Below are 121,429 nucleotides of genomic sequence, written 5' to 3'. Positions count from 1 at the left end.
CCGTCCCTGTCCCTGCCCGCTCCCTGTCCCTGCTCCTGTCCCTGCCCCGTCCCTGTCCCTGCCCGCTCCCTGCTCCTGTCCCTGCCCGCTCCCTGTCCCTGCTCCTGTCCCTGCCCCGTCCCTGCCCGCTCCCTGCTCCTGTCCCTGCCCGGCTCCGTGTCCCTGCCGCCCCCCCGGCCCTGCGCCCACCAACGCAGCTTGCCCCATTCAAGAGGACACAGCCCTAAGCTCTGACGAAAGGAGATAGCCTGAAGCCGCGCCAGGGGAGGTGTGTAGGTTGGACTTTAGGAGGAATTTCTTCACAGAACGCGTGATGAGACACGGGAATGGGCTGCCCAGGGAGCTGATGGAGTCACAGTCCCTGGAGGTGTTTAAGGAAAGCCTGGATGTGGCACTTGGTACCAGGGCCTTGTTGACAAGGTGGTGTTCGGGCACAGGCTGGACTCGATGATCCCAGAGTCTTTTCCAGCCCCGCTGATGGTGCTTTCCACCCGCTCTGCACTACAGCGCTCCCTCGGCCTGTCGGAGTCCAGGGCATCCCTCTGAGCGCCCTGGGAAGTCACAGACCTCGGTAGAGAGGCCTGGGACCCGAGAAAGAGGGTCTGGGGTCTGTGCAGGGGGATTTGCCTGGCACAGAGCCCAGGAAGACACAATCTTTGATTTTGGTCCATGTGAAAAGCATCTAACACAGAGAAGAATTGCAAGTCACAAATGTGTGACAGAGAGTAGTGTAGTTATCACTGTGCAGAAGATTTTGTAGTTTTGGATTTTTAGAATGTAGATGCAAAGGGACAAGATGGTGATTTTAAGGCGGTGCCCTGGGCTCTTCTTCTCCCTTGGCATCCATCTTCTGCAGTGACGTGGGCACAAAGTAGTTTCAGTGGATTGGATCAGAGTAGACATGACCCTGTTAGTATAGGTGATAGACATTGGCATAGAATTGTAAATAACAGGTACATAGTTATCTGTATAAGAGGTAGTGACCTCCCATCACAGGGGGAGTCACCTTGTGTCCAGGCTGCTGTGAACACCTTGGCCAGACACAGGGGAATCACATCATGTCCGAGCTGCTGTGAACACCTTGGCTGGACACAGAGAATTGTAAGATAAGAACTAATAAACAACGCGAGAAACCAGAAAACCAAGACCTTGAGACTCCTCATCATTCTCGTGCCGACCATTGAACACAGAGACAGAGAGTCAGACAGCAGACCCTAAATCCTTCAGAGGTCAAGAGGGAAAGTCACTCCCTCGAGCCCACACGAACCACCAGCCAGCCTTGGAATCCCGGAAAAGAAACAACCAGACTAAACCCTGAGAACGGAGATGTTCTCTCTTGAGTGTGTCCTCCCCCTCTTCCACTGAATGCACATAGGAGAGGCTGCTACACCCCTTTGGGAAAACTCGGGACGGGGAATGTGCAAAGCGGCTGTCGCATTATTCCGTGACAAAAATTTCTCCCAACAAACAAAGCTCATCCCGCACTGTGCTCTAGGAAATGTCTCTTACTGTGGATTTAGAATCAGAAATTCTTAGGTTCTTATTTCCAGAAAGGAACTGCTTCAGCCGTTGGGTGCTAATCTTGGTGGAGACGATGCCATGCTAACAGGAGTGGCATTTACTGTATAAATATAAATCCATTTACAATAGTTCAAGAAAGGAAGTACTTTAGCAGTTAAGTGTTATGGGTGGAAATGGTGCTGTAATCATAGGAGTTGCATTTACTGTAAAAACATTAGGCTATTCAAAGTCTGGAGCATGTTTGTTCACTGACAGTTTAAACAGGAAATAAAATGGTTTTGTGGGTCAGCGTTTATTCCTGCTATATCAGAAAGACATCCTTCCAAAGAAAAGAAGCTGTTGGCTTAAAAGCAGATATTAATATTCTGATTAGAATCCTTATGCAAAGTAGATAATGTCTCTGAAATCAAGAAAAATAGTTAGAAATGCTGTCAGCCAAGGTCTGATGGAATTAATAAAAAGAAACTAAGACATTCAAAAATTTCAGTCATTTAGGCTTGATTTGAATGTTATACCACATGTTGCCCTGCAAGTAACTGTTCAACAGATGGTCCCTGGATGTATTCTGATCATGACAAAGAGTGACAGAGCCAGGGCAAAATCTCCCACGCAGCGCTTTCCCAGGCATGGAAAGAGAACCTGCACATTGTTGTGGAACTTAAGAGCTTCCCTCTCTTGATTATTCAGTTATGTCTGGGGTGTGCTCGGTTAGTGTGCTTTGCACAACATTGTTTTACATGGCTTAAGAGTAATTCTCAGTGTTATTTATGGTCACATTCTTTTTAAAATTCTACTACTGTTATTTTATTCTGATTGTATCGGTATAGACTGGTACTGTTCATTCTGCACTCTGAGAGACCATACTGGGAAAACACTAGTTTGCAAGAGTTAATTAAATTCAAAAACAAAGGCAGACCACTTAACTATGCAGCAGTGATTTCTTATGGGTCCATTTGGCTCCCCTGTAATACTCACAGGGCTGGGAGCAAAATACTTGGGATTTTTTTAGTGGTTTGCATAGGAGTTTAGCCTTGGGCAGCAGTTTGTCAGCAAGAAGTCCCATCTTTTCTGCTACATACTTTCTAAAGAAATGTTGCATTCTGATTTGGAGGTTGAGAAAGGCATTGAGCACAGGTGAAGTTTTAGGCAATGGTATTTACAGTTTGAAAAACCACAGGAGAAGAAAATGCAGTTGTATTGATCAGCATGTATGCACAATACAGACTGCAGGTTGGTAGCTGCTTGATTCCTTCCAGAAACTGTTGAAGAAACCCTGATAAATGAACTATATACAAGTGAAAAGTGAAGTATGTCTGCAAATATAGATACTAGTGGTCAGAGAGATGACATAATCTTAGAGGTAATAAAAAGCCATTTATTTCTGAACAGCAATTCCTAAAACAAATAATCTTTTATGATTGCAGTAACATTCTAAAATAATGATACATACATATGCATATATGGTATAGTAAAATACTATAGTAAAGGCACACATATGCCTTTACTAGGTGTGTAGACTCGATATTTTCTGAACTTGAGAAGAGCTAGCTCTTCTCAATGGAAACTTTTCAACAGTTTTCTTTTTCCCTAAACAACTTTGTATAAACAATACTCCTTTTCCATAACAACAGGTGTTGTTTGCTATTTCTGTTATTTAGCCAATAAGAGAAGTGTCAGCCCTTTGGACCAATAACATGCCTTCTTAGTACAGCATGTTATAAAAGGGCTGAATGAATTGTAAATAAAGCCTTCTAATTTCTACTGCCTTCTGACTGGAGTCAAGCATCTTTATTTCATGTCCTATTGTGACAGAGGTGTATCACACAATTGGTAAGTCTGGAAGGAAAGAGTGGTGGGCTTGTCTGGTCCAACCTCCCTGCTCAAACAGGGAGAACATGGCACAGGATTCCATCTAGATGGTTCATAAGTATCTGCAGTGAAAGAGACCCCACAACCTCCCTGGGCAATCTGTTCAGTGTTCATCTGCACAGTAAAGAAGTTCTTCCTTACAGAATCAGAATCATAGAATGGCTTGAGTTGGAAGGGACCTTAAAGATTATCTACTTCCAAGCCCCCTGTCATGGGCAGGGACACCTTTCAGGGACCAAGTTGTTCATATTCAAGTGGAACTTCCTGTGCATCAGTTGCTGCCTGTTGTCTTGTGTCCTATTGCTTGACACTGAGAAGAGCCTAGATCCACCATCTTGGCACCCTCCCTCCAGATTCTTGCAGACACTGATGAAGACCTCTCTGAGTCTTCTCAAGGCTGAACAGGCCCAGCTCCCTCAGCCTTTCCTCCTCAAAAGAGTGATGCTCCAGACCTTTGACCAACTTAATAGCTCTCCAGTGGACCCACTCCAGGAGCTCTGTGTCCCTCTCGTGCTGAGGAGCTCAGAACTGGACACAGCACCCCAGATGTGCCTCACCAGGGCTGAATAGAGGGAGAAGATCACAGCCCTTGACTTGCTGGCCTAATGCAATATATCCAACAGTAACCAACTTCTACATATTTTACAGAGGCTAATGTCACAAGTATAGATTGCATTTCATCAGCTCTTGTCAAAGCTGTTTCAGTGGAAATGTAACAACAATGTAATTTTATAGTACAGAATTTTGATGTGTAAGTCCATCCAGTGCTGCCCACACATTTTGCCTCTTTAACATCTTAACCTTCTCAAACTATTCAAGAGGGAGGTGAGAAGAGCTTTCTTTAAACTTAGGAAGCAAATATATGTTCGTTTTTACAAAGATTTGTGTAAGGGTTTTGGCTTCTTTTCTTCTCTGCTAAGGTTAGGATGAATAATACTCAGGAAACGCCAAGCTCGAGTTCGGACTTGGAATGTTTATTATATCTTATCTATTTACACAAGCCATGAGCTTAAATAGCAAACTAGTTAATGAGGTAAATGGAGGTAAAATGGAGTAATGGAAATTAGGTAAATGGAAATGAGGTAAAATGGAGTGCTTCCAACTCTTACTAAGGCTATTTAAGAGATAATTACCTAGTTACAAGGTGACACCTATATTATTTATGGGTTTGACCCAGTAATGACCCCCAAGGCCCGCAATGTGGACCTTTTTCACTCAAGTATAGAAAACCACCTAAACCTATGAAGAAGGCGGAAGAAGGTGGTGAAGATTTAGATAAGGCCTAAAATCCTCCATCTTGACTCCTATATATTACTATACACTAAAACCCCAAATTCTACATTTTTAGGATTCCAACAGATTTGGGGAATTAATTCTTTGCCTATGTGTTCTCTGTAAGGTAATGTATAAGTTCTCCAGGACTATTAAGGGATAAGTTCCAATTCCACTTTCCTGAAATCTTTTATGATGGATTGATTTTGATATCCAAGTCAGGTATTTTCTGAACTTCAAAAGCAAATTTCTTTGGGAGCAGTTAGTGAAATTCAGGTCAATATAAATTGCTACTATTTCTTAATCTTCATCCAAGCTGAATTCAAAAACTGTTCTCATGACAGTGCTCTTGCAATCCCTCTCTATGGAGCTAGTAGAGCTGGAGCTATGGCTGTGCCCTTGCTAAATTTTAAATTCTGCTCACAGAATGAAGGCAGAATTGAGCTAAAAGATCATGAGCTATATTTCTGGCTGTATTTCTGAACCCCCAACAAGAAGACCTACTCAACCTCTGAAAGAACCACCAGTATTTAGTATCCTTGAGTTGATTTTGATACTGAATACTTCTGTCAAAGAGCTACTCTGTAAAATGATGGTAATAAATTTATATTTAACGTCTTGCAGGAGCAACAAGCCCAAAATATCCACTGATTTTGGGCTTAGCTTCAAAAAGGGAAATTAATTTAAATGGAGTTATTTGGTAAAAATTAAGTACTAGAATCTTCCTAGCCAGCACAGGGACTAGTTAAAGAAACTGTGTTGGATTTTGATATGAAGGTTGGGAAAAAAATAATCTTTGAGCACAGATGAAGTTTCAGGCAAAGCATTCTATATGGATGTGGTACCCCTGAAGAAGGACTCTCAGCCCAGAGCAAACTGACAGCACACTGACCAGACCAATTCAGGGAAATCCTCTCAATCTTATATAGGGCTAATTCCATAAAAAATAATTTTCTGCTGAGTTGCTTTTGCAGAGTGAATTACACTATCTATCAATACAAATCAATACCAAATATATAGTAAGAGTCCCAAAGTGTACAATTCAAAATTTCCGAGGAAAGAGACACATGGTACCACACAGTTTCAATCTCCAGTAAAATCTGAGCAACTGATCATATTAGGAACAAGACAAGAAAATTTCTTCTTAGGATATATTCCAAAGAAATGTGCAAAATTTCAGTAGAAAAATCAGCATTTCAAAGAAAAAGTATTTCATTATAATACTAAAACATTATTTTGTCTGATATTTTTTACTGTAATATTTCAGCAAACAACAGAGATGAATCAAGCTGTTTCAACAGAGATAAATCAAGATGGTCAAAAATATTGGATATTAGAAAAAAAAATTTGAGTAGCCTCTAGACATCAGTTCTAACATTAAAAGAATGTCTGAATTAGACTTGACTGCAGACTGGAGATAAAGTATTCTCTAATACTTTGATTTAATGATTCAAGACTGACCATCTACTTGTACATGACTTGGTATACAAACCCAGAAATGCCTCAGCTATAGATATTATCTTTAAGATGCATATCCTCTTATTTCTAGGAAGAAAAAAATTATTAATGAAGCATTCTCTAGAATCCACCTACTGTTGTCACTTAAAATAAAATGAATGAGGAATTAGGGAAGAAATTCCTTTAATACTGGAATTGCTCCTCTGATAAACATTCTGATGAAATTGTGATGATATGTCATGCTCATCTACAGATCTGTTCTTTTTTTTTTTTTTTTACTTGCAAAATACCCAGAGCACTACGACTCAGGTAGTCTTACAGACTGTCCACAGTTTTGCTCTTTTTTGCTTTTTTTGAGAAAAAAAAATCCCATCTTCAATGTAGATCATGCTGCCTGCATAGAAAAGGCTCAACACAGTTCTGTCAGCATAATTTCCAAACCTATTTGTCACAGAAATCATTCTTCTTTTGACACTATTCTAGTAAGCAAGAATTTCAGAATGCTTTTTAAGCAGATTAAACATTTTGTTCAAGTTCCTCTTAAGTATCTCTCAATACTAGAAGTAGGGCTATGAAGCAATCTCTAAAGGCTTTTAACCATAAATTCCTTATTCACTGGTCTCCTGTTGGAGGTGCTATTCTTCCTCTGTTACCAGGTGTGTGTAGTGGAAAACATGACTATCAAAAATTATCATGTGGATACTTGACCTGCTATGCCATTTGGGTTGCAGATATGATATGCTCATTTACATAAAAATAAAATATAAGCAGTCCTATATAATGCCCTTAGTTGGGAAAGATAGGAATAGAGGAGATATTTCTCAGAACCTATTTTCTGTCTTTAGCAAAAGCTTTTAATAAATTCTTTAATATCTGTACTCATATGCATGTCCAGCAGAACAATCTGGCCCAACTGTTTAAAGAAGCCACAGAAAGATCAGCAGAAATGCTGATAAAACCCCTGAGTGATGAGAATACCATTTGTTTTCTGACATACTGCTGAATGTTTAACTCAGACTTCTTTTCATGTCCCACAATACTGAGGATTAGAGCTCTTTTCCCAATTATATTGCAAGTATTACATCTGCTGAGTTTGCTCTTTAGACAGATAAGCTCACTCCGTGTGCATTCTGTATTCAGGATGAAGTGGTCTACTTTGGCCAGCAGTGAGAGATGATGGTTGGTGGCCCTTTTCAGCTAATACAATGATGTTATGAGAAGCTGATCAAAGGTTGTCTAGGGAACAGAATACACTCAAGGCTGTGTTGGATGACAGAAGGGTGTCTCTGGTAAATTTCAAAGAGGCTGAGGGAGGTTTCAAAGATTGAGGGAGGCACTGGCTAGCAAAGAGCAATGCAGGTGATAGAACTCTGGCTTAAAATTCCTTAAAGTACCCAGGGCTCACTATATAAAGTGAAATAAAATATGATCTTAACAGTGCCAGAAGTAGAGAAAAATATTATAAGGCACAGTTTTGAAAAAAAGAAATTGGATTATCATGCTCTATATTTCACAAAAAATGCACATCATGTTTTGAGCTGGCATTTCAACTCCTGTAAAAGCTGTGATGAATGACCACTAGAGGTCATGCAATGAGTAAGAAATAATTCAGGCTTTTTGCTCGGTGATTTTCTTACTTGGGGTTTATTTTATTTTGTTCTTTGTCATTAACAGCATAAAGAATTAACTTTACAAGAGAGCTAAGTACTACATTTCTGAAGATAAATGACTATTCATGTGCTCTGTAGGTACACGGGGATTTGAGGTAACCTTATGTCACTGCTGACAATTTCACAAGTGCTATTGAATTTGATTGGGAACCAGACATACACTTAGAAACCTAAATGCTTTGCTGTGTGCTCCTCTGTGTATTTAGATAATTAACACCCAAAACCTCCTAATTCCAGTGTTCAAAGCTTAACAAATATTTTTCTGTATGACAGATGTCTTTTTTCCATATGATTTGGTCTATTTTGAATTTAGGTACTGTATAGTCACCCTGTCTTTGGCAGATACAAGAAAGGACAGATGTGTTGTTTATTTAAAGAGGAGTGAAGCTGATAAACTCTTGACAGAGGGACCTCAAGTGAAGCAGAACTAAAGACAGTATAACTTTGAAGGTGTTTTCTCTCCTATTCCTATTAAAGTCTTTGTTCAACATTTGAAAAAGACCTATTTTCTTTTTCCTTTCTTTTTCCACATCTCTGCACATGACATTAGGTGCGGGGAGCGGGGGGAAGTCTTGTGGCAAATCTGTAAATGAGCTTAACGTGGTGGGATCTCTGGAGTAGGAGTGGAACAGAAGAAGGTTAGCAGGCAGGAAGATCAGAAGTTGCTTAGGGAAGACAAAAGAAGAAGAATAAGCAGTTACAGCTCCTGTCAGATGAGCACAAGGTGAAGAAGTTATATGTGACAGTTCTTATCCTAAAGCCAAAGAAAGACTAGCACTTTTTAATATGATCCTAGTAAGAGACACATGCTGAGAATGAAAGTGAATGTGAGCTACCAGTTTGTTTTCTTAGGAATGAAAACATACAGAAGACTTTTATGCCTGTCAACAATGTCAGGACATAACGTCCCCAGGGCTGTTTTTGCCAAATCACAACTATTGAAAAGGAAGTTCCTTCCAAGAGTAGATGGTTTTCCATGTAAGTAAATGTATTGTATATAAATATTTGCAAAGTAATTTCTAATGTCTCTCTCTTATTGAATTGCTTTCTCACCCACTACAGGTATTCTACTACTTTGTTTGCTAGTCACTTCATACATCATTTAACTTAATGATAGTTTTTATCATTGGAATTCAAACAAATTTTCTTTAATAAAGACCGTTTCTCAGAAGTATTTGTAATACAATTTTTTCTTCAGTCATTTGATTTGTTACAAATGGAAAGCGAACTATTAGAGTGTTTTTCAATAATTTATTGCTCTCAACATGAAAATCCACCTTCTAAGAATAATATATTTAGGACAAAAAAATGTATCTCATCTTGAAAAGACCTTTGGATGGCTGACTAGAGGACTATATCATGTGAACACCCACCTGTTGGAAAGAGCAGTAGGAGCCACACTATCTGACTGCCAATGCACCATGGCATATTTTGAGACTCTACCTGATATTTACCCCAGGAATTAATTATTCTAAAGGAATTTTCAGAAAGGTTGCTTTAGTTGGCTTTAGCAGTTTTGAAAAAAATACATGTAAGTGAAATTTAAAGTTCTAAATTATTTCTAAATGGAGTTAGCAAGCTCCAAGATAATTTTTAAGTAGAATGTTGCCCACAACAACTTGAAAAGATGGGAAAAACATTCTGTAGAAAAGTGTTTAAAGTGTTGCACTGGTAGATACTGCAAGATAGATTAGTGAGTTGCTGCAGAACCATTAGCTTTGACATGTAGCTTTGTATGAATCACCACTGAAAAAGTGAAACATTGAGGCTTTCCAGAAAAGAATGGTCTGCTTGTTAGAAAACAGGACTAGGATCATGAAATGGGTACCGGGAGGGAAAAAAGTAATTTATAGATTATACTTCCACTATTTGTTGTTCAGTATGAGACCTGTTGACGTAAATTTTGGAGGACTATGCAGAACTACTGAAGCCATGTAGATGCCAGACATCCTTGAGAAATGAATGCTTTAAATAGGTCTGCAAAATTACATGGCTAATGTTTTTTGGCTTGTCATTCTGTGTTTCAATTTCTCCTTCTGTAACATAGGAATAATCATTCTTTTTACTGTAGCTGCCAATTTGAGGAAAATGCTTAGAAACCTAAGACTTCTTATATACCCAAAATATCATTATGTCATATACATTTAGTAAAGTTATTCTACTATGGTGGCATTTACTAGTACAGAATTATAAAATGTATTTTGCTAAAGAACACCCAAGGGCCAACCAAAGTTACCAGAGACTCTAAACATGTTTCTAGTTCATTTAAAAGGGTGCTTAAATACAGCAACTCAAGAGCAAGAAAAACCCTTCTCTAATCTAAAATATATGATTAAAGTACAGACATTTTACTAAAAGCTAAAAACATTGAATTATTTGTCAGTTGTGCAACTCTGAAGCAACTTTAACTGCAATACTTTCTTTGAGTCTAAGGAACTTAGAATTCATGTTTTCCCAGAATAACTGCTTCAATCCCCAGTGGGATACAAAACCAATCAGAGTCTAGAGCAGAGCTGCTGCACGTTGTCTTGGTGATACCTTGACCCTAGAGCTGGTCACTTCCTGTGTCCCCTCTTCTGTTTAAAGGTGGCAGCAGCAGCAGTAGGTTGACTGGTTTGTTAACTGAGCTGACTTAGTTCCCAAGGAGCAGTTTCTCACATTGGTGCCTCGGGCAGGTGCTGGTCTCAGCCTGAATTTACTGCGGCTTTGGTCAGAGTGACACAGGGAACAGCTTGTGAACTGCTCGTACTTGGATCTCACACTGACTCAAGCTGAACAGATGATTAGTGCACTTAATCAAATCAAAAGGAGCTGAAGGTTTTAGCCCTTTAAAAGAGGCTTTCAGCCCAGTAACTAACAGGATCAGTCTCTAAATACTACAGTAGTAATTTATTTCCTTTTATTCCTTTTGATGTCCAAGAACAATACTATTTGCTATGCTGACCTGCAAAATTGAAATAGAAGAAAAACAACAAAAAAGAGCTGACAAAAACTGTTCTTTTCTGTGAGAACAGTCAGTTTTAGTTAGACCCATTTGTCTGGTGACCTTGACTCTTCTCTGACTCCTTAAAAATTCTCTTTTGTGACTGTAGACAATGTAAAAAATGGAGAAATAGTTTTATAAAGGTCTTGGGAAAAGAGACCTTTCAAATTCTTTCAACTTTAAAAACTCATTGGAGCAGTCTTTTGAGTCACTAGTATTCCCTAACAGTAGAGCTAAATGAGATGGCAAGGGACACCCATGGAAAAAGATTTGGGATTACTGTTACTGTCTGAAAAAGACTGAAGTATCTTGGACAAACTCTTCAATGAGTAGACCAGATAGGATTGCATCCAGAATCTGACATTTCATTTATCAACACCAGCTAATGGTTCCTGGCTGTTCAGAAAAGCTTAAATTTTTGAATTGAGGGAAGAAATTATGAAAAAAACCCTAATAAAACCAAGAATGATGCCTTGGAGGCAATCAGGATATACTGGGGCAGGAGAATAAAAATAGGTCCTTTCATTATCATGTGAAGAATGGAAAGAAAATAAGGCAAAAAACTAGGAGAAAAGATCTATACCTGTCAGGAAAGTTTTTCTGAAATTTCTACCTGTAAAATGTCTCTGTAAAAATGAATCATTACTTCATGAGCACTGTGATCATGTGTCCTTATCATGAATCTTTCTTTCTTGTAATATCTTTCTGCCCTAAACAGCTCTAATCATATCAAGCTTCCTCCCAATATCAAATGGTTCATTTAATATAGAATCAAATCAGATAAGTTGGATGACTGTTAAAAAATGTTATGAATATACTGTGTCTATGTGGAACGCATTCGTACTCATGTACCTGTTATAAGGATTAGAGTTGATTATGAATTGTGTTATCTCAAAATTAAAACATTAATTGCAAGCCCGTATGTCATTTTATACCTGTATTTTGAAGCAGAATTCCAAGGGAAATTGGCCTAAGATTTTAAGATTTTGAGTATTACCTTTTATACAAGGAGATACTTGTTTCACAGTGCACCCTTTCTGGTCTGCAGCAGAAGAAAAGGATGGGGTATTTAAGCTACAAATTATCTGGTTGCCTAAGGTGATGACTAAAGAAGAGGGGCTGAGAACTTACTTAATAATAAGAACTAACCAACACAGGCATTTTCACCCAAAGCAGATAGAGAAATTGCAGGAAGAAGTCCTGTCACATTGAACAGATAGACTTCTAATAATTTGAAATTTAAAAGTGAATTGCATTTAGATACTGGTTTTTAATCGATAAATCTGCTATCTTGTAAATAAATTGTTTATATTTTAGTTCTTTTACAGCTCACTACGTCTTTACCTTCACATCTATGTATCCCCAAAGAACTGAAACATAGCCCTAAATGTCAAATTCTTCTTGAAAGTGCTCTTAAACAATAGTGAAAAAAAAAAAAAAAAAAAAAAAAAAAAAGTCTGAAGAGCCAACAACAGGCACAGGAGTCAGATTGTTGAACTGTATGTTCAGTTTCAGAGGGGAGCACTAAAATTTGTACCTCACAATACAAAAACAAATAAAGCACCTGGACTCTTTTCAGACTCCAGAAGCTTAACACATACCAGGCCCAGTGGACAGGGAGCAAACAGATCAATCTGGGTAAGTATCCAAGGGACAGACTGACCTGGTTTGTGGCAGCATAAACTCGTGTGTTACATTGTGTTTCATTTAGTCGTGACAGGTGAGTCTGCAGTTTGTTTGACATTTCTAAATCTTTATAAAGGTTTTGTCTGTATATGGCCTTTGAAATCCACGGTTTAATATGTATTTGCTTAGGAGTTAATTCCCACAAAGGACTCTGGTGATGTTCAATAGAATGCCTAAGAGTAATTAGAGAAATCTTATGAGATTTGTTTATTGTGGTGGATAATTTATCATATTAATGTTATTACCCAAAGTTGGCTTTAATGATATATAATACAGTCATGCAGGAAAAAGAATATTTCAACAGTGTGCTTTTGTGCTCTAGAAAACTGTGTTGCAGAACAATTTTTTCAAGATGTTACAGGAGAGTGAAAAAAAAAGCTCACAGTAATTTGGAAAAAAAGAATATTTGAATAGGAGGAATGTTTGAATAGGAAGCAAAATGAAGAAGTTAAATAAATAGAAAACAAAGAAAGCTTAGAATTTGTAAAGCAAGGTGTACCTCTGTCAGAATCATATCTGTAGATATATCCAAATTTGCCTTTATACAAAGCCTCTCATCTCGTTAGTCTGTAAATAAAAGCAGATGATCAATATTAAATTACTTGAAATACAGGCATTCATATACAGTCATCCTTTCAAGAAAATTATTCTTCCTGAGCTAATTTTAGAGACAAACATCAATGTTCCATAAACATCATCTGAACACTTCCAGTGTTTACATATTCACTGATGATTAAATAACATAGTTGTTTTGACTAGGAAAAATGGTTACACTGAGGTTTAGCTTGCCACATTTAAATATCATCTATATATCTCAATCAGCAGTTAATAGAGTGCTACCTAAATTGAATCAACTGTACAGAGTAGCAGAAGCATGAAGATTAATTGGTTAGGTTCTAAGCCAAAAGGCTTCTATGTACAGTTTTGATTTCAATAACTTACCTGAATAATTACACCTCGAGATTAGGCAGCTTTAAAATCTTTCTCTGTAGGACTTGGTCAGCAGAGCCAGAGTGGAGAGGATGATCTTACTAGAACAGGGGGGAGTATTGCCACAAGATTGTTTTATGCATATTTCAACCTTTTTTTCCCTTGAGTTGGTTGGAGGGAAGGTTTGAAAGGTAACCTGCAGTGTTCAGTGGAAGGGTCATGACAGGAAATACAAATTTCTTGTTTATGTTACTGTTTACAATTTCAATCTCCTCAAATTAACCAAAAATATAGCTTGGACAAAGGTGAAGTTCCTTCTAACTGAATCATTCTAATTTTGCCTAATAAGCTTTTCTTTCCTCTAGAGCATCTTTACTGCTTTATTAAAATTCGTTTATTTAAGAATAGTATCTTCTCAGCAAACTCATTAGATTTAGTTTTAACTCACATTGATTTTAGTTGCTTCGCTTAGTAAAATTCTTACTTGACTTCATCCAGAACATGATTTCAAAGCTGGCTACCTGGTGTGGGGGAGGCTCCATTTGATCCTTAGCCTTTGTGCCTAGTCCCTTTGATCTAGTTGATCTGTCCCATAAAATTAACTCATTTCTTGCTGCTACTCAACATTCACTTTGCCTAATGTGCTGGTAACCATCTCCATTGCACTGCATTCTAAATATTTGTCTATACATACAGCTTTTCAATAGAGTTAGAATGATCAGTCCCCATTGTGAGGAGACAGGATTTACCAGCAGAAGTTCTTGTTTCTGCATGTGGTTTACATACTGGCTGTTCTGTCCTGATTTATTTTTTTTTTCCCTCTTTTGAATTGGTAGAGCTAAAAAGGAATGAGGGGGCCTTTGTGGAACCTGTCATTATGGAACTCAGTGAAAATTGCACCAGATTAAAGCCTAGAGCAACTATTATGGGAAACCACGAAAGAACTACTCTCTGTATATTTACTCAGTAGCCTATAAAATTTTATTCAGATCTGAAATATGAGTATGACCTTCATAATCTTTCTGTATAATTTGAAAGCACAGAAGTACAGTTTAATGTATCTTTTTTAGCTCAGAGAACACATTCTTCTTGGAGAACTTTTTAGGTTTCTTGGGAAATTTCCCAACGCTATAACTAAGGAGGTATGGGTTAACCTGTCAAAAACAGGAGATAAGAAAGGAAAAAAGCAAAGATAAGTAACTTACACACCTGTCTTTAAACAATCCCTGTGTCTGTGTATATCACAGAAGTGTAGAACCTGAACTTTGCATTAAACCAAACTATAAAACCAGTCATTTCTTTTTACAATATGTCATGAGAGGGGTCAAACCTCAAGGTTGGCTGACAAATCTTTCGTAAAGAATAATAATTTGTTTGACATGTAGAACACGAACTTCTTACAGACCTTCCCCTGCACTTTAAACAATGCAAGCTTTTCAGGTTATTTATTCTGAAAAATGTAGTTGAGTTCCAGCAGGTGGTTTTTCTTGGCCTCACACCATAAAAGCTCCACAGCTTAAAGAACAAAAAGAGCAAGCATCTTGTACTAAGATGACACAGTGATGTATCTTCTGACTGAAGTAAAACACGAGATCAATGGTGTCCATACAATGTAAATCACACCCTCCTCCCACAATCCATGTTCCTTAGAGTCTATACAGTTTGGCAGATTGGGATAATGCCCTTTACTCCCTCCCCACTTCAGCCTCACCCTTTCCATCTAAGACTATAATTTTCAGGCCACTGGTTTGAAAGGCTCTTTTGTAGACGTAACATTTATAGCCACTCGGGTGATATATCTATACAAGCCAGTCCTCTCTTCAGAATCTGTAATCTCTCCCTTCATATTTGAAGCCCTTGATTCACTGTGATTTAAAAGGAAACTTTGAAGCAAACTGCATTCTTGGCAATGAGGAACCCACAGGCTTCGGGCCCTTTCAATCTGCCTGGTGCCTAGCAAAGCACAGGCCTTCTTCCATCTTAATAGCTATGTCCCTGAAATAGCAGACACAGTACACACCGACCTCCTATTTACATTTCAGGACATTAACCAAAGAAACCAACCATCAGGAGACATGGTGTTCAAAGATGTAGAATGAGCTACTGCATCTCCTTGAATACCACTGTTGAGCAAGGAAGGCATCAGACCAGGAGAGCTTCCTTTTCATTTTCTCTGGCTTCAGGAGAGACAGCTCCAGATCTGTGGCTAAGGCTTTGTACCAATAGTGTTAACTGAGTAAGACAGACAAATATATGAGAGAGTCAGAACCCAGTAAAAAATATTAAGGCCTTCCATATTACCAGATAATGGTCAAAATTTAAATGCATTATTTGAAGAAATTCTAACTTGACATGCGTTCTTTACTAAGCAAAAATGAGATTTCTCTGGAGTCATCACTGGCAATGTTAAGTGGCATCATTTATAGTGGATATCACAAATAAAAATCCAGTTCTCTATGCAAGGAGCAAAAGTACAGATTCCTTCTTTAAAATTTTGCAGTTCTCTTTTTTCATTCCATTCTACAGCATAAGGCAAACAATGAAATTATTGTTTCATCCTAGAATAGCATGTTTATATAAGTTTCAGATACATGTTGTAAGAATCTAAATGAAAATTTTTACTTTTCACATTAAAATAAAAGATATAAGGATGGCAGTTTCAGATGTCTGAGCTCTGCAGTGGTCTGTCAACACAGAAAAATCTAATTTTAAATATCTGCTATGGAGTAAGATTTGTATCATATGTACTACAGCTGATGAGAATACCCTAAGCTTCATTTTCACTTGTGCTCTTTGGAAATTCTTACAAGATTCTCCAGAATGCTGGTCAGTCAGAACACTGCACATCTTTCCTGTTTTGGTGTAGATACAGGAAAAAATATCACACGTTAATTACGAAATATATTTGAGAAGGTTAAGATAATATAAACAACTGAAAAAAGTATTACTTTTTAAGAACATACCATATGATAGTGAAGAATGATTCAGACCAAACTGATTAGTAATTGTTATGGTTAATCACGGTGACTTCTAGTAACAAAGACTAGAAAAAACAGACATATCAGCAATTAACTTAAGTGAGATACAGTTACAGCGAGGCTCCTCCTGCTATTTCCCAGTTTAGATACAACCCCTATGAATTTGCTGACGAATAGGCACACAGCCAAGTGAGTCTGTAAAGTTGTTGCTTCAGGCACCCCAGTTCTGCTCCCAATAGCCTGTTACTCCTTACAAAGCTTATTTTTGTAATGACAGAATTTTTAAAAAATCCGTTCCTGTGCCTGAAATGGTGAACTGAACAGCAGAGGGTTAGCTAAGTGAATGAGGCAAGTGTTGGATCATATTACTAAAGATTACCAAATGGAGTATGGAAGAGAGGAAATAACTAAATAAACTATAACCCTATTAAGATGACTTCAGTATTATGAAAGGTTTAAAAACACACAGCATAGGAAAGAACTATAAACACATCCACATAAATGAAATTTGGAGCAGTGGAGGATAAAAAATCATTTTATGTCAAACAGACTATGAGAAATCTATCTAGTGGCCTTCTACCGGATAAAAACAATTCCTTCTTTTTCCAGTTTATCTTATTAAACCATTTGTACATTAGCCTCAAAAATTAGCCCACAATGGGAGAAAGGCTTCACTGTGAAAGCAGATAATAATTTAGAGGAAGGAAATTAACTGAAATCAGATAAAAATTACAGAAGAAACCACAAATTCCTCAGTGTTGTACTGACTGCACTATCTTCACAAATACAAAGATTCAACCTATTGCATTGAAAGGGAAAGTGTATGTTTGAGGGAAGGTTACCAGCAGAATTTTCTAGGATTAGCTTGGAGACTAAAAATAGCAGATAGTATCATGGCTAATTTTGGTACAGTGTAAGTGTGTGCTTATGACATTTTCTGATGACAAAGTCTGGAGGCAGTGTCAAACTAGAAAAGGCTTGGAATATCATACAGGTCATTGAACTTCAGCTACTAGAAAGGAGATGAGGTTAAAGTGTACAAAGTGCATGGTTGCAGACTTGGAATTAATAACAGGAATTTTCTATTACCAGATGATAGTTCATAGCTTAGAAAAGATTATTAGGTTAAAAAACCCTAGTATATACATCTGTTGCAGTAAAACTATATACTACAAGGGAGATAAAGCTTTGAAACCCTCCCCTAAAAAATATTTATCTTATTTCGTTTATTACCTTATTTTATTTAGCTTGTTACCTTCATCATTATATTACTTAGGCTATTTAATGAAAATCTGTGAAAATGTGTATTATTTCTCTCCAGTTATACTGGGGATAAAGGAAGGCAGAAGAAAGGAAAAGGAAAGATACTCGAAGTAGAACTTTGCCAGAGCATGAAACCATCTGAGAAAATTGCCATGGAAATTCATCACATAGATTCAGAAAGTTTCCAATTGTTGTGGACATAAAGTGCTGCAACAGCTTCCCAGTAGGAGCATGGGGACAAAAACCCCAAACTCCTTTTAAGATGAAAGCTTGATAAATCTACAAAAGGGGTTATATGACCTGTTTAACTGCTGTAGGGAAGGAACCAGGCTCCATCATCCATGAAATATTTTCTGATCCTGCATTCTCGTTAGAAATAAAGCAGATGAGAAGGGTTAAGCAATGAAGGAAGCACAAGGCAAAATGAACATTTCAGTCCAAACATAAAGGAACAAAATTTAAGTGAAATGCAGCTGTGATCTGATCAGCTGGACCTAGGTTAGTTGGCAAAAAGGCAAACTCTCTTACTTGGAATTTTGTAAAATGTCCCTATTCTGTTTCTTTCACAGCATACCCTGCTGCTCTTCCAACTACATTTCTGGGATGTTTCCAAAGCTGCTAAGGGAGATAAACTTTTGTCTTCTCTTCTCTTAGCAGTTCTACTTTTCTTTCAGTTGTAGCAAATGAGGTCCTATTTTCACCATACTGATAGGCCAGAGCCAAAACCTCTCTCAGTGAGTCTCTTGTATACCTCGAATCCCCCAGTTTGCTCCCCAGGGATATTCCCTGTGTAGCAACAGTGTTCAAGTCCTAGACCAGGTGTGTTTGGCAGCACGGAGAGGAGATCCTGTAATTTACGTACCTATGACACCTTTCCACAGCTGCACAAGTCCGAGGGTTTTGTTAGCCCCAAAGCTTAGCTGTTTTTGCCAAGTGCAGTCAGTCCAACAAAAAGCAATTCTCTTCATAAACCTCGCCTTGAGCATTGAGTAAACAACAGGGCAAACTCGACAGCTAAAAGCAGTTCTCAAATACCCCATTTTTTAACAACAGAATTAATTATCACGTAACTCCTGGCCAAATTTTCACCCCGCGGCCTTGAGCTTTGCATTTTGGTGCCCTTATTTGCTGTCGCCAGCTGGCACAGTTGCACCGCCACTGGAATCGCACTGGATTCAAACAGCCGTGCCCTCACAGGAATGACTTCCCCTCGGATGGCTTTTACTCCAAGTCCAAGATACGCAGAACTCCTTTGGGTCGGTGCCTGGCTCGGGCAGGGGCTCAGAAGGGGCTCGGCGGCCTCGCCTGGCCCGGCCCAGCTGCTCCCGGCCCGCCTTGGGCGGCCCCGCGCCGGCTGCTGGGGCAGGGCCGGACACAGGGCCCGGGGCACCGAGGGGCCGCAGCCTGTGCCCAGCCCGGCCTGGGTCACCACCAGCCCCGCAGTCTGTGCGCAGCCCGGCCTGGGTCACCACCAGCCCCGCAGACCGTGCCCAGCCCGGCCCAGGGCACCGCCAGCCCCGCAGACCGTGCCCAGCCCGGCCCAGGGGCACCGAGGGCCCCGCAGACCGTGCCCAGCCCGGCCCAGGGCACCGCCAGCCCCGCAGCCCAGCCCAGCCCAGCCCGGCCCGGGGCACCGAGGGGCCCGCAGCCTGTGCCCAGCCCGGCCTGGGTCACCACCAGCCCCGCAGTCTGTGCGCAGCCCGGCCTGGGTCACCACCAGCCCCGCAGCCTGTTCCCAGCCCGGCCCGGGGGCACCGAGGGGCCCGCAGCCTGTGCCCAGCCCAGCCCAGCCTGGCCCGGCCGAACCAGAGTGAGTGGCGATGCCAGCCCCTCAGCAATGAGAACCGCCCCTCCCTTTCCTCTTCCCGCTAGTTAAACCCTACAACTCAAAGCCCGGTTAATCTTTCTACCCTAAAAAAAAAAAAAAAAAAAAAAAAATCGGCTGGTTTATCCGCGAGTCCTCTCTGTGCGTTCCTGTTTGGAAAAGTTTGTGCTTTTCCACAAAACTGTTTCACTGCTTGTAAACTCTTCGGGTGGTCTCCTCAGGCGGCCAAATGTGAGGGCTGCACGTTTATTTTAAGGAAAAATGAAGAAAGCATTTGATTACAAAGGATGCTTAAGCTGGCCTCTTTAATTTTGATTCCTTCCCGCTTGAAGCTATAAATACAGCTGAAGATTACAAAGGGTTGTAAAGTAAATACCAAAAGGCAACATTTACGATTTTCCACACAGCTACACCCTAAACCCAAAATGTAAGGAAATCTGTCCAAAACTTTGAAGTGCTATTATAGTTTGTTATATGACAAAACACTGGGATTTGTATGTATTTATTTAGACACCTGCCACTCCCTCACCAAATTTTCAGATCCATTTGTTTGCCATATAGCTAAACAGTGTTATGTGGAATTGTATTTTCAAGTTATTTGGATAACAAAAACAGTAACCAAAAGCAAATTCATGCTAACAAGTACTTTTGACTTGTACTTGGATGATAAAATCAAAATGCCCTTTTAATCTAATTGGGTTTTGGTGGGGAGAGAGAAACCTTTAGTCTGATACACCTATTTTCTCCGTTTTTGCTCACACTGAATGTTATTCCTATGACTAGCAAAAAACTTTTTGAAAAATAATTTTGACCTCAGGTCCCATTAAATAAACAAATCAAAACACAAAAATAAGACAGACTAATAGTACTTCTGCCCATTTGGGAGCACATTGAAGCAGCAGTTGATACAGATGATCTAATTTAACCAAATGATATAATAAAGCAAAATTGAGGATTAGAAAGGTTTCCTTTCCCTCTTTGAATTCACCATGATCCAGACTGTAGCATGCCATGTCTTCCAAAACCAGATTCTAATGCTGCAGCTGATAGGATTATATTTGCAGACCCAATTTATGTTGTTGCTGTGCTAGGAAATTGTCAGGTTACCTACTTTGTGTTTTAATCTGTTTTCTTCTACATTGTACCTCATTTGCAGTTCTCTGCGATGTTCCACCTTAGCAGAGTTGCCCTCTTGGTTGAGATAAACTTCCTACATTGTAATTTTGCTTTAGAACATTATCAGCATATTAACCTCAACTTGAGGTGAATCTCAGAGCTCTTCCAGTATATTTTGGTCTACTGAAGATAATTTATGGGAACACCTTAATGAATCTGAATTATCTCAGCAAGGTGCTGGCTGAAGGATGCTTATTTCTCATACAAATGGTAAAGTTTTCCAGCAGGAGAGGACTTGATATTTACTGTGTGATACAACTTTTCTTCTTTGCTACATTTATAAGAAAGCTTTTTGGTTTATAATGGAAAGCTTGAGTAGAAGCCACTGAAGTAATGTGTAGCTTGGCTGCTAAGGATTTGAGGAAAGCGAAAAGAAAACGTTTGGGTTAAACACTGGATTGCAGTGGTGTGTTCTTGGAATAAGAACAAAAATATTTTGCTATTAAATGAAAATATTTTAATTACAGAAGAAACCGCACTGAGTTTGTGATGCCTGTTTGAAGCCTTGTGTCTACAGAAATGCACTAACAGTGAATTTCAAATGATTCCATCAGAAGGTTACTATGGGTTTAAAGGAATTCTTAGTGCAAATAATTCCGCTGTATTATATGAATGCTTCCTAATATTAGTAGAAGCTGTGTTGCTGCATTTCAAGCAGTCCTGACAATTACTCTGTTGTCTCTGCAGGTAAAATTTGTGGATTTTGTGAATCTAAAATTACTAAATCTTAAATCTAAACATTACTAAAATCTTAGCGCAATGTGCATAGATATGTGGCAGCATTGATAGACATGTCCTGCAGATATTCCTGTATGTCATGGGATTTTTCAAAGAGGAGGTATTTATAGGCAAGCTAACCTGAAATTTAGTGTTTCTGCAATGCAAACTTGCAGCTATCAAAGGACACCCATACTCAATTTACTGAGATTATTCAGAAGTGTAAGTGTAGGTGCTTGTGAATGTGCCGTAGGATTTATCATACCCATCAGGAGTTCTCAGCTCTCAGTTGCCAAGGAAGAGAGTAGAATTTTCCAATAGTATGGCTCTCCCCATACCATGTATATATTGAAACTCGACACTGAATTAATGGAATCGTGGCATGCTACTAATACTGCATATCAGATCACCATCTAAAATCATTGAGAATATTTGAGTTTTAATAAATGTAGCTACGAAGATGAAACAAAGATGACTCTCTGTGGCGCTCAAAGAAAGATTTCAGGAACAATACCGTCCTTATGTCTTTCAATGTTCCCTATTAGATGACTGAAGAAGGTATTTTTTGGAATGTAATACTCCTCCAAATACTGATCCCGCCTAAAAGCTTCTCAACTTGGTGATTAGTGCAGCCAAAACATTATTTATGTGCACACTGAAACACTTTAAAAATAATCAAGAGAAATGTTTTGCATTGAAGAACACCACTGACAGCAATCCAGATCTTAAGAATCCCATCTCAATACCAAAAATTGAGTGGGTGCTACAGACTGTGAGGAAAAAATAAGACTGAATTCCAAGTGAGAGACTGTTTGCTACTGTTCACTAATTTCAGTGCCAGATTATTTTAATTTGAAGTTGTACCTCATTTTCTCTTTCAGGACAAAGAAACAAACTACTTTTGGCATGTTCTTCAGAAAACCCAGATCTGTCTGATAGAGTAAGTTTCATCTCATTTAACTTTGTTTGGGAATTTAGCAGAACTAAGCTAGTTTCCTGTTCTTCTGCTATAGTTATGAGAAAGAGAAATTATTTATCTAAGGTGCTTTTGAATGGCATGTGTTAATTTCAGTCTTTTTACATTGGGTAGAGAAAACCTTACAGTAAATATGAACATTTTCTAAAGCCAGACTAAACAAGATGAATTTCATAGTCTGAAACCTGGCTGCATCTCTTCCATATGAAGAGTAACAATTTTGGAACACAGCTTTAATCCTTCAAAAGCTATCTGCATGAATGTCTGTCTGTATATATATAAATATTTAACAATAATTTAAATATAATATAAATATTTAACAATAAATAATAAATAATTAATATGTAAATATTTAGGAGTTTCTAGTGAAGAATATGTAGAACCAGGCAACCCAAGAGAAGTTTGCTATAGGGCATTTAAATCAAATAATAAATCAAAACAATTTGAACAAGGTAAATCTATTTTTATTTTTTATAAATGTAATCTATCTAAAGGCAAGTTACATAGGAGTTAAAGAAGTAACTAAAAAATAAGGGGCTTTGTATTGTAGTAATTAAAATAAATTTTATTGGTCTCTTCCCTCCTTGCAGGTCTTTCTTATGCTTCACTAAAATGGAGGGTGAGTAAAAACAGCTGGGTTTGGTCCACAGTAGTGAACGAAAATCAAGCACTCTGTGTCCAGCATCTAATCCATTCACCAGTTCAACAGTGCAGCTTTAATTATAGTAACATGGATTGTGTGTTAAGGCAGTAGAGAGGGTTATGTTGAATCTGGAGCAATACATAACAGGAAAGTAAAAAAAACCCAAACAAACCATCAACGAAGCGGAACGGTACAAATTATGCTTGCAGATTCTAAACACTAAAAGCACTCCATAGCACAAACTGAAATCCTGACAAGTTAATAGTGTTAGGACATCTTGAGAAACACCTTTAAATTCGTCTGGTTTTACAGCTTTATCATGTAATCCCTTTACCATTGTCACAGAGTAATAGTGTTTTATATGTAAGATTTTATGATATATTTAACTTAATCCTAATCCAATGTTTTACATGCTGTAGAGAGTGAACAGAAAAATTTGCATATTGGTAACTAAGGTCCCAAACCTTGTAGAGATATGAAGAGAAATCTGCAGAGTTTTAAAGGGAAACTCAAACTAGATTCAGATGAACTAGCTCAGCTACTGGAAACAGCGTAGCCATGGCAGCAAGCAGCTCATGTCAGCTGTAAAAGCTGCCTGTAAAGGTAGGTAAATATTTGGACAACTTGCTGGCACAGAGTTCTTGTGCTACAACAGCTACACTACTTCAGCTATTTCATGTGCCACTCAGGATGACCTCAGCCTAAGGAGACGGCACAGTTATACCTGCTGGTAACTCAGTGCCTTGCACAATAGGCTTGGAAGCACTCATGAAAAGAAAAACAAATTTAAAACTCTACCAGTTCTTTATGAGTATCTGTGGAGCAATCTCTTGGTCAAGAGAGACTAACAGATGCTTATTCCTTGTCTTGTGTTGTCAGTGCCTTTTGCCTGTACCCAAGTATCAGCCATTATAGAGCAAGTGATAATAATTATCAGCGTATTCAAATAATATTACCAGTTCTTGTATGCATATATTTCCTATAAACTATTCATTTTACATATTCATTTCATCATTCAGATGAGTGCTTCACAAACTTTTTTATGTTTCTGCATTGTTAAACTGAGGAGCCCAAGAAGACTGTGGACTTTGGCCAGGTACTGTTTGAGAGTGCCTACTTTTCCATTTCCTTTGAAAAATTGCAAACCTGAATAATTTCATTAAGTTGCTTTATAGTGCAGCCCCTATTCAGAGGAAAAGATGTGATAAAACACCCTTCAATGTGTTGAAGGGTGTTAATCTCAAGGCTCTAGGACTGGTCATTTATTATATTACCATATCATGGTTTTGTTTCCTGCTCTGAAAGAACATAACAGGCTAGTACTTCTGAGACAAAGAGGTAGAACATTAAGATGCCTTCTGAGGCCTGTCATCTAAACTTATTTTGCACCACTGCTTTTATATTCAGTGGCTGAGGGTGGTTTTTACATGGTGACTGAGATATTACTAGCAACTGAATGATTGTTAGAAATCACTGTAGTTAAGCCAGCTGACCTCACAGTTCTACTGCCCTTAAAATGGATTTCACTAAAGGTATTTTTCTAGAATCTAATTTGGTTTAGACATGAATAATGTAAAGAGCTCTTTTACAAGAAACCACAAAAGATCAATACAGATATAAACATACCCATTGCTGTATATGCCAGCTACTGCAAAATGCCATAGTGTTCCTTTTGCAGAACAAATTCCAAACATATGCATCAACTCAATACAGATTATTTTCTTTAAATCATATTGATCGTATCCATGAATTAAATAGTTAATAATGATTTTTTAATTTTTTTCTTCTAATTACAAAGTTAGATACAAGAAGAAAAGAAAAAGTTGGTTTTCAGTGTTCTGCTTAGGGAACAAGAATGTCTGTTCATTTTTTAGGGTTTATTTCTGTTTTAAGTCTCTGTAAATATGCTAATAGTTAAAACCTGTATTTTCATAATGAGGGTAGAAATATGTTTGGTACATACTTTGTCATATTTATGCTTTTATGTGCTTATGCACACAAGAAAATTGGACATGAGGAAATGCAAGCCTACAGTTATTTGGCTCAAATAACTTATTTGGTTACAAACAGGCAGCAAAAGGCATAGGAAAGGCATTGTCTGTGAATATTCAAGTTCTACAAAATACATAGATTAGTCTTTATACTGTTATGTTTAGACTTCAAAAATCAATATTAATATGAAAGATGATAGATGGCTCTGTCTAGAATTATTTGGATCTGAAGTTCTACATATGAGATTTATGACTGAAGCAACTCACCAAGCAGAATCCTGGAGAATCTAGAATACAGTGATGCCCTAGTATTTAACCTGAAAACTTAATTGACATTAAAATCAAACTGGAACCTAACTAATTGATCTTAAAAAATGGGCAGAAACCAATGTAAATGGTTAGCTGCTGTTAACAGCAACAAGGAAAGATGGAAACACCTTAGGCCAGAAAATTTATAAGAGAAAATAGATACTCCATATGAATTTATGTTTTTGTTTCCATGTGTACTATTTTAAAACCTGGTTTCCAGACTGACTTGTTTAAAATATATTCTCTGATGCATCTATAGCTGAACTGCTCTGTATTAATTCTAAAAAAAGCATTTCTCATGGAAAGCTTGACCCAGAGTTAATTTTAGAGGTGCTAGCAAATGCTGCTGTTATAAAGTTTCTTTTCCTGTTTATGGTAAAAATGATCTCCTCTTTTTCTTGTACTTATAATCTTGCCAAAACCAGAGGTCATTAGCAAGGTGAATCTCTGTTTTTTTCAGTGCTGCTGTCAGTGTAATTTTAGTAAATATCCACAACTGCTGTACAGTACAAGTTTTCAGATGGAAACAAGCATTATTTTAATCCATGTTTTTTCCATTGCTGTTATCGATGTTTGTAATTGGTATAAGGGATGTCAAGGTGGTTTTTAAAATTATTATTTATTTATTTATAAACTGTAGAGAAGATATAGTTAAACATAGAGGTCCCTGCAGTTTCCCTTATACAGTTAATTTTTATAAAATGAGAAGGGGTTTTGTAAAAGCTCTAATGATTGCAACTAATTCAAGTGTCCATCCATCAGGACTTAGGATGCTATGGCTCATGTCTTAGCTGAGCTAACATTAGCAGTACTTACAATACAAGCAGTATACTTGTATATTAAAAAAACAACCAACCTCTTTAGTATATACTTATGAAATAGCCTGGGAAGTAAAAAAAAAAAAAAAAAAAAAAAATTATCCTTCTAGTCAGAAATACAAGTACAGACATGCGGTCAGTTTTCCAGATCTTCACTTTTAGGTGAGCATCTCAAAAGTATTTTTAAAAATGGACAGATCAGTGTGAAGAAAAATTAGGGGGCGGGTCCCTCCACAGGTCCCCGTTCCCCACCCTCGCATAAACTTATATGCGAGTTTCAAAATACAACCCATCAAAATCTTTGATAGAGGAGACTGGTCACAGGTCCCTGGTAACTGGGCTGTCAAAAACCAATGAAAATATATATAAACTATAATTAGAAGCAAATTGTCAGACATTGCAAAGCAGACCTAGAAATAGAATTCCAGTCTTATATTTAAAAATCCTAAGACAAATACTAGATTTGCAGTGTTCCCTATCTTCAATGAGGTTTGGGATTTTTTTTGGCAGGCTAAAAAAAGTTTAGCATAACACTGGGCTTATGTGGCCTTCTTTCCCTCTGTAATACTCTTGGAATACTATTATATTATACTCATGTTGGATTACTATAGGATTACTCCAGCAGTTTGTGATTCTGAAGTTTCTTCTCATACTCCGACTACCAGAGCATGATCTGTCTCATTTCTGTGCAAGCACACACATACAGACCCTCCCCCTACCCCGATATGTTTTCATTCCGAGCTTGTTTCAAATTCCCAAGATTTATTTATGGACTAGATTTCACACTGATAAAAAATAGTGTGATGTTTGCTTGTGGTAAACAGATGAATGAGCTGAAGTCAGAAAATTTCATCCTCTTTCTGATATACAGCTGAACATTGGAGAAGTCAGTACTATACAATCCCATTTTTATCTAGTAACTTGGAAAATCATACATATTTTCCTTTTTCTAAACGCCTGGATGCCTAAAGATAAAAAACTTGAAGATTTTATTGCTAATAAGAAATTATTAGAAAAATCAACTGAATATCCATTTCACATCAATATTTGAGGAAAGATTGAAAACGTTGAAATTATGTGAAACTTAGGTTAACACTTAAAGAAGATACCCTTACAATATGTGAAAAAATAACCATATCTTCATTTTCTTACTTAAATGTTTAAGTTATTCAACACAATCTCAACTTTTTGTCACTTTCAAGAGCTGTATAAAGAAAAGAAGGCAGGTCATACAAACCTTGAATGAAAGTGAGAATATACACAAAGCACCTCAGCCATTCAAGAGTCTGCAGAGCACAGGGAAGGAATAGCAGATGAGGATGATGAAAATAATAATGAACAGGGAAAATTATAGTAAATTTAGGCAGAGAAGAAGCAGTCACAATGCATATCCCTAAAGACTTTGAGCTTGTGCATTAATGACTGCCTTGGATTCTACCCTCAGTAGAGAATTAAAGTTTTTTATAACTGAATAGTCAGTGTGAAAATGAAGTACTTATAACTGTTATTCTCATACTACAGCTTCTATTCTTGATTAAGAAAATTTAAGTAATCATTTTAAATCCTGCAAAAGAGAAATCATTGTTCTCAACCTTTTTCACAATATCCCAAAATACAGAAAGAGAAATATGGAACTTTCTTTCATTTTATTTAGGAAACTCTGTCCTAGATCAATAAAGAGCTGGCAATTATGACCTACCACCTAGTTGGTTGCTAAGGACTCAGATAAAATATGGTTCTGTATTTCTCTTTAAAATATTGGATTTCTCCTAAAAAATTTAAGTCTAGAAACATATTTCTGAATATTTTATAATACAGAAATTTTGTAGGATTTTAAGAATATTATCAGTGACCTGCAGAACTTTATGGATTTGCATGGATTTTTTTTTATCCAGTGCCTCCCCAAACACTTATACAGATTTAGCAGATATTCAGTTAAAGTAGACAATAATTTGTCAGAAGAGAAGCCCTAGTGAAGGCTTAGAGCAGCCTTCCAATGCTCAGGAGAAAGTTACCAACCAAAAGTCTGATGCCGGGCTCTACAGAGGGACAAGAAAAGAGAATGAGAAACATCAATCAGCAATCAAGAAAGGGAGTTCCAGCTAGGTATAAAGAAAATGTATTTCACCATGAGTATATTATTGGAGCAGGTTTCCCTGAGAGACTGTGAGGTCTCAGAGGTTTTCAAGACCCAACTGGACAAAGCTCTGGGCAGCCTGGTCTGAACTGAGTGTTGACTCGACTTTGAGGAGGAGGTTGAAAGGACAGAAAGCAAGATGTAACTCTGATAGTCTCAAGGAAAATTTAGCTAAGTAGAACAAATGTATTTCCTTTAAGCTTCATTGGGCAGTCACAGTCAGCAGTATTTGCATTCATCCCATTTGTGCCCTAGCCTGCCTGGTGTTTTTTAAAAGATAGGGGCATAAAACCTTCACTGTCTGAGGAAGTTATTGCCACAAATCCATTATAAGAAGTAAAATGTAATTGTACAAATGACCAGTAAATATTTAAATTGTTTTAAGACAAATATACAGTAAACAAAAATTATCCTAGGAGCTGATGTCTGCATAAAGGACTGCATGACCATAAACCTGTTAGCATCAGCATGTGGACCATTGTGATGTTTAGGAAAAGTGGAAAGAAGTTATTGGCCACTGGTGGGCTCTAGTTCTGCTCCCAGGATGCTCAGAGTAAGTTAGATCATGACCTCTAAGCCAAGAGCTCTCTGGTTCAAAGGCTCTCTTAATCCCCAGATGATTCTAGAGATATAAGGATTATAAGACACTTGTATTCCATCTTACATACCAAATTTAATTTTTTTGTTTGCTGTTGGAGGTATCCCGTGCCTAATCTAAAAATCTGTTTTGCCTCTCTTTCTGTCTGTAACAGGAGTCAGAATCACAAACAAGAAAATATATATATAAGGGACTGTTTCTAGTTTGTCCTTCTCCTTGTCTCCACATAACAGCAAAATGACGACTCTTTAAGATGTAAAGTAAGGCATTTCAAATTAAGTAGCAATAGGTTTTAAAACGAGAATGAAAAAAAACCCCTCAGTACCTCTAAGTACAATGTTTAATCAACTTGTATAGTGACTGCAGCATGAAATCTTCAGGAATCATTACATAGACTCCGCTTACAACTCTTGGGTGATGTGAAAATACTTTTCCAGTGCTGTGGATTGTGCCATTTCCAGCCAACATGTGTCCCAGACCCCAGCAGAAAGATAAAGAAAGAGGTCCTAAGTAACTGTGGTCCCAGTCACCACAGTACTATGTTGGGCCATGATTGCCTACTCTGGCATCGTTCTCTGTTGCAATATTTTTCTGGTATTATCATTAGCCATTCCCTCAACATTTTTGTGAAGAAACAAACAAAATTATAAAATAATATTTAGAAAATACAAGTATCAAGCAGAGTAGAAATAAGATATTTGAGTGAGAATGCATACTGGATATTTGCAGGTTTGGTTTTCTTTCCTTGATTTGGGTTTGTTGGGTTTTTTTTTTTTTGCTTTAGAAGAGACCACAGTAGTTCAGGTTTTCCAGATGGGCTAGAAAAATGCTTCCCTGGAGTTATTTCTGTGAGGTGATCGACAAAGGCTGCTTTTGGTTCAGGCAAACATTTTCTTTTCATTAATTACGTTTGGTCAGTAACTTACTAAGGATGTTATTGTCAGGGCAGAGGCTGCCACCATTTTCTCATTGTTATTTGACCAGAAAGAAGTACTACTGTCCAGTCAGAGTATAATACATGCTTTGCTTTTCATTATACTTTGAAAGGAAGCTAAGGATCCTCATATTTCTGGTTTCAGTATAGTTCCTTCTTCAAAACCTATTACACCATGGATTTTTAATGCTTTCATACATTTTATGTCTATCCCTGAACAGGCACAATGCTAGATCAGCTTGGTACATAATTAATCAGTATCAATTATATTCATACTAGATACGAGATTCCCATCAACATCAGATTGCTGAATATACTTCCATTTCCATCTTACTTTCTATTGCCTTTCCTAGTGTTTGCAAACTTGGAGACATCTATATTTACAACTCCTTGTGATTTATTTATAAGAGCAGAACAAGAATCTAGAGTCTTAACAATGAAGATATCTCAGAGGTCTGCCTGTGTATAAACTTGTAGCACCTAAAGTCAAGACTATGCTATTGTGTCTTCCATTGAGATATTTCATGGAAAACTATTAGCCTCCTCATCTGTTCTGAGATATGCCCCTCTTCTCAAGCTAGACACTTGAGAAGATGCTTCAGCCTTTTTCCTATCAGATAGGAAGAACCTTTCTCCCTGTACTATAACTCCCTCTTTCTGTATCCTCCTCCAAATCAATTTAAGAACACGAATTGAAGAAAAAGACACTTTAGAACATGTTTTTACGGCAGTAGATGTACATTTGGCAGGACATAACAATACCTGGATCCCTTGGCTTTATGTTGTCAGAAGCCATCTAATCATATCTCTGTGATGATACATAGAAACTGGCAGAAAACTTATGCTTTTCAATCTGAAAATCATCCATTAAACCACATTTTCTCAACCGTGGCCTTTGTGCTAAATCTCTTGGCCATTTTAATAAGCAACACCAGGGTGTTTTATTTCCAAGTAAGAATAAGCACCAAATTACTTCTGAATACAGTGGAACAAAAGTCTGCATATGTCTTTTTACCAAACTCATTTATCTTTTGGATCCTGTGAAAAAGAAGACATGTTAAAGCCCTGCTAATATACAGCATATCAAAGAAGCATGTCATATTTGAAATTCAGAATTGATGTGAGTCAGTTCTGTCTTTTGCTTCTTTACCTTTGAGGTTCATGACTCATTCACTTACTTGAAGGATATCTGTCAGAATATCTTCAGTCATTATTTCACAGTCAGACTTTTTTCTACAGTCTGCACAAAATAATAGCAAAATATGTTTTGAGACTATTTTCTATATTTTCTGGTATTTTTCTTCAAACTTTTTAAAACCCTTAGCAAAATAGGCATTGGATTGTATTAATGTCTTATATAACTGAGGAGGATCACAACCTATGCACGAGAAAACTGCACTAAAAGCAGCAATCTTTTGGTGTTAAGTGCATAACTTCATTAAAATTTACTTGTTGGTTACTGGTCTTTTTATTTGAAAGGAGAAAATGCATATCCTGTTATGTTAAGCAGAAAGGAAACAAAAAGAAATGTCCTCAAGCTGCATATGAGGTTTAGCTTAGATATTAGAAAAATATTTTTCATGGAAAGGGTTGTAAAGCATTGGAACAGACTTCCCAGGAAAGTGGTGGAGGCACCATCCCTGGAAGTGTTCCAAAAATGTGTGGATGTGGTGCTTGAGGACATGGTTTAATGGTGAACATGGTGGTGGTGCTAGGTGGATGGTTGGGCTTGATGATCTTAGAGGTCTTTTCCACCTTTATTGATTCTATTGTTCTCCTTTGGAAGGGTAATAAGTAGTTAAGCAGCTAGGACAGAACGATGCTTTACTCCTTTCTGTCCTTTTCCCAGCTTTTACTGATATTGGCCCTGTGCCTCTCTTAAAGCTACTTGCATTGCCTGCTATCAGAGCCAGGACGAAGGTTAGACAGGAGGTTACCCTAGTATGTTAGAGCTCTCCATGTGTTTCATACTGAATTTACATTCAGATAATAACAGCAGTCACTTTTTTTAAAAAAGTAGGCCACTTGTCCCTCATGCAATTGTGTCAGCTGCTTAGGTTTAAAAATAACTTTTGCTAAAAAAAAAGTCCTGTTCCTCATACTAATAGAATCCCCAAATATAAGATAATGATACAAAAATTATATTGCTCCTAAGTTTCAATGGGGAGGTGTGAATCTTAGCAGTTTTGCATTGCTCATTCATGTCTTACTTCCTTTTCTCTCTATTTTTTTCTCCTCTTCCAGCTGAATTAGATCAAATTCTCCATCACAGAAAAAATACGCACAAAGAAAAATAGAAGTCACCTGTTGAGCTGTTCAGCTACTGTTCAGTTTATATGAAAATTTATGGATTTTTTTGCATTAATGGGGAAAAAGCCCTATGATCTTTTTGTTGAAGAGGATGTTGTCTAGTAGTCAAAAGTTTAGCCCAACTATTCTGTTTCAGAATATGAGCCTGCTACAAAAAAATCCCAAGGGTGAGGAATTAAAAAAAAGTTACATGAGAAAGATGGGATCAGAGGAGTTAGAGAGGAAAGCTGTTCAGGAGCATGAAGAGAAAGAAGATATAGTAGATAAGGCTGAGTAGCAAAAAAAATGGGCTAATTCACCTGTCAGTTGACTTTGTGAGAATCGTTACAACACAGCAGTCTTGTCTTATTTTTAATGCATTTAATATCATATCCAGAAATCCTTATGATGTTACAGAAAAGCTTTGATAAACATTTTTAGCTGCCTAGCATCATTCTTCTGATCTTCTAGTTGTTTCCAAAAGTGTTACCTCTTTTCTGAAGGAGAATGAGAATATTTCCCATACTTCTGCTTGATGCAGCTTCATAGAATCATAGAATGGTTTGGCTTGGAAGGGGATCTTGAAGATCCCTGTGGGCAGGGACACTTTCAATTAGACCAGGCTGCTCAGAGCCCCATCCAACCTGTCCTTGGATCCCCCTCCAGGGATGGGGCATCCACAGCTTCTCTGGGTAACCTGTTCCAGTGCTTCACCACCCTCACAGTAAATATTATTTTTCATAATATCTAAACATACTCTGTTTCAATTTACACCCATTCACCCTTGTCCTTTCACTATATGCACTTGTAAATAATCTTGCCTCATCTTTTCTGTAAGTTTCCTTCAGGTACTGGAAGGCAACAATTAGGTCACCCTGAAGCCTTCTCTTTTCCAGGCTGAAGAACCCCAGTTCTTTCAGCCTTTCTTCACTGGAGGTATGCTCCATTTCTCAGATGACTTGGTGGCCTTCTCTGGACTCTCTCCAACAGGTCCATGTCCTTCCTGCTCTGGGAACCCCAGAGCTGATGCAGCCCGGCAGGTGGGGTCTCACCAGAGCAGAGCAGAGCAGAGCAGAGCAGAGCAGAGCAGAGGGGCAGAATCCCCTCCTTGGCCCTGCTGCTCACACTGCTCTGGATGCAGCCCAGGACAGGTTTGGCTCCCTGGGCTGGGAGTGCCCATGGCTGGGTCATGTCTGTCCTGTCACCCACCAGCACACCCAAGTCCTTCTCAGCACTCAAGGGCTGCTCTCAATCCCATCATCCCCCAGCCTGTGTTGGTACTGGGGGTTGTCCCAAACCAGGTTCAGCACCTTGCACTTGGCCTTGTTAAACCTTATGAGATTCCCACAGGCCCACTCCTGGAGCCTGTCTAGGTCCCTCTGGTTGGTATCCTGTCCCTCAGGTGTGTCAGCAGCACCTTTCAACTTGGTGTCAATCTGCACCTAGTTTCCTAGAATCACCTTGCACACATATAGAGACGATAAATTAGAATTTATTTTCATTGTTCCCTGATCTCCCATTTCCCCCCTACAGCTTCTGTCAAGTAAGTACCTGCACTCTTCCTATTTCTGCCAAAGCCTTCCTTCATACAAAAAAAGCATTTATTGAAATGCCACTGTTGTGTATAGAAAGCTCTCTGAAGCTGGAGATAGTGATTTTGGATGCACATATTTTTAGATAGAAAATCAATTTTTGGCTCCAGTATTTAAGAAAACTGGTTAAAAGAAGCTGAACCAAGATGTCTTATTTCACAGCTTCTAAAGCATATCTGATTACTCTCCCCCCAACCCCCTTCCCTTTCTCTGCCCCATTCCTAATTATATTAGGAAAAAAAATCCTGTGAGGGTGGTAAAGCACTGGAACAGATTGCCCAGGGAAATTGTGGATGCCCCATCCTTAGATGGGGCTTTGAGCAACCTTGTCTAGGGGAGAGTGGCCCTGCCCACAGCAGGGATGTTGGACCTTGATCTTCAAGGTCCTTATCCACAACCCAAGAACATTCTATGATTTTATGATTCTATGATCCCACGATATATCCAAAGGAAATAAAATAGGATAACTTTGAGGTACAGCTTTTCCTCCTTATGAAAAATGAAATAGTGAGGGAAAAGTAAAAAGTTTGTTTTCACTCATTGCTTTGTTTAAAAAAACCTCTAGTCTAAATCAGGTGGTTTGGGGTTTTTCCCCCTCATGAGCTTTAGCAGGGAGTATAATTCCACAAAGCTTAATTTTTTTTCCACTCCCCCTAAACTATCCAGGGACATTCTCAATAACACACAAGCCCTTGAAAAAAAAATAGTTTAAAAGACTTAATATCTCTGCCTAGCTGTTGGTTAGGAAAACGGCTAACACAGCAATTTTTGAGCAATGTAAACTGTGTAAAGCACCAAGGTCAGGCAAACGGCAGACAATAATCACGGATTTGTAAGTCTCGGGGAGTGGAAAGAGAGTGGCTGGAGTAGGCATCTGCTGCCTCCAGGCCGCACGCCGCTGGAAGGGGAGCTGGAGCTGCTCCTCCCGAGCCCAGCCGGGCACCTGCGGGCGGGCGGGCTCCCGCTGCCATTGGCCTGGCGCCGCTTCCCGCCTCCTTTGAAAGCTCGGGAAGGGCGGGTGGCGGCCGTGCCTCGGCAGTCGGGCAGCGGGGCCAGCGCAGGAGGCCGCAGGTGAGCCCGGGCAGCCGGCGGGGAGCTTTCCCCGGCTTCTCCCAGTGGGGACTGGGGCAGCTCCTCTGAGCTGAGTGAGCGGCACCGGGGTTTCTCTGCTCGGGGTTCTTCGTGCAAGGTGGAAGCGCTAAAGCGACGTTTGTGTGGTTAGTATGGCAGTGCTTGGCTTGGCAGCTTAGTGCTTTATAGTAAGTAGTCTTCTATGGGTTATTTTTTTTTAAATTACTTTTTGGGGGAATTGGTCTTTTAAGTTAAGCTGTCTAAGCAGCTGAACTCGTGCTTGATCCAGCTGTGGTGATTTATAAATATGTTTCTTAAGTCCCCAGCCTCTCCAGCAGTAGGGCAGGACTGTGTACTTTCGAACTGGTGCTTATGAAGGAGGGATGGGAAAAGTTGTCTTATGATTTCTATTGGGGCTTATCTTTTCATCCACTTCTTCATTTGCAAAAAAAATAGTGACATTAATTGTGAACTTACAAGGTAAGCTTTCTCCTTGTTCTGAAGTCCTTGATGGTGAAAAAGAACTAGTGAATGGATCAAAAATAATAATCTGGAGACCCAGAATTCATGTCATTGCTGAAACACCTCTAATTCAAAAATGGTGGAACTTATTTTTGTTAGGGGTTATTTAAGGATTTAGCAAGTACATACTAATGGAGAATCTCGTCATGGTATAGTCTACTTACATTGAGCTTTACAGTGTTTTACTCTTTCATAATTGGGTGGCAATAATAAATCATTCAGGAGTTACTCCATCTGTTTTAAGGTAGAAGTATTAGCTAGCAGCTTCATAGATATAATAGGGCTGCCATAAGAACTAGGGCAGAGAATATAATGTTAGCCTGGAATAGAAGTAGTTTGCAGGATTACCCTGATGTATATGCTTCTTGAAGAAAAGGCAAGGAAGAATTATAAGTGACTATAATTATGGAACACTTCAATATACAATATGTATGTTTTCATCTGCTGTTAACACAGCTGCAGTAAAGGCTACAAATATACGTGAGTTCCTCAGAACATGTGTACTTACACAATTAATTAGTTCTGAAACTAGTTAGGCTGAGTACAGGTACGTAGTTTTTGTCTATCAAGTTTCTGCACAGAATTCTGCTATGGCTTGGCTACACAGAAAAAAAAAGGTTTGTTTTTTTTTTTGTTTTGTTTTGGTTTTTTTTTTGGGTTTTTTTTTTTTTTGGTTTTTTTTTTTTTTTTGGTTTTTTGTTTGTTTGTTTTTGTGTTATTGTAGTAGTACTGTTTATTCTGTCTATAAACTGTAAAATCAGCTTGAACTAGAAATTTCTGTACCGTTCTTGGTTTCCCTCCCACAAACTCAGTCTTGCAGCTTCAGTTCTCCCATGGTAGAACTAGGCAGGATTCTGGTGGTAGCTGCTTCTGAAAAGTGCTCAAGTGTCTCTTTAGAAATAGTCAGAATTTTAATGAACAAGCTGGCTGTGTTCATTTATGGAATTACTGTTTCCAATGATATCCCTGCTGATCTCATGAAAGGGGAAAAAAGCAAACATTAATGAAAAAGATGCTGGGTTTGTTCCAAGTGAAAGGAACAGTAATTTTTTTCCCCCCTCAAAACTCTGTTTCTGTACTCTCTCCCTCTCATCTGCCTCCCTGGGAGGTGAAGGGGAATGTGACTTGTCTGTGAGTCTCCCCATGGAATTGTCTGTGTGTGCAAGGTTTCTTTTTCCTCAAAAGAAGTTATTATTTTGTACGTCTTGTTATCTCTCACATAATTCTGTCTGAAAACAATTTTCTGAAGTTAATGTAGTTGAAAGTAAAGATCAAGAGATGTGCTGATATTTCCTCTGGCAAGTTTTGTGACTTCACAAATTTGCTGCTTGCTTTCGAAGGTTTATTGTTATGCAGGATTTGCAAACAGGTCTTATCAGATTAGTTAAAGACCCTCTTGTGCAAGCTGCTGCTCACAGATTCACCTCTGAGCCCTACACTTCAACGTCCAATGGATGGGCTTGTGGGGTTGGGTGTGAAGTGTAGCCTTGAACAGAGTGAGAAAATGTACTGCTGTTTTTTACTTAAATGCAGTGCTTCAGAGAATATTATTTAAGAGTAATGCCAGTGTTTCAGCTTACTGACCTAATAATTTGGAAAAATGCCAGTAAAGTTTCCAGTCTTTGCTTTTAACCTTTCTTCAGTGGCTCCTTTTATTAAGGAAACCAGGGGAGGCCTCTGTTTAGCCTTTTCTGCACCTATACGTATGTTTTCCTGTAAATACTTTTCTTTCACTTGCATTGCTATTTCTACTCTTGATCTGTTACTCTGTTATTATCCTCTCTGTATAACAGCTCGAAATGAGATATGATTTATGAAGGCATGCATGTGATTGTGTATGCAATAAGGCACATGTAGATATCTTTATCAGTTAAAAACAAATGCCCTGCCCATGGTACCTTTTTTTTTCCCTTCAGATTTTATTTTAAAGGAGGCATTACCCACTTAGGAGAATTGGAGGGGTGGCAGAGGGGGATCACAGTGGCAGTAAAAAAAGCTGTGAGGTTCCAGCAGATGCCTTTGGTTCAGCACTACAGGTGTGTATGTGCATCCACCTAGCAACAACAACAGCTAAATTGTTTATCTGGTTATAAGAGACTGTTTACATTAAGCCTGCATGAGATAAAACTTGTAAATCCTGGCATTCTGTCTATAGCAGTGCCCTGGCTGTCACTGTTGGACCAGGGTAGTTTCCCTGTCCCACAGAAAACTGAGAGTGCGAAAAATTTTTCCACTCTGTGCTGGAATAAAGCAGATTGTCTCTTCCCCTCCCCCGAGCTTTTGTGGGAAAAAAACAAAGTGCGAGCAACCCAAGCAGAATAGCCAATAGCTGGATGGAGGGGGCTTTCCAGGGGCGTGCCGAACAGAGGGTCAGGTGCTTTCCTCGAAGCCGGGGCTGTGTGCCGGGCCCCGCTCTGTCATGGGGCCGGGTGACTAAGGCGGGACAGGTGTGTATCGGCCAGAGCCAGTTTCGGTGAGGATGAGTTGACACCTTCCTCCCCCTCCCTTCCTCCCCCGCCAATCACGTGTTTCTGACACTGGAGAACTCCCAACAAAATCTGGCTGCTACGTAATGATGGGGAAACTCTTTTGAAAACAAAAAACGGGGCGGGGGGGAGGGGGGAGAAAATACCCCTCCACCCACAAACACACAAAAAAGCCAAATAGCCCTGAGGAAAGCCAAGTCCCGAGGCAGGGGTGAAACACTTGAGAAGCAGGGGCTTTCTGTGACAGTCATCCGTCATGTGAGCAGAGTTGGGGAACTCAAATCCCACGGGAAAACCGGGAAGCCGCCGGTGGCTGCGGGGGCGGCCCCGGCACCTGCCCCGCGCTGGCTGTGGAGGCGGGCGGGGCCCTTCCCTCAGCAGGCGTTTCGGGGGGGCAGGGCAGGTGTGGCTGCCCCCTTGTGCGGGTAACGGGGGGCTGGCAGGGGAGAGGAGAGGAGCGGGCGGGCACGGCTGAGGGGTTCGGGGCTGGGCTGGGCGAGGAGAGGCTGAGGGGTTCGGGGCGGGGCGGGGCGGCCCCGGCGGGAGGGGGCGGCGGGCGGCGCGCGCGCAGAGGCGCGGGGCGGGCGGGGCGGGGCGGGGGGCGAGGCCCACACCTCGCGCGGCGGGCGGGGGCTGCGGGAGGCCCGGCCCGGCCTGCCCTGCCCCGGACAGCGGCGGCGGCGGCGGCAGCGCCGGGGTGAGTCACCGCTCGGAAATGGAGGGGGCGGGCGTGCGCGTAGCAGAATGAATGATGTCAGGGGAGCTCCGCGGCCAGCATGAGGCTCGCGGCGAACGCGGCGGTGGGCGCAGCCCCGAAGGAGCGCTGCCCTCGGCGGCCCCCGGCCCGGAGCCGCCCTCCACGGGGAGAGCCCTTCCAGCTGCGGCACTGCTGAGGCGGGAAACCTCCGCCAGAAGGGTCGCCTCCGCCGACGCCCTTAAAGCCGGTCCCTTTGGCCAGGAAGGAGGAGAGGCTGAGGCTGGGAGAGGAGCGAATTGCAGGGGAAGGTGGCGATTGTGGCAAACTTTCTAGCTGCTTCTGCGTACTGCTGCCTCACTGGTGGGAGTGTCTGCCCATAAGGAACTGCAGAGCCCAAAACCTGAGAGCCCTGAGGCTCCAAAAAAGACTTCCAGCCGCCTTTGGAGGAGGAACTGCCAGCAGTGCGAGCTTTTGCGTGTACGGCTGAATAGGTAAGTTGGGAACGGCATAGGTGGATTTAAAGAGAGGCATACCACACATTGGGGAACCTCTCACAGGTGTCAACCAGATAGAGACTGGGAATAGCAATCCTACTCTTGTGGTCTCTTCCGTTTCTAGAGTTTGAGACCCCTCTAGCTAGGGAGGGCATTTGTTGTTTTGATTTCTCTTGCCAGTATGTAATTCACAGAACATAGCTAGTTTATGAGTAAAATTCTGTGGTTTTGGTATGGGCAATGTGTATGGGCAAACGGAGGGGACTTCAAAATGTGAGATTTCAGCTCAGGAAGAAAAAGTATTATTATAAGGCTCTTAAGGGTGTTGTAAAGGTGTTTTGTTGTAGGTATTTTCTTTCCTTGCTGCATGTCTTCTCCGTTGAAGCCACTCTTAAACTTCTGAAGTGCTGCTGAACTAAACTTCTTGACATAATGGCAGGTTGCATTTCTTTTTAATGTTGTGTGGTTTCTGGCGTAAATTTAGCTTAAAATCCTTGTGAAAAGTAGTTAATGCATAATCTTCTGGCAAGGTACTAAAACTGGGATACAATGTAGAATAGCTGTTGTTCAGTTTAGTCAATTTGTAAGCATTTCATTTATTTTTTTTCATTTGAACACCTTAGAAAATCCTCAAACCACTTGTGAGCTATTAATTTATGCACAGTTAATTATACATGTGAATGGTTCCATAGAAGTATTAGCATAAACTGAGCAGGTGCATGGAACTTCATCTGAGACAGTAGGCCTTACAGGAGTTTTGGCAGGCTTCACTTTAAATCACGTTTATTAAATGGTTTGTCCAAAATCAATTTGCCTTTTTTCATTATATTTAATGTAGTTGCCTAGGTGTATTATTATTTGACAAGGCAGGGTTTTGCAGGCTCTATAGCCTTAAATACTTTCTCACTGTGAAACCAATAACTTTTATTCCTTTTTTTGCCCTAACTTTAATAATCTGGGGCTTAATTTACTAAAAAAGGTCAATGTGTTTGCTTCCATATTTCTTTCCTTTTAGGTTGTTAGTTCAAAATCAGACACAGATTATCACATTCTACTGAAAAATAAATACTTTTCTCTGTCCTTCAGAAAAATATTCCAGTGTACCCTGTGTAGTATGCCAGTCTTAGATGGTATTGGACAAATCAAGTTGTGATCAGGAGAAACTTGAGGTCAAAATCTGAGGGAGCAACAATAGTAAACTGGTAAAGGTCCCTACTGAGGTAGATTTCTGTGCTGTCCTTGAAGTGAACTTTTACAACGGGGAAATGACAACTTGAGGAGAGAAAAGACAGATTAAGTCACAGGTTGGCAATGTCAATATAGAATGCCTCTACCCCTAAATTGTAAGTATTGAGCCATATGGATAAGCATCTACTTTTCTGCATAATAAGTGTGTTGTAGTTGTAATATTGTAAGACAGAAATTAATTCAGAACTTAATGTTTCAGGTAGACATCAGAAGTGTTATATCAGGGATACAGCATAGTGAAAAACTGAAGATTTCCTTATCAATGCAAAAAAACTCAGCCCATGCATACCTCCCTGTTTCTGGAAGAGCTGAATAAGAGACTTAATCTTAAGTATTTTTATTTCTAAATATTGGAGTTCTATATTCACAGTGTGTGACTACAGCATATTAGAGGTATGAAGACTGAAATGTAGTGTATTGATTTTTAAGGATTAGCAAAGTATATATCGAAACAAGTGATGGATTTAAAAAATGAGTAGCATTTTTAAGGAGCAGAAAATGTAGAAGAAGGTTTTTGAAGAAATGGCTTATTACACTTAAATCTCCTGGAAGAGAAGTGGATTTTGATATTGGTAATAAAATTGCATGTATCTTCTGTTTGGATTTTTTTTCTAATTTTGGTGGGCTGTTTGCCTACGATGTTATTTGCTACTCTTTGTGGTGAGTGGACAATACAGATGCTGTGACATATTATTTAGTATGGGTATGGTATTGCCCTAGTCCAGACAGATGCTGTGAAGATTAATGTAACACTAGATCCACTGTCTGCAGAGATCTCTCCCTGCTGGCAGAATTGTTTGTACCATGGACACCACTGTCCCCAAAGATGCACTGCACACTAAGACTGTCAGGCATCCAGGCACCACTGTCCCAGCAGATGCTGAAGACCTTAAGAGCTGCTAATGGGAAAGTTTTATGTAACACAGATAGCTCTGTCTTATATTTCAAACAGAAATTCTATTCTGGTCATTTCTTAACTATCCTGAAACCCAGCTGTTCTAGTGAGCCTCCAGAACATTAATAACCACAAATGTTTCTTCTGTGTGAGGATGCTTGCTTAAGTTAACGTTAACAGTTACCACTGTTTCTCTTCCCCAGAACAGATCTTGTGGGGAGATATGGGTGATACAGAGAATGAAGTACTTCTTACCAATATAATTGATTTTGAAAGTCTGTGGCTGTTGATAGGAACTGTAATAGAACCAAAATAAAAGTGAATCAGCTTTAGGGAAACATGGTACTTACCCTCTAGCTAACATACATGCAGGATCTGTAAAATAAGGGGACTGCTGTGCCTTGAGGTCATGCTTTTGGTTGCTGAGTAAAACTTCTCGCTTTACTGTGTGTCGGGTGGGTCCTGCTTGCAATCTGACAGCATTTAAAAATGTCAGAGTCTAGTCCATTGCACAGATGAAGAAACGGTTTCTAAGAGTATCTGAGGCTGTTCGGGTTATCATTGCAAATAGAATAGTTCTTAATGAAACAATGTTTGGGTCTAGATCCTCAGAGAAAATGATGAGCATCACTAATCAGGAGAGCTTCACTGCATTCATTCTAACAAGAGAATTTTTTAGCAAAAAAGCACATGTTCAACATTTAATTACTTACTTTTTTCAGAAAAAATAGTTACTCCAATATGTAACTCTAGAATGGGAGAATGTCCTCTTCATTTGAAGGTACCTGAATGAAAATTCAGGTGTCACTTACCCTCCCCATTTGACAGAGGTTAACTTTCAACTGCCATGTATAAATTTCAAGGACGTCTCACTTATTTCTGATAAGGTTTGTATACAAAAATGAAGTTGCTGATATTAGTAGATCTGTGAGGGTTAAGACGTCTGAGCTTTGCAGTAACATTGCAATGTTTTCCTGATCCTGGCTTTTCTCCTGGCCTTTAGAGTTCATCTCTTTCTGCTCTGTTCTGTAGTCTTCTGTTTCTTTTTCCTTATATGTAGAGATTTCCTCAGGGTGAATCTTACTAGGATCCTGCACTGTGCAGTAAACTTGGCACTAAACTTTGCAGTGTTGTTTTGTCTGTGGTTACTGATGCAAATTAGGATTAGGATTGTACACCTGTTATTCCCTGGGGAAATGCTGAGCCTCTTGGGCACAGCACTGAATGTTTTCAAAAGTTGCATCAGCTTAATTTGGTTGATTTAAGCTGAACTGATACAGAGCACTTAGGAATATGTTTGCTTAAGAATGGCTAAATTTAAAATAATTCCCTCTGGATTATTTTTGATTTAGATTTGATTTTCAGATTTTTAATCTGAAATCTTAGATGGAACATAGAGAGTTGGATTCAGTTTTCAGATAAGATGTAAGCATATCATGGCTGGAACTGGGAAAAAAGTTTGAAGTAGGAATAATGATTAACTGTATCTTCAATTACAGTGAGGTTACTTCGGTGGTGGAGGAGATGGATATCACAGAAGAAATCAGTGGGAGTGAGCAAAAAACTCCAGGAAGCTGTTTATATTTAGGGTGTTTTTTCTAATCCCCCATCTGAGAATTTACGAACTGCCTGCAGCTGTTTATGGTCACTGGTTTTCAAGGGTCCCCAGGCAATCGGTCATGTTCTTAGTGAAATGTTTCAGAGGCAGGTTTACCTCTTAGTTGTCATAAACCAGTATGGCCCATGTAAAGTTCTGTAACCTCATTGCATTTGGGAAGGATCTTTTTGCCTAGATTGCCTTTTTAGGCCTGTGTCAGTCTTGCTGCTCCTGTGAGCTTAAATATTCACAGAGTGAAGTTTTAAGTACTGATATGGACTAATTCCATATAAATAAAAAAATCCAGTATTATTACATTTACTTTGTCTAATTAGTATATTTCTGTCTTTATGCAAGTTCTGATAGCACAGTGTCACTGTGAGGTGTCAAAACTTACTGGGAGTTTGTTTGTAGTGCCTAACTTAGAAAAGGATGGGCTTTTTGTTTGCTTGATCATGGATCTATGATCTTTGTTCATATCTCTAATACTAGAACTTAAATTTGATTGGGTTCTTTTTGGTTGGTTGGGTTGTGGTTTTTGTTTTGTTTTTGCTTTCTGACTTAACTATAAAATAAATGGGAGTCTTTAATCCTATCAGAATGCAGAAATCTGTCCAGCCTCAAAGAACAGGCCTCTTGGATCTTGTGAGACCTTGCTTAAAGCCATAAGCAAAAGGTAGTGTTTTTCATTTCTTCAAGTATTGTTACAGGTATTTTGGCATATGTTTCCTCCCCAGAAAATCTTTAATAGAACACTTGTCTGTAGAAGTTCTTTATTAAGAAGTCACCTGCTCTCGCTACTTGGGTTTTTTTATGTTGAAATATGTTTGCATTTTCTAATTTTATCTTCTTTCAAAGTCTATTCTCCTTAGCCTCCTAAGATCTTGCACTGTTGTGTGGTGAGTGCTGAATGACTTCTCACAGTTGGTTTCAGCCATGTGAAATGTACATAACAGCGACAAAATATTTACTTATGCACACACCCAAGTTCCTGCTTATGTTCCCTCTAGTGCTGGAGAGTTGGTTAGTGGAGCAGAACTAAGTAAGGAGACAGAGTCTCCAGACTCCTTTTTTCCAGTTTCAGCTGTGTTATGCTTATGTCCTATCCAAGAAACTGAATTCAACTCTTTGTGCTCCATTTAATATTCCAGACTACTGCTAAATCAGAAATAATGAGACAGTCTCCTTATTTAGGTGACATAATTTGCTGAAGAGAAGCGGCAGTAGGGAAGGTCATGCCTCATAGTCATTAATTCTGTCTTTCATCTGGAGGGCATGATATGATCCTGTAGCTTGTTGATAGTTCTAGTATGCTTCTACAGTAATTACAGCTTACTTGATTTTTTTTTTAATTGCTTTTTTTACTTCCCCATATCAGCCTTGTAAGTGGGAAACTGCACTTGCTGTCTGTGGATGCTTTATGCCAAGGACCATTGCCCATGTCTTGGTTTGAGTCTGAACACAGGCTGTATTGGAGCAAAATATTCCCATCACTGCAGATGCTTGAAAAGGACATCTTAAAGACTGTAATGCTGCGTTGCCATCTTAACTGTGTGAAAATGACACTTGATGTAGAATTCTCTTTCATCTTCTGACAGTTATTCTGGTTCAAATTTATGTACTGCAATTTCTGTAAAAAATCAAAAGCATTTAAACTGAAATTCTGAAAGCAATGTTTTGTTTTGGTGGGATTTTTTTGTGTACTACTGAGAGATACTTATTCTTATGACTTCAATTTGGATCAGTTCATAGGTGCTGTTTTTTTCTGGTAACTTAACTTTTTTACCAATGTATAAAAACTATGGATATGTTGTAGCTTAAAAAGTTAACTTGTGTTACTTTTAGTTCCTGTGTATTAGAAGCTTGACAGAAGTCCTACCAAAGCATAATACTGTACTAGTCTGTAAGGATGCAAGGTAAGATTTCCTTACAGTGCCAATCTCTGAACCATGAGCTTGTCTTAATTTGATTTTACTCAGACTTTGTATATTAGTTTGAGCGTCACTTAACAAGAGCTCATTCTTGTCTTCTGGCATACCATCTTGGTCTCTTAGAGGCCAAAACTTGGCTCTAATTTATAAGTAAAAATTAATACACTTGCTTAAGATGCTGTTACTAGAATGCAGATGCTGTTTTTCACAGAATTGTTTGCAAATTGCTCTGAAAGCATGTGTGTACTTTGCACGCAGCTATGGGGAACAGTCTTAAAATTTTGGGCGGGGGGAGCGGGGGGGAAATCAATTCGATCTGGAAAATGTACCAGAAAGCTGAAGGTGGTCCTCCAAAGTGAAATTCTGTGAGACAGCATGTCAGTTGAAATAGTTTGAATCCTGCTATTGACTATTAAAAGTTCTCATGCACTAACATAGAAAAACAACACCCTAGTGTTTTGGTTTTCCTAGAAATTTTTTAACTTTCATGGTGGACTTCAGTCTTGAGAGGAAGGAAGGGCTGTGGCATCCTGTTTGGCACTGAAGCAAGAAGTATTAAAGGCATTGTTCCTTCCAAGGTGCCATAGTGAACTTGGAAGTTAATTTGGAAGTTAATATTAAGGAATTTATTGACGAGTTTAGCATTATGGGTTTAAACTTCTGTTCTCTGCAGGGGCTATATCCTGAATTTTCAGATTAATCAGAATTTTTCTGTTTAGCGATAACTGTGACTTGGAAACTGAATACTAAGCATGCTACACAGCTGAATGGCAAATGCTTTCCAGCGAGAATAGTTTTCTTGTTGGCCTTTGTTTTGTGCTTTGCAGTAACCGTGGTCATTAGCTTCTTCCATGCAAGTCCTAAAAAAAAGGCTCAGCTCTTTCCATGTGTGCAAACAGGCATAAGTGTTAAGAGAAGTAACATTTCTTCTGTTTGGAATAAATTATGTAAAGTAGAGTGGAATAATGTATATCTCACTGGTGAAGTCAATAACTTGTACTAACTTTGAACAGTTACTTGAGGCACAACGCCTCAAAAGCCTCAGCTATTTGAGGAACAATACCTCAAATAACAAAGCTCAAGTAGTTGGGCTAAATAATTCTACTTCTTGCTCTAAAAGAATTTTTCTTTGATATGAACTGTTGGGGGTCTGTTTTAAAGCATAATTTTACAGATTGCAGGCAGTTTATGCTTTCTTGTGTACATTACTTCCTAGTCACTGTACAATCTGAACAAGGTAAGGTACATGGCTTAGTTTTGCTATGCAGAATGAATGTCCACATAAAGTTTCTTTGGGTTTTTTTCCTTAATTTGTACTAAGATAAATTTTATGTTAAACTCTTAAACGTCATGGAGTTTGACACTAACTCTTTACCTCTTATATTTGAGGAGCTCAGAACTGAATGACTGAATTAGAAATGGGATACTATTCTACTTCAAAGGCCTGGAGGGCAGGGAAGACCAGCAGGAAAGCAGAAGCTCTGTTTTGTTATGCTGCAGTAAAGCCAAACACTAAAATCATGTTCTTTTACCTTACCTGTAACTCCTTTTGAGTGTGCATGCATATGTGATTTCTTCCTATTCCCCCTCTGCATCTTATGGGAGTAGAATCAGTAACAAAGGTTTTAGCACTGCAAGCCTTTCTACAACACGTGACAGCAGCAACACAGCTTAGTCAAAATTTTACTGTGATGTCTGTAAAATGCAGATAAAGTTCATTCTTATCAGTCTCTATTGCAGTTACAAGGACAGCTACAGGAAGAATATTGTACTTAGGCTTACATAATTTGCTTGAAACACCCTTATCTTGATTGATCTTCTATAACACTATTATGAAGATGCTTCTGATTTTAGTAGATTGTATTGCTCAGCAGGTTTTAGGCTGTTATTACATAGCTTATGATTTGATCATGTGTTGTTGAGAATGCAGCATGAAAAATGTCCTGACACATGCATTTATAGTGATATTCTATAGTGATAGTCTATCAGAATCAGAGAAAAAGGCTTTGTCCTTTCATCAAAAGGCTTATGAACTGCAAGACAGTGTTTTTAGTGTTGTGTTTTTGTCAGTGCGATTTGATGGAATAAAAGGTGATCTTTGTGGACAGAAAATGTATTGTTATTTAGGATGATGTTTTTGTCTTGTCACTATTATGACTGTTTTATAACACTGTTTCCACACCTATCATCTCATCTTTTCATAAATCCTGTAGGTCTAGTGCAGTTCAGAGGTCGGAGAGGACCTTTGTGTCTGTTTACCTTTTAGCCAGGCAGCACTCCCAGTGATTGCCCATGAGATATGTTTGCAGATAACCAAGCTGTATGTCAAATAGATTTTCCTGCTGATAGTGCCAAAGAACACGTAGCTTTTTACCTAGCAGTTACAGCTCTAAGAGTCTGTGGCTGTGTGAGCCCCTTCCTTTTCTTGTGTTTTTCTGTCTCCTGTATATGTTAAGAAAGTTGGTTTACATAGTTAGACTGAATAGTACCTGCTCAAGAAGGGTTTTTTATTTGGTATTTGTTGGAAGTTTTGGGGTTTTTTTGTTTTTGTTTTTTCAGTTGCCTGCTGTGAAGTCTGCACACTAGCTCAAATGTTGAGGGTTAGTGGTAATTCACTTTCTTCCTAGAAACTGTCTTACTGTGTGTCTGTGAATATTCAGTGTTCTGGTGTCTGAATATGCTTAAGGAATTTTACTGTGAGTTTTTATGCTGGACAATTCAGGTGATTGCCCTGACTGCCTCTTTGCAGCATAAGAGATCAGTCTGTGCTCTTGCCTCGTAGAAGCAGAACTGAACGAGTGTCAGTTCTGTCTGTTTCTTAAATCTTACTGTCAAACGTGAGGAAACTTTGGGAAGCCAAGAACTTTCTTTGAACAATCCGTTTTAGATTAAGATAGTTACTCAAGCTGTTTGAATTAAACTATTAAACTTCAATACTTAACTTTTTTGAGTGTATTCTGTAAAGCTGTCCCAGGAATATAGAAAAATCTGGCCTTTGACAGATACCTTCAATTTCAAGATGTGTCGCTTCTTTTCTGCATAAGACCCACACGTCTTGAGTGTTCAATACTTCAGGCAGCTCACAATGTGCATTATCTGAAAAGGCAATCAGATTTGTTCAGAGGTTGGACTTAGTATTTTGGCTGATTTTACAGTCTAGTCTTTGCTGGACCGTAACACTGCTGTGTATAAAAGCTGTTTCATTTCTGTTCTTTGTCTTGCATGAGATATGGAGCCCATCTGGAAAGTTTCAGGGAGGAATTAATACACCTGCTGTCGGGCATAGATTCTCTTCCGAAGGTGTTAAACTACAATTCTAACTCTATTTGTGTCTTATGCTGGAACACCATTTTGCATTCCTTTTGGTGAAAGACTTTTTTAAAACACTTTTTTGTACTTTTTTTCAAGTTTAACTATTAGGAAGGAGGGAAAATAGATCTGCTGTGGGATTTCAGATAAATTTCTTGTGTTCTTTACCAACGAAGCTTACCAACACGTGGGTAATTTGTGATCTGCTATCGTCGTTCATACAGATGTACATACAGGTAACTGCACTTCATGTGGTTCAATGAAATTACCCCTGCCCTGTCATGTAAGTTAAGCGTGCATGGCCTGGACTGTTTGCATGATCTTAACTAAATAATTCTTCTGCACTGGGAGGGGAATAGCTTAACATGGGTTGAAGTATGCTAGTATCCCAGCCTGACTTCTGCTTCCAGATAAATAAAATATGCCTTTCTGGGTGGCAGTTTTTTATGGCCAGTCCTGAACCATCCCCATCTTTGTATGTTGTCTTGATATAAGGTAGTGTTAAGAGATTCCATGAGCTGGGATTGGTATGGAATGTTTCAGGCCATCCTGGTCTGCCCCAGCTGTCATTAACATCTCAGCACACCTCATGTGTTATAGTTGTAGCCTAATGTAAAATGATTTTTTTTTAATTTCTTCCTAATTGGATTGCATGTGTCTAGAAGGCTGCTGCTTCTCTCCTCTGCAGACCTGTAATTGCCTCTGTAGGGTGTTTCTTGTTATACAATGTCTGTCATGCAAGGTGTGGCGTTCACGTGTTTAATATTGTCCTTGCCATGTGAGCGTTTTGTGCTTCAGTTGTGCACCTTTGAAAGGGTGAAGTTACCCACCTTTTAAAGTAGTCTTCAAATGCAACTGATGTGGAGACCTTCTAGGATAAATCCCTGTGAGGCTTCCCTTCATTCCCTTTGCTGTATCTCTAGAACAGATTTGAATTTAGGGTATTCTTGGTGGCACTGATACTTGGATGTGCCATCCTGCTCCTGGCATGATACTTGCCCAGAGGAGAGTAGTTGAGAGCGAAGACACCTGCAGTGGCTCTGGCTGCAAAATGGCCATGCCGGAGCAGTTCCTGCAACAGCTGGTTTTAGCAGAGGCTGTGTTGTGCAAGCCCTTGTACCTGGCCTGCATTTAGCTATGTAAGTGCCTTAAAAAGTGGCCTGGCTTGCTGTAGTGCTATGTTAATGAAAGCTCTTGAAATCCAAGCCACTATTGTGTCTCAATTTCAAGCTCTGCTCTAGACAACAATTTTCTGATTATGCCCATTTGTCCTAAATTTAGAGGGTTATTTACAAAACCAGAATGTGATCTGTCCTTGCTGATAGATGCAGATCTCTTGACATATTTGATGTTTTTGAGGAAAACTTAGGCAGGAACACAGCAGAAACAGCAGTATGTAATAAGGTAGTGCCCTCCTTCATGGAAAAAGACAGTTGGTAGACCAGAATAATTGTTTTTACTGTGCCCTAATTTTGCCTTCCTTCTCTTCTTTTAAAATTGATTGGCACTATTTCCAGTTGAACACTTAGTTCCATCCTTAGACTTTTGTAACTGATCATGTGGATTTAGTTGATTCACCACTTACTTACTGTACTTCGTGGCCACTTAGCACATAGTCACAACATGACTAGTCTCAGGGAGTCCAAGATGAGACTGATTTTGTCCTAAACAATTTTGTCAGCTGCAGTTCTGACTGGGGAACAGTTTACAGAATCTGTTTGGCCCTCCATGTTTCAGCTTGTCTACATGGCACCTCTTTGGCTTCCCTTCCTCTTCCCAAATCAATGTCTACATAGATGCCTGCTGCACATTGGGATAAGAATGCCATAAAATGCTTTTTGGATAATTTTTAAAAATATAAACTATTTTAAAGTAAGCTTTAGAGCTCTAGGACCTCCCATGGAAATGTGACTGAGAATTACAATGTATGTTTATAAATAACTTTCAGTCAATTTTATTTGTATGTTTTTAGTTATGCTGTGTGTACATGGGCAAGATGTAGGTGTTACAAAGAAGTTGTATGATGTTACAATGAAAGACTTTAATGATGGCTATGTAGGAGCAGTGCTGAAGATGCTATTCAACTGTTTTCTTGCAGGAATAGTTTTAATATTATATTTTTAGTAAGTGGGAATTTGAACATCAAGTTCCTTATTTAAATCCTTTCTGACTAAGTTGGCTCTTTAAATCCTTTTTAAAAGCTTTTTAAAAAGCAATAGAATTCTCAAATGGTTTGGCGAGAAGGGGAAGGCAAATAAATGAGAGTGCTCATGTGAACGGTGGAAGCCTCTGTGCTGAGTCTCATGAGTGGCTTGGCATAAAGGAATTTCGTTACTGCCCTGGTGTTCAATGTGAGATTGTTCTTACCAAAGGCTGCAGTTCAGCAGGGAATAATGAAGAGAGGTTTGAATTATTTTGGAGATGTTTAGTTAAGTTCTTAACTAGTAGCTCTGTGAGGGGCAGTAAAAACACATTAATAGGCTTCTTGGCCTCTTTCTCTGACCTCTAGGGTGAGACTGGAATGGAGGTAGCAAAATATCTGGGAAAGGTATTACAGAAAGGTTTTAGATTATAATTGTTATTTTACACTGCTGCCCCACTGTTAACATCCTCTCTGAAAATTTATTGAACAATGATACCCTGTGTTGTGGGGAGATAGCTTGCCAGGCAGGAGAAGTGATTATCCTAAGGAAACAAGTGTTTTGTTCGTCAGTCTGTGGCAGAAACAAAAATTAAGAAGGAAGTGTTAAAGTGTGTAGTACTTAAGTGTTTAGTATTTGAAGTTAAGCAGTGTCTTTTCTGAATTAAATAATACAAAAAGGAAATGTTTTTTATTGCCAGCATAATGTGGAAAGTATTTTCTTCTATTAATAGAAAGCTTTGAGCTAATGGAATATTTGTTCAAGTTTAAAGAAAACCATGGGACTGCATTGGAAGCTTAGGTTGTGATGCCTTTTTTTAACTGTGTAAAACTTCAGTGAGAAACCCAGTTACATATAGAAAGCTTGATATAATTTTGGTTATTGCAAACTGAAAGCTTGAAGAGTATACTATGAAAGGGTTCTTTGCTGCTCTTCTAATCCTCTAAGTAAATACATCTGGATTGATAGTGGTAATTGCTGAAATTGCTCAGCACTCTTAACTTTTCGGTGGTAGAATTAAATTTATCAGGTTTTAGTTCTGAAAGTGTCAACAAAAGTTGGGGGTAGGAGGGGAAAAGTGGGAAGGAAACATCTAGTGTATGAGCTGGATATAGATTTGGATGTTTGAGCCTGTAAACAACTGGCTTGAATGAAGGGTCTGTGTATTCCCATCTCTATTTGACTGAGGGTGCTGATTGTGATGTGGGAGCCTTAGGCAGTTGCTGCTTGATGGTAGGTGTGGCAATGAAGGTAGAGAGGAGGACCAAAATAGCGACTACATCATGTTTCTTGATGAGTTTTAGTCACTCTTTACTGTGAGTGGTAGATGATGTACTATGTCAGCATCATCCCTCTTAACTAATATTCATAGAGCTTTCCAGACAACTACATCAACACAGAGTTGAACAAGTTGAAAACTGTTCTTAGGGAGAAGAGAGAGACATGAGTCATAGATTCTTTCCTGACCAGTTTTAACAGTGTGTGGTATGCCAGACTTCTGTTGTTGGCATGAAACATGAGGGTGAAACATTGGTCAGAGTACCATCAGACAGGGCGGTGTGTGGGTATGTAGATATTGACTGAAAGGGGATGTTTTCACTGCTTGAGCCTCTGAACACAGCAAGTGTTACTGCTGTGTACCAAAGTAACAATTTGTAATGTGCCACATGAACTGAGGGATATGTGAAACCGGCTTATAGTGTGATACTAATTAGTTTTAAATATGCCCTGTCCTAAGAACTCATGTGGAGTGAGGATTACAGTCCTATGCTTTGCAAGGACTGTTGTCTGTTTCAGGCTTTTTAAAAACCTGAGTTATGAGGTAGCAACCTCTGTGTACACCTCAGATCTAAAATAGCATTTCTCTGGATTGTGCAAATTTTATATGTATTACTGCTGATACTGTGAAATGCTCTGCAAATTTAAGCCATTACTGTCCTCTCACTTTCAACTTCTAGGGAGAGGGATCTTGTTGTGGCAGAAAATAGAATGTTCTCATAAATGTGACCTCTTATTTGGATGCAGGAAGGGCTGTGGATGTTGTCTGTTTGGACTCCAGCAAGGCCTTTGACAGTCTCCCACAGCACACTCCTGGAAAAGCTGGCAGCCCATGGCTTGGACCAGGAGCACTGTTTGCTGGGTTAGGAACTGGCTGGATGGCCCAGAGAGTGGTGGGGAATGGTGCTGCATCCAGCTGGGGACAGTCACCAGGGGTGTCTCTCAGGGTCTGTGTTGGGGCCAGTTCTGTTCAATATTTTTATTGATGGCATGGATGAGGCTATTGAATTTTTCATTAGTAGATCTGCAGATGACACAAAGCTGGGATCATATGTTGGTCTGTAGGAAGGTAGGAGGGCTCTGCAGAGAGACCTGGAATGGTTGGATGGATGGGCAGAGTCCAACAGGATGAGGTTTAATAAATTCTAGTGTCAAGTCGTGCATTTTGGCCACAATAACCCCCTGCAATGTTACCAGCTGGGGACGGTGTGGCTGGACAGTGCCCAGGCAGAAAGGGACCTGGGGGTGCTGGTGACAGCAGCTGAACATGAGCCAGCAGTGTGCCCTGGTGGCCAAGAGGGCCAGTGACATCCTGGCCTGTATCAGGAATGGTGTGGCCAGCAGGAGCAGGGAGGTCATTCCTCCCCTGTACAGGGCACTGGTGAGGCCACACCTGGAGTGCTGTGCCCAGCTCTGCCTCCTCAGTTTAGGGAGGACCTTGAGACACTTGAGCGCGTCCAGAGGAGGCAACGAGGCTGGTGAGGGGCTTGGAACACAAACCCTGTGAGGGATGGCTGAGGGAGCTGGGGCTGTTTAGCCTGGAGAAAATGAGACTCTGAGGTGACCTTATCACTCTCTACAACCTCCTGAAAGGTGCCTGTAGCCAGGTGGGGGTTGGTCTCTTCCTCCAGGCAGCAACTGACAGAAGGAGAGGACACAGTCTTAAGCTGTGCCAAGGGAAATAGGTTGGATATTAGGAAAAAGTTTTTTATGGTAAGGGTGATGAAGTACTCAAATGCACTGCCCAAGGAGATGGTAGAGTCACCATCCCTGGATGTGTTTAAAAGAGGATTGCATGTGGCACTCAGTGCCCTGGTTTGAGGTCTTAGAGCATGGGTTGGACTCAATGGTCTTGAAGATCTCTTCCAACCTAGTGATTCTGTGATTTTGGAGTTGTCATGGCTACCTTTTGGAAGAAACATAGGGGAAAATTTTGACAGGCATTATCTTCTTAATAATTACTCAAATATTTTTAGGGTATATCACTGATAAATTACACTGATAAAGTGTGTAACTTCCTCTTCTAGCTGCCTGATGGCTGATAAGCTGTAGCACAGTCACTTTAAAGCACACATTAGTCACTGTGACTCCTCACCGCCCTGTACTGAAAGTGGTGACTAATCTCTGGGATTGACTTTCCATTCTGAACTGTAACCTTTACCCTCAGTAACTAGGTGGAGAATTTCACAAAATAGTCTAAAACATTCCTGTGTCCTGGGCTCGGTTCCCCTTACCTCACAGCCGGTGTTTGCAACTTCTGTGACTGCTAGAAAAGATTTGAGGCATCAGATGTGCTGCTAGGCTCTTGAAAAGTCCTTAAACCTTGCTGTCTCTTTGAGAAGAATCTTGCTTTGAATAGTGGCTCTTCAGCAGTGTCTGTGAAGCTCTAGCAGAATGAAAGGAGTTAGCAATGAGGAGCCAGCCTGCACATAAAAGCCTGATCCAGAGGCTTATTTTGGCACTTGTTTTTGGCATTATTTTGTCTGATGAGACTGAGGTAGTACAGTGACTTCCACTTTGTGCAGTGTTTGTAACAGACTTTTCTAATGAATAGAAGAAGGTTATGAGCCAAACATTTTCTGCAGTGTTACAAAATATGCAGTAATAGAGAACCTTTTTTGCCTTGATTCAAAAGCAGCTGATTCAGAGCTTAAATATCACTTCAGGTTAGCAGACCCTTTCTGTGCAGATCTGAAACACTGAAACAGTCTTATTTTGGAGAGTATAGGTTAAGCAGGAAGAAGACTTAATCTTATTTTTCTGGCATAAAGAAGTTGTGAGGGAGTCTTTAGGCTTTAGATTTTAACATTGAAATAATAATGCTTCTTTCACCTCGGTTGAAAAGGAATTTAGCAGTGTGCATTGACAGTGAAAGCAGCCAACAACGTGCTGAGCTGTATTATTAGGAGCATAGTCATTATTTGCAGGGAAGTGATTATTCTGCTCTGCTCAGTACTATTTAGCTGTGTCTAGAATACTGTATCTGGTTTTTGGTCCTTAATCCAGGCAAAACATGAACTGGCAGCAAGCTCAGCAGAGGAGCCATCAGAGCCATCAGGAGGCTGGAGCAGAGGCCGGGGAGGGGAGGCTGGGGGAGCCTGGGTTGCCTCAGCCTGAAGAAGAGTGGTGTCAGAGGTACCTGACTGCAACCCTTCATACCTGCAAGGGGCCAGGCTCTTCACAGCACTGTGACTTCTAATAAGTAGATACAAACCCAGTAGATTTAACAATTAAAAAACAAACAGAACACCAAAACAGCAGAAATAACAGTCCAGCTTTCACTGTGAGAACAACCATGCAGTGAATCAGGCTGCTTGGGGAGGTTGTGAATTTTGGTAGGCATTAAATGTACAGCTGGATCGAAACCCTGAGTCATTGTTGATCCTGGCCAGAGGCCCAGAGACCTCCTGAGGTTTCTTCTAACCTGAATTTTGTTCGTTTTGCTGGTTCTACAGATGTATGGCCCACCATTCTCAAAACACCTGTTTCAGGAAAGACTGTTAACCCGCAAATAAGAGACTTTGTCATATAGGTGTGGATTATTTCCGGACTGAGTTGCAGTAGCACTAAAAGATAACAAATATTTGACAGCTATTGTGATCTTGTTTCTTGAAAGATAACAGTAATAAAAATCACAAGGAAAATTTAGCCATGTCATGGTGTCACCTTTAAAGGACATCAGACTCCTAGTTACTAAATACAGTCCTTTGAAGTCTGGGGACCAAACAGTTCAAGACTTTGAAGATGCCTTCATGCTGTTAACCTACTCAGCAGCGTTCAAAATTATAAAGGAGCTTAAAGATACTTTTTTCCTTGCCTGCTCAGTTACTGGGAACAGGTTGGATGGGGCTTTGAGAACATGGTCTAGTAGAAGGCATCCCTGCTCATGGCAGGAGGGTTGGAACTAGATGATCTTAAAGGTCATTTTCAACCCAAGTGATTCTGTGGTGCAACGAATGGGATTTCTTTGTGCTTTTTGGACATACTGTTTCAGAAACCTGGCACTGCTGTAGAATACACTGGATAATGAATTACTAGGACAATGGAACCTAACAGACTTTTTACTAGTGAAAGGTATGAAGAAACAGAATTCCACAGGATTGGTAAAACTTGGTGTTTGTACAAATGGATAAAAACAAGTTTTTATTAATTGCTGTTGAGATCATAGCAATAACCTGGCTTCTTTTTTAGTTCTAGTTCCATAGGTAGTACTAAAAAATTAAGTGACCAAAATACAAGTTAGCTAACAATTATTTCCCAGTAACTGTGATGCAGATAAATATACTAAAATGTTTTCTCATGTTACTTCAAATTGTATTTTGTTTACCGACCCTTTTTCTGCAGCTACCAAATACAAGAATACAGCCATATCAAATGTTTGAGCCAATCCTAACATAAGTGAATGATGCTTCAATAATACTGTCAGAAATCTTCCGTTTTGTATATGAAAGTATAGCTTATCTTAATGTCAGAATAGATAAGTCTCACGGTTTTTGGTACTCTTGTTCAAATAGTATTGAAACAGTAGGTTAAGAACTGCTTATTTGAAAACCCTGTGCAAATTGTGACTATTCAGTCCTTCATAAATTGTAGAAATTGAAATATTTTAAGGGATGTTGAATTTCCAATACTGGAGGAGAAATACCAGTTGGGAGCTAACTTTATATGAAAATGACCTTTAGATGAAAATTGGATGACTAACAAGCTAAATAAAACTGCATGTTATTCTGAAGCTCTAGCATAAAGAGCCAAATGCAGACGTGCTTTCTGATGCTTGTCTCAAAGCTGTGCCCTCCATCAACTATTTTCTTTCAAATGACAGTCAGGTGGGGATGCAGAAAACTAAGGAGCTATTTGCATGGGAGCAAATAGGAGCTCAGGATAAAATATTAGGATTCTTCCTCCTTTAGAATATTTTTATTTCTAAGATTTTTTTTGAAATATGTTGTTCCTTGAGGCAGTTAGGATTTCTGCTGTAAAGCTGGTTAAGAAGCTCTGCTTCTTGATGAGGTAACATTTATTTTTAGGAGGTATAGAAGTGGTTCTGAAAAGAAGACTTGTTCCTAAAACTTGGAGATATCCCTTATAGGAGTTTTATTTATCCTTTTGGGTTACTTGGCCAGTTTTTTGTGAGTTTGAGGCTTTCCCAGTAGTTGCTCCCTGTTTTAGAACAATTTAGTGTGCTTTTCAGACCTAGGTGTTGGCAAGATGGCCGGATCTAAGCATTGCTGTGTGGTTGCTGAAGAATTCTAAGGCCTTCTACTAGGCAGTTTTTGAGTATCTTCTAGTTTTGATATGGGGATGTTTTGGATTTGACCAAAAAAGCCAAAAGGATATTTTATCTAAAGGATCATAAGGGCAATATATGAAGCTAAAAGGAACCACACCACTTATGGGTATGTGAATGGATGTTTGAACTGGGGACAGGAACTTGGCAGAAAAACCTGTGCACTTCTGGGGAGTTCCTTTTACTGCCAGTAGCCGAGGATGATTAGGCTGCTGGTGCTCTGTACCTGTCACTTTGCTGCCCAGTCAGATTGGTAGCAAGGGACTGAGAGCTTCAAGAGGGACTTCTGTCTTTTTCATCAATAGAGTTGCTAATTTCTTTAAGAATGTGGGAGAAGGAGGTTGAAAAGGTACTATAAAGGGAAACACTTACCTTCTTACAGATCACTCATCAGATGATATATAGCACCTTTAATTATCAATGTAAACAAACTTTTGGCCGCAGTATGCACTCTGCTTGAAATAATCTTGATGAGCCATCAGAAGTGGTAGATCAATATGCCTTAAAATCCATTTAAAAGTACCAGGAAGGAACACTACTTTCTCCTGCAAGCTGTAGCTATAATTGTTTTGCTTAATAAGTTAATATGAGAACATAAGCAGCACTCTACTTTTTAGGTTCTTAGGTTATTGTTCATCTGTACTTCAGATACTCTTTGATCTTGAAGGTTTACTTGGATGTCATTAAACATCTGAAAGTAAAATCTTTCACTTATGTCACTAGACATAGTAGGTTAGGTATATGTGGGGAAGAGAAGGAAATAACCAAGGTAGTTTGCTCTCAGTAAATGCATAATTCTAATAGTGTTTCAACTGCACATGATGCAAAATTTACTGAGTTTTGCTGATTGCTGCCTCAGTGACTGCTGTATGTAACATAATGCTGAGAAGTGGGGTCTTGACTTAGTAGATGTATTAGGTATATGCATTTCAAAAAAATAAGTAATTGGGTTCAGATTTTTTTCTCTATTATCACTAAAGTCTTCTGTCATATGCTTAACTTTAGTAGATGGAAGGAATAGAAGAGTGTGTGTGTTAAGAAAAAGACTTGTGAAAGCTTAAATATTATTCTGGTATAGTTTTGAGTAAGGCTGTTGTTTTTGTAGATGCTCTAAAAGGGTATTTTTAGTTGTAGGAGGCATCAGAAGTTGTTACCTGGCTGATGGGTTAAACATGTCCTTTTCTTAGAGATGCAGGTATCACAATATGATTGGTAAGAGGGAGAAAAAGCATCAAAAATCACCATGTGGCTTTTTGGGTGTTTATTGTTTGTGAGTATTGTGTGTGGATAGTTATCATATGCTTTTTGATCAGGAATTTAGAGGTCAAACAATGACAGCGGATTTCAGAAACACTGCTGCGGCATGAATTTCAAAACACTTCTCAGCTATTTCAGTATTATTTGTATGACTCTCGTATTAGGGATCTGAACTTTTACCTCTTCTCTTTTTCAGTGGTTGGAGCGGCACCCAGGAAATCAGTGAGATTTATGTGCTGACCATGTCAAATGTCTTTTCTGTTTGGGTGGGATGAGGCTGGAGGGACCAAAACACAATCACTTGACTTTCCAGGCTCATTTTAGTTTAGATTGTCCTCTAAGCAGGTTGCATGTTCTCAAGCCAAGTCCTGTGGTGCATGGTTAGGGAGACTGGCAGCTCTGGCTGCCATCCTGATGACTTAATTGTACGTAAAACATGGCAGACTGGCAGCCTGTGTTGCCATGCAGAGACTTGAGGGGGTAGCAGTGCTGAACTTCTCTTGCAGGAACCATTAAAATAAGAGAGAATTGCAATTTACTGGTAGATGGGGAGCAATTTGTACATGGTAATACTATTTTTGCCATAGGAGCCGAACAGATTAAGAAAAATAGGTACATTACAGCTATGGTAAGTGATTTCACAGACCTTTAAAGATGGGGAAATGGCATTTTTTTTACTAGAGAGATGTCTGTTTGCTGAAGAAGAACTTCACTCTTTTCTCCTTGTAGAAAATCTTATTATAAAACATATGCATTTACCTGCTTTTTTAGCTTACAAAACTTTTATGAATTAACAAATGCAGCCTGAAATAAATCCTTAGTAATAATGACTCCTATTTATTCCCGTTTAAAAATGATCTAAATAATTTTTAAGTAGCTAAAAGACAAATGTAGATTCTGTTATCTGTTTTGTGTGTTGTCATCTGTTCTGTGTATAGCGTACCATAACTAAGAATTGAATCCAGGGGTATATTTTTCAGTTATCTGAAATTTAAGACATTTAGTGAGTATTACGGTGGCTACATAAACACATTTTTGACTTGATGGAATACTCGTTTAGATCTAATGAAATTTAATGGAGCTATCTATGGAGTAGATTTTTGAGATTAATCTAAATTAATTTATGCCCTACAAAATTGAATTCTGTAGTGCCCTTCTGGTTTTTGTCCTATCACCTGAGCTGACAAGATTCCTCTGATCTATATGGACAACTCATATTAATATCTGTAGCAACCCTATGGTCAAATTCAGGATATTTTGCATGGAATATCTCTAAGCAGTAAAATTCAGTGTTGCCACAAATATGGATTGGCCTTAATTCTGATAACGGTTGAAGCGTGTGATGTCACAATCATTAAAGTCTGTGGATCTTGTCCTTTAAAAAAACCCAAGCCGAAATTGGTATTAATTCTTAAATTCATACGAGATTTATCAAGTTGGAGTTGGCTTGAATTATTTCACAGTAATTTGCCTTTTGACTGTGTTTGTAAGTAGACTCGGATGGAATTTAAATATTTAAAAATGCCTATTCTGAGAATATTTTGTTCACTGTCACATTACTGGTTATGAAGGTCCTCAGTATCTGTTTTGTGGTCTTTTTGCAGATGACTCAGCTCTAGAAGAAAGATCTGTCTTCACAAATTACTTTGAAAGCACAATGGATGCATTTTAGAGTTCTACGGAAGTCATCTAGGAACAAGAACATCGGACTTTGAGGAAGAACAGAGTTCAGAGAGCCCAGAAATTGGTCACTAATAAAGCCTCTTAGGCCACAGAGCTTGGAAATGAATACCATTGAGACAGCAAAGCTTGAGGAGCATATGGAGGGTCAGCCAAATGAGACTTCTAATGGCTACTCACGGCCTACTCTCTCAGTCAGTGAAGAGACCAAAAATGGCACTAGCAAACCAAAGGGCTTGTCTAATGGCTTGCGAAAAACAGCAAAGAAATATCCTGATTACATCCAGATTGCTATGCCTGCTGAATCTAGGAATAAATTTCCTCTGGAATGGTGGAAAACAGGCATTGCCTTTGTCTATGCTCTCTTCAACTTGATTTTAACAACTGTCATGATCACTGTGGTCCATGAGAGAGTACCTCCAAAGGAGCTAAGCCCTCCCTTGCCTGACAAATTTTTTGATTACATTGATCGTGTGAAATGGGCTTTTTCTGTATCAGAAATAAATGGAATGATACTACTTGGGTTATGGATATTCCAGTGGTTGTTTCTTAGATACAAGTAAGTTAGCAATATATCTTTTTTTCTCTGTTGTATATTTATGTTGCTCATTTTGTGTAGAAGTCGTCATACAGTAAAATCCGTGACAATATTGTAGAGTAGGGCTGGTAGGAAAATAAGGGGATGACTTGTTTACAAAATGTTCTAGTGTCCATGCCAGATGTGGAAATACAGGTTTTCTGATTATTAAATAATGTTTTTGAATTCTGGATTTCTGACACCTATATTGTACTAGTCAAATTTATTCTGAGATTGGGCTTTTCAAAGTGTGTTTACAGACCTGGGGATGTTCAAACTGAGAAAATCATGATGTAAAAAATCTCAACCAAATTTGAGGAAGAACCCACTGTCCTCTACAGCTAAATAGAAGTTTTCTTCTGCGTTTTTGTTTTCCTGAACTGTATATATTTAAGTCAAGAATGTGGTTATAGTATGAAACTAAAAAGAAAAGGTCACAGAGTTGAGGAGAACTGTCTGCACCTGTAAGTTAGACTGAGCCCATGTTAAATTGGTGAGAGTTTCACACTGTAAGGAGCTAACAAGATTAAAAGCTGAAGAGGGATGTTTTAATATTTGATTGAGCAATGTATGGTGTGGAGCTGCTCTTTCATTCTAAGGATTTAGCTATCTAATGAAGCTAGAGCTCTGTAACTGTTGAATATCCTTCATGTAAACTTTGCACTCAGTCTGCTTCCCCCTTTTCCTTGCTTTCAGATCAATAGTGGGACGCAGGTTCTTTTTTATAATAGGAACTTTGTATCTGTACCGCTGCATTACCATGTACGTTACCACCTTACCTGTGCCTGGAATGCATTTTCAGTGTGCGCCAAAGGTAAGAATCTTTGCCTCTTGCTTCTTGCCTTAGTCTCTGCATCAGTCCTGATGGCTTCTTAGAACAAGTAGTAGATAATGTTTCATGTCTTACTAAATTACACAAATTACTTTCAGTTGATGTCTTCAGAAACATAGGTAATGATGAACCAAAACTTGTGTGGTAACAGAGCCTCAAGTTGTTGATGCAGTTGGGTGCTCCCTTTCAGAACATCTTAGGTTGAAATCATGCTGCTACTAAATCAGCTTGCTTCTGAGGCTCAAGCTAATCACTCTTAATAGTGTAGCAATGTTTTTTCTTATATAGTAGGATACCCAAGGTCAATACTGTAATTCATGGGCTGATATGCAAGCTTGTGTTGCTGTATCCCTTTTAAAACCCACACTGTTACATGCTTTGCCTAGTTTCTCACACTGTTTGGTCAAGAGCTATTGCTATACCTGATGTCAGCTGCCTGTCTCCGCTTCCAGCCTGCAAAATGTACAGGAATGTGACTTAAACAAGTTCATCTGCATAAATGAACTGATACAGAAACATCATACTGATATAGAAACATCAATGTGCTAATAGTTTTACAAAAATATTTTAAAAGTTTAATGACACTGGAGTTAAGGGGTGACATAAAGGAGTTGTAACTCCTACTTTAGGTTACTAATAAAAAGTTGTAGACTTAAAATTTCATGGAACAAACTCTATTGTGTTGGCTATACTGAAAAAAAAAAGTATTGTGAGTTTAGTGGAGGGGATAAATTTGTCACCTCTTGGATAAGATTTCCAGTCTTGAGTTACAGCATCGTGGCTATTGTCTTCTACATTGAGACAATGTGGGGATATAGAGGGTGAATTACTTCTCTTATGAATCAGTGTCTATTTAAAAATACTTTAACTGCCACTGTTGTACAGATTTAATGTTTTTGTTCTAATAGCCTGGAGAATGACTATGCAGTAGACTGTGTATTGAGAAATGAGAAGAGGTGTAATCAAAGGAAAATACAAATGTCTCTTCTGAAAGTGCATTTTGCTAGTGTTAAACCAGGATGAATTACATGAACTCTGGAAAAACACTTCATGATAATTCTCCTTGATTTCTTTTGTCATATGTAAATATTTTTGATTATGGAAAGCAGTTATCCATTTTTCTTGGTTGCTTTTTTCTAGAGTTAATTTAAAACAGCTAGATAAAACTGCCTAGTATCTATAAGAAATCAAAAGCTGGTCCTAATACAGGCTTTAAAAATGTACATTCTCCAAATACAAGTTAAGTTCCTGACTTAAATTCCTGACTGAGTTTTTAACTAAATCTAAAATGAAGTGAGTTTGAGGTTTTTACTTATTAGAAACACTGGTCAGCTCTGAACAGAATAACATAATTGGAATGCAAGGTTGTACCAGTTTTTAATGGGTTTCATTCATTCTGTCAGCTGCTGTCATGAGAGATCTGACCTTAAAAATTTTTAATGTTTACCTTTTCAGTATATTCTGCATCTCATTCTCATACAATGCATATTTTAAAATAGCCTGGGAAAGCCTAGACAGAATGCTAGTATTACCAAACTGATCTTTATCACCTGTCAACTTCAATATGCATGCTTATTTGTTTAAGAGTATGTGAAAGAAAACCAAAGAAAATGAAAATAATTTGTCTTTTTATCCCTGTCTCCCTGACTCTACATGTGTTTGGGCAGGAAGGTTGCTTGAGTCACTTACAGTGTATCTTAAAATTTATTTTATAATTCTTTCTGGTGTTCTAGTTGAACGGAGACTCTCAGGCAAAGGTTCAGAGAATCCTGCGACTGATTTCTGGTGGTGGTCTATCCATAACTGGATCACACATCCTTTGTGGAGACTTTCTGTTCAGTGGACACACTGTAGTATTAACGCTGGTCTATCTGTTCATCAAAGAGTGTAAGTGATTGTATTTCAATGTACTTTCTTGTTCATATTTATTGTACTGGGAAAATTAATGACAAAAGTATGTGTAAAACTACTGCCCTCCAAAAGTTGTCATTTGTATACAGGCTGTATTTATAAGAGTTTGAAACATAAAATGAGTGGAAATGGAACTGCGGCTGTAGTAAAATCATAAAATGGTTAAGGTTGGAAGGGACCACTGTAGGTTATCTAGCTCAACCATTCTGCTCAAGCAGAGTTCTGTAGAGCACGTTGTGCAGAATTGTGTCCAGACAGTTCTTGAATGTTTCCAATGAGAGAAGCTTCACAACCTCTCTGGGCAGTCTGTTCCATGGCCATCTGCACAGTAAACATGTTCTTTTTGCATTTTGCTAGAACTTCCTGTGCATCATTTCCTACTTTTGATGCCTCTTGTCCTATTGCTTGGCACCAATGAGAAGGACCTGATTTTGTCCTCTTGACACCTTCTGTTCATATATTTAGACACGTTGATGAGGTTTCCTCTATTTTCCTCTATCATTCCTCATAAGAGAGGTGCTCCAGTTTCCTAATCATTGTCATAGCCCTCCACTGGACTTGCTCTACACTTGTCTTGTACTAGGGAGCCTGGAACTCCAGATATGCCTCACTGGGCTGAGGGTCAGGACTACCTACATCAACCTGCTGGCAATGATCTTATTAATACACCCCAGGCTACTTTGCCCTTCTTGGCCATGAGGGCACTGCTGATGGACAGCTTTGGCCACCAGGACCCTTAGATACTTCTCAGCAGAGCTGCTTTCCAGCAGGTTGGCCCCCATTCTGTAGTGGTTCTTTCTTCCTGAGTGCAGGACCCTGAACTTGCCCTTGGTGAGTTTCAAAAGGTTCTGCTCTGCCCATCCCTTCAGTGTGGGAGGCCTTCTGAAAGGCAGCGCAGCGCTGCTCTTCTGAGCTTTGTATCCTCAGCAGACTTGCTGAGCATGAACTCGATCACTTCATCTAAGTTGTTGATGAGTAATTTAAAAAATACTGGGCCCGGTACAAACCTTTGGGTTGAACTAGACTGTGCCACTGATTAAAAACCCTCCAAGCCCTGCCATTCAACCAGTTCTCAGACTTCACTAATTGTCTGGCTCTGGCTGTGGGGGTATCATGGGAGACAGTGTCAGAAGTCTTGCTTGAAGTTCACACAGACAATATCCAGTTGTCTCCTGTTACATTTCAAAGGCAATCAGGCTGGTTAAGCCTGACTTCCCTGTGGTGAATCCCTGTTGACTACTCCTGATCACCTTCTTGTCTTACTACCACATGCTTAGTGATGGCCTCAAGGGTGAGCTGTTCCATCACCTTCCTAGGGATTGTGGTAAGGCTGACTAAGTGTTGTGGGCTTTAATTAAGGGCTAATGTGGCTTAACATGTCACCTCTATCTTTATGTAAGTGTTTATTGCTTGATTAAAACAAGATTGCATTTCATCATTCATTGACAGGTTATTTAAAGTTTGGATAAAACATGCTGTAGTAATTGTGCATACTAGTTCTGCAGGTTAGCTACAGGGGTTTGTAGGGAATTTTGTGGCTTGAACATTGTATCACTGCACACTTACATGGCATCCAGAAGCAGTTACTTTTCTCAGGTGTGCTATACGTTAGTTACTGCAAGCAATGAAAAGTTAATTCATGTTCTTTGAATGTCTTGTGCTTGAGTCTCCTTAATGCTTCTTGTAGTTGATAAGAATTTCACAAGCATGCAGAAGATGCAGTTATGGTTTCTCCCCCACGGCTTTATATTGCTCTGGGGCATGGGAGGAAAAATCTTTTGTGCTGCACCCAGAGCATCTATTGAAGTGTTAGAGAACTTAGCACTGATTTCTAAATCTAATATACAGTAAGCAGTGCTTCTATCCTGGGAGCTTGGCCACTCATGAATATGTAGTGGGGAGTTCCCTTCTCAGTTCAAATGTTTGGAGTTGGAATCTTCCCTCCTATTGTTATATCCCAAACTATGAAAATGCTAGCTTGGCTTATGGGAATGTGTAATTCTCACTGAAACAAAACTAAGACTAACTAGCATTAGTTTGATGCCTTCCTTTTATTAAAATTCTGAGAGAACAAGGTGCTGCAGTGCTGCATTCTGCCTTAAACAAAAGCCACAAAATAAAAGGGCCTCTTGAATGTGATAGACTCCAAATCACAGATTTGAAATTTTCTTCTTTGAACAATGATTTAAGATGCTGATTATAGTCTGATTCTTAGACCTGAGTCCTTCCTGTGATGTGAATATTACTGTGGAAATGGCATTTGTAACTTACCAAAATTACCAGAGCAGTATTAGGAAAATATCCTAATAAGAGTTATTGTTTGCCTTGTTTTGTCTGTTGCATTGTATTTTAATGCTATTCACATACTAAATTGTACTGGAAGAGATTAAGATAACCCAATATTTTCTAGGCTAGTTTCTCTTGTACTTTATACCATAAGGGATTGGAGCAATTTTATCATACAAGTTTTTGTACTTAGCTCTTTGCTGCCTAATTGTTAGGCATGTATTTCACTGAAATTTTACTCTCTAAGTGAGAAATACATAGCTTTCAGTTTTTTACCTCCCATATAATCAAAATGTTATCTGAACCAGGACATAAGCCCTTTAATTGCTCTGAATTAGAGACTGCTTATGGTGGTCTTTTTTTGCTCTTTTGGTAACATGTCTTTGGTATAAGATATTCTGAGGTTTTTGTCTGGCTTAGTGGAGTTTTTGCTCTGCTCTTCTCTTCCTTTCATACTCTACCATTTTTTTACTTCTTTTCTGCTCAACACATTTTTCACCAGAATAGTTCTTCATATTTTTAGTATTTTTAGCCTTGGTATGTCTGTCTTGCTTAATGTTGTTTTCATCAACTTCTTGAGATTACTTGGCTTCTTATCTTAAATAAATCAGTAGATGATCTGTCTGCAGTGTTTTGGGGAGAGTTTAAAGAATTTATTATTTTGACACTTGTACCAAAAAGTGGCCCTGCAGTTATTATTTTGCACAGGCCTCTGAGAGCCTACTGGGTAGGCTTGTAGAGATCAGTAACTTTTCTGCTGGTATTGTGGGAAAGTAAAGGCTGACCATTGCCCCATAAGGCAAGAGGTGCCAAAACCTCTCGCTGTGAGTGAAATGAAGCCAGTTAGCCTGTCAGAAGTTATGAATGGTCATTGTGACACTCAGGGCATTTTTTTCAATGGGGAAGGAAATACAGGGGGACTTTTCCACTGCAGTGACTGAAATGCATTTTGAATAGCTTTGCTCCCGTTTGTTAAATCTCTCATTAAAGGGCATAAATTCACATACTGTCCTTTTTTGTACACTGTATTTTGTTTCACAGAACTGAGGCTTCATGCAAATTAATTAAAACCTAAGAATTAAAATGAGTGTCTTTTTCTGTTTAATTTGTGATCTCTGCTCAGATTGTATCAATTCTAGAGACTTGAGTTTAATCGAATATAGACTGAAAAGAAGAGAGTAAATACACTTCAGGTATTAACTTCGGTGTATGTTTTACCTCAATTTTGTATCTTCCTCTGCACCCCAAATCCTAGAAATGATTTAACCGGAAAACTTAATTTGACTAGAAAATGGGTGGCAGTGTTGTCTAACTAACCTATCTTGTGCTCACTTTAAAAAGAGCACCTCTGTAAGTTCGCAAAGTTCATTATGTAGATTAATACAAATCAAAGCAGGGGGTCTGTACCAGTGTGATATGAGTTGTTTTCAAATTTAATAGCCTTAAATTAATTTTTCTTCTCCCCTTTTTGTGGATTGTTAAAATAACAGATGACTTTTTGCTGTGTTTTTTCCCTGTCACTCCTGTCTCACAGATTCACCACGTCATTTCTGGTGGTATCACTTAATCTGCTGGCTGATGAGTGCTGCTGGCATCATTTGTATCCTGGTTGCTCATGAACACTACACTGTAGATGTCATCATTGCCTACTATATCACCACGCGGCTCTTCTGGTGGTACCACTCAATGGCTAATGAAAAGGTGTGTAGCAAATACCTTCACAATCAAGTGATTGTGAAGGTATTTAACAAGTTTGTTAAAACTGCCTAAAGGTGAAAATTGATTCTTAATTTCAGAATAAAAATAGATGTTCTATATTGAAGTTTAAACAGAATGGGCAAGGAGTTTCACTTCATTGTTATTTAAATATTAATTTGTCTTAAAAATACTTTTTGAGGTTTTAATGCTGTAATTGATGTATAGAATGGCCCTTCTTTGCCTCAGCTTATGTGGAAGTAGTTGAGTAATAAAATTTCTGGCCAACTGAAATTCCCTAGACAGTCCTACAATTCTAGTGACAGTTCTTGTGTAAATGTCATTAAAGGTACACTGTTCAGAAGGTTGCTGCTGTTGTTTCAACAACACTTACAAGTAGAAACATAGCTCTTAAGCCCATTTAATCTAATTCTCAGCTATTACTCATCATTTGAAACACGACAAGCCTGAAAGCACTCATATTGAAAAAGGCCTTGAGTGTTTTGTTGCCCCAAATTTTGCACAGCAACAAAGCATCCCTCTGTGTTTGTAGTATGCATTTGGACTATAATGTCTATCTCAATTCTGTGATTTCTAGCCTAAATACTCACTGCCTTTGCAAAAATTAATGTAAATGCATTGTATTTTTGCTGTTGTCTTGGCTTATTGTAATTGATTATAAGCCTTTAAACTCACAGTTGCCTTTTTGTCTTTACATGCTTGTGCCAATACAGACTTTAAAGGTGTCTTCACAGACGAATTTTCTCTCTCGAGCATGGTGGTATCCAATATTTTATTTCTTCGAGAAGAATGTGCAAGGCTCTGTTCCTTGCAGTTTTTCCTGGCCGATATCTTGGCCTCCCAGCTGCTTCAAATCTTCATGCAAAAAGTATTCACGGGTTCAGAAGACAGGAGAGGACAATGAAAAATCTACCTGAAGAAAAGAAGGAAAGCATCTGCTCTGTTTTTTTCATTTCTGATTATTTTTTTTACCAAAACATTAATGCTGTAACCAAAGTTCTTAAGAAGACTGTAACTGAAGAAGTGGACCAAGCTTCTGTGCAATTGATGGAAAGACAATTGTAGACACATATATTGCATTTCAGACGTTTTCCTCTCATCAGGCTGTTCAGACCTATTCTACTCTTCAGTGCTAATGAAATGCACCACTGATGGGATTTTTTTATTAAAGAAAAAACGGAGCAGGACTTTGCTTTATTAACAAGATAGAGGTGCCAAAGACCACAGTAACACTTCCATTACTATCACTCATCCACGGAAGCACCCAAAAGTCTCATCTTCAGAGCTCTGGAGTGTGTAAAGGCAAAAACATGCTAAAATATGGCAAAGTAAAGGCATAATATTGACGTATTGAGGTGTATAAAAAAAAATAACACAATTGTGGGAAGTGGTTTGTTGCATGATTCTTGCTAATGAAGGTAAGGCCTTTGTGTGACTGGTACAGCTGGAAGCGAGTCTGACTTTCTTTACACACTGTGGGTATGAATATCTTAGGACCCAAAAATACTACTTAACACCCATGTGTTCTACTATATACCAGTTTTTACATTTTTATTAGTAATTTTATATTTAAACAGTTGTGCTACCTGATGAATTTGCAAATTAGAAATAGCTGCTAACATCAGAGCTCAAATAAAAATTTTATTTTTAATAAGGGACACAGTTTCAACATCTAAATCTTGAATTGCAGCTGGCCTTGTGTATATAGATATACAGTGCCTATCAGTGTATATAGATGCATATATACACAAAAGCACACACTTTAAACAAAAATATTTACTGGGAAGAGTGATCACAAGAATTCTTGATGGAGGCAAAAGTTGTACAGCTCTCATCTGCTTGAGGAATGCAAGGCCAGGTCCAAAATGGGGCTACATTTGAAATAAACATTTTAATTTTAGTAGCAATCTCTTGCTGAAGCTATGTAGCAGGTTTGCTTGGAAGCTGTAATTCTCCATTGAATTTCTTTTTTTGGTCTTTTACCTCTTGACACATTTCTGTGACTTACTTTAAAAAAACCAACCAAACAAAAAAGTGCTAAGGTGAAATATCTACAACAGCACAATTGCTTCAATTACAACCGAAAATAATTTAATACTAAATTACACTGTGGTAGAACTCAAATATAGATTTCCCTTTTTTCCTCAGGGTTTCAGTCAGCTAAAACGGCTATTTAAATAAGTTGGCTGAGAATGGGGGATGTTACCATGGGGTGAACATGTAACAAAACCACAGATTAACAGCTACCTGTTTCTTGTTGGTTTATGTTGCTTTGTATTGTTGTGAAAGCAAAGTAGAAAATTAGCACACCATGTTTAGTCATTTATATTCTGTATTATTTTCTGCAGTTAACTCAATGTTCAGATCTTCACTAAGACCTAATGAAAAGATAAAAACTGCATTAAGTGTTGAGGTGATACTAATATAAACAAAATGCTGCACATTTTAAGACTGTCTTGAACTGAGTGACAAGTGTGAACACAATTTAAATAATGACAACTTCAGTTAAAGTTATAAAATGAAATACAGATTATTCAAATATAATCATTTTCAGTTAAGGGGATCATTGCTCTGAGTTGTACATGAGAATATTTTTGATGTGCATTTCCAATATTTTTGTGCATTATCAAAATAATACAATAAAAAGTGTTCTTTTCAATACACTTTTGGAAAAACTTAGTTAAGAAAGAAATTCTGCTGCTGTTTGGTTTTGTTATTTAAAATGACCTTAGTAGACTCTGATAATGTGTCCCTGAAGTTGTGTGTGTATGGGCATATCTGTGCTTTCATTTGCTTGCTTCTAGCAGACCTTGAACAGCTAAAAAGCCAATATCGAAAAAACTTTTGAATCCTTTTTCTTTATCATATAAATGAATCTGTTCAACACCACTCAGTAGATCTCCCAAGATACTTGTTATATCTCTACTACTAGATAGATCATAATTTTTTAAGCTAAAGTCTATGCTTTGTGATACCTTAAATATGGTCATATTAATCTACTTGTAGTAACACTGTCTTTTAGGAGTTATGAATGGATTTCATTAGTGGTCACTGTGCCTTGAAAATAGCATGATGAAAAGCATTACTGAAGGAACTTAAGCAGTAGTTTTCATCTGGTGGCTGAAAAGTAAACACTTTGATAGTTTAGATATCTAATTGTCTGCATAACCACCACCATGCCTCAGTGGGATTTCTGTAATAGATCTGCAAAGCAGATCTTCATGAGGCATGAGGTGTTTAGGGTTTTTTACACTTATTCCTATTTCTGAAAGAAAAAAATGTGGAAGTGATAAAATAGAACCAAGTAAAGACTCTGCTTTTGTTGGGCTGCGTGAGCTTTCATTCTACTGCTGAATTTGATAGACTTCTATTGTAATACAAAAGGAAAGTTTAAGTAGCAGCTCTGGCTCAAAATACTTGATTGCTCTTCTGGCTCAGTCTTCCCCTAAGTGCTTAATATTTATCCATTGATGAAAGCTCTCAAAGAGATGTGTGTGTTTGTTTAATTAGCAGAAATGCTCAGTTCTGTGGGCTCTCAGTAGTTTTTAATTGCCTTTACAAACTTGCATGGTGTAGCTGTATTTGATGACTCTTTAGACCTATATGTAAGGTGATAAAATGGGGTAAGTAATGGTATACTCTAGTTCTTACTGCTATAGTACCTTATCCAATACAAACCACAACTGCTACATAAAATTTACTAATTTTAACATCTTGATCGTTGTATACAAATGTATACAAAGCTTAAAATATAGTTTCATCCTAAGAGGCAAGAGATTGCAGTAGGTAAAAAGGAGACGCTTGGTCTTTGCTTAGGCCTACGGTCAAGTGATCAGTATATTATTTGGTCTGTATATGCCCAATACTTTGTAATTTATTTTTTCCTAGTTACACGAATATTTCTCAGATGTCACATGAGCTTCTCCTTTACTGTGACTATAACATGCTCGACTTGACTGAAGAGCATTTACATGTTGAACTTTACAGCCACTTAATAAAAAAACACACTACATTTGTACACTTGACCCATCAGTATGATTTCAATGCTGATGGGCTTTCTTAAAATGCCTACTTGGATTTAAAATGTTCATTTGAGCATTTAAAGAAATGTGCTATTAAGTGGTCATGGTACAGATGCTTACTTCTACTGCCAGAAAGTGTCAATTTAAAGGCCCTGTAAATGAACACCTTTTTCGGTACGTGCTTAGCGCTCCCATGTGGCCATAAAGGGTACGAACTGTTAATCATCTTTCACTATTGGTTTCTTGGAAAGATCGCCACAGGTGGCGTAGTAGCAAAAATAGCTGTGCTGAACATTGCTATAAACCCTAGTATGGGATTTGCTGCCCTCCTTAAAAAAACAGTTGGGAGAGAAGGAGAAAAAAAAAGTTTGTTAAAATACACTACCTTCATGTAATAGAGAAATAAAGCTCAGCAACAGAGACAGAACTGAGAAGTCTTAAAAGAGATGAGAGGCCATTCTCCTAATTGAATTATTGCAAATCCACTTACCAGGGTCTTAAATCAGAATCTGTTCAATCTCTGGCTTTCTCCTATCAGTAGTATCTGGCTAGACAGTTTATCCTAAGTTGTTTGGTATTAACCCAAATTCTTTTTCTCATTTCATTAGATGAGATTTACTGTTCTAGAGACAGATCCATTAACTTCAGTGCAAGGGGAAGTCTTTCCATTAACTTCAAATGAACTGTCCCATACCTCTTTGTTGGTTTTACGTTTGTTCGTGGGGTTGTTTTGGTTTTTTGGTTTTTTTTTTAATGCATAAACATTGAATCTTAAGGATTCATGGGGTAATTTTGAAAATGAGTCCAAGCTGCCAGATGGGCTGGAACCATTTTGCTTTACTGGCAGGTCTCATAGTTGTAAAGCTCCATTGTTGTCTTGATATTGTTACAATATACATGTTTTGGAATTACCTAGAACTCTTATATGGGGACAAAAAATTAGAGTGATGCTATAAAATTGAACACTTCTGTATTGAAGTGTTCTATTCCAGGCATTGTAAAATCAATGTCTTAAATTCAGTTACTGAGAATAGGGATATTAAAAGTAAATACTCCTATTAGGCATCATTCAAATGAGTGTTGCTGCTTAAGTGCACATGAGAAAAATATCCTAGCATGCCATTAAAATAACTTTGCTTATAAGTAAGCCTTCATGTGCCACTTTGTGATGCTTCTTAGAATCCAGAGGGAAGTGCTGTGAAACAGAAAATATAGACAAAGGCATTTGTTGTAATATTTATAAGGAAAAGGAAGGAAGATGAAAACACTGAAACAGATGATGATCATATATTGCTTCTTGCATGAAATTGAGTTAAATTACACCTAATGTCTAAGAAGTGTAGATTTAAATTCTATATTAGTTCTGGAAAAAAAGAAAAAAAACAACCCAGACCTATAAGGAAGCAGCAGTATTAAGCACATCATTCTATAGCACAGCTGTGTTATCTCTGCTGGCTCTCATCCATAACTTACAATATAAAAAACCCAAGTCAGTGAAAGATGCTTGGAGATTAAAGTAGTTAAATATTATTAGCAGGTTTTACTACAAGCTGTCACTAATAGCTTCTAAAACAAGAACAAAGAGCTGCGATTCTTAAAACATGCTGAAGCTTTCTTCCACTTGGCTTCAGTTTCCATGGATTTAACCATATTGATTAAATCTCAATAACCTAAAAAGCAGCACATAAGAATGTCAGGCTAGATACAGGTAGCTCATGTATTGCAGGGAAACTTTCCAGTTCATCTTTCCTAACTAAACACTCAATGCCTGAATGATGTTTAAAGATGAAGTAACAGTACTGTGCAGTTTCTAACATGTATATGAAATACTGGTGTTGAGGATTCCTTCTTTCTACTGTAAATCAGTGATTAAAAACCCACAAAGGCTTGACTTCTTTTCAGTGAAAATTTTTTAATTGCAAAGGACTTGGAATTGAGCAAATAGCTAGCTGTTTGTTTTCTTTGGCTCTTGGCTCTGTACTAACCTTTAAGATGCAAACTAGGTAGGAGGAGAGGGCACACCACTTCTTACTAGGAGGGAGCAATGTGTGACTTTTTGAATTAAAGTTATATTGGCTGCATGTTACATGTAGTCTTATCTATACTACAGTTGAAAAAAGGTGCTGTATTATGCTCTTATAGTTAGTGTTTTCATTTTTTCAAATGATTCTGTATTGGTTGATCCAGTCCCTCTGCCAGATGAGGACTGAGTGTTTTTGTTCTTTACTTCCTGTCTATATGGTTAAACATAACTGGTTTTAGTTCTGGTAAGTGTCAATGGAAAAATTGCAGATCCCTTAGATACAGTATCTAAGGTGTTTTTGAGTGTCTGTGCATGGGTTTCTTCTAGGACAAGTACTCTTCTTTCAAGCTGTGCCTAAATAATAATAATGTCAGCTCTTGCATTTTCTCTCAGCATAATATGATCTTTAGGAGGTTAGCATTTGTGACACTGCAAAGAATTACTACAGAAGGAATCTCCTTTGAGCCAATTGAGATCAATTTTCACAAAGTATCTTTGCTGAAATATGTTTGAAGATGACTTTTGGGGTTGTTTTTGTTGTTGTTTTTTAATTAGGGGAAAAACAGAAATTAGTCTGAAATAAAAGCATCTTGAGCAGTTGGGGCTAGACACCATGCAGGCACATGGGTGTGGAAAGGAGTTTCTCTGGTATAAGCAATATTGGATTCAGTACACAGCAGCTTCCCTAGGAAGGCAAACCAGGTTGTACTTGTACTGTACAGGTGGCTGTGAGCCATCTTCACCTGTCCTGTTGAGTTTCTTTCAGACTGGCAGTGCAGCACTAAAGGTGGCAATAGCTAAAGAGTGAAGGTCGCTTACAAATCAAAAACTATAAATGGGGCTGAAAAGGCAAATCTCTGTAAAACCAGTGATCAGAGAGCTGCATTCCAGTTTAACGGAACATACAATTGGGTGTTACTTCAGGTGTGTGAGTCACATTTAAGATTGAGTGGGACAGTTTGCTTTCTAAATTATTTTTTTCTCATTAAAGATGGCAGGTGTGCTGAGAATACTGAGAGAAAATTTATTTCCCTGCTTACTTTTACCTCTACTATTGAATGGTTTGTGTATGAACCTTAAACAATATTTCAGGACTCCAACCCGTTTTACATTTCGAGTAACTTAGCAGTGCTTTGTTACTTCTGTAAAAACTGGGTTTGCATTCCCCTTTTTTCAATTTGTTGCCACTTAAAATGCTGCTTATGCTGAAGTCTGTGGTGCTTTAGACTCCTGTTTAACTACATCTGCTTCTATTAATTGTCTTTTCTAAATGGCTCAATACAGAAGAGTAGGATTTAAATTTAAGAAGGCCTCATAATTAACCCTAAAGCCAAAAGGCATTATTGTCAGACACATCTTTGCACAATTAGTATGTGAAAATAATTTCATGTTTCAAAACCTAACATGCTAGGACATACTTCTTTTCCCTCAGGAATCAATTCTTGATTCTTAAATGTTTGGCACATTTGTTTGTGTTTATTTTTGTGATTCAGGAGAACATGTGTGAGATGTGAAAAAGGTTCTAGTAGCTTTTGAGGTCAGCGTTATACCAAGGAACCTGAAAGTAAAAGCAGAAATAATGGTTTGGTGGCTGTGGTTCTCATGCTTTCCATGGGACTTTGAGAACTCTCAAGACTTCCCTAAAAACAGCACAGGACCTCACTTTGGCTGCAGCTTTTCTTGCATGACTTCTCCTAGGCTGGATTCTGTGTATCCATAACTCTGTATGTCAATTGGAGCTGGAGTTTTTTCAACCTTGGAAAAACTAGGCAAGAGGAGATGTTGGCTGCTGAGGAAACCCTGCATGGTAATACAAGAATGCTGTAATGTGTGCGTGATAAGAAACTGATAAGGTGGCATTGTTCTGTAGCTTTAGGGTCCAATTCTGCAAATCCTATGCCTCAGACTACTACAATAACAAATTGAGAAACCTTTGGTGCTGTAGTTTCTACTGATCTTTGCAAACTGGGTGTCATTTTCATACAAATTCTTCACAATTAGCTGGAGTTTGCTTTAACGTTGTAAAACTTTCAGGATAACACTATAACTGATACTTGCTTGGGTAACTGAGTGTTACAGTTTGCTGTATACATGCAAGAGATACCAGAGCTAGGGTTGTGATTTGTGCTGCAGTCTGTTCACTGTGTTAAAAAACCCAAACCAAAACCAACTATTGCACTAGCTGTACTTTAAAGAAAGCAATAATGGGAGCATCCTGTAGCTTTTCTCTCCAGAGGTGCTGTCTTGTCATGATCACTGCCAACTGTGAATTTGGTAAAAAAACATGTTAAAGAAATTGTCCTATGTGGTTTACTCAGCACATTCAAGTTGAAATTTTTTATGCTCAGCCTGTGTACTAATGAATACAGCTGGACTATTTAGATAACCACCTCTTTAGAAATCAAAAACCTTATATCCATTTATGGTGCTAATAATCTCAAATATTATAAAGAGCTGGTATTCTCTTATTACACATGAACACTAAGTAAGCTGTTGGGACACCTTTTCAATAAAACAAAATTTCTCTACATTTTAAGCCTGTTCCAAATGCTTTTTATGTAAATACAACACTTTTCTATTTCTGTTTTATATAAAAACTGCTAAAAAATGAATAGTATTTTAATACAGGAAAGCATTAGGAGTGTATATTGTTCTAAATTACATGTCCAATTCTAAATTTTCCCACATTTTAGGACAGCTAATCTTCTGAAATTCAGTCCAAAATGTAAGAATTGTACTAGGTAGGATTAAGGGATGGGCTAATAGTTTTAAAAAAATCATTCTCTGGCTTCATCATCACTGTTGAAGCTTTGGAGGCAGAGGGAAAGGATGTGAAATGGACAAAGCTGTATTAGGAGGGCACTGATTATGCAGTGTAAGTGTGTATTTTGCTGAAACTTTAAAAAAACCCAAACAACTTGTGATGGACATGACCATGTAACTGTCTGAAAACAGAAATGAAACAAAATTGTGAAGGCAGTTCACACCAGGACATTATAAAAACACGTGAAAGAATGTTAAGCTAGATCGTTTAGATTGTGAAACAACAAAGTAATTTTCTGGCTTTGTTTGAAAGCTTCAAAAGCAAGTTTTTCTTAAAATAGTTTTTCATCTTGTGCCTTCTGTTGCAGAAGCTACTGTTGCCTCTTCCCCTGCCCTTGCTTGTGATTTTATTGTATATAATGGACAGTGCACTTCCAGATCTGTGTGAGAGGCATTTTTGGGCAGCAGTACCTACACTTTCTATCTATAGAGAATACCAAGCCTTTCGTTCTTGTTAAAGGCCCCTTACTTGTGAGCTTACAGTTGTGAAAGTATCTGCCTGGGACAGGTAAGGCAATCCTGCTGTAGTCAGCTCTTAAATGAGCATAATGCCCTTAATTCACCTGGACACATGAATGTGCAGAGCAGGTGCCATGTCCTGGTGCACTGGTGGCACTGCAGCACACTCCTCTGCTCTGAAGTGCTTGTACCCTAAGTTGCTCTCCTTCATATACTAGAATAAGTTTTCTTAAATCACTTCCACCTAGTACTTCAAAAAACAAATGGGGTCTCTAAGATCTATTTGATGAAACTTCAATGTCAGTGCAAAAAATATTCCGTGTTTAGAGTAACTTAACTTAAAGCAAAAACAAGCTCACCGTGTAGGATAAAGCCAGGGCTGGGTGGGGTTTTTGTTGTGTGAAGGTGGATAATCTAGTAACAATAGCCTGGATTGTCTTCCTACTTGTCTCAGTGCCTGCTTTAATAGTAGGACACTTGAAAAAGCCAAAGATTGAACAAAGTCATCTGTAATAGTCCTAAGCCACAGTGAAATGTAGTTTTCCTATCTTAATTACTTGATGCTTCAGAGAAAATAGACTGTATTTTTTTAATTTATAAAAAAAAGTGCAATACCTACAGAAATATTAAGAGGTAAATGGCTGCGTGTTTCAATGCCCTGCAAAAACAAAACCTTTGCGAGCATGTGAGATGCACATGACCAAAAGTGGGGGTTTTTTTAGCTTTAGCTGCTGTGTTACAGACACATGTTTTAGTGCACTAGTGTAACTCAGAACTTTCAAATATTTTCAATGTGCTTTTGATGAGGAGAGTGTTTTCTATGAATAAAGTGCCTGTGGAAATAAAAATCAACAAGTTGCCTGCAAACTCAAATAAAGCATATAAAACCACAGCCCATCATACTTGAAAAGAATGGGTGCTAAGTGAGCAGCTGCAGAGAACAGCAACAGTCCTAAGCATTGATGGATTCAAAGATTAAGATAAGGCTTGAGAAGAATATTATGTTGCTTTTGAGTTTACTCTGTTAATTAAACTTCCAATGCTTCTGCTTGGGCCTTTACTCTGTTACTTGGTTATCTTCAAAGAAAAAAATAATTCCCTTAAACTATTCTATTTTTAATGCTTGTTTTCATGATAGTCTTTACTCTGGTGGGGATTTTTGTTTGCTTGTTATGTGGAGCTATTTTTTGACCTGTTAAATGTAGAAGTCATCAAATGCTTTGATTCCTCAGTTAGGGGTAAAAGAGATTGAAGAATAGTTTTTAAGTGCCGAATTAAAGAGGGTGTGATTTTTGTTATACTGATGCTAGGACTGAAGATGAAAGATTTCCGTGGAAAGTACTATAGTGCTAAAATGCTAAAACTTGTACCTGTAGTTATTTGGGGTGTACAGAATATTAGTAAAGTACTTAGATATGTTTTGCTCTTAATTTAATGCTTTAAAAAGAAGCTATCTGGTCCTAGTTTAAATTGGAGAAACTGATTTTAATGTTGCAACAACTATTATTTAAACTTGAAACATCCACTTCTGTACGGATGTCCACTTAGGTATGTTAGATCAAAAGGTACATTAAATCACTTAAAATTTTGAAATTAATCTCATTTTAATCAAAATTAATGTGCAATTTAGTCTCTGGACACCCTAGAATTGGCCATATGCCACTGAAACCAGTCTTTCAACTGCATACATAGGGAAGGAAGGCATTTTTTAAATCTAGTTTATCTTCTTGACTAGGAGGTGAGGCTAGATTACTCTTGTACAAAGAAAGTAGGCAAAACCAGTAATGTGTTTCAGCTGTGCTGAATACCTTAGCTTCTTATTTTTGCACTACAGAACTTAAACTTTTCTCGAGACTCAGATTTAAAATATCTTTATTCCAGTTAAATTTTCACCTGTTTTTACATATTTTTTCTAATAGATGCATTTTATTGGTGTACATTGTAATTAGCTACTGAATTTCTGCCAAATATGGGCAAAATAAAAGCTGCATTGTGTTCTGACAGTTTAAATCTGTTTTTAGTTTTTTGTTTAATCCATGGCTGGTAAAATGTCCACTTGCTGTTTAGACTAAAGAGACAGTTGCCTTAATTGCTCAGAGGAAAACTGACCTTGACCATTTAAAGCTTTATGTATTTCTGAAATTGCTGTAACTTCTGTATAATTGCAATAAAACCTTTTTATTACAGTTCAGCCACTATTTTACGAGCAACTCGTCACTATCTTTACTCAATGTTCAAATGTTAAAAAAAAAAGTAGTTTAACCCTTTTTAATGGATAAGCACTGTGTTAATGGATAAGTTCTGTGCATTTTTTTATTTTGGGGGGATCACTTTAAAGAAGGAGCACTGTGGGCAACACATTAGTACTTTTCTCTGTTAGTGAGGGGATATCAAGGGCATTTACTAAACCCACTGATGCTGCAGCAAAATATTGAGCAGACCAGACAGTGGAATTTTTCAACATCTAATTGTCTCTCTAGGGGTTAAAGTTCATATTGCTGATCAGCTGGGAAAAGTGCACTGAGGCGTGTGCTAGAGGGAGGGGAAAGTTTACCCTCAAAACCAGTTCTGGGGGGGGGATTGGAGTGTTTGGGTGTGTTTTGGGGTTTTGTGCGTGTGTTTGGGGCTTTTAATTAGTATTTTTATTTGAGGAAAGGAGGAGAGCTACGGGTTTTTTTCCTCTAAGATTTAAGTGCCTCTCTTCGCAGCCTCTCTGCTGTTCTGCGTTTGCCAAGCAGGAAACCCGGGCTGGGACAGGGTTAGGGGTTCGCCCTTGGCTCTGGAAACAGAAAATTTCGGTGTTTTACCTCCCATTGCTGGTTTTTTGTTTGTTTGTTTGTTTTTGGGGTTGGTTTGTTTGTTTGTTTTGGTTTGGGTTTTTTTTTGGGGGGGGGGGGGGTTTGTGCTTGGGAACAGAGGAAAAAGGATCATCTGTATTTCCTTCTCTTCTAAAAGGAAAAAAAAAAAAAAAAAAAAAGATATTTGCGTAAGGAGCACTTGAAAGCAAGTCCTGTGGGGGGGGGGGGGGGGGGTGGTGGTGGAGAGGAACGCTCACTTTTTGTTGTTGTTGGGTTTTTTTTTTACACGAGCAGGACATCTGGGTTATGTTTAATTCTTTATAAAGTGTGTCTCGGTCCCGCATTGCCGGCGGCGGGGGCGGTGTCGGGCCCGGCCCCCCGCCCGCCCACAGCCCCGGGGTCAGGCCGCCCCCGCCATCTTAAACCGCTACGCGCCCGCCGCGGGCCCGGCCCCGGAGCCGCCGCCGCCCGGGGAGATGGCGGGGCCGAGCACGGCGGCCTGGACGTGGCTGCTGCGGCCGCCCACGGCTACCGAGCTGCTGCTGCTGGCCCTGTGCTGGCTCGGCTGCTTCTGGCTGCTGCGGCGGCGGCCGCGGGCGCTCTCGGGGCTGCCGCCGGGCCCCGCGCCCTGGCCGCTGGTGGGCAACTTCGCCTTCGCCCTCCTGCCGCCCCCGCTGCGGCGCCGCTGGGCGGTGGACGTGAAGGGCGAGCGGCTCTCCCCCGCCTTCTCGCCCCACGTCTTCCTCACCGGCCTCACCAAGACCTACGGCAGCGTCTTCCGGCTCTTCGTGGGCAGCCGCCCCTTGATCGTCCTCAACACGTTCGGGGCGGTGCGGGAGGCGCTGGTGCAGAAGGCGGAGGTGTTCAGCGACCGGCCCTCCGTGCCCATCGTGCTCATGATCACACACCACAAGGGTAAGCGCCGGGGCACGGCCGGGGTGATGCTGGGGAGCCACACCGAGCGGGAGCTGCTCTGCCGGAATTTATAAATGATTCCCACGAATTGCTGACTGAACTATTTGCTTGCTGTTTGCACCTCGCCCTGCTGCTGACAGAAAGCACTCGGAGAGAAACTGGCCCTGCCATGAGGTGCAGCATCCCCGCCAAGTTGGCAGTGCTGTGCCACACACCACAGAGCATCTCTGGGGGACTGAAATCAGCCCGCTCCCTTTAGCTCTCTGTACAGTACAGGGACTGTACAGTAAAGCTGCTGAGGTAGCTGGGGTGGTTTAAACTGGAGGAGGCTCAGCAGAGACTTTATCTCTCTCCTCAACTGCCTGAAAAGGGCTTGTAGCCCGGGTGGGGTGGGGAGGGAGGTCGGTCTCCTCGATAATAAGGGATAGGACAAGAGGGAATGGCCTCAGGAGAAGTTTAGGTTGGGCATTAGGAGGAGTTTCTTCACAGAAAGGGTGGTTTGGCAGTGGACTGGACTGCAGAGAGAGGTGGTGGGATCACCGTCTCTGGAGGCCCTTATGGAAAGGCTGCATGTGGCACTCGGTGCTGTGGTGGCGTTGACAAGGTGGTGTTCGGTCATGGGTTGGATTCAGTCTCAGAGGTCTTTTCCAGCCTCACGCCTCTGTGACTGGCATTTGTGCAGGGGTCTGAGGCACAGTTGGTCTGTCACCTGGGGGCTTTCTGATGTTGGCTGTGTGAGGGGAAGAAATTTTGAGTGCTTGGGCAGTGGTACAAAACTGAGCGCTCTGCCAGTCCTTACCCAGGTAGTGGTGGCAGAGACCAGGCTCTGTGCAGTCCCAAGGCTGTGCAGTACATGCTTCCTTCGTGCAAGCTGCTGTTGCTGAGATATTTGCAAATGTGTTATTCTGCTTGTCAAAACTTACTGAGCATATTTGGCTTTGCTTGTCTTTCTTTTTTAAGAGTCCAAAGGGGAGTTACTAGCTTTTGCAGGAAAAAGACATGAAGAGTTTAAATACATGCTGACAGTACTGAGGGTACGATTTCTTCACGTTAAGTTTTTAGGAGTTTTTAGGTCATTACTGATCTCAGTGTTTATGGAAATATACTTACCTTTTTTTGTTTAGGAGGTGTACCCCGGAAGGCTTGTTAGTCTGGTAGTTTGTTGTGAAACTGACCTTTTAAAATTTTTTTCCAAGGCTAGGAAAATCTGGTTTTTAAGTGCATGAAACAGTTTGGGGTTTTTTTGGTGTGTGTTGGTTTTTTTTGGTTTTTTTTTTTTGGGGGGGGGGGTGGTTTTTTGAGTTTTTTTTTGTTTGTTTGTTTATTTGTTTTTCCCTGTCCAGAATTGCCCTAGTAAAGAGAAGAAGAAAGTTAGGGACCCAGATCATGTTTATGAAAATGCTGAAATCAGTTTAAAGAATAAAAGAATAAATTAGGAACTCTATTGGTTTGACGATTGTTCCAAGGCAGATGTTACTGGCACGTTGTTATCACGTGTGAGTATTTTTAGGTACAGTACTGTAGCAAGAACTGGAGGAGGAAAGGGGAAGAAGAGTTAGATAATTTTAGCAGTGCTGTAGAACATGTTCATGCTCATGGTAGATTTCTTTTTCCTTGAATGCTGTGAATTTCATATATTGTTCTCTGTCAGACTTGAATTGCCACGGATGTAGGAGTATTGTAGAGGAACTGCAGGGGTAGTGTGAATGCAGAGGAGTCAGTGAATATGGGCAGTGGGGCCACTGCCCTCTGGAAGCTGGTTCTCCCAATGCCAGTGGAAGTTACAGATGCTGTCCCTGTGCTGGCTTGGGTTTAGTGCTGCCATGAGGAGATGACTGAGCCTCTGCAATGGTGTGTTTGTGCTAACAAGTGTTGCTTTTTTTGTGTGTGGTTCATGGTGGGTTACAGCACTCAAACTGGAGGCCTCTTAAGATTGGTTTGGAAGACAATTTCAGGAGTTCATGGATGAGACATTGCTGCAGGTCAGGACAGCGACAGTTGTGTTAGTGTGCACTCGGAAAGGAAACAATCACGGCAAGGGTGATGAGTAAATTTGGTTCTACCACTCACAATTTGGGCACTACAGCTCTGCAGGTCTAGTGTCCATTTTGGGTTCCTGCGTGTCTTTGGGTTCCCTCATTCTGTAATTGAGCTATTGTGGCATGAACTTACAGAGCTGTTTTCTTGTAAGCTACATTTGCTGGTGTAGTTTTGTCTTTACCTTGAGCTGCCCTGCCAGGTATGGTATGGAAGAAAGAGGGGCTTATCTCAGCTGTCTGGGTCTATTACATGTAAGATGCAAATAAAATAACTGCCAGGGGGAGAGGAGGTAGAAGTATCAGAAATGGCAAATACTACACTTCAGCAACTCGATTAGCAAGTGAGGGAGGCCTTCTTGACTGGATAAAAAGTGCCATAAGAACTTAAGGAAGAAGATAGTAGTCAATTCTTAATTTTTAATTAATCATCGCAAAGGTCTACAGAAAGAGAAATAGTAGACTGGGGAGAAACATGACATTTCTGTGGTCTAATTTTAGTATTTTAGATTTTGTATTCTATAGCTACAAGAGGTAGCAAAGACTGAATCTGCCAAGTACATGGAGTCAGAGTGGTTGTCTGCCTTTATAGCCCTGCCCTGTGCGTATCCACATGTGGGCATCTGACAATGCAGAAGCTGAATGTTATTAAATGTCATGACTGCTGTGCTTGTCAATGTCCCCAGTGTAGCAGCACTAGAGTTAGGAGTAAAAAATGATGAGGATAGAAGGGAGTAAGTAAGCCCAGAACTTGCTTCTTGTAAGGATTGATTTTTTTTTTTAATTTTTTTTTTGTGTGTGTGTAAAAAGGGGGAGTAAAATGAACTCTGTTTTTCTGAGTTTGTTGGTTGTATTGAAAGGGTTTCATTATCAGCTTATAGAAATTAGTCTTCTGCAGAGAGCACAAAGTCCTGGTTATTGTTGCTTCAGAATTTATCATTGTATGTCCTTCAGGTTTTGTTGCTGTTGTTCGTTTTGTTTTGTTTGGATTTAATTTGTTTTCAGGGAAGGTTGATTTTGTTGTTTGGAGTAGGGATGTTTTGTTGTTTAAGAGTAGACATGTCTGTGCTGAGTAGCCTGGCTTTTTAGGGCAGGCAGATTTTCTTTGAAATCAGCAAAGGACTATTCCATTATTTTAGCTTGGTAGGGATGCAGGTGAGACTTTGCTTTCTTCTCTTATCTCTGTTCTATCTTTATGTTCTTCTTCTTCCTTAATCTGTCTCCTATGCCATTCTTTCTCAATTTACAAATCAGCTATTAGTATTCTGCAGCAGTTTGGGCTTTGGGGACACCCATACTCTCTGCAGGACTGCTGGAGGGGCTCACTGGGTGTGGGGAGGTGTGTTGTTGGTATTAGCTTTTCTGTGGGCCTAGGCAAGTCTCTTTTACATTCAAGACAATAGGTCTGTTTTCTTTTATGAAAGTATTTGGATCCTGAAACTAATTTTCCTAACAACAAGAAAGGGAAGAGATTGTGGATGAATAGCCTGTTTTGGAGATATTTGTTGTGGGATAGAAATAGTGATAACTTTGTTTTGTTCCAAGAAATCTGGGTTCTTTCACAACCCAGCCACAAACACTGGAAATCCAAGTTGGTTCTTTGCCAAATTCAACCCCAAATACTGCTGTTTTTTCACTTAACCTACTTGAGAGCACCAGTGGTAACAGGGAGCAGTTCAGAGAGGAAATCTGGAAAGTTTTTGGTTCTGTTTTTGAAGGGCCAGGAAGTGGGCATTTGAATAAATTGCCTGAGGAATCTTCATGCAGAGAAGATGAAATACAGCTGATTCTGTGCTTGTCTTTACTCTGCCTAATGTTCTTGTTTAGGATATTTGAAGCTAGGTCATGTGTTTGTATTCTTTTAGCATTAAGTGCTAGGAACATTAACTTGTAATAGAAGTGTAAGTAATGTTAAGTATTGAAACATGGTGCATCTTCTAGTATTAATGTACTACTTCTATTTTCTTATGGCCATTTCTCCTTTTAAATTCAACCTTAAGGTTTGCAGTTGACAGAAGAATTGATGTTGCTTTTACAAAGTAACTTTTTTGTTTCCAGAAAAAAAAAAAAAAGGGATATCATTTTACTAGAAGAACAAATCCAAAAGTAGGTCATGTTTGATGACTGAACTCCCTCAGGTTAACCATGGAGTACATTAGAAATCCGCAGGTTGTGTATTTGTTACCCTGTGGTGTCTTTGGTGTGGTGTTTTAATTCAACATAAGAGATGTTTCTCTTTGGAAGTGAGTAATAGGGATTTAATTTAAATGGTGTTTCATAATGACACAATCATGTAGAACAAGTGCCTAGGGGCATCAAAACTGTTGAGATGCAAATCAAGCAGGGTTTTGCCAAGTGACTCTGAACCTGTCTTCACCTTCCCACTTTTCTTGCAGTGTGAATATCCTGTATTTTTATTAGAACTTAAAGATAAAGCTTGCTTGTAATAGACACACTCGTGAAAAGTATTGAGAAGTTTGTATACCACAAAGAGGAAAAATGCAAATCAGTTTGTGTTTTAATGTCCTCTGTTATGCCTTGCTGAAGAAGTTCATGTCTGAGGACGCTGGGGAGAAAAGGCTATTTCTAACATATGTCCCAGACTAACTGTTCCCTCTTCTCCATCTATTTGTGTCTTGCAAATTCTAATGAATCTAGTGATGCAACTTGAGTATTCGTTTCAGTAATGAGGAAAAGGAGGGACAGGATTTCCAAAAGCTACAATAAAGAACCCTTTGCTTTTCCTTTAACTCCTAGACAGGTGCTTGGGAGAGATTTGCTGTGTATCATTTCCTTCTCTTCTGGCTCTTGGGTTGCAGGCCTGTCTAACTATTTCTAATTGAAAATTGGGCATTTTGGCTTCAGTCTCTCCCTTTTTCTTTCAGGTGTTATCTTTGCACCTTATGGCCCCGTCTGGAAGCAACAGAGGAAATTCTCTCTCGCAACACTGCGTCATTTTGGAGTAGGGAGACACAGCTTAGAGCCTAAAATCATCGAGGAGCTGAACTTCATAAAGGAGGAAATGCTGAAACACGGAAAGGATCCATTTAATCCCTTCCCGATCATTCGCAACGCGGTGTCCAACGTTATCTGTTCCATGGCCTTCGGCAAGCGCTTTAACTACGAAGACGATGAGTTCAAGACGATGCTGAAGAACATGGCCCGTGCCCTGGAGCTGAGCGTGAACAGCTCCATGATCCTGGTCAACATCTGCCCCTGGCTCTACTACCTTCCCTTCGGGCCCTTCCGGGAGCTGCGCCAAACCGAGTTAGACATCACCGCGTTCCTGAAGGGAATCATTGCCCAGCACAGGGATACGCTGGATGCAGCAAATCCCAGGGACTTCATTGATATGTACTTCATCCATGCGGAAGAAGAGAAGAACAAGGAGAGCAGTTTTAATGACGATTACCTGTTTTTTATCATTGGTGATCTCTTCATCGCAGGCACAGATACTACTTCAAACACATTGCTGTGGTGCCTGCTCTACATGTCTCTTTACCCTGAAGTACAAGGTAAGGTTACTTTTATTCTAGGTGATTTATTCCCGACTGTAAAGCTCCAGATGGATGCTCAGAAACAGAAGCAAGCAGTGACAGCAAAGAAATCATTTAGGGTGCCAAGGGTTTGTGTTGTATGTATGATTTTAAAGGTTGATGTGTAATCAGGCATCTTCTATCCTGCTGTTTGATGATGGTTTCTGGGTTAGTGCTATATATTAAGTGCTAAATGGCCTTTTAATCTGTGAATTTCTTCTGGTTTGGGACAACCTTATCTTTCCCAAGCCATTCCAGGGAACTTTAGCATGTTTGAAAAACTTTGGCAGTTGTGACATTCCAGGGTTATAGTAGTGATATGTGTGAAGACCATAGCACTAAGGTCTGCTTTGTGCCTCCCTGAGCAGGGAGGTTCTTGAACCTGGCAGCAGAGTCTGGGGAAGTGAAACGCTGCCTCCTGTAGAGGAAGATCAAATCAGAGACAGCTTAAGCAAACTGGACCTGCAGAAATGCACAGCACCAGCTGCCGGTGTTGTTAGAGGGCGTTTCCCCATCAGTCTTGAGTGCTCATGGCAGTCAGGTGGGTTGCTGATGATGAGGGGTAAGGGGGGACAAAAACAGAGGCAGAACAAAATTGGTCTTGTTCAGTGTTAGGGAAGGATGACTGACAGGAAACCTTATGCTGTCTACAGCTCAAAAGATGCTAAGAAGATGGAGGCAGTCTCTCCTGAGGTGTGCAGTGGAAGGAAGGGAAGCAGAGGAAACAACCTACAAGAAGAAAATTCCGATCAGATACTAGGAAAAGAAATTGCACTGTGAACATGGCAAAAGAGTGACACAGATTGCCCTGAGAATTAATGTAATGTCTGGTTCTGGAATTTTTCAAAACTAAGTGGGTTATGACCAGTAGTCTCACCTACCCTGAGTTGGATCTGTTTGGAAAAGTCTCTTTAAATAGGTCAGGATCATGGTTTATTGCACAAAGTCAACCAGACTGTTGACCAGAGATTGCGAAATAGGGCACCAATTCAGTCATGGCAGAGAGAATGCACTCGGGACAAATCTAAAGTAAACTTTTATTGCATAGGCTTATTCTTCCCTTTTTAATGTTGCGTAACTGCTTGACTTGATATGCAGTTACATGGATTAGATGTATTCTAAATTACACAAATGGAATCTAGAAGAGTTTTGTGTTTATTTTTTTAACCTCTTTTCCTTCTTCGTGGTACTGTATGTGTATGTACTAGTCAATTTTCACTTTTCTCTGATCTCCAACAGTTTTATTAACTCTCTTTGCTTCTCCCTTATGCTGTGGCTCTTGTCAAGTAATTTAAATACGCACAGTAGTCCAGACTGTTTCACTTTAATATCCCATTCCTTATCCTGATTGCTTTGGAGTTATGTATGGGCCGCTTTCTTTTTTTTATTCCTGATAATACATTTCTCTTAAATGTATTTCCTCCCTAGAGAAAATACCTGAGTTGTGTATCTTTTAGAAGTAGCAAAAGTTTATTGCAGACATGGAAAGGCAAACTAAGGGTCATGAGAGGAAAAAAAAAAATCTTTTTCTCTTTGGAAAATGGTTTTGTTTTTTACGCAGAAATAGAGAATGATGTGGATGGACAACATGGTAAAGTCGTGGGGAGTATTTGGTTTGTTCTGTTCCCTGACTTTATTTGGTCCTTGACTTCTGAAGATCTGTGGGATTTTTAAATGTATGAGAAGTAGTGGAGCAGTTCAAATAACATGCTGTTACAAAGACTGCTGGAGTTTACATTTTGCAGCTTGTAATGTGAGCAGCAGTTTGATTGCTTTAGAAACTCTGAACAAATGAGTTGTTCAGGATAAAGTGCCTGTCAGCTGTGTGACATTTGGTATGAGACAGTCTCCTTAATTTTAAATTTTTTTTTATATATTGAAAACTTTATTTCTGGGTTTAGATTACTGTAGACATGCAAGCCTGAATATAGGGCTATGATCTGTCCCTAATAAAAGTAGCAAACCGGCACAAAGAAGATACTGGGGAGCCCATCGTCACCACATCTCGTGCTGTATTTTTTGTGGTTTTTAATGTTCCTCATGCATGGGCTTTTCTTCTGGGCAAACCCAGTAGGTGGCAGCAGTGGCTCGTTGGACACAGTCCAAGCAGCACTTTGGGATGCTGCTCAGGAAACTGACAGTTTTTTGCATTGAGCTTTTATTTAATCTTGTATCATTGCTAAGGAGAGAAAAGAGCAAAACTCAGAATTTCGGCATCCTGGTTGGAAAAGGCAGGCAGGACAACCACAAAGTATGCAGGATATAAAGGGTAAAAAATGAAAATTGACTTTTATTATTTTTGATTAAAGGTTAGTTTTGAGGTCTGCTCTTTCAAGATTGTTTTTTGTGGTGTAGCCTGATTGCAAGTTACCTGCCAGAAAGGGCACATCATTCTCTATGTATGTAGGTGAAGCAAATCCTGAATCTTGGAAACTTCCACGAAGAGAATTACTTGTATGCTGAGCCTTCAGTGAAATGAAAGGGGCAAGCAAATAATTTGATATTTTTTGCTTCCTATAAATAATGAGAAAGTAGAGAGGCTCATGCCTTCTTTTTTTGTTGTTTTGTTTTTTTTTTTTTTTGACTTTGCAGGAGGGCTGTGTGGGAAGGGAGCATCTGCTTCTGGCTTTGGGGGAAACAGCTGAGTTTAGGTTCTGTGAATAGAAAGTAAGAAATGGCAAGAACGAGTTAAACAGCTTCAGTGCTTGCAGTAACAGCCCCAGAATTCCTACTCTAGAATGAAGTGTCTAAAGCAGCTGCATGAAAAGCTTTCCCATCTCTTCACACTCAGGCACACATTGCATGCAGTTTTCTTACCATTCAGTTTTTTAATTGCAGAGCAGAAGCTTGATGTTTTCATCATTCAAGTTACTGTATAATTAAACTCCTAAAGTGAGGTTATGAATATGTTTGGAGTAGCAACAGGACTTTTTCTGTACTTTTTTAATACTGAAGTGCTAGCAAAGTCTGTCATCTCAATAGCTGTTGTCAAGATTGTGCTTGGTCATTTTCTTTTTAACTGAGTGTATTCCTAAGGCTAATGTTGGCATAGCTGTTTCAGCTAGGAATCACATCTTGAAGTAATTTTTGAGAGATCTATGTAAACAGTGAAGCAAGCACAGTCAGATGAAATTGAGATGATGTCTTCTCACATATTATGTCTTTTGACTTCTTTATTTTTCTTGCTCTCTTTGCATAGAGAAAGTTCATGCAGAAATCGAAGCAGTTCTAGGACGTGACAAAGTTCCCTCTCTTGCTTACAAGGCTCAAATGCCCTTCACAGAGGCAACCATTATGGAAGTGCAGAGGATGACTGCAGTTGTTCCCCTTTCTATTCCTCGAATGGCCTCAGAAAATGCTGGTAAGCATTTCTAGAGACTTGTTACTACAGCTTTCTTATAGGGCATCTAGTGATAATTTACAGAAACCTCATTTATGTATTAGACTTTTAAAACAAATATGTAAAATGTCCATTTATAGGGAGCAGGAGGCCTCGACCTAGTTCTTTATGTAAGCAGTATGTCTGACTTGACATCCAGCAGTTTCTCTAATCTTGAGTGATTTCTTCTTTGGGGGTCAGCTTGTATTGATTAATGTGCTTAGTCATAGTTGGCAGCTGAAACTCTACCTTTGTTTTTGGCATTCTGACACAGAGGTCTGAAATCTTCAGCTTACAGTAATTGGTTTGCTAAAGGCTCCATTGACCTCCACATGTACAGAAAACATTAGGAAGAATCATCTTCCAACTCATCTGTGTGCTTTCATAAACATAGCTGAGCACTGGCCAAAGTCAGTGAGAGAGCAATATTTGGCTTTTAAACCTGTTACTGAATCGATCTGCTTTTTTTAATGTTTTGATTTGCAGGAGAGTGAGGTGCAACAAACTGAAATGAGACTAGTCATTTCAAAACCCTTGTATCACAAGAGTTCAGAATCCACTCTTTGGTGGAGCTTTGTGACAGCACAGGAGCAGGAGGAAAGTGGGTCACAGCACTAGAGTGTTGCAGAGTGCATTTCTGGCAATTGCTGGCTGCTTCCTTCTCTCTGCAGAAGCTGTTGGTGTAGCTTGGTGTCCTTCCAGCTGCTCAGGCTTGTGTGATTCTAACTCAAGCAGGGTAGCAGATATCACCTGTGCCTTCAGCTTTTGCTGCATTTGCAGCCTACACCTAGGGATTGATATAATTTTTTGTGACATCCTCTTGTTGTCTTTTTTACTGTTTTTTTTTTTCCATGTTTCCTTCTAGCAACTTGTCACGTTTCTGTCTGTTTTTATTTAAAGTGCTCCAGGGATATAATATTCCTAAGGGTAGTGTGATTGTGCCCAACCTGTGGTCAGTACACAGGGATCCTAACATTTGGGAGAAGCCAGATGAATTTCGACCATCAAGATTTCTGGATGAAAATGGCCAGCTAATAAAGAAAGAGTCATTCATTCCTTTTGGAATGGGTAAGATAATCCACATGGAGTCATTAGCTGGGTGAGTGGGTGATGATGTTTCAAGTGTAGGGCCTTGGGGGTGAGTGATGTAAAAGTTGCACGTAGGACCAATTATAAAAGTAGATTTATTATCACGGTTTGTGGCTTGCAAAATGGTTTGGGTTCCTAAACAGCCGGTCTCCAGGTAGAAATTATGAATTGTCCTTTGACACAACTTCTGCTGTGGATGTAAATATTATTAATGTGAACTAGTACAGCTGAGCAAGGCTTAGACTCAAGTACAGGAGGCCAGAACTTCAGAGTTCATAGCTTAATAGCAGTTTGAGCCTTTTTTGGACTATGGTAGCACAGGAATTACATGTGTGTTAACATATATAGATTGACTGTATAAAAAAATAGATTGACTGTATAAGGCCAGTAATACTTCTCTTCTAACTTTTCTTTAGGTAAACGTGTATGCATGGGAGAGCAGTTGGCAAAAATGGAGCTGTTCTTGATTTTTTCAAGCCTTATGCAAAGTTTTACCTTCGTGTACCCTGAAAATGCTGCAAAACCATCTATGGAGGGAAGGTTTGGTCTAACTTTAGCTCCATGTCCATTCAACATAATAGCTCTGAAGAGATGATAGAGCATCGAAAAAGATTAGGCAAAGAAATACTGCACTTTGAAAATACAGCTTTTTTATTATTATTTCCAGCTTACTTTGTTACTTTCTTTCCAGAAAACAAACAAACGAACAATTGCATAGGCCTTCCTAGTCAGTGAGAATGATCCATTTAGACTTGTGGAAAGAGATTATTTTTGTCCATTGTTGCATTCCACAAATGAACTGACAGCATAGTTTTTAATTTGTTATTAAAACTTGGTGGGCATAACCTCTGTCTCTTACTGTCAGTTTGCCAAATGTTGATTATAAGAGAATGGTCCAAAACATTTGTTACTGCTCTGTCAAATAGTAATCATAAAAAATTGTCAAAGCAGCATGTAAACATTTCATTTACCAAAGGAGTGAAGTACTTCATGTAATACTAAAAGTATTAATGAACGAGAGATTGTTAGCATTTTCTGTGAAAAGAAAGATTATAACTGAGCTTAGATAATTATGTATACTTTTTGGAAATTACCAAATGACATTACTTTTAACCTTGGAGGTTTCTTTTTTTGCAAGTAACTTATAGGGGTAGTAGATTGGATCCAAACATCTTTGAGATTCAGGGCTCACTACAAAAAAGCAGGTACCAAGTCTGAAAAGCCAGGATTTGAGACCAAATGAATCCTTGAATATGCCATATTCTCAACATGAAACGGATGTGCAGCATCTGGATCCAGATGTTTTCCTTCAGAATACAATTAAGGGCAGAATTCTCTAACAAGAAACAGCAGAATGCTGTTCTCTCTGGTGCCAAACATATTCAAGACATCTGTGCTGCCTCTTGGCATTCATTGTTTACCTCATGGCAGCACTGGCTGCAGGCTGGATGGGACCAGCAGCTGCTCACTGGGGAGAACACTACATGTGTAGTCCTGACGTCAAGGCTGGCACTCAGGTTTTTCATCCACAGGCACTGTGGACACTACTGCCACAGCTTCTGGCTTTGGGAACTGGAGTCTTCAAATATGTCATCACTACAGTAGTACAGGTGAAGGTCTTACCATGGAACAGAAGGAAGCTGACAAACCTGAGGTTTGAGTGTAGTGGCTCTCTCTTTGTTATCTTCCATATAGAGTAAAAATATCTGCAGTTCATACAGTATTAGTGTATCAGTACCTTACTCTTCATGTGCTGAATCTTAGTGCTGTTAACTACTGTCAAACCAGCTGCCAGGGAAATGTCATGATAATTGTTTCAGAACAGGGCAGTCAGTCTTGCCTTGTATTTCAAACATGGAAAGGGATCTTTTAGGGGAATTTGTAACAACTAACCTTTAAATAGTTGTTCTTAATCATTCTTAAATCTCTTTACACTCCTTTTGATCTATCAGAATTTCATATCACATGAATTAAGTTCTTACATACTCTACTAAAGATTTTTTTCACTTCACTGGAGAGCTAGAGAATACCCGGAGCCCTGCTAATGTCAACTTTACGAGACTGGAATGTGAATTTGAATGTGGTTTAGAATTGGGTATATTCCATAGCAGAAACGAAACCTAAATTGTAAAATAAGAGACAACTTTTCAGATTTAAATTAATGTCTGATTTTGTCACTTTTAATCTTGAAGTTTTAAAAGCCAGGTAGTGCCTAACAAAGACTGTAAGATAGTTATTTTGCATTTAAATTAAGGTTTTTCTGTTACCTGTTTTGAATAACAGAGTGCCTTAATTTCTGAATTATGTATTTGGTTGGTCAGATATCCCACTGTTCATATGAGAACTTTCAATTCTTAATTAGGTTAACTTTGAATTATATAGGCTTGTGGGTTTGGACTTTTTGGTATGAAGTTTTTGAAAACTTAGTACAATAAAATGTTAGGTTTGGTACCAATGCCAGTGAACTTGCTCTAAAACCTGACAGCACTGGAGAATTAAGCACTTTATTTAATTTAATTTTGTATTTTCCAATGAATAAATAGATTCTGTAGAGTTGGGATTTTTGTCTGGAAATCCTACAATTATGCTTAATTGAGAAGCTAAAATTAAGTGCTGATAATATTTATCTTTCTGTTGAAATGCCTCTTTAAACAACATAATGATGTTGGCGTGCAACTGATCACCTGTACAAAATACCTGTCCTTTTAATCAATGAGGACACATTTGAAAAGCACTTTAGTATTTTTTTACAGATTCCAAAGAAGGTGCAATTCACATTAATCTCCTGGTGTGTGAAACTGTACATATTTTGTTGTGCTTGTTTTGCCTGCTGAGTTTAGTTTAAAATGTCACCTTTGAAAACTATCCTTTGAAAATTAGCCTTCTACAAATACTATGTTGAGAATGTGGGTTTTGGTGAGACCTATAATCAAATGCTGCAATGTGTGACAAGCAAAAATTACTGATGAGAAGTTCCAATCATGTCAAGGTGTGCTAGAATACAGGATGCTATTGGAAATGGCAATAACGACCTGTCTTTCATACCTTCCAGGTGCACTGAAATTTTCACAGGATACCATGAAAATAGCTAAACAATAGCATAGAGGCAACAAAATCTTTGTGGTTTTCAAAGTGTGTTGCCATCTTAGGCAAACTGTAAAAAGCAATAGCAGATTTGGTTTGTGTTTGTAAATGTATCATCCCCCTCTCTTTTTTTAGCAGAGGAAACATCTCAAATGCCTTGTTGAAAAATGTATGTTCATATAAGTGGGTGATTGTTTCTGAATGCTGACAATATCTTTATTTCTAAAATTACTTCGCTTCAATGTATTTTTATTTTGAATAAAGTAATTCCCAATTAAGTGTTTCACAGCTTTGCATAGTTATTTCAGTGAGTTCCATTTACTGACTAAACTTGTGGTGTTTGTCATCTTATGTCTTGCAGAAAAAGCTTTGGAGTGAGAAAATGTTAAAAATGCTTTGGATAAGGAATGAAGGAGGTGGGGAAACAAAGTGAAATTGGGAAAATAACATTGCCAGGCATGTTATGATCAAGCAATAGATTAAAAAAAAAAAAAACCAAAAAAAAAAAAAAAAAAACCAAAAAAAAAACCAAACCAAACAAACCAACAAAACAAAAAACAAACAAACAAACAAAAAAACCCAAAACCAAAACAAAAACAAAAACAAAAACCCAAAAACAAACAAACAAAAACAACAACAACAACAACAAAAAACTGTTACCCAGAACAAAAGAAGAGGGAAGGGTAGAGATGAGGAAGATAAAAGAGCAAATGAATTGTCAGCAGGAGGAGATGTGCAGTCTGCAGGAAAGAAAACTTGGGCAGAAGTTGAAGTGTAGTTTATTTTGGACTCCTGGCATCACAGGAGGCAAAGGGCAGAGAGGGAAAGGGGTGCCAAGGTGGAGCCTGGGGTAGAGGGGAAAGATCCCCCGAGGTTTCTCAGGGGAAAGCAGGAGATCCTTCCATATGGAAGGCCGGGGCTGAGCAGGAGCCAAGTGAAATGTTTGTGGGGATGGGGTGGGTACCAGCACTGGTGTTAACCAGGAGCTGGGCACTCAGGAACAACTGCTGAAGGTGGAAATGTGTCTTACGCCCTGGGGTTGGGTTGCATGTTACTTGGCATACTGCTGTTTTATTTTTTTTAAGGGAAATTCAGTAATTACCACTCTGCTGTCATTTGTATACACAAAGATCATTAAGGTAAAGCTGTTTCCACAGCCACTTCCTGCTGCTGCCTAGTCCAGGTGGATTTTTTGCTGTAGGTTTGTGGTACAAAGTGCAGAGGTATGAGAATACAACACTTTGAGTAAAACAAGCTGCTTAATGTTTACCCCAATGCTGACTCGAGAAGAAATTGCTGTGTTGTCAGCTGCTGCTGTTGCTGACTTGAAGTGCAGGTCTTTCTGGTGATAAGTGAATTAGATGGAAAATCAGGGCAGTCTGCATCTGATATGATTCAGCTGTTAGTGTTTATAACGGAAGAATTTTGTTGTTGTTTTATTATATTTGTTTATCATATATCTTGTGCTATCTTGGAAATAAAGTCCCGTTCTAGTCAGGAAACATTTGTTGTGGAGAGAGAGCTTCTAATGATGCAAATAGGAAGAACATTGAGGTGCTGGGGAGTGTCCAGAGAAAGGGGGTCTGAAGCTCAGGTCCTGTGAGGGGTGGCTGAGGGAGCTGGGGGAAGCTTTAGCCTGGAGAAAAGGAGGCTCAAGGGAGGACTTACAGCTCTCTCCGACTCCCTGAAGGGAGGGTTTAGCCAGGTCGGGGTCAGCCTTTTCTCCCACGCAGCCAGTGACAGGATGAGAGGACACAACCCTAAGCTGTATCGGGAGAGGTTCAGGTTGAACTCTATTCACAGAGAGGGTGATTGATCATTGGAATGGGCTGCCCAGGGGGGTGGTGGAGTCACCGTCCCGGGAGGTGTTTAACGAAAGATGGATGTGCCACTTGCTGCCATGCTCCGGTTGACATGGTGGTATTTGGTCATCTGTTGGACTCGCTGGTCTCGGAGGTCTTTCCAGCCTCACTGACTCTGCCATTCTGTGAGCATCAGCAGCGGCGGCAGGGAGGTGAGCGCTGCGGCAAAGTGGGGATCAGCGCAGCTTCGGCAGCGCTGTCCTTGGCCTTGCTCCTTGGCTCTTGAGGGATTAGGTGAAAGGTGAAAGCCCCAACGCGCCTCTCCCTTGGGCGGAGCGTGGCCCTGGCCCCGCCCGTCCGCGCCCCGCCGCTCTCTCCGCGCCTCCGCCATGGCCTTCGCCACCCGCCCGTTCGTGCGCGCCGCCTCCTCCGACGCCGCCACGGCCAGCGCCAAGAAGCTGCTCATCAAGCATGTCACCATCATCGGCGGCGGGCTCATGGGCGCCGGCATCGCCCAGGTGAGCGCGGCGGGGCGGCCCGGCCGGGGACGGGGGAGCGGGGGCGCCATGGCGGCGGCGGGCGGGCCCGGACAGCGCTCGGGGCCATGGCGGGGCGAGCCCTGCCCGGGCTGCTCCCCCGTCCCTGCTGCTCCCTCTCCCTCGGGGCTGAGCCCCCCGCGCTGTCCCCGCCCGGGAAGGGCCGAGCGCCAGGGCTGCTGGCGGACCAGCGTTAATAAAACCCACAAGAAAGCAAAACAACCCTCCCAGCGCTTATCGGAACGTGTTACAGTCCGTGGTGAAACTCCTTGGCGCTGGACTTTCCCGAAAGGCTGCGTTTGTTTGGGGAGCAGTGGCGGCTGTGCTGGCTCCCGGCCTCTGCTGCCGGAGCTGCGGGTTTGGGTTCGGCCGTGCCCAGGCGGGGCACTGAGTACTGCTGCTCTCTGCCTGCTCAACTTTGGCACTCCTCCTCCTCTGGCTGATCCGCACATCTTCGGGTCAGATGGGCTGGTGAAAAGAGCCAAGGCTGGTGGTTTAAGTTGTCTAAGGTGGTTCTTAAGACAATGCGTGGACTCATTGTAGACAGTGAAAATATGTGGAAAATGTTGGTTGGGAAGAAGATTCTTGTAGCTTGCCAAGGGAGCAGATCAAGTGACATTTTAGACATTTTACCAGTAGAATGCAGCAGCTAAAATGAAGGTTTAGCTGTCAGTCATCTTCAGAATTATAAAGTGGTTAATATTTAAACGGGACTTATTTTCCCAGAGTTTAATCTCAGGTGCCTTTGGCTTTTTAAATTCATTTTTAACTTGATAGCTCTGGGACATGGAACTGAGGAGTCCTTTTAGTGATTGGAAGTTTCGCCACTTAGTTAATTCAGAGAAAGAACCTGTTGCCCAGAATACCAGGGTAGTTCACAAACTTCACAAAGAATAAGGGGAGTGGGCAAACATCCAAGTGGAAACTGACAGTGAGGCTGGATAGCAGTTCTCCATTTCAATGAATTAATAGGTTTGCTTCTCAGAACTAAAGATTTCTTACATTCCTTGCAAATCTCTAGCAGAAGGACTACAGAAGCAAGATTTTTTTGGCTAAGAAAATAGTTATTTATTCACTTTTCTGATAGAAACACTCCTCTGTATTATGATAATAGAACTTGAGGTTTCCACTGAAGAACGATCAAAGAACAACTTAGAAAAAAGTTGTTCTTCTCTTTGAGGAAGATGCACATTCTGCAAAGCTTATAATTTTCCAGGTAAGTGGGCTGATCTTGTTCTGCTGGACTGCATATTTTCAGAGAGCAGTTGTCAAGAGAAACATGTCTGGTATTTGACAGTAACAGGGGTTGCAGGCCTCTACCAATGTTAAGGAGCCAGGATTGTTTTGCTGACCATCTGCCTCCAATTCATCAATTCAAAATTCTCTCAAAGCAGAGGTCATTATAACACTGAGTGGTGTCTCCCTGTACCCAATTAATAAAGCTGCTTTTCATCCCTTTTTGAGCACTTACAAAATTGTGTCTCCTCTTCTCTTGGTTTTTCATACTGTCAGGTGAACCAAGCCTCTGCTAAAGTGTATGGCTGAAAGCCATGATTTTTGATTCTGCCCTGTGAAAAGCACTTCTGTGTGAGAAAAGCATTAATTGACTCCCCAGCACTCGGGTTTCTTATTTAGCATTCTTAAGATCATTAGATAGTAAAGTTTAGGCATGTGTGTATTTGAGTTATAAGGAAATGGTATGATCTTGTCTCATTTTCTTCCTGTCCATGTAAATATGGTGGGAAATGAAAGATGTTAATTTTTCTAGGATTTTTCACCAGCTGGTCAGTGATGATGTCATAAATGGATCCTCAGTGAAGCACCTTTTAAAAATGTGCTTGGTAATGATTTTTCATCTGAAGATTGAAGAGTCTTGCTTCACTGTTATGAATGATCAGCAACAGATGAAGTGTTAAAAGTACAAGCTTGGTTTAGATGGTTTTTATGGAATGACCATAGTGAAAATAAGAAACCAAGTTGGATAAGGAAATGTCTATCGGCAGACTGACCCCTTGTTAAAGCTCTACTGCTGCTGTCCAGAGACAATCTGGATTTCTCTGTTTGCTGGGTTAGTGAGGCAAATTGGATGAGAGTATCACCATGCTTTTCTTCATGAGGTATCTGTACTTTCCATTTCAGCTAGCTTTGTTGGAGTAGGTCTTGTGGATGCATAGGTCTTTAGTCATCAGGTATAAGTTTAAATGCCAGGTAAAAGATTGCAGAAGGGAAGCTCTGAAGTTGAGTGACTTTAAAACCATCAGTGGAACCATGTTTTATTATCTGTTTTACACAGTTACTAAATACCAACTCTTTTAGTTCAAGGATTCTGAAAGTGATAGTTGCTAACTATCAAGAGGAACATAAATAAAGTAATAGTGAAGTAACAGATAATGAGCAGCTGATCTTTAATATGCTGATGTGGTGTGAGACAGCGACGTTACGTGATTGAAATTAATTTAAATACCTACCAAAAAGGCAATCCAGTAGTGCTGTGTGTAGCTGAGCCAGTGTTTGCACCAAGTGCATAGTAAGGAGACTTTGCAGCCATTCCTTTCTATGTGGAATCCACTTAGAAAGTGGCAAATATTCACTGCTGCTCCCAGCTCCACTGTCACCTTCCTGTTGTTGCAGGGACATGCTCATGGCCTGACAGCAGAGCTGTGTTTTGGGGACACAGGGCTGGCCGTCTCTTGTGCCACCTGCTCACCCTGCCAAGTGTTCCAGTTTTGGTCTCCAGAGCCCTTTTCCCTTGCAAGATCTAAGGCTCTCAGCTAAAACACTTGTTCCTTTCAAAACAGCTGTTTATTCTGTAGCCACAGACACATAATTTAGAAGCCTTCAGATGCAAGATTCTGCAGACTGTAAGGGAAAGAGAGATTTCTTTTTCCTTTTCCCTCAACTTGTTTGAGATCTTTATCCCTTCAGCATCACCCCAGATGTATATTGGCTTTTATGATTTTTTCCAGTCAAATGCATTTAATTTGACATCTTTTAGCACTCTTTTGTCTAAATACCCAGCATATTGTCTGTCCACACAAATCAATATGGTTCGTTGTTTTGTGGCATTGATGTTGAATTTTTATTTTTTTAACTTTCAGGTTGCAGCAGCCAGTGGTCATACTGTGGTGTTAGTTGACCAGTCAGATGAAATCCTTAAAAAATCTACAAAAGGAATTGAAGAGAGTTTGAAGAGAGTGACAAAGAAGAAGTTTGCAGATAAGCCTGAGGTTAATACCTTCTTCTTTATTCCTCTAGAAAAACTTGGAAGAATAAAAACTGCCATTCTGAAGTTATGATATTGCAGTTATGCATTAAAGAGCATGTTATTATACTTGCTTTAAAAGAAAACATTTTTCCCAATGTGCTCAAGGACGTGGATTTTCAGTTTGGTGGTCTTTTTTTAATTTTATTTTTTTTTCCTCCTAACACTTGGGCGCAGGATTACTGCAAAGGAGATGAGAGTGCAAGTGACACAATAGATGAATAACTTTGCACTTGCATTGCTGAGTATGACTTGTGTACAAGGAAGCCACTGTGGAGCAGTTGATGAGTCTAACTTTGTATCCTATGGATGACTTGTTGCTGTGCTTGTTTCTCTAAATTCCACAGCAGATACATTTCTTCTTTTGACACATATTAACATACAGAGTGTATACTGATATTAATGGCTGCCAGAAAACCATGCAGCAGACAAATGACACGAAAAGGGCTTGTTTGCAGGAGTATGGAAGTACCAGGATAAGTAGAGCATACATATGTAATTATGGGGAGTCTTTTAATGAAAACAGTCCACATAATACTTGCACTTTATGTATGACATTATATTCTACCATGTAGGGTTATTTTAAAATTTGTACTATTTTCTGTTTACCCTTGGCTTAAAAGTCTTGCATTTCTGTTTGATTTCTGTCCTCACTATGTCAACAGACTTACTAGTGAGAAAATATTTTTCCCCACTTTTTCACTGAAACTGTAGCTACTGATTGACCAACTAGGTGATCACTCAGACTCTTGTGCTGAAGGTTGGACTACAGCAAACGGTCTTCCTAAAAGAATGAGTTTAAAGGTCTCTTGTTTGCTTCAAAACAGATTTGATTGGCTAGGAAAATTTTGTCAGTGAAAATCATTGTACTTCTAGACACTTCAGACTTTGTCATTGATTTGGAAATGTGGCAGACTGCCTACATTTTGAGGGGGGGCGGGTCAAAAACATCAGAGCACATAAAGGGATTCTTATGTGAAAATAAATTAAATCACTGTAAATAGACATTACAGCTGCTTGAAAATGTTTCAGGCTGGTGCTGAATTCATTAAGAAGACCTTGAAGAACCTCACAACAAGCACAGATGCAGCATCAGTGGTCCACAGCACGGATTTGGTGATAGAAGCCATTGTGGAGAACATGGACGTCAAAAATAAACTCTTCAAGACTCTGGATAAGTTTGCTCCAGAGTATGTCTATTTTTCCTCTTACATTTTGAAACTTAGACTATTTTATTTTCTGTTTTTATAATTGGAGTTAGTTCTCTATTTTCTTAGGTGCTTTATTTAAAAATGAGTTTTGCTGTCTTAGACTAGCTCTACCTATCATGTTGGTGTGGAATAGTTGTTGTGCCAGGTGCATATGTTACAGCCCTTCTCAGGTGTGTTGCATTGCTTCATTTGCTTGTTGCACTGTTCATTTGTTGTTCCAGGTGTGTTTAGTCATTAAGATTGCTCATCTACTTGGAAAGTTCAAATCTAAATCCAGCTACAAATGCAGAACAGTAGAATTAACTTTTTCCAGTACACATGGGTTGCTGTTAATGTTGTGTTTACTTAAATAGGGAATTGGGACGATAAAGTATTTATTTCCAGCACACCTGATGTAAACCAGTTTTAAGAAGTCTCAGGTCAATAATGTCTTAAGTGAACTAACTTTACTTTGTATTACAAGAGTTAGGAAACAGCCATTGCTAGTTATTGTGTGTGGTGTAAAAGGGTAAATAGTATTTTAGTAGGCACTCATTCTATTACTTACAGTCCCTGGAAATGTCTTTGAACTTTGATAACCGTTGGAAGCTACTGTTGAATTGTATCCAAACCCAAAAATGCTGTTAAGGTGAGCATGCAGTCTCAGACATTTGAGGCTCGTAATTGATGAGTCAGGATCATAAGACCTTGATTGCTTGCAGGTTGGGATTTTAACTAGTGCAGGTAAATCTGGTATTGGCTAAGAGGTATTCTAGACTGTCTAACCTGTCAGCTGGGCAAGCTGTGCCTTGAATATCCTGTCAAGGGAGAAAAGATGTCATTAGTTGACTTCAGCCTGGGGAGATTTTCAGGCTTTCTCCTACTGCCAGTAATTAAAATTATCTGGTAATTTTGAAAACAGTAAATGATCACAAGCAGCCACATACTGAGCACAGGCTAACTTGCGATTACTCTGACCCACAAAAGTAAGTAACTGCCTTCTGCATTTTTGAGAGTACTTTATTATGGTTGGGTTGTGCCAATTTTGTGCAAACAGACCATTGGTTGCCAGAGTATTTAATGAGCCAATTTGAGTGTGCTAAATGGTAAACTGTCTAAAACCTGTCAACAAGGAGTGGTGGGCATGGGGACTTGGAGCTTCACTTAAAAATACATGTGTTTGGAACCTTAAGGCTATTTTTTTGTAAGACTGATCTGTTTGCCAGCATAGCTGCTGTAAAATATCAAATTTTACATTACAGTGTTAAAAGATACTGGGAGTTATTCGAATATGCCCCTGCCCATTGCAAAAGAGATGATTTTGCAGGGTTGGAAAAAATGGCTGAGACAAGAAGCCTTCCTTTTTAAGAAGATATTTGGAAATTATTATAGATATACAGGTATCTTAAGTGTAGGATAAAGGAAAGTGAAGTGAATGGCAAAGAAAATGGATTCAGTTTAGCAAGTCTAGATGAAAAACCCCTAAAATAGTGAAACTTTTTAATGGAATATTTAAAATATTAGCTTTGGATACAAACGGTAATTTGTTACTGTGAAGGAGTATAGAGTTGCAGATCCTGTGCAGTGTAGGGAAAGACAGAAACCTGTAGTGAGTGTTTTTCCATGTGTTAGAAGGAAGCAGTAGGCTTTACTTATCCCAAATAGCACTGTGCTGGAATGGAAAGCTCTCCCTGTCAGTGATAGCATTCTATAGCCTTTTCTAAAATTGAATAGTTCAAAATTTATAAACCTATTGTATAGTCTGTTGTGTCAGCTCAGTAGGGGTGATAGACTTGTGGTTAATTGGTAATAAAGACACAATTTTTTAAAGACAGCTTTGAGTCTCGGGAGGAGTTTTGCCTCTAAAGGGCTCTGGGCATTAATGGCCCTCTGAAGTGTGGGTTATAGGGAGAGACCAGGAAAGACCTGGATGCTGTGGAGGGAGGACTTGGCTTCATTCAGATCTCAGGATTTCTTAGCACAGGGGTGAATAATAGCTGGTGGAAATGTGAGGGGCTGTGTATTACAGTTGTTCTGACAAGATGATGAATTCTGCATGTGAAATACAAGGTGTGTGAAACCCTGTGTTTTTCTTCTTTTGTACTGCATTTCATGTCTCATGCATTTCCTCAGCTGCAACGTGTACATGTTCATCTCCCATTTTTGCACTATGAAGACATCTCCGAGGAAAATAAATAAGTCTGGGAACTGGAAAAATCTAAAATATTACATTGAAAAAGCATAACACAGCTAACTTAATTCCTCTTCCTGTTCTTATAAAATAACTGTAATTCCTTTTAAAGTGGATCTGTGTATGACGTGTAGGGGATGGGAAAACTATTCTTTTATTGAGAAAAGTTGTATTTGTGAGTGGGAAGCGAATTTCTCTTAAGTGTTCAAATCAAGTGTAATAAGCCAGGAGTGTCTGGCAACCCCAGAGCACCATGGAAACTCAGGGTGTTCCTCATCTGGGTAACTGTTCAGGTGAAACAGTGGGTGCTGTTTTTTGGTGTCATTAGTCTGAGAACATACTTGTTTATGTTCTTGGAGCTTTGCAAAATTATATTCTTGGAGCTTTGGAAAAATTGATGTTCTTGGAGCTTTGCAAAATGTGGAAGGCAGAATTGTATGTACTATTCCTATCAGTATTATACTCACCATATTTGGTATTTATTACTGTGTTACATGGTCATCATCTTTGGAGCAGAGTAAAGCATTGCTACCCACTCTTCAGTTTTATTTTCCTTTTTTTGTATGGAGTCAGTCTTGCATTTCCATTTTGAAAAAGGTCATGCTAGGATTTTTGTAGACACTGCAGCACTTTTCCAAACAGAGTCGTAATGAATATGACAAAAGAACTTTTGGGCATCCACTTTAAGAACTTTTCTGTAATTGCTTTCAGTTTATTTTCTGGGATGTAGGAAATGCCCATCAATATTCCTTGGTCTAGGATTTACCTTTAGATGTGAAAACTCAGCTTGGACTCGGCCAGTGTTTTTAAGCTGTTCACTGTGTTAGAATGAATGTGTTGTAAAACTGTTAAAAAAAGAAGTATTGTTCAGTGTTTGCTGTGTAAGGCAGCTGGACTCTAGGAGTTGGATTTATTTGGAATATTTATTAATGTTTCTCTTGTGTTGGGCTCTGCTTTTGCCGTCTTTCCCTGAGCCACTAGATGGCACCAAGAGAAAGCACTCTGATCCTGGGAAAGCCATTTTTATGGCTTCTCTAGTACTGGCTTCCCAAAGCCTCCCAACTCTGCTGCCACCTGAAGCATGGATTGTGTAATTCTAAGTCTTAGGGGCATGAAAATTCTATTCTATACTCCGCTGAAATTCAATTGGTTGGTCAGAGAAGAAAGAAAGTGTAACTAAAATGCACTTTGCTCACAGTGCAAATTCAATGCTTTTCTTTTTTCCATGGCTTTATATTGTGTGAGGCTACAGAAGAGGTACTGAGATAAAATCTCTTAAGTGAACTCAGATGTAAGCCTAGCAATGATTATGTTTCACAAATCAATATGCTTCTTTTTTGTATGAATATTTTAATTTTTATGTACAGTGGCAGAGTTTCAGTGAGAGTGACTTGTATGCACTGACCTTGCAAGGTCAAAACTATGAAATGCAGAATGCTCCTTTTAGTACCTCACCTCAGAACTGTATAAGGCCACTTTATGGTGGGGAGATAATAAAAGAATATTTGCAAGAAGAGTAAACAGGAATCTTCAGGATTTTTTTATTTCCTTCTCTATAACAAAAAAGAAAACATAATGAAAAATGGAAAACAAAGTGGTGGTTTTGTCTTGAGATGTTTTCTTTAATGCCACTGTATGATGTCCCCATGACTTGGACATAACTTTCCTGAAAGCTCTGTTGTAAAGCTCAGTTACATCTTAGTACAATGTAAGCAAAATATCAATGTAGATAAACATTTGCTGAGTTCAGTAGGATAACTTTTTGAAGGGATAGTAAGATGCAGCCCAAAATGAAGGGTAGGTTTTAATCTCTAATTTGATTTCTGATTTTCATGATTTGAAGAAAAAGCCATTTCTGTAAGTTTTTGGTCTGATAGCAGGGCTGCTGAGATTTTGAGATTTTTCTGGCAGAAAAACCCAAACAAAAAACTCAAACCATTATAAATTGCAGTTAGTAAATCTGGTTTATGACTGAAAAAGGACTTCATATATGTCTTGAAATTCTTGGCATTTTGTGTATCCTTTGCAGTGTCCTATGCATGGCAGGTCTTAAATTTTCTCTGTTTTTTTTCCTCATCAAATCTTTGCTCTGATGGTAGGTTTGCTCATCATGTCTATCACTGATAATTTTAAAACAAAGTAGGTTGCAAATTTTCTGTGAGACTCCAAAGTGCATTTTTGATATTACATATGATTGGGTTTCAATAAATGTGTTTAACAACAAATAATAATACCCTTAGGTTTCCAGGATTGGTGAAGGAATTACCTAAAATGGATTTGAGGAGTTAAATAAAATTTCCTACTTGCACAGTCCTTTTTTTCCAGCTCCTAATAAAAGTATTCAATATAATTCCTCAAGAATCAGAAAGTCACACAGTCTTTACAGTGGTTATTCAATCATTGCTGTGCTTAGACCTTAGCAAAAGGACTGTGATAAAATGCAGGGATATTTCTGAGAATCCTTGGATGGTCAGCTAATGGATGTCTGTTTGTGTTTAGTGCCTCAGTCTCCTACTGTCCTTTATGCAGTCTATTTATTTCTTATTTTCAGACACACGATATTTGCAAGCAACACTTCATCCTTGCAGATCACAAAGATGGCAAATGCAACCACCAGGCAGGACCGATTTGGTGGTCTCCATTTCTTCAATCCTGTGCCTATGATGAAGCTTGTGGAGGTGAGTGTTTTATGAGCACACCTTACAGGGCCTGTTATCATCACATTCCATCATAGTAGCAGCTGCAGCCCAGCAGTGCAGTTGTCAGCAGAGGGATTTCAGTTAGATTGACAAAGCAGATCTCTGTTTGCAGCTATCCTGATAAGGAATTTCCTACCTCTGGTGATTAGAGAGTGCTGCAGTCTCTGTTGAAGGGTGGGTTTAAGAGACCAAGGTAGCTCCTTCTCAAGTCTCAAGGCTCCTGAGTTCTCCACTGAACTGCCAACAGAGGTGCTATTTATATAGCCATCATTTCAAGCAGGGAGGCTTCATAAGAAGTGCTGATACCAGTGTAGAAATCAGTTTAAAATGTCAGGAGATGAAATCTTGCCTTGTCATTTTTGAAACAAAGTCAGTTGTGTTTGTTTCAATGTTTCCAGCACTACAGTCTGGGGAAGAGGTACTGGAAATCTGACCAGAGGAAAAGGCTCTGGGAGTGCTGACTGACAGCTGCTGAACATGAGCCAGTGTGTGCCCAGGTGGCCAAGAAGGCCAAGGGCATCCTGCCTTGTGTCAAAAATAGTCTGGCCAGCAGGACCAGGGCGGTGACTGTCCCCCTGTACTCAGCACTGGTGCGGCCACACCTCATGTACTGTATCCAGTTCTGGGCCTTTCAATACAAGAAAGACACTGAGGTGTCCAGAGAAAGGAAACAGAGCTGGTGAAGAGTCCAGAGAGTAATTCACCAGAGGAGCAGCTGAGGGAGCTGGGATTGTTTAGCTAAAGAAAAGGAGGCCAAGGAGAAACCTTATCATTCCATAAGATTACCTGAAAGGAGGTTGTAGTGAGGGGGAGTAGCTGTTAGAACTTGTTATCAGGAACTATGTCTGTTTAAATGGTTCCCTAGAGTGATGTCTTTGTGTTTCCCAGGACAACAGAGACTATGTAGCTTCTAAAGTTGTTTTGATATACTATAATCTCTTAAGTGTGCTTTCAAAGAATGGCTGCTTTTACCATCCATCCATATTGGCTAGTGGGAAAGTGTCTTAAAGAAACAATATTTCAAAATGCAGTATCTATGTATAAAATAGTGTTCTGTGTCTCATATATCTATCCATTGAAGTTGTTTTTTGTAAAACATTTTGTGAATTTCTGGAAGTGTGTTCTAGATTACGTTGATGTAATGGGGGAATGAGAAAGATTTTGCTCATAAATATGCTTATGCTCTCTACCTTCCCTGTACACAGGTCATCAAGACTCCAATGACCAGCCAAAAGACTTTTGAATCACTTGTGGATTTCAGTAAAGCAGTAGGAAAGAGTCCTGTCAGTTGTAAGGTGAGTATGTTTTGACAGTATAGTGTTCAGAGGGTCTGTCCTCGTAGAGTGTTAATTTTAAGGTGGTAGGTTTTAGTAGACGGCTGAATGTTGCAGCAGCCCTCTTGTTAGAGGGTGGAAATGAGCTGAGACACAGACTTCTTGTTTATCATAGCACGGAAGGGGTCCTGGTTTATTCCCCTTTACAGCTTTGCCATCCAACTATTCACTGACTCTGGCTGCAGCAAGCTCCTACTGTTGGAGGCTTCCCTTGCAGCCTCTGACTGCTGGCTATTTCCTGCTAAACTATGACTGCAGGTATTGGTTTGCAGACTCTGAATGCAGCTTTTACCCAGCTAGACTGTGACTGCAGGTTCCACCAACAGGCTCTAACTGCAGACCCAGACTGACCTCACAGCAGGGATTCTCTCTCTTTCTCTCCAGTGTCCTTCTCCCTCATCCTCCCTCTTACCACCTAACCCACTCTTTTTTATCACACTTACCTTTATTGGCTATAGCTGTTACTCATCAGGTGTAAGCCCATATTGAGTAATAAACACAGCTGTTACTTATCAGCGGCAAGGTCACCTGTATTCCCCTCTACATATGAGCACTTCAAAAATTTCCAGGCTGCTTCTTGTCCAGTTTGTCTTCATAACTAAAAGGAATTTGACAAAGAAAACACTCACATTTACCACAAACTCTTCAAAGTCCAGTGACTCTAGACATCTTGTCTAGAGCAGCAAAACTCACAGGTATCAAGGCTTACTGTTATTTTTTTCAAGTCCTGCAGAAACATAGACTGGAAAGCTTAAGCAGAAGCTCATCTTTAGCCATGCCAGAGACAAAACTGCTGCCTCTTGTATTGCGAAGCAGCTGGCTGAATCCTCCGTGGTGTGTGCTCATTGCAAGTTTTTCTTAAGACTGCTGTAACTAAACACATATTAATCTTAATTTCTTCTCAGCTTTGGGTTTTTTTCTCTAGAGAAACTCCCTACTTCAAAAGCACACTTTTTCTGAATCCATTAAGCTGTGGTCTGGATAGCTTTATGCAAGCTACTGCTTTGGGTTTCACAGTCCTCAGGAGACAGTTGGTCATAAAAAGAAGGGCCTGCAATCCAGTAGTTACTGGATTAATTAATTCAGCTTCTGGATGCTGGACTCTAATTCTGGCTGTGTTCTCTAAATTCTGGCTAAATTGTTCTGTAGCGTTAGTTGACTATTTCTGTCACAGTTTAGTGCTATGCAATGTGTAGAATATAGGATGAATTGTTATAAATTAACTTGGATAAGGAATAATACACTATTCACACATGAACTTTTTTTTTTTAATTCTTGCTTATAGAAGAAACCTTGCTTGGATTTCTCTGGATTAAATATTGACATAAAGTGTAATGAAAAATAAACATCTGAAACAGCAATAATATACAAAATCATTCTATATTTGCAGAACTCTTTCTCTTGATTGGTTGATTGTGCTTTTGATTGATGCTTATGCAAAAGAAGTTTTGCATTAGTTACATTCTGACAGCATGTGTCTTATCTTTTTGTTGTTAGTGTTGATGTTTGCTGTTAAAATGATCCTAACTTTCGAATGCATGGATCACCAGTGAGCAGTGGGGGAGAAGCAGACTATTTAGTCAGGAGTGCTTCTGGTAGTGGACACACACACAAGAAAACCTGCTAGGGAAGAACTGCTTTTCTCCTAACCTTCAGGAAATCATTTCATTAGACTCCTGATAAAGAAAGGACTAGCCATATTAAATTGTTTTAAGATTAATTGCTTTGGGCTTGTAGTAGTCTTATTGTTCTCAGTCATGATGACTGTTTATGTGCCATTCCTTATTTGAATTTCACAATGTTTTATGCTTTAACACTGAGCAGATAAATGAGATGAAAAATACAGTTCAGAGAGTATCTCAAGTAATGATACAATAAGTGTCTTCATACACTTGTTTTATTTGTCACGTGGCATTTGAGTGTAGCTCTGGTAAAGCGTGTTTACTTAGAATCCCTTTTTTATTTTTCATAGGATACTCCAGGGTTTATTGTAAACCGTCTCTTGGTGCCATATATGATGGAAGCTGTCCGACTTTTTGAGAGAGGTACTGGGTGGGATATTGACTTCAAGAGATATTGACATATAACACTGCTAAATGTTATATTGCTTCAGAAAAGCCTTGGAATTCCCTCAAATTTTCAGACATTAAAGGCTGGAATTGAATAGAGAATTCTGGAAAGGACTTGCCTTCCAATCTGGAAGGGAAGCTGGAAAGGTCTTGCTTTCACTTTGAAATGTCAGGTTATGCAGAGTTGGAAGGTACTTGTATGTGAAATTCCTGGTGGTGGAAAATGTCGCTGGCTTGGAGGTGAGAAGGTGAGTGTAATGCCATTGTAAAAATAGCCTCTGCCAGCTCTTCAGAACTTTCCTCTCTCTATCCCAGAAGACATTGTTAAAAGTGATTGAAAGTCCCGTAATGGGACCATTAGTAAAGTTCTCCTGAGTTCATTTATATGGGGCTTGTGAAATCACCAGTTTTGAGGTAAGTGGTGTAATAGTGTCACACTATGGTACTGGCACAGAAGTGATTTGAGCTCAGCCACTGCCACATAAAACTTCCTGTTCTCCTTTTGTGTTGCATTTTAGATACAGGTTATTCAGGAACTCCAGTCTCACTGCTGGTCTCTTTTACATTATTATGTAGGTAAAAATAGTCATGAATCCCCAAAGAACCACTGAATTTTTCAAACCATTGAGGCTTATTTTGAAAAGAAGCCAATAATGAATATAGTGGATAAAGATGAAATTACAGACTATAATTGCTTTTATTTCAAGTACTCTGCTCATAGCTTTGTACTGCTAAGAATGTAATTTGAAACATTTTGTTTTTGAAATCACTGCTTTTTTTACAGATGAAAGCACTCCATTTTCAGGATTCCACCAAATATACTTTAAATATTAAAAATCTCTTTTAAAGCACATAGAAGGGATGGTTTGATTTTCAAAAAAAAAAAAAAAAAAACCAACCAAAACAAAACCCCAAAAAACAACACTACTTGTTTATCCATCAACAGATGTACCTAATTACATCTCAAAGGGATAAAATAGCAGATTTAGTGACTTGAAAGGCAAAGGCATGAATGCGACGGAGCATTATTCTTTTAGATAAAGTCACAGTTTTAAATAAAGTGTAAGGATGTTTCAGTGTGTTTAAAAGAGGTGCCTTTGTTAAGTGACATGTATCATTGTGCATATTTCAGGAGACAACAGAACTTTTAATTAAATGCAGAAGAAAACAGTCACTGAGTTTGTATGTTAAAAGTGACTGCTTTTGCCTAAGCAAAACAATATTTTGATTTAATCTTTATTCTTTTTCTATTTTCTCCCACCGTCTGATATTTCCAAACTTGCTAAAGTTCATTTGTGACTTTTTAGCTCTAATGAAATCTATTTTAAAAGCTGGTTGATGTCATGGGAAGGCTGATGGCTGTCTTTTAATTCATATGTTCCAGTGAATCAGGTTAAATTTTCATCATATCGTTTGTGTTTATCCTCAGAGTAAATACTTGAGCCAGATTATCATCTACATTAAACAAAATTGTGTCTCTTTCCTGGTAACCCCAAGCACTGAAATGCCATTTTATTGGGCTAGTCCTTGTGTTTTTATTTATACAAAATCTCATTCTGTTAAATGTGCACTTTTGCATAAGCAATATACCTTTAGTATATTAACAATGACTTAAATGGGGCATATTGGAAATATTAATGTATAGTGGTCTGTACTGCTCTTTCCTTAGTGGAAAAACTAAAAAGCAGTCAGCTAAGTTTCCGTGGAAGTCTGCTTTATACTAGGAGAGACTAGAATGAACTAGGGGTTATAGCCCTTGTTTGCCCTTTTACTATTTTTTATTGTGTTGTAACGAAACTGTTGGGTGGCCAAGTCCCAAGTTTGACAAAGTGGGACAAATCTGTTGAGAGAGCAAGTCTGTATACCTGCATCAACTGCAAATGAACTGAGGATTTAGCTGTGTTTGAATTTGGGGAACTGAAATTATATTAGACTTAGATAAGGTTACTCTCCACAGCTTCTCAGAAATAAAATGTGGCTTAAAAAAAACATTGTCAGCTTTTAAAGAGTAAAAGGAGGTATATATAAATTATTAGTTCATACAGAACTGTCACTAAAGTTACCTTTACAAGAGATTTTGTAAATTTATTTCTAGGGTTCTCTGATCTTAGGCGTATAAATTGCGCAGGCTGTGTCTGCCAAGCTGCCGGACACCGTGTATGCATCGAGCTTGGAGGTTACTTAACAAGTACCTCTGGGGTTTATATAACTTCAGCCTTTTTATAAGATCTGCAGAGAAAGTGCACTGCCTTTCTCAAAATACAACTTTAGAGGCATGCAGTAGAGATGCATCTGCTTTGGTGACTGTCTAAAATATGTATTCCCAGCTAAAGAATGAGGTTAGAGTTAACTGTGACAATGTGGCAGTGCAGGATTTGTATTTTTATAGGCACAGACTGAAGCAAAAATAATAAATATCTGATAATTTTGGTTCTTTCTTTTTAAATAATTTTGGAATTCATGAATGCAACTGCAGCTGCACAGTCATTTCAGGTCTCTCCTATCTGTTGTCTCTGATCCCAACAGAGATCCTGTGGTGATAGGTGCTGTAGCTAAGCATGTTACTCAGCTGCTACTGCTCCCCTCTCCATATGTGCCTTACCAATCAGCTGGGCATCATTTGTGTTCTGGCAGTTGTAGTGTAAGGGTAGCTCTAAGCTGCTGCTGATCTCACAAAAGCTGAAATTGAGCTGTCTCCTTACATACCCTGTTCTGCTGCCTCTAAAAGAAGCTCTTGTTTCTTCATAGTGACCAGTTCTTCCTATAGTCGTTCTGATAGGGTCACCATGGTAGCTGTGGCTCCATCAGTAGTGCAGTGTGCTGTATTGAAATGCAAGAGGAAACCAGAAAAATGGAAAGCAGGCCTGCAGGGCTTGCTTTTTCTTTTCTTTTTTTTTTTTTGTGAGAGGTTCAGCTTTATACTCCAGCATGTGTATGCTGACTCCAGTTTTTGTGGCTGTGAAACATGCAGAGATTTCTGTGAAGAGCTGCACCAGGGTGAAATAACACCCTGTTAATTATTTATAAGTGGTGCCAAGGAGATGCGGAATCTTCTCTGTTCATCAAACTGTCAATCTTTTCTCTAGGAGATGCATCAAAGGAAGATATTGATGTTGCTATGAAGCTTGGGGCTGGCTATCCCATGGGTCCATTTGAACTGCTGGACTATGTTGGGTTGGATACCAGTAAATACATTATAGATGGTACTGCATGCTTCTTTTTTTCCACTTTTCCACTTTTTACCTAAATTGTAGTTGTTCTAATGCAAATGTGACTCTTAATTATTTAGACTGAATGTTTATGGTATAGCCTTTGAACTGTTGAGGAGAAAGGAGTTAGAATTCAGCTCAGAATGCTGTGTGAGTACAGCATTTGTACTGCATGCCTATACCCTTTGTACGTGGGGACAGAACAGTGGTGGCTTTGCTGACTTCATCAAGTGCTATTGGAAAATAATAATAATATTAACATTAATGGTATTTTATATAACTAAAAAGAATCAGTGGGAAGAGTGACATGTACTGAAGGTGAGGAATTTGATGAAAAGCAACAAATGTTGATACTCCCTATGCTTTTTCTACCAGCCATATTTTCATTCTTAATTAATAGGAAACCCAGTAAATATCTCAAAAGATGTAAATGAACCATCTCCCTGTCACTTCTGTTATTAAGTGGGTGAATGTTAATATAGTAACAAAAACATACATCATTAGTGATGGTTTGTTGATGGTTGTGTTCTTTTGAATGCAGCTTAAACATTCTCTGAGGCAGAATGTCACTTGGATGGTAGCATTTTCGTTGGAACCTCTCTTACTTTTAGTCAGTACTAAAGTGGAGTGTGGAGTAGTGTTATACTGTTCTAAGTAACCATGCGTTTCACAGGTAGAAATTCAGCTTGGAATTTCTTTACACTTGAATTTCTTTTCAGCAGAACCTTTATTTTATTTCCTTGTACTTAACTACGTTTCAAAAGTTCTTAATTGCTTAAAAAATCTCAGTGGTGGAGATTATAAGGTATTTGGAGTGCATTGAGCCTAAAGACTAATTGTTAGATTTATGTGTAATCATCAATACTGATATGGGGTTTATGAAGCTGTACTGCAGGGTTTCAGAGAGCCTAGAAAAAGTTCCAGTCCTTCTTCAGTTTTCTGACCTTTTAATATTTTTCTAAGGTGATGCAGATCTCTATTATCTTTGCATTTAAACAGAACTCTTACTAATTCATCCACTTCCCTTCCTTTCCAGGATGGCATTCATTAGAGCCCAACAATCCTCTTTTTGCACCCAGCCCACTCCTGAATAAACTGGTAGAAGAAAAGAAGCTGGGTAAAAAGACTGGAGAAGGATTTTACAAATACAAATGAACTCCAGACCTCAAGAGGTGTTAAACTATCTGTATATGCTATTCAGCATTGCCATAATGCAGGTGTTTAAACCTTCCCAAGGGTTGCACAAGCTGCCTTTAGAACATAACTCACTTAAGAACTGATTGCACTAGTTAACTGTGGTCAAAGCTTGATTTGATAGATTGTTTTTTTCTTGTAATTCCAAAAAGCTTTCTATGTACAGTGCCTTCATGAAATGTTGATTTTTCTCAGGTGCAGTACAGAATGACAAGTGAATTTATGTATTTGAAACATCATTATATTGATGGGGAAAATCCTAAAAATAACCTCACTTTCTTAAAAATAAAAATTTCAACAATTCTGTATTGAGTGTGAGGTCTTGCAGTTGTGTCTTGCATGGAGCCCACAGGGTGGCAGTCTCTTCCCACACTGGCAAACGCAGCCTGGAAAGGCAGTGGGCTGTTTTGTTAAGATTTTTCTTAAGTGCACCACTAATCTCTAGATGTAAATTACAGTGCCTTGAACAATAATGTTTTGAAGGACATAATAAAAAATAAATAAAGAATTCCACAATGTTAGGCTGCTCCCTGAACAGAAGGTTCCCAATAAAGCATTTAAAAGCAGAGCTCATGATTTGCTTTGGGGTTTTTTAGTATTTTCAATTAGTGGTTGAGGGCCTACTTTTGCTAGATATTGTAGAAACATAATGAAGATTTCTAGGTGATTTCTGTTCTCAGGGGCATAAGCTAGAACACTGGTGAAAGCTTCTGAATGTTTTCTAGAGTCCTGTAAATTGGCTGTATTTAAAGTGTCATTTTTACACAATACTACTGTAGTTGAGTACCTTCAGGATTGCAATTGGGAGTTTGTGCTGTGTAAACAAATAAGTGTGTCTGACTCTGTGAGGCGCCTTCTGATCTGCAACTTCATTTCCTTGGGGCTAAGCAGAGCTGAATTTGTCCATGGTGGGAGTGTATCAAATCCTGTCTTTTCTCCAAGAATTGCAGAGCAAGTGGGCATGAGGATTGGTGTTCAGTTCCACTCAGTAGTAGTGTTTCTTTACTTTCTGTACTTAGTGCATGTATATATATTTCTTCAGTTACAGAAATTATGAGTAATTATTTAATGCCAAGTTGCCTCTTCCTCCCTCCTCCATCATCTAATTCAGATTGCATATAAAGAAACTGAGGCTGACAGAGATTAGTTACCTGGCACATGATCACGTAAAAAATCTCTGAGTAGAGAATAAAATTTTTTTTGTTTATTGGATCCTGGTCGTAATTACATATCATTTAATTTTGATCCACTTGCTTTCAAAGAAAAGGGTTAAAGGAAAGAAACAGTATTATAAACAGTCTCTTACTTTACTAGTATAATGTTAAACTGACTTGGTTTTACTGAAATACAATCCACTTCTTACATATGAAGTCTGTTTCACTAAAGGTTCCTAATGCTTGTAGCTCAGTTTAGTGACTTTTAAATACTTTTATATAGAGTGAAATTAGCTTCAGTACTACTGTTTTCAGTAGTAATTAAAAGTAGGAATGTGTATGACTCTTGTGTCTTAAAAAATGCTATTTGTTTTTTACAAAAAGTGATTTAGGTAGAAGTAATTTGCTACTGCTCCCTTTACTTGGATGATGACCTTTAATTTGGAATGGAAAGGTTTGTAGCAAGGCATAGGCTATTTAATGTTACATGTGCAAAATATTTTTCACTAGTAAATGTGATATTTTAGAAAAATAAACTTTCTCTAAAACAGTGTTTTCCTTGCAGGAGCTCTAACAGGTACAGTACATGTAAATGTAATAAACAGAAGAAGCCTGAAAAAGAGGCATTTGTGACCTGGACTTGCTATTTGAGAAGAGACTTTTTTTTAGCAGAATAGGCCCTGTGGAAGTACTTTAATGGTGGGTGGACGTAGCTTATTTTATCAGCATGTGGAGTGCTGTGCCAGGATGAGTAGAGACGAGGTAAAGAGTGAAAACTTCAAATGCTTCCTCTTAAATCTAGATCAGAATGCTGAGTGGTAGTTGAATGACTGACTGTAGTCATTGAAACAAGGTAAGTCTTTTCTTTTGCTCCTCAGTGGGGAGGCATGGAGAATGTAGAAGTCCCTTTTAAGGGAGGAAAATTAGGGAATTAGCCGGAAGTAGGATATTAAGTAGTCACTTCTGTATTTTACAAGAATTTCTGTAGCTTTGATAGTTTAAAGATTTCCAGAGAGCTTAAAGAATATGTAATGAAATAAAGGAATTGTATGTTGCCACCTTTTCCTCAGTAAAGATTATTTCCCATCCCTTGCTGTGGCTGTGACTTGAAGCAAAGATACATGAGTCACCTTCCACTGCATGCAGTGTTGATGAAGGAGAATCTCCTGCTGGTCAGAACCTCAGACTAGCATACAGTACATTAGATCTGCTCTCACCATTCACCTCTCCTTGAGTTTTTAAAAATTGTGGAAGGGAGATTGTGGAAAAAATGAGGGATAGAAGAGAAAGGAGGGAAGGGTGTTTGGTTTGCTTCACTGCCTACTTTTAAAACCTTTAGTCTTTATTATCCTTTCTGCCAGCAGGCCTCACAGATTTAGAGCATTTCCCCCCTTTGGTCAAAGCTTTGGGATGTACACTTGGCACAGCTCGAGGGCAGCTTGACAGCCAACAGCTGAGGAGTCGGATGTGAGCCCAGCTACTGCAGCTGGGAGGATGGCTCCAGATTCAGCATCTGGGTCATTTCAGCTGCCAAATGTGCTCCATCTGTGGTCACCCTAGCTGCTGACATGGCGGGGGAGAAAACAGGAGCACAGCAAATTTTAAACAGGGACTTGAAAGCAGAATCTTTATTGGGCAGAGGAGGGTGCTCTGCAGGAGTGGCTTATGGAGCATAAAGTGCAAGAGGTGGCAGTAAAGTTTGATCTGAAGAGGAATTAAGTGTGTAAAATTGACTGACTGAGCAACAGCATAAAATAACTTGGAAAGGTAACTTTTTTCTTTATAGATGACTTGTATTTGTCCCCCAGGGCATCTGAGAGACAAATGGCCCAAGGGTTTTGAGGTGACTATGCAAATATCCTTCAAACACCAATTAACAGGAGTTAACTCCAGCATCTAGTGTGGGTTCTTCAGAGCCATGAGATGCAGTACTGCCAGCCCTGTACTTCAGCAGTGAATCAGATCTCTGAAAAGCAAAGGTAGTGGCTTCTGAATGAGATTCCTTTGTGGTTTGAGTTTGTTTTCTTAGTACCATATTTGGTGGCTTGTTCTGTGGATGAGGCTCTTACATACCTCCAGGTATCTGTGAAACTTTTGAGGTTCATCAGCTGATCTCTTCTGGAGACCCGCTTACTATAAACGTGTGTATTTATCAGGGTGAAGATGCAAAAAATAAGAAATCTGCTGTATAAAATGAAGTGTAGTGAGATGCGATTGTCTTGTTAAATCTGTATCTGTTACTAGAATGAGAAGGGCATATGTAAAAGAGGTGTTTTGCTTGCCTGCTCAAAAGGTGATTTTGGTGTGAAAAGGTCTTTTATGTTCCTGACTTTGTGCCAGGCTTTGGTCAGTAAAGTCTGCAAGTAACTTAGGTGTAAGCTAATGCAATGCAGTGTATTCCTGTGGCCAGGTGGGTGCTAGAGAATGGTGGTACTAGCAGACATTCTCTTTTGTTTAATGCATGCTTGTTATTCTTGCGTCTAGAGAAAGCCCCTTTATAGTACCAAATGACTTCAAAGATGTGGGCAAACTACACACAGCTTCTGTAGTTTGTAGAGACCAACTTTTCCTAAAAAAATTACTGCTGACAGTTTTGGAGCTAATTTTTACAAGAGAGACACCCGTAGCTGTGGTGCTACATTCTTCCTTTTCTAACTAGTACCACAGCAGTGACCCACATCTCAGTATTTTTATTCACTACAGTTTGTACCATGTGAGCAATTATAAAACTGACCTGAATAATGTCTTTTCCCTGTGCTTTTTGGAGGAGCTGAGACTAGGGCCAAATTTTGAGAGCTAGATCTTTTCATGTTATTCACAGCCAGAGGGATGTGCTTCTACTGAATTCTGTTAAAGAAGGGTTAAGTAGAGCCGCAGTCTGGTAATTGTAAAGATGATTTGTAGAATGATCTGTCTTGAGCTTTATGATCTTCTCAAAAGTTCACATCAAAACTGAAATCACTCTTTAAATACCATTTACCATGCAGTATACTTGTTCGCTTATAAATGCAATGCTATGCAGAGTCTTAAATTAAATGTATGCGATCACAGAACAGTCTGTGATGATGTCAGGTATTACTGATAATATATTAGATTCAGGTTTGTATGTCCATGGAGCGACTTTGCACTTGTTCAATTCACTCTTCTGTGTTATCCCCCTTGAGGTTTTCTCTTTGGTTTTCCATAAATTGCAAATAACTCACAGCAGCGCATTCTTTGCAGAGAAACCAACACTATAAAGATCTAATGCTGGCTGGAAGTTTTGGTTGCTTCTGGGGCAGGAATAATACAAAACATCAAACCTAGTTATTAAAGGAGCCATTTCTTTTTTTATGTGGTGGCATTAAGTGAGGCATAAGGCCAGGATTTGTTTCCAGCCTGGGGTCAGAGGCTGCAAGTTGGCCACAGCGCAGGAGGATATTTTAGCGCAAGGCTTTTGCTTGGCGGGCGCTAAGGAACTTGTCGCTTACTTTGGCTGTCCCATGCTGCCAGATAACAGGATTTTTTCCTAGCCTGTTGTTTGCTGCTGCTTTGCTTTGTGCATCTCTGTCCTGCCTGGTAACAGCTTCTTCTATTCTGGTCCATTTTTTCTGCCAGCAACCACTTCTAGGGTGGTTTTCTGTAAATGGAGAAACCCTTACAGTATTCACTAGTTAAAGAATGCAAGTTTTTTGTTATTAGTAACTTAAACCCCCTATTTGGAGTCTTAGCTTCAGCAACAAAAATGTTGTGGATTAACCACTTTCACCAGCAAGAGGCTTTCTGATGAGCTGTGGGAAGAAGTGTATGCTTGGTGGTAGGTCTACAGTAAACAGCTGGGATTTGCATGTGGTGAATTAGCACCAAATAAAATCTCCCTTTTTTTTCTTAATTATCCTTGCATACTCAAATGGACCTATTAAACATTTGTGCAATAGAAATTGGTAAAACCACACATTTAGAGTTAGTGGATCTCGGTTGGGCGCTGGCTGACACTGCTCTGTTGGTGGCAGGACCTGTGTAGGTAACGTATAATCCAAGGAAGGGAGCACTCTGATCCCTGACTCCTTGGCATGCAGTGGTGCCCTGACAAGGATTGGAGCACTGCAGTCATTCAAAGGAAGCCCTTGCTTTAACTCAGAATCTTCACCTACTTTAGACTGACTTTGTTTGGAACCTGTTGCTTTGACTCCCACACAGCCACAAGCATAAACAGGTGTAACATACACTGCATTTGTATTTTGCAGGCTTTTTAGTTGTTGGTTTTCTCTAAAGAAGTTGCAAAAGGTAAACTGTTTCTGACAACTGCTTCATTTCTCTGGATATGTCAAGATGGCTAATGGGTTCCTTACAGCTGATGTTGCAATTCTTTCTTCATTGCAATTTAGGGTGAAATTTCTAAAAGCCTTTTATTTCAGTTGGAAGCCTAGTGATGGTTTCCAGAATGTCTAAATAGATGAGACATCTAGTTTCCTGTAATTTCTTCTCAGCACTGAAATTCCTCTCAGAACTTGTAAAAAGTATGTATTGAAGAGCCTGATTTTGGGGGTCCTAGTTTATTTTTAAATCTTCAACATAGTTTCCAAAATAATAGGGAATATTAGAAAAGAACTGGCATGGATTTTAATGGCAAGTTCTCCCACCTCCCTTCAGTTCTTAAGACAATGTGAAAGAAAACAGCCACTTTCATACTTTTCTTCCTCTGTTTCCTCTTTTTCTACTTTCTTGAATACAATTACTTGCAGGAACAAAATTCTGCTCTTACTAATTAGTAACTTCAGACAGTAGCAATCAGACTGTGCTTCTAACAGTCTGAAAAAAGTACTGTCTCCTGATTTCTTCACCCTCTCCTTTCATTTTCTTTTGAATCAAAGGGTTATCCCATATGCTTACAGATTGATTTCTGAGTGCTTCTGTGACATCAGTGTCAGAGAGTGAGCAGTGGACACCCAAATAATGTTTTAAGTGCCTTAAAAGACTTCTGTGAGTCCTTCGAGGAAGAGCATGGGTGAAACAGACTGCAGGGAAATATTTCGTTGAGAGGGAGCTGATTTGAATGAGCCTGTGGATTCTGAAACTAGTCAGGGTACTTTTAGGAAAATGGCTGTGTGTGTGAAGTGTGAGGTTGAGGATGGGCTTGAGGATATTTCTTTTAATAGGAGAGAATATGGGGGACAGGGAAAAGATGCTATGAATTTCACATAAGTGGTTTTCCTGATACCGGGTTTTTTTTTTTTTTTTTTTTATTGCTTTAAACAAAAGCATTACTTAAAACTGAGGAAGAAGTCTTTCTCTTTCCTAGAGACTTAGCATTTTATTTTTGGCTAAGACTGAAAGCTATTGTTGCCTAAGTTGACGCATAACTGGCAAATCTATGAACTGAAGCCAGTATTGTTACTTAGATCTAAATTTATATGGACATTTGGTTGTCATAGATTAAATGATCAACATATAGTTTACCTCAGAGTTACACTCTAAAGACTATTTTCACATGTTTACAGCTGAAATCGTTGCTTAGCCTATTGGCATGTGATATTTGAAGTAGCAGTGGAAGGGAAGAATAATGGCAAACGAGGAGTATGTCAAATGATCATACAATTGACACTATCTTCACCCACAGGCTCATTGCTTTTTAGCAAAGGCTTTTCCACAGTGGTAGACATTTTTAATATTACAAGGAGGAAAGTTTCTAGTGAAGCCCATGACTTTGAAAAATAGCTTTTATTGTGTTTTTAGGGAATGAACTGTTTCAATGACAGATAAGACTGGGCTTAGCTACTGCTGGTATCAGTTTGACTTAAAATTTCATGTCATTCATGCTATGAGAGTAGTGCTAGTCCACAGGCACATAGCCTTGCAATGTATTTATATTGAAATTGGGAAATAAAATCTAAAAATCAATCTAAGAGGAGTGCCATATTCTTTAACTTCTGCAGGCAAGGAAATTGTTTTGGAGGACTTGCTGGATCTGCTGGGGAATGGGAGAGAAACAACAAAGTTTGATATTTGGCAGCTGGAAATCCAGCGTATGTTAGTGGATTTTAGATCCCTTTGACTAGAAGTGATTTCAAGATGTGAATTATCAAGGACATCCTTCAACCCCAATTACTGTATGCTGTGAAGAATGTGTTGGACTTTTCTATCCTGGTTAGGGGTTGTCTTCTTCAAATCACTTATTTTATGTAAGTATTGGCCACAATGTCTAAAAGAAACTGGATGAAATCTGGTAAAGGGACAAGTGAGAAAGTCCTGGTTCATCTTCATTGTTCAGCTGGGAGTGATGGGTAGTTGGAACTGGCATTTGTACCTTTCCATTTCATCTTTTCTGTGAGCTGTTGTTTCTGCTTAGTTATACCCTCAGCCTAAGTGTGGGTCTCTCCACGTTTCCCTGGGGTCATGGCAGGGTAAATGCTACAATAGCAGTAGTGCCCGATAGAAAATAGTTCAGGTGAAACTCTTAAATCCACCCCATGAGCTTTCTCTGTGCTTTGTTCTCTCTGGGCTTCCTTGCCATTGCCTCTGAAAGTGAGCTAAGTCCTGCCCAGAAACGGCAAAGCGTTAAGCTAGTGAGACAATGGCTGGAGTAAGGTGAACTTAAGAATTCTCTGAATTTTGGTTGATAAATACAATATATTCCATGTTTATATAATTGTGTGGTTGCTGTTATAATAACTATACCTGTACTGTAGCTGTATGGATCTCATTTAAAATATCCCTTAATTCTTCTGTCTGTGGTTTACATGAGTTACATATAATTGCATCTGATCCTCACAACATACCTGGGGCTAAGGAAGTACCATCCTTCAAATGTGCTTGGGGAGCAGATATGCAGGGAAATTTTTCCTTCACTTGTCTAGAAAATAGTCTTTCTCCCCTTTCTTCCTTCAAATTGCATTTATTTCCAAACTGGACAGAATGAAGATACAGTGTAAGTATTAGACCTGCACTAGATTTAAGTCCACTTTTTAGGTTCGTAGGAAATCCAGCATTAGATCATTGGAAAGGAGGGACTGCTTCTGAGTGGGTGAGAGCTGTTAGCAAAGCTGTTCCATCAGCTGGGAACTCTTTCTGCCAATGAGGACAGGCCAAAAGCAGAGGAGTCAAACACAAGAGAGAAAGGGGAGGAGGGAGGAGGCCTAGAATAGAAGGGAAATCAAATGGACTAGAGGAAGAAGGGAGTAAACTACTTGAATATTGAGAAACGGCTTGCAATTCAGTTTCAGTATGCAATTTCAGTAAATTCACACTTACTAAACAAATATGGGTAGTCATTTAGAGTAGCAGTATAGGCAGAATTAGACTGCTCAGTGATAGAACTGAGTGCTGTGAGTGGTTTAATTTCTGGGTCATGCAGTTATACTAGTCCTACTCAAGGGGAAACTGACCATATGTGAAATCTGCCTTATAAAATTGGAATTTTCCAACAGTGGCTAAAACCATTCATGGTTAAATTTGTTGAGGGTTATTAGATTAAGGTGTTTTGATTGTGAATTCTTTCAGGTTATTGTCATGAAAAGTTGAGTACAGTTTGAAGCTATCAGGTCTTTTACAGGAAAAAAGCAGTGGCTGTTCTGTCACATCATTTGTTTGCAAATATGATTACTGCCTATTAATTTAGGATTAATAGAGTGTACAATGAAAGAAGTTTTTGCTGTTGATGTTAATAATGACAAAATTAAACACTTCACAGAGAAGAGTAAAAAGAAAAAATATTTCAGGGTAGCAAAAGCAGCAACTAGAATCTAAGAATCTTGTCCATCTTGGGCTTTTTTCAGTCAAGGGATGTAGTCCCTGCC

General features: G+C 39.2%; 3 protein-coding genes across 6 annotated transcripts; all 3 read left to right on the top strand.

The window, feature by feature from the left end:
• The first annotated feature begins 38,390 nt into the window (after positions 1-38,390).
• Positions 38,391-78,365, top strand: SGMS2 (sphingomyelin synthase 2). Of its 4 annotated transcripts, XM_083862420.1 has the most exons (7): positions 38,597-38,902; positions 43,245-43,321; positions 59,453-60,087; positions 60,802-60,919; positions 62,671-62,824; positions 66,669-66,835; positions 67,564-78,365. In XM_083862420.1, the coding sequence occupies exons 3-7, from the start codon at positions 59,633-59,635 to the stop codon at positions 67,765-67,767; spliced, it is 1,098 nt and encodes a 365-aa protein (XP_083718546.1). In that variant the 5' UTR covers positions 38,597-38,902; positions 43,245-43,321; positions 59,453-59,632; the 3' UTR covers positions 67,768-78,365. The 4 variants fall into 4 exon arrangements, with proteins under 4 accessions (XP_083718548.1, XP_083718546.1, XP_083718545.1 ...); XM_083862422.1 differs by lacking the exons at positions 38,597-38,902; positions 43,245-43,321 and adding an exon at positions 38,391-38,411; XM_083862419.1 differs by lacking the exon at positions 43,245-43,321.
• A 1,082-nt stretch (positions 78,366-79,447) lies between these two features.
• On the top strand, positions 79,448-93,292 carry CYP2U1 (cytochrome P450 family 2 subfamily U member 1). Its single transcript, XM_083861531.1, has 5 exons — positions 79,448-79,890; positions 84,812-85,441; positions 88,662-88,823; positions 89,742-89,909; positions 90,347-93,292. The coding sequence occupies exons 1-5, from the start codon at positions 79,452-79,454 to the stop codon at positions 90,523-90,525; spliced, it is 1,578 nt and encodes a 525-aa protein (XP_083717657.1). The 5' UTR covers positions 79,448-79,451; the 3' UTR covers positions 90,526-93,292.
• Positions 93,293-95,190: 1,898 nt separating this feature from the next.
• HADH (hydroxyacyl-CoA dehydrogenase) lies at positions 95,191-112,808 on the top strand. The gene is made up of 8 exons (XM_083861175.1): positions 95,191-95,334; positions 98,451-98,579; positions 99,647-99,804; positions 104,547-104,673; positions 105,900-105,989; positions 108,001-108,073; positions 111,184-111,300; positions 112,343-112,808. The coding sequence occupies exons 1-8, from the start codon at positions 95,206-95,208 to the stop codon at positions 112,459-112,461; spliced, it is 942 nt and encodes a 313-aa protein (XP_083717301.1). The 5' UTR covers positions 95,191-95,205; the 3' UTR covers positions 112,462-112,808.
• The last annotated feature ends 8,621 nt before the right edge of the window (positions 112,809-121,429 follow it).

This window comes from Zosterops lateralis (genome assembly GCF_965231275.1).
Source record: "Zosterops lateralis genome assembly, chromosome: 5".
NCBI classification, from domain to species: Eukaryota; Metazoa; Chordata; class Aves; order Passeriformes; family Zosteropidae; genus Zosterops; species Zosterops lateralis.
The sequence above is the reverse complement of the archived record's forward strand: the minus strand, read 5'-3'. Positions and strand labels throughout refer to the sequence as shown.

Excerpts from the sequence above, each read along its gene's own strand:
- CYP2U1 (XM_083861531.1), top strand. The coding sequence starts at position 79,452 with ATGGCGGGGCCGAGCACGGCGGCCTGGACGTGGCTGCTGCGGCCGCCC. Across the intron at positions 88,824-89,741 it reads AATGGCCTCAGAAAATGCTG|TGCTCCAGGGATATAATATT; the intron begins GTAAGCATTTCT and ends TTTTATTTAAAG. Across the intron at positions 89,910-90,346 it reads ATTCATTCCTTTTGGAATGG|GTAAACGTGTATGCATGGGA; the intron begins GTAAGATAATCC and ends ACTTTTCTTTAG.
- SGMS2 (XM_083862422.1), top strand. The coding sequence starts at position 59,633 with ATGAATACCATTGAGACAGCAAAGCTTGAGGAGCATATGGAGGGTCAG. Across the intron at positions 60,920-62,670 it reads ATTTTCAGTGTGCGCCAAAG|TTGAACGGAGACTCTCAGGC; the intron begins GTAAGAATCTTT and ends CTGGTGTTCTAG. Across the intron at positions 62,825-66,668 it reads CTATCTGTTCATCAAAGAGT|ATTCACCACGTCATTTCTGG; the intron begins GTAAGTGATTGT and ends CCTGTCTCACAG.
- HADH (XM_083861175.1), top strand. The coding sequence starts at position 95,206 with ATGGCCTTCGCCACCCGCCCGTTCGTGCGCGCCGCCTCCTCCGACGCC. Across the intron at positions 99,805-104,546 it reads CTGGATAAGTTTGCTCCAGA|ACACACGATATTTGCAAGCA; the intron begins GTATGTCTATTT and ends TCTTATTTTCAG. Across the intron at positions 105,990-108,000 it reads AGAGTCCTGTCAGTTGTAAG|GATACTCCAGGGTTTATTGT; the intron begins GTGAGTATGTTT and ends TATTTTTCATAG.